We start from the raw sequence: 144,179 nt of genomic DNA, 5'->3' as shown, positions 1-144,179 counted from the left end.
TTCAATTTTAACACTTTCAACCAAGAACATTGAATTAAAAAGAGAGATAAAGGAGGACAAGAGAGAGAAAAAAGAAAACAGACGAGGGGAGATATAACCGTCGACCCACCCATTCACATAGCCCTATGAGTAATTTCGAATTTGTGTTCAAATATTGTGTTGCTCGAGAAAATCAATAAAAAGTGACCATATTTTGTTTTTAATTACCCCAGTTTATTATTCAAGGTAAACCTAATTCTCTGTAGATATAATGTGTCTTTCATTTCTGTAAACCACATCTTCACTGGAGGAACTTCAGCATTTTTCCAGAATTTAAGTATGAGTTTTTTTGCTGATATAAGTCCATAGCCGACAAAGCGTCGCTGAAAAGCAGTCAATTTACTACATGCCTCTGATATTTCCAGTATTATCAGTTTTGAGTCGGGCTCTAATGGGACTTTCAGTATGTTGGAGAGGACGCTGAATATTTCCGTCCAAAAACTTTCTATTTTTGTACAGAGTACAACACCGTGAGTGGCTTCTTGGAACTGACACTTATCGCAAAGAAGGGAAACACTGGGGAAATTGTTGTCCAATTTGGTTTTATGAGTAGTATAACCTGTTCAGCACTTTGAACTGTATCATGCAATGTCTGGCATTTAAGGAACAAGTATGGATATATTGTAAGCGTTCGTCCCATATATCATTTGAGATTTGTTGACCCATCTCATCTTCCCATGCACGCCTGTAAACCTCAGATGATGGGGTGTTGATGTTTTCAAGAACATTGTAAATGTAGGATATCAACTTCTCTGTATCTGCATCTCCATTCAAACATTCATCGAGTTTATCTGGACTTGCTGTGTTGTAATCTTGCATGTATGTTTTCACACAAAAAAAAAGAACAAAAAAAAAAAGTTAAACATAGACACATTATATGCGTAATGTAATTGGAGAATATTTATATTAACTCGAATCATACAAAACAACGATGCAATTTCTTTAAAGTTCATTTTTAAACCGCTGTGTGCTATGCAAGTTACAAATTGTAAAATAATGGAAAAATGTCAGCATTTTTATACTTATGTAATTGTCAATTTTGCTAGCGTGACCATGAACGCAATCACACACAAGTGGACACATTCGGGATTACTTCCTGGAATAAAATGTGAACTTGCAATATATTTTGCTACATGTTATAAAGCAATTGAGCTCCGCTAATGACAAACACGAGAGGAATCTGCCGTTGTTTCATTTATATATTTCAGAATCGAATACGTCGGGTACTGATTTAATGCAGTATACTTCAAAGACATTTGGAGGACGGTAGGTACATATACGTAATTGGGGTGTACACGGTGGAGATGGTAAGGCGACATTAAGACTGTTGTGTTTCTAAATGTAAGAGAGAATCATGCACATTTATATAGTCAAAACGTTCTTGTTTTTGCTCGATTTGATAGTTTAAAATCACCACCGGGCGTCGTAAATATTCTTGGAGCCGAACTGAGAAATGGCCGTAAGCGGAAATACATAGATACATAGATACATGGAAAATAGCTGCAGGAGGAGGCCATTCGGCCCTTCGAGCCATCACTGCCATTCAATGTGATCATGGCTGATCGTCCCCTATCAATAACCCGTGCCTGCCTTATCCCCATATCCCTTGACACCACTAGCCCCTAGAGCTCTATCTAACTCTCTCTTAAATCCTTCCAGTGACTTGGCCTGCACTGCCCTCTGTGGCAGGGAATTCCATAAATTCACAACTCTCTGGATGAAAACGTTTTTTTCTCACCTCAGTCTTAAATGACCTCCCCTTTAATCTAAGACTGTGGCCCCTGGTTCTGGACTCGCACAACATTGGAAACATTTTTCCTGCATCTAGCTTGTCCAGTCATAGAAACATAGAAACATAGAAAATAGGTGCAGGAGTAGGCCATTCGGCCCTTCGAGCCTGCACCGCCATTCAATATGATCATGGCTGATCATCCAAATCAATATCCCATACCTGCCGCTCTCCATACCCCCTGATCCCTTTAGCCACAAGGGCCACATCTAACTCCCTCTTAAATCCAGTCATTTTATAATTTTATATGTTTCTATAAGACCCCCCCCCCCCCCCCCACCCCCTCATCCTTCTAAACTCCAGTGAATAAAATCCTAGTCTTTTCAATCTTTCCTCATATGACTGTCCCGCCATCCCAGGGATCAATCACTGCCTCAATCACAAGGATGTCCTTCCTCAAATTAGGAGACCAAAACTGCACACAATACTCTAGATGTGGTCTCACCAGAGCCCTGTGCTTTGCGGCATGCCGCCTGTGACTGAACGCCAAGGTAAACAAGATGTTAATATAATATATTAAACCAAATTTAAAGCATTTCAATAAATGCCTAAATTTGTCTGAGATTTTACCAATGATCAGACCAATTTTAAGTATAACTAGAACATTGCAACATTTATCCAATTCGTGGCTATTACGTCTGTCGATAATCAGACTTCTAGAATTGTAATAGTAATTCTAATCAGCTTGCAGTGAGTTCAGTTAATATCTTCAAACATCTCGGGCAGCAGATAATCTCCAATTGACACGGCCTCATCGAAACAGCTATCCGAAATCCACTGTGAATTAAAACAATAACCATTACTATCAATACATTTTGGGTTTATAGTAAGTGCAAGTCCATCCTTTCGTGAAAGCGAAAGACAATGAATAACAGCAGTTGTTCGGCCAGTGATGATTTCAAGCATCACCTGCTAAGGGGGATGTTACCACTTACATAGTGCATGCCCCGCTGAAAGACAGGTTAGCGTGCAATATCGTTCCACGTTCAGTAATTTGGAACCAGCATGAAGGAGAGACGTTTGCACATTATTCAAATGCCGAGGCTACCTGCATCGTCTTGAAAAAAAACACAACCTATAGCATATTTGACAGATACGTCAAATTGTGCTGAATGAAAATGAATACAGTACAGTCAATATAGTTGCAATGAACTCGATAACTTGCTCTGTCAAGAAAATGCATTTAGAATATACCGCAAATTAATGTAACACATGTGCGTATTAGCCCGAGTTATTGGCTATCTTTTTCTCCTCACTAGCCGATGATATCTTGAGCACTATGCGTTTTCTCTATGCCTACCTTTGCAGTGTTTTTCCCTGCTACCGGCTGGTTAATCATATCGGATAGAAAGTCATCGATCATTTCAAATTGCGATAAGGAAACGTGCCGCTATTCTCTATTAAGGTTTACAATAAATACTGGTAATTCACACATATCTCCCAGATAAACAACGGTTTACACATTGGGTAAAACACACAAATGTGCCTCAATCCACGAGTACCCGTTTTAATTCATGATGTGACGAATTCCATTCACTCACCTTTTTTTCCTCTGTCTCCTCTGAAATGCCATTTCTTTCGATTTTCCGATTTTAGTTTTATTCCGTCGTATTCTTAGAGTGTCCTTCCTTAAACAACTTGGCGAATTGCGAGCAACCTGTGGAACAGCGCCTCTATTCACAAATATGTATCAGTCATTTGGATGAGAAACTACATGGCATGATTGGCACGTTTGCAAATGACACAGAATTGGATAGTGTTGTAGATGGTGAAGATGGTTGGCACAAATTGCAGCAGGATCTTGAATGTTTGGCGAGATGGGCTGAGGAATGGTTGATAGAATGTAATACAGAAATATTTTGCATTTTAGGGAGACTTGCATGACAGGACCGACACAACGAATGGTAGAGCTCTGGTGAGTGTTGTTGAGCAGAGGGATATAGGAGTGCAGGTACAGAGGGCGTTGAAAGTGGCATCACATGAATACTCGGTGGTCAAAAAGGCTTTTGGCACATTGGCCGTTATCCGTCAGGATGCCAAGTATAACAGTTGGGAATTCATGTTGCCGTTAAATGGGACGACGGTGAGGCTGCATTTAGAGTGTATTGTTCATATATGGGAACCATGTTATATGGAAGATGGTGTCAAGTTCGAAATGGCGCAGAGAAAATGTACAAGGATGTTGCATGGCCTCGAAGGCCTGAGCTATTGGGAGAGGTTGAGCAGGCTTGGACTCGCTTCCTTGGAGCGCAGGAGGATGAGCGGCGATCTTATGGAAACCACGAGAAGAATAGATCGTGTACACGCAAAAGGTCTCGTCCCTAGCGTAGGGCAATCGAGAACCGTAATACATAGGTTTGAGGCGAGGGTGAAGATGAAATAGGAACCCTTTTTCACAGATGGGAATAGGGAATGGGTTTCCGGAGGATGTAGGTGAGGTAGGTACTATCGCATCGTTTAAGGGACATTTAAGAAACATTGTACAGGGATAGGAGATGTTTAGAAATATATGGGCTAAACTCAGTCAGATGGGACTAATATAGATTGGACATGATGGTCATTGTGGGAAACTTTGGCCGAAGGGCTTGTTTCTACTATGTATGACTGTGACTCTACAACATTAAATCTCTAGATTTAACGTCTTAAAATGAAAATCAGTAGAGGAAATGTGTCAGCATTTCCACTTTGTTTTATTCTCCATTTGCAACAGACGGGAAGTGACCATGAATGTTACTGTTCATCGTTTGATACATTTACTACAGTTCCTCCTGGTGGTTGCAACCATTTTACGTCAAAAATGTTGCAAGTCGGATTCGTATCTGATGAATCATTTCAATGGAATTTCTGGGTTTACATATATATGGAATTGCAATTGTGAATATTACCACAGTTTTACCCATTACTCGCGACTTACAGACGAAGTTCATTGGAAGAACGAGGTACACTTTTTTACCTTTCTCTTTATAATTCTTGATTCTGAAACAGATGTGATAACTCTTGCTGGTACAAATACGTTGAATTATGTAATCGATGTATCTGTCCTGTACTTTTCTTAGCCCTGCCTAACGTTTGCTTTGCTGATTTTTTTTACCATTTCTGAGTTCTTGTTTGACTCCCTGGGAGTACATAATTGCAAGCCAAGATTGGAGTGAATTATTTCCTCATAACTGTACTTTGCATTTAAATTAGGAAACTATTATTAATATTAAAATGGTACATTTCTCAAACAGATTTGACGATTTGATGAAATACTAGCAAAATATAAACATATGACTATTTTCACTTTGTACGATAGCGCAAGTGGTGTCCGTCGTTATTTACCATTTATTAGCTGCTTTTCGCTTCATGGTTGTGCCGAGGATATATAATGTTTCAAACTAAAGCAGCTAGCCGGAACAACAGGAATAAAATTGGTACATAATCTTTGTTTCCAGCGCATTGTTTAAAATATTGCCTTCAACAACCTACTAAGCGAACATAGCATTTTTCATCTCTTTTCGGTTCCATACTTGAAAAACTAGAAGAAAGGAAGAGAATCATAATATTTACATTGTAACGTAACCTAGCACATTTTCATTTCTACACAGCAATGGCAGCACCGTCTGACCAATATATCAAAACGGAAACAGAAGATGGCGATGAAAAGAAGAGAGGCGACTTGCACACTGGACATGAACGAAAGTTCAAATCCTTTAACGCAAAAGGTAATTGGGTGTGGATGATTCACTAGTATGTATTAAAACTCCGTACTATTTGCGTGCAATCGTTTTTTTTAAACTCCGTTACAATTTCTATTTTAAGATCGTTTTTGAATAACGTCCATAAATATAGCAAATAAAAATCAAATCGTGTTTATCAAATCAACGCGGCAAAACACGTTGTAAAACATAATGTGGTCCAGATGTCATAGAACAATGTCTTGCGTTGCCCGAGTTTGCAATAAAAATCTGAACAGCATTCGAAAAGCCAGCGGCGGATCTCGCTACTGTTTCTCTGAAAGAAGAAAATCTACCCCATGAATTAACGTCTGTTTACATCTTAACCAATAACATTTAGTGTTTATCAAGTCAAACACACAACCACCTCCCCACAACCGCTTCCCCGCTTCCTCACGGCCACCTCTCAACTTTAATTCTCCGATGTACTTCCGATTTCAAGATTGCTTGATTTAACGGTTACGATTCATTATGACAATTTATCAGTTTGTGATACTCATCCATCAAAAGAGAGCCCAAATAGATCACGTGCAGTTATGCCCAATGCTGATACTATGCAAGGATTACCTCTGTCCAAAATACTACCATTATTTCGATGCCAATACAAGGTGCATTGAAGTATTGTGTACAATATACAAAATAAGCATTTTTTTTAGTATTGGCGAAGGATGAGCTTCTGTACGAGTTAGTCATTAATATTCACCACAGCAGCGAATGGATGTCACGTTTATGTTACTAACCCTTTATTGGTCACCTAATTTGTACGTCTATATCAGAAAACGGGAATCCAAAAGATAAATGTCTTCCTTAACATAATCATAATTATCATAATCAAAATAGTACTTTACTAGCGAAGGATGTTTGCAACATACGAGGAATCCGCAGGCCGCGGTTGGAGCGTCAATCCCAGGCAAGGGATTGTAGGCTCCGATAGTAAGTCAACGGCCCGGCGGTGGGGCTCATAGTCAGTCTCGAGCAAGGCCGCCAGTTCCACGATGCTAGGCCGCAGAGCGACCGGTGATACGATCCAGAAAACAACCGCATCTCAGGTAAGGCAAGAGATTGATAAATGTTTTCGCCGACCCCCTCCCCACCTCCAACGTAAAACAAACTAGAGAACATGAACACATACCTTTAAAACACACTAAAACTATAATGTTTTAAAGACGAAAATACAGACACACTGTTGGCGAGGCTGCCATGAATGACGGCGCCACCCGGTGTACATAATCACTGATATTGTGCTCTCCGTAGCAATAGGACTGTGTAGTAGTATGCTTAGGAGTTCAGAATTCCCAATTGCTTGGAAACTGTAACACAGTGAAGAAATGGGGTTATAGAAAATATTGAGCCAAGTGATAATTTTTCCGAGCAGATGAATAGTATGTTGGCCGAAATGCTAATTTTATATATTTCGCCCGAGGTGTTTCCTGGTCTTCTTAAAATATCTAGAATTTATTGTTATGGTGTTACTTTTAATGTCTGAATTCTGCTTATGTTTTGGAATCGGTTCTTATCTGGGTCGTCGTACACAATTATGTACATTTCTATTCCAATTTTGCCATAACATAACTCTTAAGTTATGGTGATAGAATTACGCGAGGAAAGTGAGTGGACTTCTTTCACGAGGCTTCATCCTAATCTTGAGATATAAGGCATTTGCGCAATTTGCGGAAGGCTAAAGATACAGTAAGATCGTTTTTTAGCTGGTGTAAATTGTGCATTTTAGTTCAAAGCAACAGAGCACGAATGATGCCATTACACGTTGTCATCCGTCGGTGTATTGGCTAAATGTATATTATTGGACTTTCATTATGCGCTCAATAATTTAGAGATAAAACTCTCACCCCTCCTCAAAACAAGGGTTATTTTTCTCTGTTCTCAACAAGTAATGTTTTCATTAACGCTCGTGATGAAAACGATATTATAGAACAGATGCCGCCAAAAACTCCGTTTCGTTATGACAGTTAATTTTGCCTTTGAATCCAATATTAGTGATTATTTCGAATGTAAATTCGCTTTACATTTTTGCAATGTGAGCAATGGCAAATGTAAATTCGGTATCCAGGGTTCCATTCAATGGGTAGGGCGACTATGGATTTTGCGCATAAATTTCAAGTGTCATATCTGTGCATTACAGATATCGCAGACTTGGTGGACAGTTTAAAAAATGCAGGTAAGATGCAAAGGGTAACGTCACTAATGCGGGGAGGGAGATATTCAAATATTACTAATACGTTCTTTATATAGAAACATAGAAACATAGCAAAATTGGTGCAGGAGGAGGCCATTCGAGCCAGCACGACCATTCATTGTGATCATGGCTGCTCGTCCCCTATCAATAACCCGTGCCTGCCTTCTCCCCATACCCCTTGACTCCACTAGCCCCTCGAGCTCTATCTGACTCTCTCTTAATTCCATCCAGTGATTTGGCCTCCGTTGCCCTCTGTGGCAGGGAATTCCATAAATTCACAACTCTCTGGGAGAAAAGGTTTTTCTCACCTCAGTCTTAACTGACCTTCCTTTTATTCTAAGACTGTGGCCCCTGGTTCTGGACTCGCCCAACATTGGGAACATTTTTCCTGCATCTAGCTTGTCCAGTCCATTTATAATTTTATATGTTGACTATGATGGATTAACCTATATGATTGTGTTTCTATGGTAACATTTTCTCAAAGATACGCATGTCCACAAACCGTGATAGAAGTCAAGGCATAAGGGAAAAACATCCCTGTAGATTTTCAACTAGCTACTAACAATGCCAAACGATTGCCTGATTACATATCATAGTAACGTTATTTTAGCTATGAACGTTGTATCTAAATACATACATTGTAGTCAACGCTTTCGACAGCAGGGAAGAAAATAAACATATTTGGAGGATTGCTGACATTTTTTCTCCCCCCTGCATTATTTTCTTTCAGAAGCCGTACTTAGCGAAAAGGAGGAAGGTGTGTTATTATGTAAACCGTAAAAACTACGGATGCTTGCTTCAATCTTGACCAAATAACGAACTACTAGAAGAACTCAGCGAGTCAGGCATCATCTGTAGAGGGAATCCTTCTGGTGAAGTGTCCGGGCCCTAACATTGGCAGTCTGAAGAAAGATCCGACCCAAAAAGTCGCCTATCTATTTCCTGCTTACCTGTTTCCGCTCAGCGCCTGACCACTTGAGTTATGTTTGTTTTTGCTGAAGGTACGTTTTAAAATGAATTCAAAGTTGACCAAGTAAAGAAAATCCGGGCGAATAAAACATCACGACCACATAATAAAAATGCCTAACATTGCGATACAACTGCCAAGGCGTTTGTTGCAGGATACCCGGTATACTGCAAATGGTCTTTTCGTTCAGACTATATCCAAATCATTCACTGTTAGATTAGATTAGATTAGATTAGGTTATACCTTTAATAATCCTTTACAGGAAATTACAGTGCCACGACAGCTTCAAGACAGACATAACACCACACATTTCCTCAAATGGCTTCCATACTTAACAAGTTAAAATACAAGTTAAAATACAAGTTAAAATACAATTAACTTAAAAAAAAGTGCAGTTATTTATGCGCATTATATAACCTTATAGCAGCTGGTAAACAGGACTTCCTATGTCTCTCAGTTTTGCACATTGGTGCAATCAGCCTCTGACTGAAGATGCTGCTCTTGATCACCTTCAGGGCATGGAGTGGGTGAGTGGGGTTGGTCATTATTGAACCCAGTTTGTTCAGAGTTCTGGCCTCTGCCACCTGCTGGACCGTTCGTTGCTCAGCCCCGACCACTGAGCCGGCCTTCCTGATTAGCTTGTCCAGTCTGTTTTTGTCCGCTATGCGGGCGCCATCTCCCCAACAGGCCACAGCAAAAAACAGAGCACTGGCCACCACTGAACGGTAGACACTGCACAGTAGGGGTTGGCAGATGTTAAATGACCTCAGCCTCCTTAAAAAATACAGTCGGCTTTGTCCCTTCCTGTACACCGCCTCCATATGACACTTCCAGTTCAGCTCACTGTCAAGCTGCACCCCAAGGTACCTGTGGTTAGCGACCACCTCCACCTCAGTGCCCTTAATGGTGATTGGTGTTGCTTGAGTCCTCCTCCTCCTCCCCCTCCTGAAGTCCACAACTATCTCCTTGGTTTTTTTGGTGTTAAGATGGAGGTTATTGTGTGCACTCCACTCCACAAAGTTACTTATTATGTCTCTATACTCCTCCTCATTGCCCCCTTTAATGAGGCCGACAACAGCTGTATCATCCGAAAACTTCTGCAAAAAGCAGCTGTTGGTGTTATATTGGAGCTCCGCTGTATAGATGGTAAACAGGAACGGAGCCAGCACAGTTCCTTGTGGAGCCCCTGTGCTGCTCAAGATGGTGCCCGAGACACTGTTCTGTAGGCGCACGTACTGTGGTCTGAGGGAAAGGTAATCCAAACACCACAGTACCAGTGATGGATCCACTTTCATCTTCTCCATCTTCTCCCCTAGCAGTCGGGGCTGAATTGTGTTGAAGGCGCTTGAGAAGTCAAAAAATGTAATCCTTACAGATGCATCAGTAGTGTCCAAATGTGTGTACACCCTCTGCAGCATGTAAATAAGGGCATCATCGACACTGATGTTAGGCTGATATGCAAACTGTAAAGGATCCATTTGATTTGACACACTAGTCCTGATGTAGGAAAGGACAAGTCTCTCAAATGTCTTCATTATATGTGAAGTGAGCGCTACTGGTCTGTAGTCATTGTGGAGAGTGGGATGGGTCTTCTTTGGGACAGGTGCCAGGCAAGATGTTTTCCACAGCCTTGGAACCCTCTGTAGACGCAAGCTCAGGTTGAACAGGTGTGTTAGAATACCACACAGCTCTGAAGAGCAAGTCTTCAGTAGCCTTGGGCTGGTGTCATCTGGTGTTATGCCCCTGTCCCACTTAGGAAACCTGAACGGAAACCTCTGGAGACTTTGCGCCCCCCCCCCCCCCCCCCCCCCCCCCTTGACTTTTCATAATGTGGTAGACAGTTCAGTTATTTTCAGCATTCTGAGTTCTTTTTTTAATTGAAAGATGCAATACAAATCAATTATATCGGAATAATCGGCCAGAATTCACAATTAAATCTATGCTCTGGGTTTCTGTATTTTATTCAGAATTGAAGAAAATTATTGAAGCACTGAAGCGGAAAGGTGACTAATCCATAACTATCGTTTTAGCATGAATGTGCGAAAAAGCATGGGATCACGACAATGTATGCCCCAAAGAGTGCGGGAACAGGCTCTTGGGCCCAACTTGTCCACACCGGCCAACATGTCCCAGCTACAGTAGTCCCACCTGCCAGCATTTGGTGCAGAACCCTCCAAACCTGTCCTATCCATCTGCCTGTCTAACTGCTTCTTGAATGTTGGGAGAACCCCTGCCTCAACTACCTCTGGCAGCTTGTTCCATACATCCACCACCCATTATGTGAACAAATTTCCCCTGACATTCCTATTAAATCTTTCCCCTTCACCTCGAACCTATGTCCATCTGTCTGCGTAAGCTACCAGAGTTTGGAAATTAAAGATACATGATTAAAAGATGGCCCCTCGGTCCAGTATGTGCGGGGGTGCCAATAAGTATGCCAGCCCGGCTTGTACAGGTCCCATCTTCTCGTGAAAAAAAATCACCGTGATCCAGAAATCCATAGACGCCCGATTTCCAACTTATTTCCGGCCACATATTCGTCGTACCACAGTGGAAGTATATATTAAGAAATGTGGAATCTGGTAACTTGAATTTAAAACGAAAATAATGGAAACATTCAGCAGCAAGACAGTATATATGAAATGGAAACAGATTTAACGTGTAATACTCAAAGTACATTGGACCCAGGTGCCTATTACTATTTTGATTATTGTGCTTATGTCAACAGAAAATACATTCGGCCAGCAAGAAAAGGGTATCTATTCCAATACTTCCGGTATTTGTTCCATACGTTTTTGATCACTTAACTTGCTATTTCATCAACATCTGTCAAATCTGTGTTGGGATATCCGTCAAATATTTGTGTCTTATTTTTCTTAATGCTGTTTCCACTGGTGTGCCTTTGCCTTTCCCTGCTGGAAGTATGCAACTCACTCCCGCTGCATCGTGAATTCTGTATTTTATGCCGCGGACGCTCAGATTCTCTGAATTACTTCTGGGAAACGTACGAGAAGAAACATGCGCAAATAAAAATGCAGACGGTGAGCATGCTTCCGGAAGTGTAAATTAACAGACACGTGCTAACAATGTAGATAGTTTAACCATCAATAGCTCTATCGTCTGAGAGCCATTAATGCCCCTGCCCCACTTAGGAAACCTGAACGGAAACCTCTGGAGACTTTGCGCCCCACCCAAGGTTTCCGTGCGGTTCCCAGAGGTTGCAGGTGGTTGCCGGAGGTTGCAGGTAGTGGAAGCAGGTAAGGAGACTGACAAAAACCTCCGGGAATCGCACGGAAACCTTGGGTGCGGCGCAAAATCTCCAGAGGTTTCCGTTCCGGCTTCCTCAGTGGGACAGGGGCGTAATTTATCAGTTAAGACCAGTATTTGCTCCATGAGATAATAGTAAAACTTCACTCACGCAAATCGTCAAAACTAATGCAGAGACAACGAGGAGACAACGTCAAAGTTAGGAATACACCTCGTCCCACAAAAGTGTCCAATGGACGACATTGGTCATAACGACAGAAAAGAATGAAAGGTTAGCAATAAGTACTGACATTTTGTATCAAAATCCTGATATAACCAGACCCCTGTTTTATGAGATTGAAAGGTTCACAGTCTCATGGCTAAAATAAAATCAATTTCGGCTTAGGCATCTATTAGATGATTATTCTGTTTAAGTTAAGGGCCTGTCCCACAAGCATGCGACTGCATGCGGCAAGCGCGACCAAACCGGAAGCGGGGGCAGCGCGGAGGTCGAGTGATCCTGTAAGAGTTGACGTGAAGTTCGAGCGAAGTCCGCGGGAAGTTCGCGCTGGGCGTACGCCGTCAAGACGCTGCTACGGCGTCGAAACGCTGCGCACGCCCGTCGAGGCGGTGCGTACGGCCTCAATGCGGCTGCGGGCCGGCAGGCCGTTGCAGTGCGGAATTTTTGGACAGTGTCATTTTTCGGAGCCCCACGAGATGTCGTGACCAGCTCCGCACAACTCCATACACCTCCGGCGATCGAAGTGGGACCGGGCCCGCGAGGCCGTATGCTCGTGGGACAGGCCTTTAAGAGTGTGCAAGAATGTTTACGTCTAAACCTCGTGCCAATAATCAATAACCCCTTCACTGAGCGCTCCATAATCAACCCACTCTATTATTTGATGAGACTGGACCCAAATTACATCAAACATCGCGAAAACTACTTCAATTCATCGTCACTATATTCGAGAAGTGAAAATACCACTGACACGCAGATATTCTGTAATTGTGACCACCTTCAGAAAGTGAAACAAATATAATATTACATGTAAAAGTTGTCATTTTATTATCTGCCGTTTGGTCAGGTGATCAGAGCAGTCGTTCGCGAATTTTTCCTTATGCCTCTGTCCCACTTAGGAAACCTGAACGGAAACCCCTGGAGACTTTGTGCCCCACCCAAGGTTTCCGTGCGGTTCCCGGAGGTTTTTGTCAGTCTCCTTACCTGCTTCCACTACCTGCAACCTCCGGCAACCACATGCAACCTCCGGGAACCGCACGGAAACCTTGGGTGGGGCGCAAAGTCTCCAGAGGTTTCCGTGCTGGTTTCCTAAGTGGGACAGGGGCTTTAGTGTTGGCGAAATTGCGCTACCTAATTTCAGTATGGAGTTCGTTCATCAAGAGGAGCATTCGCTGTAGCTGACGACATGGAACTTGCATGAACAAGTACTGAATACAATAAAAGTTGTGCATGTCATTTGATGATATGAAGAACGACCTCGAATTCACCAGGAGCGAATGTTTGCGGGCAGAGCGTGAACGTGACTGGCCTCAAAATTATATTTACTTTCCAATCTGGCTACATGAAGGCATACCTGCCATGATTTCTAGCTGGCCATTTAACCTCAGAACAAAGCGACATCAAGCAAGGCCGTGTTCTCGCTGCACGTTTCTCCTCAATCTCTTTGGTACTATTAGTCGCTTCCTGCTAACACCCATACACATTTCCTTTTCTACTGCATCTTATATATATTTATTTTTCTGCTTCAGGGAGAGGCACGACCGAACCTGGGATTTCCGAAAAAGGTAGAGACAAAATAAAATATTCAACTATGCTGATTAAGATAGCACAATTATATAATGTAGTCTAAAATTTCAGGAAAATATACAAATTATATATATCAATCACGATTTATTTCACGATAGGGCAATGCTGAACAGATCTATTTTTGTTATTCTGTTAAGAATATGTGATTCTGTTCCATTATGTTTGTAGTTTGTTTGATTGTTTGTTTGTTTGTCTTTTTGCACAAAGTCCGCGAGCATTGCCACTTTTCATTTCACTGCACATCTCGTATGTGTATGTGACGAATAAAATTGAATTGACTTGACGTGACTTTTTTCTCAACTAGGATGCAACATTGTATCCAAATCTGCAGGAGAAAGGAAAACATATTTCAAAAAATATTGTGTATTCTCGATTTAACCTCATGAAATCCCCTCAACTGCAGATTTCACCTTCAATAAGCCACGGGTAAAATAAGCTGAAGACGCCTGAAATTAATTACACTAAGATGTAACTGTGGAAATTCGCTGTTGCTCCAAGCAGGGATTTTTGGGGATTAGTACGACATTTTTGTTCAATTTTATTTTCACGCATTAGCAGAAAACGGTGAGTTCCATCACATCCAACAAATATATTCGGTGCGTTCCCTATTTTTGAATTCTACTCGGAGACTATCACAGACTGAGAATTATATATTACCATTGTTCAATGATTGTACTCCCAGCGACTTGTAGATATCAATCTTACACTTGGCTTTGTACATCAGGACCATTTGATCTACACCTATACACACAGACTTTCAACGCTGTGACTTTTCGTTTTGACACCGACAGGTGGTGTAAATTGCAGCCCACTTTGCAGCTCCCATTTATCAACTATCGTATCAGGAATCAAATAGAACATTCAACGATTTCTCAACCTCGAGCAATAACAATCGAAGATAAATTATCCTGCTCTTAGACGACTGCAAATCAATGCAAGTACATTAAAAATTGCAAATATACATGTATATTCGAATTCTGTTTTTGCATTGCAGAAATCTCCATACTGGACGAAAGCTTAAGTAAAGCAGGTATACTCTATCGAACATTAATTCAAGGAAACTTGTAATTTGCCAGTGACACCGATAATAAGGAAACGATGTTGCGTTCTAAAACATTCGATGCCTTAACTGCCGTAAGCAATACCTCTGCCATGAAAAAAGTTAGCACTTTATATTTCCACCAATTGCAAGATTAACTCTGAAAGTAATTTAAGACATGCGAAAGCTGGAGATGAGCTGCCAAGAGAAGTGGCAGACAAATTCGCTTCCCGAAAAGCCAACAGATAACAACTACTTTTGGCATTTCATCTCGAAGTTTTCATAAGCGGGCTTCATAACAAGCAAATGTATGAAGTATTTCAGGTCAGCCAAGATTGGAGCATCTAATCTCGCTTCAACTACTGAGCACATAATCTTTCCAATAGGATTAACGTTTCATTCTGAAAAGAGGCTACAAATAAATTTATATTATTTTCTCCATCTTCATTAAGCGAATTACTGTGGTAAATGAAGGGGCGTTAATTTTGATTGAACAAGGAAGAGTGGAAAAAGCTAACTCCAGTATTGTGTTTGGTTTACTCCATTCTGTTTTAAATCGTTTTTTTGCAACTTGGCACTAATTATCCTATATTATATTATTTCATTGTAATTAGCGTTTAGTTTTTAAAACTGTAACATTATAGTTTATTGTAAAGAATTTTGGCAGAAAAAACGCAAAGGACTAGAATGTCTGCGTGTTTTGGAAATGCGAACTCAGCCTTAAAGCATCTAGGCACACGGTGCACCCCTAACCTTCTACAGAAGCGCGCTGTTCAAGAGGGTCAAACAAGAACAACTTCTGAAACGGGAAAACGAAAATAAATGGCAAATAAGTGTAACAAGCATCGAAATATTCAGTACGATATGGCATTTTTTTAAATAGCGAAATAACTCAATTTTGATTGCTCATTTTTAAATATCTATTTATTTCAGAACGCCTGCTGCTGAAGAGAGAAACGGGTACGGTAATTAAATTAAAGTTATCGTCAATATATTGAGGAAGTTCCGTAGTAAAGTGCGGCTAGACCACGCACACATCCATCTATCTATCTATCTATCTATCTATCTATCTATCTATCTATCTATCTATCTATCTATCTATCTATCTATCTATCTATCTATCTATCTATCTATCTATCTATCTATCTATCTATCTATCTATCTATCTATCTATCTATCTATCTATCTATCTATCTATCTATCTATCTATCTATCTATCTATCTATCTATCTATCTGTCTGTCTGTCTGTCTGTCTGTCTGTCTGTCTGTCTGTCTGTCTATCTATCTGTCTGTCTGTCTGTCTGTCTGTCTGTCTGTCTGTCTGTCTGTCTGTCTGTCTATCTATCTATCTATTTATCCGATTTCGAAAGGATTTTATGAAGAGAACAGATGCTTAATGACTAAAAAGAACAGACATTTAAAGTGACACTATCACTGGGATGTTACATTATATATAGTTGAGAATACGTTTTTAATTGAAACGCTGAAAACCAATGCTTTTGGTTTGTTAAACATTGGCGCACTTTTTTTTAGAGGTTGCTATAAAGATAGACACAAAATGGTGGAGAAATTAGGCAGCATTTATGGAGAAAAGGAGCAGGTGACCTTTCGGATCACAACCCATCATTCGTGAGAGAGGGACACTAGAGGTATGAAAAGGTATAGAACAAATCAAAGCCGGCACCGATGACCAAGAAAAGGTGGAGCCCACAATGTGCTATTGTTGGCTGCTTTAAAATGTGCTTTTTTGACCTAATTATTTGGCGTTCCGTATGCATCATTGCTAGCCTATTTCGGCCCCTTTGTGCATTGCATATGTCGCAAATAATAACATTAACAACTTAAATGTATTAACGTAAATATATTTGCGCTAAGATATAACATATTCTATGTTCCCTCAGCTGAGAGTGAACTCATTGAGAAGGATACAGGTAAGATAACATCTTCTCCAGATTCGAATAATTCTCAAGAGATGAAACATTTCAAAGATGGTCAAATCCGCGGGACATAGCATGGTGATTAGATGTCAGTACCTTCTGTACTTGACACGATTTAATTCATTTTGCTTGCAACTTCAGTATTCATAGAGTCCTTGTGGCATACAATCAAATGGCACATGGCGAGGGCGGGACTCAACTGATGTATTAGTTGTGACCTCCGCGCACTAATCCGGTCCAGTCCACTGTCCCAGGTGTCCGTGCAACTCCACAATTATATTTCCTTCTCGTTGCTGGTCAGTCGACTGTCGATATAATTGAGCGCACTAATTCCACATCTTCGCATTATGTGGCATTTTTCCATGTTTCCCCTTGTGCTAATTTCGCTTCCGATGTTCGAGATTTGTCGGGCGAAGATAACGCAGACGTTCGGCACTAATACGGTATCATTGTTTCCTACGATCCCATACCCACACGAAAAAATAGGTGGGCCATCTGCCGTTCAATTTCTGTTATTGCTATAAATAGTTTCAGATTGCCGTTCTCTTTCGGTTATTGCCATAAATAGTGTCGAGCCTTTTACTGGGAAACTTTGATGGAAAACAGATATAGGGGTTCTAAAGCTCTGAGCAAACTATCAAAATCAGAAGCGACATTGATGTTCTAAGCAACGTTCAATTTTTTGCAAGCGATCTAAATGGTATTTTTCCATGGGCTGGTAGTTGGAAAATGGCTTATTCCACACAACTGCGAGTCAAACTCGGAGAAAGAAGGCTGCAGATGCTGGTCCACACCGAGGATAGACATAAAATGCCCGCGTAACCCCGTGGGACAAGCAGCATCCCCGGAGAGAAGCAATGGGTGACGCTTTGGGTCGAGACGCTTCTTCAGACTGAGGGAAACTGGAGATATAGAAGGGTAAGGTGTGAAAACGACCGATCAAAGCAGACGCAGCTCAAGATGTGGAATGGTTCATTGTTGGCTGAGGCGAAACTGGTAACGAGGCATACAAACGGTGAAATTAATCAGGAGGACAGTGAAACCAGTCGGAGAAACAGGGTGGTCGGGAATGAGATCAAAGGAAAGCAAGCATTACTTGAAGTTAGATTTCATCCCGCTGCGTTGTAAGCTGCCCAAGCGAAATACGAGGTGTTGTTCCTCCAATCTGCGTTAGTGCTCACGCTGACAGTGGAGCAGGCCCAGGGCAGGAAGGGCAGAATGAAAATGGGGGAATTAAAGTATTTAGCAAACGGGTGATCGCGTAGGCCTTGGCGGACTGAGCGAAGCTGTTCAGCGAAACGTCAGCCTTACATATAATATTCTGCATTAAATGAAATGTTGCTGGAGTTTCCCAAACGTCTCCCGTGTGTGTAAAACGCAATACAATGTATATTGCTACTCTGTGTCTGCAGTATCACTATGTCCAGAATTATGTGTGTTTACGGTTTTGAAGGTTCATTGTTGCTTCATATGTTTATGTTCGTCGATATATTAAAAGAACAAGATGAACGGGTGCATGCATTGGAAAATGTATTGAGAATAAGAATATTATGCAGGTCAAAAATAGAAGATATTTGGAAAAAGTTTTGAATTGGCGAAATTAGAACCCCGCTTTTCTCAGTATAAACATTTTCATAAATTGAATTGAAGAAAACTAATTTCATTGTAAATATTTAGCACGTTCTCTTACGAATGTAATTTTATTTTGTTTTTACCAGCAATCAAGAAGCTAAATGTATTTTTGGAACAAGCAGGTGAGGTCTTCTTTAATACTCTACCGTGCATAGAATAACTGCGCTGAAAAAAAACTCCCTTTTCTTCCGGCAATTTATTCCCAATCGTTCCCGCTCACCAGTCGAATATATCTTTCTTTTTTAAACATATTATCCTCGGTGCGTTTTTACTGATTATATTCACCAGAAAAAAATACTATTGTCAATATAGAATTTAAGTTCAATTTCGCGTATTTGTATGAGAAAATCAAATGCGAAAATCACTCACGATACTTCCTACAAAGCGATTTGTGTAACTAATTTTGCGCATGGCATGTTCGGTAATGGCGTTCGGTAATTAACAAATAATTTGCTCTTAAAGAGAAATCACGCAGAGATCAAGAGAACGGTAGGTGTTACTGATGACGTTTTTTTTCAATTTAAATGAATAATTTTCTGATAAATCATTGCATTGGACAAAATTCTCAATCTTACATTCACCGGGTTTCTGTGCTTGAGATAATGTTGTAGGATGTGTTTATGTCATTTTATATATTGTCTTAGCTACACATGTTAGAAATATATCCGGGAAGCGAACATCTTAAAATATGATTTAACCAATCTGGGCATAAGGGTGTACACGTCGTATTTTTGTCCACCAGCTTCGCGTCTTCTTCAGCTGACCCTTTTAAATGTTTCGGATTACTTTAAATGAAGTCGTTGATCACCATTATTGCAAGTTTTTTGATGATGTAAATGCCCAGCTTTTCTTATTTTCTGTAACACAGAAGGAGGCCATTCAACCCAACTAATAGCATTCTCACTGCTATTTTACCACTCTCTGGAGCGCTTTCCTGTCTGCAACAGAGTAGCCTGCATACCACACTGAAATGCAATAGGTCAGCAGACTCTCAATGGTCGCCCGGTATAAGGCCACCAGCAGCTTCTTCTTGGTGTTGTGCCTCCTGAGCACTCTCAGGAAGTGTAGTCTCTTTTGTGCTCTCTTGACGGCTGCAGTGGTGGTGGCCGACCAGGAGAGGTCCTCGGATATGAGGACTCCTTGGAATTTCAAAGTCTGCACCCTTTCCACACATGCCCCATGTATGCAGAGCGGGGCCGGGTCTTCTTCCCGTTTCCTCCTGAAGTCCAGTATTAGCTAGTTTGTCTTTGTGGTGTTCAATGTCAGGTTAATGTGTTCGGAACGTTGTAATGTTATCTTACGTAACAAAAGGTAAAGACCTCAACAACAAAATAGCTAATAACGTGTTGTTTTACTTAACTTATTTCACGAAAAGAAACAATAAATATGAAAAGAGGTAACTACATCATTACTATCAACCAAATCTCCTAAACAATGTAATATCGATTTGTTACTCGGAAGTCTATGATTATTATTATGCATCGATGCTTGTACGAACTGGACGATTCCTTTATTCAAACATATTTTATTGCACGTTTGCTTCGGGTGTTCGTATTTAGTGTAAGACACCGTTTTTATCTCCGCGTGGTGTAAATAGATTTCCACCATATGAATATTTTGAAACCGGTTCACATCTCTGGCTAGCCACAAGAAAATGTCTCCCGGGGTCAGGTCCATAGCCAACCAGCAAGGTAGAGGGGGCAACGCGCGTGGCGGGACTGTCATATGAGGAAAGATTGAAAAGACTAGGCTTGTATTTACTGGAGTTTAGAAGGATGAGGGGAGTTTTTATAGAAACATATAAAATTATAAAAGGATGAATGCAGGGAAAATGTTCCCAATGTTGGGCGAGTCCAGAACCAGGGGCCACAGTCTTAGAATAAAGGGGAGGTCATTTAAGACTGAGGTGAGAAAAAACGTTTTCTCCCTGAGAGTTGTGAATTTATGGAATTCCCTGCCACAGAGGGCAGTGGAGGCCAAGCCACTGGATGGATTTAAGAGAGAGTTAGATAGAGCTCTACGGGTTAGTGGAGTCAAGGGATATGGGGAGAAGGCATGCACGGGTTATTGATAGGGGACGATCAGCCATGATCACAATGAATGGCGGTGCTGGCTCGAAGGGCCGAATGGCCTCCTCCTGCACCTATTTTCTATATTTCTATGTATGAGTGTCGCAGGCACTGAAACCCAAAACCAAATTCTCAACTCACTCGGGTATTTTTTGAATTGGTGTATGTCAAATGTATTTATGCTAATCAAATACATAAAAACTGAAATAAAATTAAACAATTAAGCATTTACACACATATAGGGAGAATACGTTACTTTGTGCATTTCTATCTCATGTAAAAAAATGTAATTATATGTTACACAAAATCAATAAATCAAAAAATGCAATGAACCACCAACAAAATCCCCAATTCGTAGATCCATGCTTTGTACAAAATTGTAGGTCAGATACCGATCACATCCGCCTTCTCCATTACAACCGAGTGTGGCTGGATCCAATCCGTATTTACAGGTAAATTATACTGTCGAAGTACTACATCAAAGCGTATATACTACAGAATGTTGGTCTTCCTTTCCAGAACTGGAGCAACTAAAAAAAAGACTCAAGTATTCGGGTGAGAAAGGATTCTTGTTTTCATTTCATTACTGTATATTTATTGTAAGTTTCAAAATGCAGTTTTTGGTTTCTCGTATTATCCCTTACTGATAGGTTGGTTAACAATTGCCCGTTGCTATTAAAATTACATTTCAATACATATAATTCACGTGACACATATGTACTTTTACACTCAATTCCTCTTCGAAGAAACGCAACCAGCCGTTTCATTTCGTACTCATTTGCCGTGGCTGCATATCGGCTCACATTGATTTATATAGAAGGAGGTACGGGTACTGCTGAAAATCAGTGTTTTCTCCCGATCGGTATCAAACCATCTCCCCACTTTCTATCTTTACAACCATTGGATGACTTCATACAGTTTTACATTCAATTTAACGTCGTCTGAAATTCTAAAAACACCAAATTCTCCCGATAAGTTCAGTCAAATCCGCCAGATGTCTCAGTCATGATTTTCATATCATATACCCATTGAGATCAACTCTAATTATTAATTTCCAAGTGCCATGTTACAAATTCTTAACAATGAATTGTTCCTCCAAGAAAGGTTTCAGGCTAAATGTTCTGAATTTCATAACTTTCTATGCGATGTCGTTGTGTTTGATTCCCTCGAAAATCTGGTCACCACTCAAAATCTATAGGATTTCATGGATGGTTTCAATAACGAAACAGCCAACAGGTAACAGGGACTTTGAAAAATACGGTTAAAGAAAGCGGTAAATATCGATGAAGACATGTTATACTGATAAAATGCAACATATGAATGACGCGCCTACAGTAAATAGTCGATCACCCGGACACGTTTCACGGCAAGAAAATCAAAAAGATCACACGGTAAAATAATTTTCCTTCATCTAATTTGCAAGTTGCTGATCCTTTTTCCTGATCCAATACACAGAGTTCTACATTTATCAGCTGCACAAACAACTTTCCAGCATTGCAAATACGTCTGCTATTATGTCATGTCACTGAGATGAATACAATTAAATACTCACGTCACGCGCAGCGGAGGGAAAATGTGAAAATCTTCCAACCAAGTAAAGGAATGAACCTTTAGGGTCATAAACAGAAACGATGACCTAGTTTTTTTCTCATACACAGTGCAAACATATTATCTACAATTCGTGACCGGATGATGCATGTTAGGTTTTGGCACGTTCGTGTAAACTATTGCCACGGCGAATCATCTTGTAAAAATAAATGCGGCCGTGGACTTGACCGCAGTTGAAGATATAATGGCACATAAAACCTTGGATACGGCCCCACTGCTCGGATTTACATTTACAGATATGAAATACCGCCTGATCAGTCCTACTTACCTGGCAAGGGTCCGGGAATGCAGGGCATCCGATGACGTGAAAAAAAACATTGTTCACCTGCGCCCAAATCGTGCAACGTGTTATATCACTAGAACTACCGGAGACTGATAGTAGCTATCAGTTAATTTTGTGTGGACAGGAGTCGACTTCAGAGGAATGCCTATGAAAGGACATTATGTAATATCGCCAAACATCTATTGAGAACAGTGTTAAAAAGGAATAATATGATATATTCATGAACAAAACGGAACATTAGTTTTCAACCGATAGGCGAAGTCATCTAAATCGTGGCTTTTCGTTCGAAGAAGTGGAAGAAGCGATAACCTGAATTAATAGCATTTGCTGATTTAAAAAAAGAAAAGACTGACCTGTAAATTGAAGGGCATAATGGTTATTGTACAAGAATAAAATCACGCCATTCACTTTCATAGTAGTGACCATTTATTCCTTTCATGATGGATGAAGTGTTTTTTTACGCAGCAGACGTTACATTCGAAAAGCCATCTTCATGGATGATGCATATCTTTTATTATCTGCTGATCTTCCGTTAAACAAATTATGCATTATTTTAAAAACTTGATGCATTCAGCAGGCAAACATTGCTTATTCATTTCTAATTTCAATATATGTCTTTGCAAGTTAGGTCATCAGACAATTGTAATTTGGTTGTTTAAGTCGCTGATGGTGGATAATTATTTATATGAATATTCCTTCCCTCATTTAGAAGACACTTGCAATGAGAAAGAAAGAGGTATGTGCATTGAGGTGGGGGAAAAGCACTTCTGTGGGTTACTTAAACCAGATTCATAAAGCAAGTAAAGCAACATACATTATTTTACATTTTATAATATTTTGAATTTTATTTCACAGAACTAGCATCTTTGAAGCAAGCTTTGCAAGTGACACGTGAGTAACAACCTTGCATAAAGATGGAGACATTTAAATTAGATTATGCCATACGTCGGTTTTAAACCGGAATGTTTACCGTTTTGTAAAAAATAATGTCAATACCGAAATTGCTTTCGAAACATAGAAACATAGACAATAGGTGCAGGAGTAGGCCATTCGGCCCTTCGAGCCTGCACCGCCATTCAATATGATCATGGCTGATCATACAACTCGTATCCTGTACCTGCCTTCTCTCCATATCCCCTGATCCCTTTAGCCACAAGGGTCACATCTAACTCCCTCTTAAATATAGCCAATGGACTGGCCTCAACTACCTTATGTGGCAGAGAATGCCAGAGATTCACCACTCTCTGTGTGAAATTTGTTTTTCTCATCTCGGTCCTAAATGATTCCCCCCTTATCCTTAAACTGTGACCCCCTTGTTCTAGACTTCCCCAGCATCGGGGACAATCTTACTGCATCTAGCCTGTCCAACCCCTTAAGAATGTTGTAAGTTTCTATAAGATCCTCCCTCAATCCTCTAAATTCTAGCGAGTACAAGCCAAGTCTATCCAGTCTTTTTTCATATGAAAGTCCTGACATCCCAGGAATCAGTCTGGTGAACCTTCTCTGTATGGCACGAATGTCTTTCCTCAGATTAGGAGACCAAAACTGCACGTAATACTCCAGGTGTGGTCTCACCAAGACCCTGTACAACTGCAGTAGAACCTCCCTTCTATACTCAAATCCTTTTGCCTTTCCCTTATTTTTGCTATTCCTTGAATATTCCTAAGTGACATTCAAATATTGCAAAGCTGGAAATGTATAGAATGAACAGTTTATCAAATCTATTAATTTATTCAATAGTATCGCATGCTCATCTGCTAACGATAGCTATACCTGTACTCCCATTCACAATGACGAATGGCTTTCATACTGACCATGTGACATGTATTTTTGCACAATAGAAGAAAGCCTAAAACAACGAGATAAAGGTAAAAACGAACATTTAAATCTGATCCTCCTTAAAGTTAAAACAATCTATGCATTGCTAAATTTAAACTGTGAATAAATCTCGTAATTTCAGATAATCTCGCGCGTTGGATTATCATCAAGATTAAATCTCTGCCTTCCCTTATGTTTCTCGTGCGTATACTTCGCAGAGAGTCACTGAGATTCGCCTTATTTCAGACTGCATATATCTACCTATCCATTTAAAAAAATATATCTTATTGATTATATTTATATGATGGTATATGGACACACTGATCTGTTCTGTATTCATGCCTGCTATATTCTGTTGTACTGAAGCAAAGCAAGAATTTCATTGTCCTATCTGGGACATATGACAATAAACTCTCTTGAATCTAGAATCTTGAATCTTGATTGGTGTTTCTATGTTTTGCATTGTCTCAACTCTCAGTGTAATTCAGATAACCAATGGCGAGTGTCAATGACAATCCAGTATGGTTACCGGAACTAGCAGTTTCTAGAATCATTGCTGCTGAACGATATTTTAGCTTCAGATTCCGCAGTTTCCTATGCCTAGTGTGATATTTCCGATAACTATGATCATAAAACATAAAATACATATGTTTAACCGGTATACAATGGCAAGCATTTTCGATCGACGTACCCAACTTGATATGACAAATCGCTTTTAATATTCCCGTCGATAGGCTGCAACCTTGTCGTAGAACTGCTTCGCATTCCAAAATAAAATGTCAAGCCTTTAACATCAACTGATTTCAATTATATTTAAGTGTTCGTTCCCATGCTAAAATGTTGGCCGTATCAAGTGATAGCGCCCCAGGACTATCGAAATGAACACAGATATTTTCACTCTGAATTAACAGCGAGCCATTGTTGGCTAGAAGGGCTCTCCGCTTAAAGACTGACATCACTTAAGATTTTTTTCAGATAATTTCCATTTCTAGATTAAAAATCTATGTTATTTTAATAGTGATAGCAACATTATAATAATGGGCAATATATATATATTTCGCTTGATCTATCTTTTCACATTCCACCATTTTTGAATGTCGCTTTAAAGACACAACAGTGAAGGCCCTACTTCCGAGGGAATACATGAAAAAGCTGTATTCCTTATTGCATAAGTTAGAAACATAGAAACATAGAAATTAGGTGCAGGAGTAGGCCCTTCGGCCCTTCGAGCCTGCACCGCAATTCAATATGGAACCCCTGATCATCCAACTCAGTATCCCGTTCCTGCCTTCTCTCCATACCCCCTGATCCCCTTAGCCACAAGGGCCACATCTAACTCCCTCTTAAATATAGCCAATGAACTGGCCTCGACTACCCTCTGTGGCAGAGAGTTCCAGAGATTCACCACTCTCTGTGTGAAAAAAGTTCTTCTCATCTCGGTTTTAAACGATTTCCCCCTTAAGCTGTGACCCCTTGTCCTGGACTTCCCCAACATCGGGAGCAATCTTCCTGCATCTAGCCTGTCCAACCCCTTAAGAATGTTGTAAGTTTCTATAAGATCCCCTCTCAATCTCCTAAATTCTAGAGAGTATAAACCAAGTCTATCCAGTCTTTCTTCATAAGACAGTCCTGACATCCCAGGAATCAGTCTGGTGAACCTTCTCTGCACTCCCTCTATGGCAATAATGTCCTTCCTCAGATTTGGAGACCAAAACTGTACGCAATACTCCAGGTGTGGTCTCACCAAGACCCTGTACAACTGCAGTAGAACCTCCCTGCTCCTATGCTCAAATCCTTTTGCTATGAAAGCTAACATACCATTTGCTTTCTTCACTGCCTGTGATACATCGCCTTTGAAGTAAATAACACTGAAGCTTTAAGGAGACCGGATAGGAGAAAAAGCACGATTCTATATGGAAGTGAGTAACATGGGTACATTTAACTCTATTTACAGATGCGCTGAGAACTCGGAGAAATCTTGCTGCACCAGGTAAGAGCTGCGGCATGGCAATAGGAACAGGCACAAACAGTGCTTGGAATTATTACTTCGTTCTATTCACTTGCATCGATACATATTCCAATGGTTTATGCCTGACAGGCGTCCGCCACGTATTTACATCTATGTTCGTTGATTTTCGTCTGCGGATTATTGTATTGAATTCCAAGGAAATATCGAGGTGGGTGCAGGGAGTTTAAGAAAATGTTCCAGTTCGAATTTGATGCCCAACATCATGAATCAGAGATAATCGGAAACATTGACAGCATACAGCGAAACGAAATGCTAGTTGGAGGCTTGCTGATTGTACATGGAGACAAATGGATGCGGATGATGAGCACAGGGAACCAGTTCTTGGGTAGGGCAGGGCTCGGTATGTAAAAGGCGGAGCAGATACAGAGGGGATTATTTGAAATTTGCGATTTTTTTTTTAAATACATTTTTATTTGAGGCATCTGCATATCATAGTCCAAACCAGTACAGACTTTGTTTAACGGTTACATATTAAGTATCCAGGTTTCCAGGGACCCAGTTACCAAAGTAGCTGGGATCCTTCTTTATCGGTTACCTATCAACATTGCCTCTAATTATTTATTTATATTTATAGATAGAAAAAGAAAGAAAGAAAGAAAGAAATTAGAAAGATAGAATAAACTATCAATAATACAACTTGGGAGATGGGTCCGTAGGTCAGCGAACATAATTATTCATCTAGACCTGGGTTCAGGCTTCAGTCCGGCCTCCGTGCCGGTCCGATCTACCCCTTCAAGTAATCTATAAATGGAGACCATATTCTAATGAATAATTCTGGTTTGTCAATTAAGACATATCTAATTTTTTTCCAAATGTAAGGTCTCCGACATCTCCATAATCCACATCTTGATTGTGGGGGTTGTTGGGTTTTTCCAAAATGTTAATATCAATTTTTCCCCAATTATTATACTGTAATCAAAGACATTTCTTTGAAATTTGCGAACTTAATGTTCATGCCATTGAAAGATGCTTGGAGAACCTGGCAGAATTGACTTCCCTTCCCACACGCATAACCTATGGACGAGGCACAGGTGACGAGGAGGCGCACGGTGCTTCACTGGAAAGGTAGTCAAATTTTCGGGTGGTAGCAACACAGGCTCGGTAAATGTTTACAGTCGAAAGGCTTGCTGTGTGAAGTGGGGTAACAAGGATAGTCACTCCAACACCAAGCTGATTCTCAGTTCAGCATTGTCCGCAATGACTATTTGAGCGATGGCGAAGAAAGAACTATCTCTGCTTGATCGACAAAACAAATGTCTTCCCTTATAAAAAAAATATGCTCAACTGCCATATTCGACTTAATGAGAACTGATAATCACTTTTTGTATGTGTTTTATTTTAGCAAATGATGTCCTCCGCATACAATTCAGTAACGTATCAATTGTTCTTATCTTACTTTCTTTTAACGTGCGCTATATTTGATGATAAAAGGAGTCGTTATATTTTGACATCTGTCAAAATATACACAGAGTCGTTGAAAAGAGTGTTCAATATTCAATTTAGTCGCGTGTATGCAACTTTAGATTGGTCTCTGTACGTTATGTATGCTTGGTAAAATGCTACCTCTCTTGTCACCGCACGATGCGTAATTAATCACAGGTAAACACATGGAGGTTTTCTTTATTGTTTTCTCTCAGCTCTACGTGTCTATTAAAAATGAACGGGCATTCTTCTCTCCACGGCCTGAGTTTAAACATAAATCACACAAAAAAAAGAAATATTCTCTTGAGAATATTGTGATCATTTTGATTATCCGACCATTTTGTGCAATGTTTCACAACGTCTCGGGTGAAAGCATTCGCCTTTTTTCAACATCAAACTATTTTTAGTTTCTTATATTTCACTCTCCTGTATTGGGAACAAAATTTCAATAGAGAAAGTTTTCAAATGTTTAAGCGAAATTTCTTTTTCGAGCACTCCGGGTTTGTAATGAAGGATGTTTTCGCTAGAGAATCCCCAGAAAAGAATACGGTGCTCCTCTCCTATCAGTCTGTCTTTATAACTCAAGGAGTTGCATGGATTCCTTTATCCCGAGAAGAACTCGCAGTATGTTTTAGATTTTCTAGGAACCGCATTGAACTGCGGGAGAGCAAGCTGCGTGTGGGCGAGAGATGGGTCAAAGCCTGGAAACTCCTGGGTAGATACAGCTGAGAGGGATAATACGCGCAGGAGATGAGCAGCTGCTAAAATAAAGAGCCAAAAATAGAGAATATGGTGGCATTAACGAAAGAAGAGGAGTAAAGAATAAAGTAGGAGTGAGGGATATGGATGGAAGGGTATATGAAGGACGGGAAAAAGGGCAATAAAAGCTCGTTCCTTCACCTGTTTAGAACAAGCCATTACACAGTAATTGGGCACTCCGCGCCATCTTACCGTGTATATAGATATTGAATATCCCACAATATACACCATTAGGATTAATTAGATTTGTTTCTTTCAGTTAACAAAGTCGCTCAAGTCAAAGGTAGTTATTACTGCAAAGATGTATATATTGATTTAAATTTAAAGCACTTATTGGTGGAAAAATAAGATTTCTTACATGGGGCGTAGTTTTTTTTAAAATCCATGGCAGATCCTGGTTCGCCTATTTTTGTTGTGTTTACCTCATTCAAAAAGAACTAACCTCATGCCTGACCGAAGAGACAATAATTGATGTTCACTTTCCTTCGAACGTTACTGCAGGTCAGTTGCTGATTCGGTATCAAATTTCTCCTCCGCAATGCTATTATTAGTTCTAAAATTGGATATCAAGAAATATTGATTGGCTGAAACGGTTATGTTGTTTTTCGTTACTTTGCGGTCTCATTGCAAACTGGCTTAGTCGGCATCTTAGTCGGCGTGGACCAATTGGATGGAAGGGCCTGTTTTCCTGATGGGTGACTGTACGTCTCTAAGTCAATGGTGAAAGGATGTGTCTATTCCATCGATTGATATTAGCCCGATATGCATATATTTATCAAATAATTATTCCCTACGGCGTTGCACCTGGATCCTTACAATTTTACTTCAACCATTGAACTTGTAAGCAAACGACACAAAGTGTAGGCTATCTATCTAACCGCATTGCTCTTTCATATTCTGGGCAGGAGACCATGCTCCATCGATTTGATAAAGTCGTTCCTGGCAGAGCGCAAAATTCATCCGTGAGCTCACGATGGCTTACCACAGCAAGCAATAGTAGCGTACACTTCGACAGATCTATGCACAGGAACGGTTTACAAGGCAATGGAAATATGCAGGCAAATAGGACCAGCCATGTATGCCAACTTAGAAACATAGAAACATAGAAAATAGGTGCAGGAGTAGGCCATTCGGCCCTTCGAGCCTGCACCGCCATTCGATATGATCATGGCTGATCATCCAACTCAGTATCCCATCCCTGCCTTCTCTCCATACCCCCTGATCCCTTTAGCCACAAGGGCCACATCTAACTCCCTCTTAAATATAGCCAATGAACTGGCCTCAACTACCTTCTGTGGCAGAGAATTCCACAGATTCACCACTCTGTGTAAAAAATGATTTTCTCATCTCGGTCCTAAAAGACTTCCCTCTTATCCTTAAACTGTGACCCCTCGTTCTGGACTTGGTCAGCGTGGACGTCGTAGGATGTAGGGCTTGCTTTGGGTCCAGCTTTATCTCATCCACCTCACTCCCTCTTGTCCCCTCTCCCATCAGGCCACGGGTGTAGAAGTGTGAAAATGCACACCTCCAGATTCAGGGACAGTTTCTTCGCAGCTGTAATCAGGCTATTTAACCATACTTTCAATAGGGCTCTGAGCTATTATCGACCTCAATTGAGACACTCCGACCATATTTAATCGGACTTTACAGGACTTTATCTTACACGAAACGTTATTCCTTTCATCGCGTAGCTGCACACTGCGGATGCCTCGATTGTATTAATATATAGTCTTTGCGCTGATTCTTTATCGCGCAACAACAGGTTTTCAATCTGACTCGGAAATATAAATTAAACTAAACTAATCCATCACTTTGTGACTCTATGAGGTCTGACCTACTGCCCAACCCCCACACGGGCCAACATGTCCCAACCTCACTATTCCCACTTCCCCGCGGTTGTTCCATATCCCTCCAAACCTGTCATATCCATCCACCTATCTAACTGTTTCTTGAATATTGGGATAGTCCAAGCCTCAGCTACCTCCTTTGGCAGCTTCTTCCATACATCCACCACCCTACGTGTGAAAAAGGTTACTCCTCAAATTCCTAATAAATCTTTTCCCCTACTCCTTAAACCCCTGGTCCCTGGTCTTTGATTCACCAACTCTGGGCAAGAGACTCTGTGCATCTACCCGATCTATTCCTCTAATGATTTAATCCACCTCTAAAAGATATTTGGATTCACCGTACGTAATAATGCAATGTTCTGGATTGATGTCACTCGAGTTGGTAAATTTGACAGCTATTATTTCCTGGACCAGTTTTGATTAACTTCAGACAGCAATTTGTTCTGACATTAATATAAATTGCCTTTGTTTACTTTAGATTTGGAGAAAGTTCGTGGAAATTTAGGTATGCACAAATTTATTTAACTGTTTTGTGCCGTTACAACTACTCGTCTTTGACTGCGATTTAAATGTGAGGTCGCAACGGGAGACTGAAAACGAATAATGTATAGAATAATATAATAATCGAATAAATAATAGTAATTTACCATTTGGGGTGAAAATAAATTACTTTAGGTTTACAGGCGGGGGTCAAATCCGAAGAAATGTTAAAAAATGTATGGAAAGTCCACTGAAATGTATTGTGTCCATTGACTAAGACCTTGACTGAGACCACTCCAAAAATGTCAATTTCATTTGCAAATTCATATTCAAGTGTTACATTATTAGTAGGTGGAAATGTGTTAATTCTTTTCGGCAGAACCGTCGTGTAATCGATGTATCATCTCACTTTCATTTCTACTAATTTTCAAAAATGTGTCAGAGAATTCGAGGTGGTGGTTTAAACGTTCCCCGCATGTTGTCCCTCAACAACTTGCCCAATACATGTAAAGCTCGGAAGATAGTCAGGAAACACGAACCGTACTCCACTGAGCTCAACAGGCGTTGAAATGTTGTCTGCCTTGACGTACCGGTTAAAAATAATCTATATCTAGGCTTTGGTGGATTTTCGCCTACATTTTATTTCAACGTTCTTCCCATTGTCTTTGTTGATGCAGAGGACCAGTTGAAAGAAAGATCGAACGGTAGGCGTCGGCGACAGCTACATGCAGTTTTGTTTTATATACTACTAAATTTATGTGTTGAGATTAGTGTGTAGTATACAGTCAAATGCCATGGGACGTGTGTAGGCAAAAGTTTGAAATCTACAAACTTGAAGGTCAGTACCTTCGGAAGACGTCTACAAATGTAAGATGTCGTTTCCTCTTACGGAAGAAGTTATCCACAGACCAAAACATACTTGATTTTATTTTTGCTTGCAGTACAAAATAAGTTACATCACAACATGCACCGTTATGTCTGCCATGATATTTAGTGGGATTTGGAGCACTGAATATAAAACTGTGTAACTAAATATGCGATTCTTTCATTGGGACATGTTGCTGCCAATCCCAGTGTTGTGGTTCTTATTGGAAAATTGCATTATGACCAACTTAGTTATATTTATCTTCATTTTGCTTAATAATTGAGTCATTTTCGAGTACATCTCTCTCTATTTTAAAGTAGTGTTATGGAACAGATCAATGTTAGAAATATATCTGATCACTACAATATGCAAACATTCAAACGTGACATATTCAACCTTATGTGCCTAACATGCAAACCCGACCGTGGCAGCGGGACCTTTAAATATCTCAAAACAAGGACTGGAATCTTGTCAGCAACTGTGATGGGTTGATCCTATTGAATATGTCCATTGCAAGTTTCAGATTGCCCATCCGCTTTTTTCCAAACATCATTTAACTTTCATCTTCATATTTGGTGAAATTTAATTCCGATGGAATGCAATACAATATTTAAAAACTCAATTTACCTTTCCAGAACTGAACAAGTTTCAAGAAAGAGGTAAATAAATCAGGCCTTTCTAGTATTCGCAGTGCAAATGTAGTGTCCGCATCTGAAAAAAATGTAGTCCAAATTCTGTTTTCAGCATCTACCTAGCACTTACCAAATGGTTTTGAGCGACCTTGCATCTAACCAGTCGTTTTGGTGAATCTACTATCACATTGCTGTTTAGTACGGCACACCAATGTTTACACAGTGCCAATGAAGGTCAGGCAACTTTATTTCAAGTCCAGATAAATTTATACGAAGCAAAAAATGCACCCGATGGCCTTCGCATCCATCGGCAGTGCCAGCCATTCCTGATGGTCTAGTTTTAGTGTTTGAAAGGTGCGAACAGAATACGTTGGATGAGGATTTGTATATTCTTTAGTCGATGTCACTCACCAGACGCATTATTTATTGGGATTGACCGACTAAATTATTAGGCTGAATTTAGCAAAACTCTTTGGCTGATCTGCTGCCTGGTTTGTTAGGAATCGTTGCAGGTGAACGGGCCTGTTCCACGAGCATGCGACTGCATGCGGCAAGCGCGACGGAACCAGAAGCGCGGGCCGCACGGAGGTCGAGTGAGTGACATGACGTTCGAGCGAAGTCCGCGGGAAGTTCGCGCGTAACGTACGACGTCGAGGCGGCTGCGGGCCGACAGGCCGTTGCCGCGCGGAATCTTTGAACACGGTCAGTATTTCGGAGCCCCCCGCGATGTCGGGACCAGCTCCGCACAACTCCATACGGCCCCGGCGATCGAAGTGGGACCGGCCTCGCGAGGCCGTACGGCTCAAGCGACCACGTTAGGTCGCGCTTGCCGCATGGAGTCGCATGCTCGTGGGACAGGCTCTTAACTTACAACGTCTTTTTACTTATTTTTATTACAGAGAATCAAATGTTTGAAAAACAGAGAGGTAAAGCAAGCCAATGTTGTCATTTGGGTACGAACTTGGAATCCCGTCTAATCGTGAACGTGATAAAAGGCATGTCTCGTTGTGCGTACATATTTGAGCACAAACAGGTGAAATAGGAGCAGGAATGCCAAACAACCAGTCAATACTACTAAGATTTAAGAAGCCGTGAGTACAACAACAAGTAAACTGTACAACCACTGACCGTGCTTACTTTTCATGCAAATTGTTCATCAATAATTCATCCACGTACACCGTCACAGTGCGTGTGCTATTGCTTTTTGGGGAAGATTATTTCAGAGATTTGCATGCACAGAAACTAAAAAAATAAATTCGCTTCACCGTTGTCTTTAGTTAGCACAATTGTGTTTTAATGAGGTCAGGGGAGTGTAATTTCTCAAATACGAAATTGGGATTGAAGTAAACAGGATAATAAATCGTTTCATCCAAATATTCTCTGCTAAAAAGAGCATCAGACACCTCTGGTTCGCATGGATGAGTGCTCCAGCTCCTAGCAGCATGGTGCGCTGACAACAACCTGGCCCTTAACTCCAAGAAGACAAAGGAGCTCATTATGGACTTCAGGAAGTCTAGGGGCGGAACGCACACCCCCGTCCACATTAACGGGACGGAGGTGGAACGTGTTTCCAGCTTCAGGTTCCTGGGGGTCAATATCTCCGATGACCTCTCTTGGACCCACAATACCTCAACTCTGGTCAAGAAGGCTCACCAGCGTCTCTTCTTCCTGAGGAGACTGAAGAAGGTCCATCTGTCTCCTCAGATTCTGGTGAACTTCTACCGCTGCACCATCGAGAGCATCCTTACCAAGTGTATGGCAACTGCTCTGTCTCCGACCGGAAAGCACTGCAGAGGGTGGTGAAAATTGCCCAACGCATCACCGGTTCCTCGCTCCCCTCCATTGAGTCTGTCCAAAGCAAGCGTTGTCTCCGAAGGGCGCTCAGCATCGCCAAGGACTGCGCTCACCCCAACCATAGACTGTTTACCCTCCTACCATCCGGAAGGCGCTACAGGTCTCTCCGTTGCCGGACCAGCAAGTCCAGGAACAGCTTCTTCCCTACGGCTGTTACACTAATCAACACTGTACCTCGGTGACTGCCAATCACCCCCCCCCCCCCCCCCCCCCCCGGACACCAGGAAAAACACTATGACTGTATGCATGTAAATAGCTTTATTTATTGCTCATATCCTATGTCGCTCTTCCAGGGAGATGCTAACTGCATTTCGTTGTCTCTGTACTGTACGCTGCACAATGACAATTAATGTTGAATCTTGAATCTGAATCTGAATGAGCATCGCTGTGGGAATTGGCCCTGCGTTCATCAGTGGACGCTGTTCCTCGCTGCACGGGGACGGAAACTCCTGTTAACGTTTCACATTGACATTTAAAGGAGTAGACGACGAAATTAGGAATAAGAAGACTGTGCAGTTAAGCAACCTAGCGATACCTACGAAACTGCAATTATTTTCAACCTTTTTTATAATAACATGCGCACTATGAGTTTGCTGGGAACGCTTGAGTGGAATTTATCTCTGCTAACTGATTTGAAACTCGCAATACTTCAACTGGGTGTCATATAATTTATTATGTAAAAAAAATCATACATATTTCAGGTCGTGAAGTCAGCAGAGGGTCGAATAGCATATTATTATTATTATTATTATTATTATTATTATTATTAATGGTAATATAAGTATCGGTAGTTGTGGTAGCAGTAATAATTGCAATAGTAGTAGTAGTATGGTTGTTGCTGTTGTTAATATTATTATACTTATTATTTTACTTGACAGAGATGGAGAGTCTTATTAAAATATCAGGTTCGTATTACCTAAGATCTGCTGTGATCCTATTTTTTTGCTGAAACGAGAATGAAAGTTAATATGTTATCAATAATTAATGACATAAGGACGACAGGTGGCGCAATGGGCTAAGTGTTCGGCTGGCAACCTGAAGGTGGCCGGTTCGAATCCTGCTTGGAGTGTGTACTGCCGTTGTGTCCTTGGGCAAGACACTTCACCTACCTTTGCCTGGGACTAGAGACGGAAATTAGCTACTGATTGGCTACAATCTCGCATATTTACATGCAAATGTTCATTAATATGCACTGTCCCTATAAACAAAATATTATTATTATTATTATTATTATTATAACTTGCTTCATATAAAATCATTGTATGGAATAAAATAAGATAATCCAAATTTAGCCAACATTCTGTAACCATTCATTCAAACAGCTGCCAGCTCAACAGATCAGTCTCATAACTTTCTATCACATATGTAGGAACTTACTAGAAAACATTTAGATTCCAACTTCATCATGAGGCTCTAATTTTGCATTTGATTACGACAGGAAGTTTCAAGCGTGCCGTTATCAGTTTTATTATTTTCGTGTCTGTGGTGACACAACAGTGTTGTGCTTTTCCTGCTAAAATATCTAAGCATCTCATGTCTCTATGTAGGGTAAATACCGGGCAGGCTTTTAACTTTACTTAGGCGTAGCGCAGCATGTCAAAATCTTAACATAATAGATTTGCTGTTTGGACCCTTGATGAGAAGGGATATATTCAACCCAAGATGAATGAATATTTGCAAATCTCCGCAGTGGAGGAATGCCAAGGCTCCTTGACTGCATGCAAATCTGCAGTGCATAAATTACTGGAAGTTGGAGACTGTGGTAAATTAGGAACCGTTGTTGAGGCTCAAGTTAACCATGGTACTGATTGGGCCAAGATAAGGACCGGTTCTCTCTTGCTTGCCGTTCTTTTATTCTTGAACTTGAAGCCCCCTATGTTTCCATCAGCCAAATGTATTCCTTCGTCAACTACAAACGTAATACCCACTTGAATTTAGCGGGGAACAGAGAATACGATAACTGGCTGGTCTTGTTTATGATTGTTGAAAGTTAAGAATTAAATTAGGACGGACAATTTCATCAACATTATGTCCCTGTCCCACTTAGGAAACCTGAACGGAAACCTCTGGAGACTTTGTGCCCCACACAAGGTTTCCGTGCGGTTCCCGGAGGTTGCAGATGGTTGCCGGAGGGTGCAGATAGTGGAAGCAGGTAGGGAGACTGACAAAAACCTCCGGGAACCGCACGGAAACTTTGGGTGGGGTACAAAGTCTCCAGAGGTTTCCGTTCAAGTTTCCTAAGTGGGACAGGGGCATAGCGGTCTCCTGTAATCCTGTAATTGCGACCTTATCGAAGACACAGAAGCATCACGTTAAGATTACTATCATTTCGTCTAAACTCCATATTATTGCAATCAATTCCAGACCACCAGGAACTATGATGGAAATAATTAACAAGCGAAGATGTCGAACAAATTATCAGTATCAGATTTGTTTTTAAACGAAGAGGATTATTCTCTCCTTTATTACCGATTTGTCCGTGTATGGTGTATTACCGTTGAAAAAATAATGTATCCTTCCTTTTTTCAGAAAAGGAGAATGAGTTAAAGGAAAGAGGTAGTGTTCTTTGGATAAACTGCTTTCATGTGTCTTCGTTGCACCAGTTCTTCTTTGGAATGTTAAATGATCCATCGTCGACTGATTTGCTCTTTCCCACCAACAACACGTTCACCTTAAGTACGAAAACGATTACCTTTTGTTTTCATTTCTTTGCATCGCGTGTTATTAGTTTTTGTACAGAATGAACCAAAAACGTTTGTTATTATCGCCCGCTATGTTTTGGCAAAAACGGTCAAAATTGCGTGTAAAATTAATACATAACCAGGAGTTCACAAAGATGTTTAACATCTCCCTGTCACAATCAATCACACCACCCTGCTTAAAATCAGCCACTTTCATTCATATTCACAAAAAGCCAGTCCCTGAGGATTTGAATGACTACAGACCTATTGCACTTACACCAGTGATTATGAAGTGCTACGAGAAACTAGTCCTGCATCACATCAGAACCAGCCTACCCCCCTCCTTCGACCCACATCGGTTTGCCGACAGAAATAACAGATCCACTGCGGACGCCATCGCCATAGCAACTCACACCGCGCTGACCCACTTGAAACACCGGGTAAACTCCGTGAGGATGCTATTCATAGATTATCGCTCAGCATTCAATACTATCATTCCGGACATTTTAATCAGCAACCAGCCTCACTTCCCCCATCTGCACATGGATCAAAAACGTTCTCACAAACCGCCCACAGCGAGTTAAAACCGGCCCCCACATCTCCTCCTCCATCACATTAAGCACTGGCGCACCTCAAGGCTGTGTGCTGAGACCACTCCTCTACTCCTTCTACACCTATGACTGTACACCTGCCCACCCTTCCAACACGACTATTACATTTGCTGACGACACAACTGTCATCGGGCTCATCTCAGGGGGGGAGGGGGGGGGGGGGGGCGAGCCAGCATACAGGGACGAGATACAGCGACTGTCAGAGTGATGTTCAGTAAATAACCTGACAATTAACACCACAAAGACAAACGGGCTAATACTTGACTTCAGGAGCAAACGGAACGCAGACCCGGCCCCGCTCTGCATAAATGGCTGCATGTGTGGAAAGAGTCCAGACTTTCAAATTCTAGGTTGACAAAATTGGTGTGTCGTTATAGTCTGGTTTATCGTTCGCATTCACAAGGATGTTGCCTCAAACTGAAGGCTGTGAATATGGGGAGAGATTGGATGGTCTTGCTTTATACACATTGTATGCTAGGAGGTTCAGGGTGAATTTATAGATGTTTGTAGAGTTATGGCTGGCATCAGTCGGCATCTTTTTGGTTTCACCATTTCAGAGCTGTTCTGAATCTCGGAGAAAATTAAGAGGCAACTCTCAGTGTGAGATATTCTGTCAGTGTCGATCTAATTGCGTGTTGCCTGGACGTGAAAAGTCTACGCTTTGAAGATCTTATGGAATTTTGCACGTTAACATCCAGCACTCGAGTCCCGCTGAACTAAAACGTCTGTAATACATTTTTGAAAGTTGTTATCTCGAATTTTGTTTTTCAGAAAAAGATCAATTAAATCAATTGCTGGATAAGGCCGGTTCGTTAAACTTAATTTTCAGATAGCTAGCCCTCTCTACGCTTTGCTGCATTGATTTCAAATGTTTATCGGTTTGATGAAGTGCAACGTCAATTCTGAAATAAGCTCAGGGGCGACCGCGCCTTTGCGGTTGCAGCCCCTAGACTGTGGAACAGCATCCCCTTTCCCATCAGAACTGCCCCCTCCATCGACTCTTTTAAGTCAAGACTAAAGACATATCTATACTCCCAAGCCTTTCCTGATGTCCTCTGAGTGAGGGCTACATGTATATATATATGTAGTTTGTTTTGTTGTGCTATTCGTATAACAAATGTAAAGCAATTTGGCCAACGAGAGTTGTTCTTTAAATGTGCTATATATATAAATGTGACTTGACTTGACTTGACTTGAAATGCCGTCGTAAAGAATCAGTTTATCAATTCAACGTAATCATGGCAAATTACTCCCTTCCGCACAAAAGAGAATGTAGGTGGTTGAATCCTGAGCAATTTGCAACATGCTGGAGGAAATCAGGGGATTAGGTTGCGCCTGTTTGGGGGAATGGACGGTTAACGCTTCGGTCGGGATCCCTCTCAAGAAACTCTCTCACCAATATCAGTGATACTTTTATGATTTTCTTACCCCAAACTCACTGCTCTTGGTTTGACCCGACCCGAAATGTCGCTTGTCTATGTCCTCTAGCGATGCTGCCTGTGCCGCCGGGTTACCCGAGCTATTTGTGTTCTCCGTTCTTCGCAGTTCGTCTGGTATCATTTGTCAACCGTTTGCCGTCATGTTTGTTTGCTAGACATTCATACGCCATTTGCCATTGTAAAACATTATATTCTTTCCTTCATCTTAACAGAGCAAAAAATCGCCTTTCTGGAAGCAGGTAAACATTGTCAACAATTAAACTAAACGATTTGATTTCGTTTCTACAATCAGGTTACCGTGCATTCAATAAATTCAAAGACAATTGTTTTTAGCGTTTTGGTGATGGTAGTACAATTTGTTATAAGTGATAGTGATCAGCTTTGTTGCTGTTATTGTACGTTTCTTGCAGCCCAAGACAATAATATGGACACCGGTGAGTCATATAAAGAATGATAGTGGGTGAACTGGAAATGAAATGATGCAGGCACTTGTATTTTCAGCTACAATTACAAAATCTTGGAAGCACTCATCAAGTCAAACCACGTTATGGAAAAGGAAACAGTTTGAGGTCGAAGCCCCTTCGTCAGAAGTTGGAACGAGCGAGAAAACAAGATAGTTTGGGTTATTACGGTCTGGAAGGATTGCTTAGGATAAATGAAATATCTCCGATTAAGTGAAGCTCATGAATGATAGCAAAGTTTCTGGAACCGGTTGCTTACTATATAAGAGGGAGGATGAAAGAAAAATAAATTCAAAAGAGCAGCTGAAAAAAATGCTTCAAATGCCTCTCGGCCTTTGCGATAATAAATAAAGCTTTGCATTTATCCTTGCTGCTGTTGGATGTTGCCGGCGTCTGTAAAATGCTACTACTTCACTGCGCCAGAGACCCGGGATCGACCCTGACCTTAGCTGCTGTATGTATGGGGAGATTGTGCATTTTCTTTGCTTGCAATAGGTTATTGTCTCCGCCTATGTTATCCGCATGTATCACAGAGTTAGAAGCACTTAATAAAGGGCTCACATAACCTAGCTTTCTCGTCAGGTAGGATGAGACAGTGTAATTCAATGTTATTCGCATTATAGGTTCGTACAATTCTGGTAAAATAATATTGGATATGCCACCGTAACCTCGTCATTTCTAATGCGATTGCATTTTAAGGGAGTGCTCTATTTTGCAGATGATCGATTAGATGCAATCAGGGCAGGTAAATTTGTTCATTAATTTGGATTGCTAATATGAAGCTGCTATTGACATTTCAACGTTTCTACGGTATTTTGTATTTAAATTTCGTGAGGTAAATAATAATTATTCTTTTCTCGTCAGAACTGCAAGCTCTCCGCGAATCTACAAGTGCGTATTCAACTCTAATTCCTAAGTATTAGAAAATATAATATAATCATTCAAGATTTCGTTATGACCTGCATGCTGTAAGTTAAGCCATTGCGCCTGTCGCATGCAGATGCTGTTGTCAATAAAACGTATAATGACCACGTAGAGAAACGTGTATATCCCATAATAATGCAGCACAGTGGTGTGGCGGTAGAGCTGCTACCCTACTACGCCAGAGACGCAGGTTCGGTCTTTACCTCGGGTGTTGCTTTGTTGTCCCTGTGACAGCGTGGCTTTCCTCTGGGTGCTCCGGATTCCTCCCACATTCCAACGAAGTGAAGGTTAGAAGGTTAGTTAGCTTCTGTGAAATTCACCGAAGATGAGATAAACATAGAAACATAGAAAATAGGTGCAGGAGTAGGCCATTCGACCCTTCGAGCCTGCACCGCCATTCAATGTGATCATGGCTGATCATCCAACTCAGTATCCTGGTAGGAAGACTGACAAAAACCTCCGGGAATCGCACGGAAACCGTGGGTGGGGCGCAAAGTCTCCAGATGTTTCCGTTCAGGTTTCCTAAGTGGGACAGGGGCATACACACTGCAACTCTCCCGCACGCCACCGTGCTGCCCTGAAATTAAATATATATATATATATATATATATATATATATATCTGAAACAAAGACACCCTCTTTCAGCAGTCCAATTTCATAATTAACATCGCTTCCTGGACAAAATTCAACCGGCGCAATCTTGGTTGCAAAGGCCGTAAAATTGTGATTCCCACAATAACATACAGGTGCTTCAACAACGTGGCCATATTTATAAGGAATACGTCGCATCTTTAAAGTGGCAGATGGTTTCCAAGTACAGACACCGATGCAGAATGACTTTTGCTTTCGAAACTAAGCGTTTTATTTCTAACATTTTGTGCTGAGGTCAAAACATGCTAAAATGTAGTTCTGAGAATGTTTGCGATTATTTTTCAGAGCAACAGCTATTAGCCAAAGAAAACGGTGCGTGTTTGGAAATTTAGATGAAAATCTATTGTATGCGGACAAATCACATGAAAAAATCCCGACAGATTCCACAGCACCCCTCAGAGGAGAAAAGGGGATGGCGTGCCATGTGAAATTCATAAGAGAAGGAAACATCCCCCTTCTTTGAATATCTCCATTATCTCTTCGCCCACTCTCACACGCGCGCACTAATTCATGCGCGCACACACACACACATAGACTTCCCTCATTAATCTCTCACCACGATAACTTATCGCTTAATCAACAGCCGACATTTATTGCATTCCTTCTGTCAGCCTCGCAATGGCGGGCTCCCTGGTCCCTCTCTCACGAAGTAGTTTGGACCTAAATAGTCAATTCAATTCTCCTCTCCTTACTTTCCTTTTATGAAAGTACTGAAATCTATTATTTCTAAATATTCCAGAAGCAAAGCAAACAATTTTAAATTAAATACCTACGAATAAGTTTATTGGTATTTGACATTGGAAAGTTTTGCCATTTTCCTTTTATTCGTGTGTCAATGTGGAAGATTCAAAGGTTTCAAAGGTCATTTTTTGTCACGTGTACCAATTAAGGCACAGTGATCGAATAAATGCAAATAGTGGGCATACTGTTTTGAATTTGTAACGGCTTACCACATACATTACCTCAATTTTAGAATTGAACGCTATGCTACTTCATCTGCAAGAAAAAGGTGATTGAATGATTGAATTACAATTTACTCCCATCTAAACTTGTCGTTTGATTATATTGTGGTCCAAGAGACGGCGGGCAGAAGCCTGCGCTTCGTATGTGTGCCTGATTAGTGTGGGCGACCAGGACAATTGGATGCGACGCAATTTCCAGAATGACAATGTACCATCAAACGGTTTATGGTGACCTACTCGTACCAATCAAGTTGATGGCCTAAAGATTGATCCCTGGTTGAATAGATTGTAATATGTTGTATGGGGTTTTTTCTGGATCACGAGTAACAACTCAAATGATTACCGTATAGTTAAATAAAAAAGAAAATATTTTAAAACAAAGAAATTAAATAGTTAAATAATACCTGTTTTTATCTATTTTTACACGAACTAACACATATCACTATATATAATATTCTCTTTCTCTCTATTTCTTGCTTTTCTTACTTATTTCTTACTATTAAATTTAAAATATGAAGTTGTACATGAAATGTAATATGCTATTCATGTCTTATATTATTGTACATTGCTTCAAATAAAAAACATATTTTAAAAATAAATAAATAAATAAATAAATGATACCTGTTAGGAAACAATGTATTTACGCGACGTAAATTACGTCAGAATGTATCTTCATGTAGAAATTCAAACTCAAATCTATCTCAGAGATAAGGAGATAAACCTTGTATTTACATTTCAACCATTGATCAATGGCGGTGACCCATTCATCCTATTGCCATCAATGATTATGCCATCTATAAATGTGATGAAGCAAAAGAAACAACACTAAGAATAGCACTCTTTCTATTCATTAATGCACCCAATCGCATAGCGAGAGGCATTTGCACCGGCATCGATCATCCAATATAACTGCAATATTCGTAGTTTCATTCATGGTGGAGGCCACAAACAACCTGAACCCCATAGGTATATCCAGCTACTCCACCGTTGTAACTGTAAATATATATAAGGGGGTGAACAGCCTCGTGCAAAAAAAAAATAATTGTTCGCTCAAAGTGCAAGAATTTTTTTCAATTACTGGAACAAGGATGTTTACATGCTGCCAATCACGAGCTCACTAAATCTTGAGCACGCTATACTCAACGTGGTCTGAACTTCACGCTGTCCGAACTGTCTCGAAAGATTAGGAGCATATTTATGGTGATTGGCTTAGGAATGGGAAGTACGTGGTATCCTAACTATGCTTATTTTGGTTTGAAAGATAACGTCCTATCGATGAGAACTGCAGGTACGCTCACATCGTTCAGAATTGCCTTTGTATTTCTCACTTCACGATGTTGAAACATACTGTATTGGACTGCTTTAAATTTCCTTTGGCATGTGCCGTTCATTCACCAATCTGTATGTGTTTCTGTCTGTCTGTGTGTTCTTTTATCAGTTGTTTGGGGAAGTCCAGAACAAGGGGCCACAGTTTAAGGATAAGGTGGAAATATTTTAGGACCGAGATGAGTAAAACATTTTTCACACAGAGAGTGGTGAATCTGTGGAATTCTCTGCCACAGAAGGTAGTTGAGGCCAGTTCGTTGGCTATATTTAAGAGGGAGTTAGACGTGGCCCTTGTGGCTAAAGGGATCAGGGGGTATGGAGAGAAGGCAGGTACAGGATACTGAGTTGGAAGATCGGCCATGATCATATTTAATGGCGGTGCAGGCTCGAAGGGCCGAATGGCCTACACATGCACCTATTTTCTATGTTTCTATGTTTCTTTATTTTGTGGGGAGGTAAGCTCAGAGTATCAAAGCAGCAGTAATGAAGGAATGGAGATATATGGGTTGTACGTGTCTACATTCGGGAGACCTACAGAGCTTAAGTTCAGAAACGGAGAGCAATCCTGAACATTTGTACTTGCAGATTATTTTGTTGCTGATCTTTTGTTTAAATACGTATGCTATGTGATAACTCTCGATATTACTCTGGAGCAAAGTCATTAAAAACCTAAAACGAAGCAATCTGTAAAATATCGATGAAATGTGTTCTATGCACTCACAAAAGCAACACTATTTATTTTATTTTTTTTCAATTCTGATGTTAAAGTCTCGTTGTATTACGATGGGATTCAACACCGGACAGCAACACTAAACATGTTTCCAATCACTTTCAGGAAAGGCTTCAGCAGCGGTGCTATCTCTATAACAGCCCATTAACATACAATAGCGCAGTAATGTAAATATATAGTACCCAGTGAAAATATATGTAACAATTTGCAGAGTTTTGTGGAATAAATATCAAACATATAGCTTGCTTACTTCCAGAACTAGAGAGAATGAAAGACAATTACCAAAATGCAGGTAAGGGTATATTTTTTAAACTGTTAGGTATTAACTCATCCTAACATATTATTTCGGGGTTTGTAAAATATATCTGACTTGAATAGTCAAATAAATAATGCCCCTGTCCCACTTACGAAACCTGAACGAAGACCTCTGGAGACTTTGCGCCCCACCCAAGGTTTCTGAGAGGTTCCCGGAGGTTTTCGTCAGTCTCCCTACCTGTTTCAACTACCTGTAACCTCCGGCAACTACCTGTAACCTCCGGCAACCACCTGCAACCTCCGGGAACCGCACCGAAACCTTGGGTGGGGCACAAAGTCTCCAGAGGTTTCCGTTCATGTTTCCTAAGTGGGACATGGGCATTTAAGAGTTTAAAATTCTGCTTGGTTGCTTACTGGAGTAAGCTAAGGCATTGATCCGTACGTGCTGGTCGGCACAATTATAGCGTGCAAAATGAACAGTTTCTGGGCCTGTTTGATTTAATTGATCCGAAGACTTTATGACAATTGAAATTGAGATATGAAAAACTGTGCGATATTTAAATTAGTATTATCTTTTTTTTTTTTTAAATAAATTGACTGTACACAGCGACATTGGCACCAATTTTCTGCACACTCTGATTCTTACCGGTTTTTAGACTCACTTATGCAATCTAGTTTCTGAACAATCAACAAAATGCAACCAAAGTAACATAGATAGTGGAAATAGAAACAGAATAGGATGGGGTATGAAACTGCTCTGAGATCCGATAGTATTTGTCAAAAATGAAATGGATTTTTATAGATACCTATCACAGAATCTCTAGCAGTTTCCCAAACAGTTGTTGTATTTTCCTTCTCAATATATTGTGTTTTGTTACATTCTATTTTACATTATTTACCTACAGAGGGGCAATTGAGAGACAAGGTTAAAGGTAAGCGTCTAGAATGAAGGAGATATCATTGTAACGATCAAGATGCTGAGATTTGATCTTCACATAAGTTGGATATATTGAGAACAGACAAACAAGAAAGTTTCAAAATAGAATGATGGAAGGTTTACATAGAAACATAGAAAATAGGTGCAGGAAGGAGGCCATTCGGCCCTTCGAGGCAGCACCGGCATTCATTGTGATCATCGCTGATCGTCCCCAATCAATAACCCGTGCCTGCCTTCTCCCCATACCCCTTGATTCCACTAGCCCATAGAGCTCTATCTAACTCTCTCATTTGTCATTGTATAAAGGTTGTTATTGTATAAAGTTCCCTCGTGTACAATATCACATAAAATATGGCAAGGATTGCAAACACCTCACAGCGTGGCGCGAAAATAACCAGGAAATATTTAGCAATAAACAAAGTTATTAAATTTCCTTCACTCGCCAAAATTATATCACAGCTGTCGAAATTAGAAACAGTAAAGCGAAAACTGTAAATGATGCAGACATTTAAGATTCACAGGTAGTTGTCCTTTGCTTTAAGATCTTGAAGAATGCCAACGAAGTACCGGTATGAATACATCTAATGGCCGCTATTGTATAAATCGAACATGAGCGCAATGTTGTGTGTATATATGTCTGTGCATGTGCATGTGTGTGTGTGTGTGTGTATTAGAGAGAGCGGGGAGAGAGCAAGAGGGAGAGAGAGGGCGGGAGGAAGAGAGAGAGGGGGAGAGAGAGAGAGGAAGAGAGAGAGAGAGAGCGGGAGGAAGAGAGAGAGAGTTAGTCAAAGAGGGAGAGAGGGAGAGAGAGGAGAGGGAGAGAGTTAGTCAAAGAGGGAGAGAAAGAGAGAGAGAGAGAGAGAGAGAGAGAGAGAGAGAGAGAGAGAGAGAGAGAGAGAGAGAGAGAGCGAAGCGCGAGAGAAGAGCGTGATATCGGCTATCTGCTCTCTAGAGTCTGCTCTAGCTCACTCGTTTCTAGCTATTATCGTTCTACCTTATCTCTATCTCTCTCTCTCTCTCTCATCGCTCTCTCTTCTCTCTCCTCTCTCTCTCTCTCTCTCTCTCTCTCTCTCTCTCTCTCGCTCTCTCTCTCTCTCTCTCATCTCTCTCTCTCTCTCTCTCTCTCCTCTCTCTCTCTCGTCTCTCTCTCTGCTCTCTCTTCTCTCCCCGTCTCTCTCTCCCCTTTCTCTCTCTCTCTACCCTCTCTCTTCTCTCTGTCTCCACCTCTCTCTCTCTGTCCTCTCTCTCTCTCTCTTCTCTTCTCTCTTCCTTCTCTCTGCTCTAACTCTCTCTCTCTCTCTCTCTTCGCTCTCTACTCCTTTCTCTCTCCTTTTCATCTCTCTTTCCTTTTACTCTCCTTCCTGTCTTCTCATCTCTTTTTCTCTTCGCAATATTCTTCAATCCTCTCTCTCTACCCCCTATTCTGTGTCCATGCGTGTGTGTGTGCGCGTGTAGGTGTGTGTGTTAAAAACTACTTTAGAAAACTACTTTAGAAAATAAAATTAAAGGGGGGAAATAAAAGTGTGGGAACTGTAATGGTTTTGTCATTTGGGTATTAATTTAATTTTGCTGTAAGCGGGTGACAGGTGTAGCCGAAAAAGATTGAATTTTGGGTTAGAATTTTAAAGTGAGTTCCTGGGCGCTTGAGAGTACGAGGGCGTCAAGGGGGTAAGTGTGTAAAAAACTGTCACATTTGCTGAATCTGGCTCTAAGGCGTCCCGATTTCGCCAAATTAGATGAATCGTATTTTAGGGGGTTAAGGAGCATTTGTGACTCAGAGTGTCGTTGATTCATACAGCCTACTCGCCCCCCACTTCCACGCCGCCAATGGGCAACCATCCATATTGATGCCACCTTCTAGCATTTGAGCCGTTATATTTTATAGACACGAGGTTTGAAATGTCGGCGGGAACCTCTTCAATATTGTCTGCTAACACCGCTCACTGGAAGTATATTCGAGTTATACACCACTCTCTCAGTTAAGAAGATCATCCTTGGATCGACTGTAAATCTCTCACTCCTTGCCCCAAATAAATATTCTCATCGAGTCTGTATCAAAACACTGGAATTTCCCACCAAATGAAGCAGTAAACCCACCCTCAAAAGAAGACGTCAAGCGATCTTGCGTTGATCAGCATTACCATCTAGTGCACGTTGTGATAGTATATAAATGTATTAATTCCGAAAGATTAACACGTTTTCAAAATCCAGAAGAAAAGATGAACAAAATAACAAAAACTATATCACGCATCAGAATTGTATTTTCAATGCGCTGCCGGCTTTTGTGCATTTACCTGGAACTTTTCTATTTTGCGAAACGTCGAATAAATGCAATACAATTATTCGCAAATTATGAGGAACGAGCTATCATGTATGTTCCCAAATTTAATTATGGCGTGAACGAAAAATGTCGGAGTGACCTGTGCGCATTTAACCACATACTAATGGGAGAGAACACGGCTCGAAGCAAATGCTCTCTCGATGAATATTTGAATCTTCGCCCTTTCTGATATTTTTTTCAGAAAGGATATAACATTTCTCAAATACAATCTTATCCATGCCTCCGAGGTCAAGGAGTTAGCTTACACTTGATGTTTGTTACAAGGTATTTTGGTTTATTGTAATACATTTATTTTTATGTTAACAGTTCAAGAGGATTATTCAACCAGTGGTGAGTTATGGATTTATAATCATTAAACAAATCTGGGAATAAAATATTGCTTGCACTAGGAAGGATTTCACATTCTCAATTGCAAGACACGGAGAATGTCCTTTTGTAAAAATGCACATATCAAAGGTGAAAATAAGAATGGTTCGCGAAATGTCTTTATTCGTAATTCGAAGCATTCTTCCTCTTCACAAGTTACATAGAAACATAGAAACATAGAAAATAGGTGCAAGAGTAGGTCATTCGGCCCTTCGAGCCTGCACCGCAATTCAATATGATCATGGCCGACCGTCCAACTCAGTATACAGTACCTGCCTTCTCTCCATACCCCCAGATCCCTTTAGCCACAAGGGCCACATCTAACTCCTTCTTAAATATAGCTAATGAACTGGCCTCAACTACCTTCTGTGGCAGAGAATTCCACAGATTCACCACTCTCTGTGTAAAAAATGATTTTCTCATCTCGGTCCTAAAAGACTTCTCCCTTATCCTTGAACTGTAATCCCTTGTTCTGGACTTCCCCAACATCGGGAATAATCTTCCTGCATCTAGCCTGTCCAACCCCTTATGAATTTTGTAAGTTTCTATAAATTATATAACTATAACTTATATAACTATAACTTATGGATAATAATCCGCCTATTCGCTGAAATGTGTATTTACAATTGGTTTCTTTATATTTATATTAGTGTAGAAGAAATAATGATTGTTAAAGTAACGATATATTTTGGAAATCGGGGAAGAACATGCACATTTTATAATTCCGGATATATTAAACTATATATACTATAGTTCGGAAAATGAAGCCACATATACTGAGCGTCATTCAGTGGTTTACATCTTGTCCATCTTTTTTCGCTGTATCGGTTTGTAATAAGTGAAATGATAAAACAGACGTGTCAAAAGACAGTTCAGCAAGCTTAAACCCGATATCGTTTTGGGAACTATTGAAGACAAAGTGCTTTCCAGTGTTTAATTGTATACTAGACCAAGTGTGTCCCGGGGGGGAGGCGCGTCTTCACAGGGAAGGGCTGGTCCCCGAACGTGGCGTCGGCGCTCACAATGGAAACAGGCGCTCCCCGGAACCAATCACCCCCATCACCTGTTCCCCCAACGTAACCCTTTCGCCCAACGCAATATTCCACCACTCACTCATAGCCCCCAACAGCGCAGGCGCGGCTCATTTCCCCTCATCCGCCAACACTCCCTCCCACTCCTCTTCACCTCACCTCTTCTCTCGCCTCACCTCCTCCCCTCTTCTACTCCTTCACTACTCCCACCCTCTGCTTTTCCCTACCCTCAGTCACTCCCTACCTGCAGTCACTCCCTCCAGCCCTCCATATCCCCTCTCCCCTCCCTATCGCCCAGATCCGTTGGGCCCCGTTTCCCCAACGCGATATTCCACCACTCTCCTGTTTCCCCAACCCAACCCGTTTCCACCACTCACCCGTTCCCCAAACGCAACCGGCTCCCCCAACGTCAATAAATGGGCTCGACGTTTGGGTCGGCGTTGGCGCTCCCTTGAGCCAATCATTCCTTCCCACGTGGGGGGGGGGTGCTAAAATCGCTCTCTCTCTCCTTATTCCCCTGGATGCTGCTGATCCCATTGTCTCTCTGTCACCCCTCACTCCCTTTCCTTTTCCCTACCCTCAGTTCCTCGCACCCACACCTCTCCCCTTTCGCAATCCCCCACTAAAGACAATGTTTAAATAACATTTCCTCTCCCCCCCCCCCCCCCCCCCCCCCCAATCCCCTAATACGTCAACACTTGTGTGCTGACAGCAGACATCATATTGTGATGTCATATTCGGTTTACGAAATCTACACGCCAGCTTTAAATATTTAAACTTTAAATATCAATAACGTGAAATATAACATGAAATGTGGCGAAACGATGATACGACCACGGAAAAATGCTGCTATTGTGTGCCGTTTTGGCGTAGTTCCTTGATCTCACATACAAAGAGACAGACAGACAGACAGACAGACAGACAGACAGACAGACAGACAGACAGACAGGCGGACAGACAGACAGACAGACAGACAGACAGACAGACAGACAGACAGACAGACAGACAGACAGACAGACAGACAGACAGACAGACAGACAGACAGACCTAATGGCAGGGCTCTCAAAAAGGCTTAAAAAGATAGCCTTATGCAGTAAGGTTCAAAACGCACAACTGAAAGACGATTGAAAGAACTTCAGGGTCAGAATTGTTGGCGTTAATCGTTTTGTATCTTAAAATTGAGTACCACATGCGGATAATTTGCAGAACGCACAACAAAATGGAATTTGATGCGGAAGACTTCTTAGGAATATCAGCTGTAGAAATGTTGCATGTTATAAAATGTATCTTGACCTGATATTTTGCAATTATTTTCAGTGAAACGAAATGCTGCAGGTGATGATTTTCGATTTTATTAAAAATATATAGTTAATTCTATCTCGCTCGCCATCTTATGTTTCGTTTGCGCATGTGTCGATCAAGAATTTTACTGGCATTGCACGAATATCACGGACGTCCATTTAAGATTAACTGGTTGAAGTATCTGCATAAAACTTATGTGGTACCAACAAGACAGACATAAACTGAAAGGTGTTTTCTATTTTATGCATTTTGCGACTTGATTTCTTTACTTTTCTTCAGGAATTGAAACACTTCGCTTGCAACTTGGTACAGTATGAAATCGCTTCTCTGATAACTACTATTTCGCTTGTACACGCATGCGATCAAGCGAATCGATAGACGTTATAGCTCTTTGTGCTGCCAAAACAAAGTTTAGAATATTCAGTGTTATTGTAGCATTAAATATCCTTAAGGGCCTGTTCCACGACCATGCGCATTCATGCGGCAAGCGCAACCTAACGTGGTCGCTTGAGCCATACGGCCTCGCGGGGCCGGTCCCACTTCCATCGCCAGCGCCGTATGGAGTTGTGCGGAGCTGGTCCCGACATCGCGCGGGGCTCCGAAAAACTGACCGTGTTCAACAATTCCGCGCGGCAACGGCCTGCCGGCCCGCAGCCGCCTCGACGCCGTACGCATCGCCTCGACGCCGTACGCATCGCCTCGACGCCGTACGCAGCGTCTTGACGCCCTACGCAGCATCATGCAGGCGCATGCTGGTGGGACCGGCCCTGTACGGGGATCACTCGACCTCCGCGCCCCCCCTTCCGGTTTGGGCGCGCTCGCCGCATGCAGGTCGCATGCTCGTGGGACAGGCCCTTTACAGCGGCGCTCCTTTAGTGAGAGCCATAAATCAGTGCAAGCGATTCCGTAATTTGCGCTCGTAAAACTAATTTTCCTCTTTTTTTCTTGCAAACCAGCAGTCGCAAGGCAAATGTTTCAATAGCTAAAATAGCCCCAAGGTGTAAATGTTCAATGGTTAAAAGGTATGGTTATGAAAGTTGCCGGGTAGAGATCACGCAGAAGAATTTGGGGGAGTACATCTCGCCACTGGACTGTTGCCATTTTTTCAATAATGAAACATTTTCTGTTAACTTTTTATTTCTAAAAACTCGATAGCTTGAAACAGCTGATCTCCGAATGTAAAGGGAAAAAAAACAACTATACTCTCTGGCGTTGCGAAGTTTCAGATATTTAATAGTTTCATGACAAAACATTAATGTTTCATAACCTCTGTATGTTTTTAGTCACAAAGATCCGAGAAGCTAAAGGTAATTGCGATATACTATAAGATAATAGATGATCCCGATCTTTACGGAAATGCACAGAGATTTCGCAGTAATAAATGCATGTTGTAATACATCAACTGAAAAGAATGTTCTTATTCACAGAGGACGACATTTAAGAATTCAATATTTATAAGCCTTCTTCTGTCTGTAAAATAACATAGCACAGCCCCATATCTCCGGCGTTCTCCCGACGCCGGAGCACCATCACCCGGCGAAGAACGGCCTGTAACATCGGCCCACGTAGCAGCGACTGCGGAGGCCTCAATAGGCCCGACTATGGGTGGACAAGGGGATGGGGACTGGACTTTGTGCCTTCCCTCATAATGGGAACCATCGTGGGGGGGTGTTTTTTTAATGTTTATTGTTCAATTCTTTAATGTTGGGTATTATCTTTATCTGTGTGCTGCATGCATGGCAAGACAAATTTCACTACACCAATTGGTGTACGTGACAAATAAATGTCCTTTGTCCTTTGTCCAAATAATGTATTGGGATAAACAATGAAAAACATTCAGCACAACTCCTATTTATTTATATAATTTGGAACCAAAATCCTCCATTTTTATCAGCTCCGTGGACTTGCAAGCGAAAGCAAAGTGAGAGCGTCCTTGGGCACAGATGAACAGCAGACCTTAATATCACAAACCATTTCTGATTTTATTATTTCCGGGTCTCTGCCCCTAAAGTCTCCAACCTTATCGTTCCCCAGCCCCGCAGGCCCAATTTTACCTTCTCCCCAAATTCCACAAACAGAACTGTCCTGGCAGACCCATTTTTCTGCTTGTTCATGTCTCACCAAATTATTTTCCACATACTTCGACCTCATCCTATCCACCCTGAGCCAATCCCTTCCTACCTATGTCCAAGTCACCTCACACGCTCTTCGTATCTTTAATGACTTCCGTTTTCACATCTTTATCATGGATTTCCAGTCACTCTACACCTCTACACCCCACGTGGAATGTCTTAAAACCCTCCGTTTCTTCCTCGACAGCAGAACTAGCCAATTCCCGTCCACTTTCCGTCCAATGCAGAAAATCAATTTTTAACGGATAGACGTCCTCAAATTTCGGATATTAGGCTCAATTTTGTGTAATTTGGCGAATTGTATTTTACATTCTGTTTTGTACCGTCGGCACATATAGTCGAAGCTGATAACCGAGAAGGGTATAAACGGCATTATTTTGGTAATTTGACAATACATAAACATTTATCATATATACTGTTTCAAATCTATCTACTTTACTTCAGCCTTCGCGGGCCTCTGTCGGCAACTCGGCTGACCCTCGCCTCTACATCGTCAATTTACAGTCCGGATCCGACGCGTCGTCCGAGTTCCAGTCTCAGCTACAACCAAGCTGCAGGCTTTCCCCACCACATGGCATGACTCTCCTGGGTCCTAGTGCCCTCTACCCAAACCTCCCCACCGCCCAACTACCATCGCCACAACCATCAGCACAAGCAACCGTAACGAAGCTTCCTCTTGGCCCTGTACGTTCCGCTGTTTTAACCATGTAACCATTATGCCCCTGTCCCACTTAGGAAACCTGAACGGAAACCTCTGGAGACTTTGTGCCCCACCCAAGGTTTCCGTTCGGTTCCCGGAGGTTGCAGGTGGTTGCCGGAGGTTGCAGGTAGTGGAAGCAGGTAGGGAGACTGACAGAAATCCCCGGGAACGGCACGGAAACCTTGGGTGGGGCGCAAAGTCTCCAGAGGTTTCCGTTTAGGTTCCCAAAGCGGGACAGGGGCATTACTCCACTGTTAGAGTGAGGCCACACCTCATATTTCGTTTGGGCAGCATGTCACCCAGTGGTGCGAATGTTGATTTCTGTAATTTCAAGTGACTCGTGCACCCCCCCCCCCCCTACCCCACCCACCCACCGTCCCCCCCCCCCCCCTTCCCATATTCCCCGAGACAGATAGTGCTCGTCGTTCAACTCTTCGCATCCACGTATCCCTTCGTTATTACATCTTCCCCAGCCAAGAATGGGCGCTATCCTTCCATGGTCATCTGTTGCCGGTCATGCTTTGTTCTGACCGTTTCTTACCTTCAGTTCCTTCCTTCTAATTTCAGCTTGAAGAATGGTCCACCGCCGAAATGTCATGCTCTTTTTTTTCCAGAAATGATGCCTGGCCCGCTGAGATACTCCAGCACGTCGTGTCTAGTTATTGCCTCCACAGACTCCTTTCTTGAAATTGGAAAGGCTCTGCATTGCGCCGAGTCTCACCAAGTGGAGAACACCTGGTTTTATGTAAACTGCAAATGAGAACCCAATGTACTGATTCAGTGAGTCGATGCAGTTGAATGCTAATTGGACATTCTTGCCCATTATATTCAAGCCCGAGCGTATGATAATGGCCACATTTTGGTTAATCGATATGTATATTACTAGTTAGAAACAGTTCATTTTTGACATGCCTGCACTATTTTACTGTCTTTTAATTCATCAGAACAAGGGGTCACAGTTTAAGGATAATGGGGAAATCTTTTAGGACCGAGTTGAGGAAACATTTTTCACACAGAGAGTGGCGAATCTCTGGAATTCTCTGCCACAGAAGGTAGTTGAGGCCAGTTCATTGGCTATATTTAAGAGGGAGTTAGATGTGGCCCTTGTGGCTAAAGGGATCAGGGGGTATGGAGAGAAGGCAGGTACAGGATACTGAGTTGGATGATCAGCCATGATCATATTGAATGGCGGTGCAGGCTCGAAGGGCCGAATGGCCTACTCCTGCACCTATTTTCTATGTTTCTATGGTTCTATTAGGCAAACACTTACTTTGTTCTCGTACAAAAATGCAATTTTCGACCGATTCTGATGTGCTTAATTCCAGACAATAAGAAAAACGTTGAAAATTTAGGTGAGCATGATGTCATTCCGTGATAGAAAAAGATGTTAAAAGTTAATTGTACATCTTTACTAAATTATACCTCCGTGTCTCATGGTATTATAGGTATTAATCCAATTGTGAAATCATTAACTTCTTAAATGTTATTGCCCAGGAATATGTTAGAATCTCACTGTGGTAGTTATACGATTCTCTGCAGGTGGAAATAAATGTACTTGTCGAGTATTATTATTGGATTATAATGTGGCGACAGAGGGGAAATTATATAAGAAAGGGGAAGAGCAAAAGGGAGATTTTCGTTACATTATTCGTTGCAGGTATTTAAAATATAGAGGAAAAATGAGAGATGTGTGTAGTCACATCTCATTATTATTTATTTTCAACGCGTTGCCATAGTCAGTAAACAAATAACTTATGTGTGTTGATATGGACGGAATATAACGTGTTTTCTCTTCGCTGTTGCTTCATTTTACCTTCCACGTGATATAATATTAGCACCGCGTTTGAAAAAAAGAATGGAATAGATGCAATCTGATAATATCTCCCAATCTACTGCCCTCCAATTGTTAGCTAAAATTTGTACATGTTCACTTCATACTATCTCTGGTAGAAGCACAACTCAGAAAAAAAGGACATGGTGAGGATATTCATATTTATTTAGATATCTTAAAAAGGACTTTTCAGCTATTTCCTTAAATGAACACTGGCAGCACACGCCAGCGGCTGATCCGCAATGATCCGTATATGTAAACAGATGGGTCGGTGTGATTTACATACAGTTTTGGATTATTTGTTGGGGCTCTGGATTTCTGTGATGAAGCAAATGCCACTGGTGCATAATCAATAATGGGAATAGTCTCACAGCATTGCATTTGGCAACGATTAAGAGAGAAGCGTCAAAGAATTCTATTTTCCTAATCAAATCCAGTGTGAGCCAATACTCGAAAATTGAAAGTTGATATTCACTTACTGTGACTGGTGTGGAATTCACACGAAAAAGCCTCCATACACACGGTTTGTCGAATATATAACAGAATTTACAACTCCGTTGTAACATCCAGGTGGAGAAAATTGCCGTGGAATTATTTGGGCAAATGGGGGTAGTCGGCTTTCACCCTGAAGTGCCATTTAAAAAAAAATCCGTGCAATGGATTATTACTCCAAATTATAGACAGACATAAATCGCATTTAATACAAATGAAAAAATCAAATAACGGATAAAATATATTTCCTTCATCAGAATTGGAAAGTACTAAGCGAAGTGTTGCAGCGATGGGTGAGTCATTTTACGCTGGTCTGTGCACTCATCACAATAGACAATAGGTGCAGGAGTAGGCCATTCGGCCGGTGAGCCAGCACCGCCATTCAATGGGATCATGGCTGATCATTCCCAATCAGTAAACCCCGTTCCTGCCTTCTCCCCATATACCCTGACTCCGCTATCTTTAAGAGCCCTATCTAGCTCTCACTTAAAAGTATCCAGAGAACCGGCCTCCACCGCCCTCTGAGGCCGAGAATTCCACAGACTCACAACTCTCAGTGAGAAAAGGTGTTTCCTCCATTCTGTTCTAAATGGCTTCCCCTTATTCTTAAACTGTTGCCGCTGGTTCGGGACTCCCCCAACATAGAGAATATGTTTCCTGCTCTAGCGTGTCCAAACCTTTAATTACATTATATGTTTCAATAAGATACCCTCTCATCCTTCTAAACTCCAGAGTGTACAAGCCCAGCCGCACCAATCTCTCAGCACATGACAATCCCGCCATTCCGGGAATTAACTTTGTAAACCTACGTTGCACTCCCTCAATAGCAAGAACTACCTTCCTAAAAATTACTACACACAATACTCCAGATGTGGTCTCACCAGGGCCCTATACCATTGCAAAAGGCCTCTTTGCTCCTCTACTCAACTACTCTTGTTATGAAAGCCAACATGCCATTCGCATTCTTCACTGCCTGCTGTACTTGCATGCTTACCTTCATTGACAGGTGGACAAGGACCCTAGTCCCGTTGTACTTCCCCTTTTACCAACTTGATACCATTTAGATGGTAATCTGTCTTCCTGTTTTTGCCACCAAAGTGGATAACCTCAGATTTACGTTCTCACATAACGTTCTCCCTTAGCCAAAATGTCGGTAGTTGCGAGATTACATAATTCACGATGATGTACCAGGAGTTACGAAAATATATCTCAAATGTTTGTATTTCAATTCGCAGACAAAATGTTAAAAGATAAAGACAGCGGTACGTTTTTGAAAATATATTCGCCACTAATTCGTTCTCTTTTAAAGAAGGCATCGGCCTATATTCAAGAAAAGTATATCTTCAGTAGTGGTAGCAAGTTGACTTCAGTCATCCGCAGAAGGGTCCAGACCCGACACATCACCAATCCATGTTCAGGAAAGAACTGCAGATGCTGGTTTAAATCGAAATGCGGGTCTCGACCCGCAACGTCACCTATACCTTTTCTCCAGAGATGCTGCCTGCCCCGCTGAGTTACTTCATCATTTTGTGTCTACGAATCCACGTTCTCCGGCGATACTGCGGGCCCGCCGAGGTATTCCAACACTTTGTGTCATCTTTGGAAAATCAACATCCGCAGTTCCCTGTTTCTGCAATTATTGGTTCCTTATTTTCGGAGGTTTTTGTCAGTCTCCTACCTGCTTCCACTACCAGCAACCTCCGGCAACCACCTGCAACCTCCGGGAACCGCACGGAAAACTTGGGTGGGGCGCAAAGTCTCCAGAGGTTTCCATTCAGGTTTCCTAATTGGGACAGGGGCATTAGGGTATATATGCAACATCATTTTGTTCGAGAATGCTCCTCAAGAAATGGAATCTGCCAATATGTGAGCATTTTTTCACAAGCCGGTCTTGCTCTGAATCAATGTGGGTTTTTTTAGCTATCCATCTATATCCTTGGGGGGGTGGGCATTGCGTGGTTTCTGAAGACGGGAGTTTTACATTTACAGCCCTCCAGACTGGTGGCACGATCGCTCCATCCAACAAGCTTTAGTAGATAATGGTCATAGTCTCTGTAAATTCCATAGTAATCCCTAGATACCAGGTAAATCAATCAACTTTTATGCCACCCCCGTGCGTTTCTTTTTTTTACAAATCGAGTTCCTTATGGATAGTAAAGACGTTCACCTCCCCATCTTTGACATGACATACTAAGCCATCAATTAGTGCAAAGTCAATGTCAATGTCGCCAACACTTCTATCAATGCTACAATGTATCGTAGGCCTGGCCTATTGTTCGAGAAGCCATGCCTTAGCAAATACGACAAAAGTCATTACCTATCAATTATGAAGATCACACCGTCACGTTTGTTTTCTACCTAGTTTGTGAGATGTTCATCTACATTCGATATCAGTTCCCAAATGTTTTACGTAGAACTTTGCAACGTCACGTGCTGTGTCTGAGATAAATGCTTGTGCCAATGCTAGGTGCTTCTTCCGATTGTTGTCGCCAGATGCTTAAATTAGAGGCAAAAGGACGAATCGCCTGCTAGGATTCTTTCAAAAACCAAATCAAACCACCGTTAACCAAAGATCGACAGAAGATTAAGAGCTAGTGAGTATGCCCCTGTCCCACTTAGGAAACCTGATCGGAAACCTCTGGAGACTTTGCGCCCCACCCAAGGTTTCCGTGCGGTTCCCGGCGGTTCCCGGAGATTTATGTCAGTCCCCCTACCTGCTTCCACTACATGCAACCTCCGGCAACCACCTGCAACCCCCGGGAACCGCACGGAAACCTTGGGTGAGGCGCAAAGTCTCCAGAGGTCTCCGTTCAGGTTTCCTAAGTGGGACCGGGGCATTACTCCATTACTGTACTGGCGGGATTGAAATGCTATGCAGCTAGTTCCGTCAAATTCCCAAATTGTTTTTTAAAATTTCAAACCCCTCTAATTGCAAATGAGGACACCGTAGCCATTTGCTAAGGGCTTAATACTGCCCATGCGTGAACACAGAAATAACACACGGCACATTTACTGATCACATGGAAAATTACTATTTATATTTTTCAATTGCAGGGAGATATTTTTGAATTGAACCACACTTTGAATGACAGAATATATTCCCATTGTTTCAGAAATACTACTTTTCCAACGCAACGCAACAATGGCAGGTATGGGATATAGCAGTGCTAACTCCTATTTTATAAAACGGCGCATAATGTATTTTGGTCCCATCAACCAATTTCCATACCAAATTATTAAATATAACGTTGACTGATATAAGATAATCGGCCGAGCATATTTAGATCCAAGTGTATCTGTCGCTTTTTTCCCATTATTTTTAAGTCTATTCTAATAATGATTCAATGTCATGTTTCTTTAACAGAAGTCCAACTTAATGAAAGAGAAGCAGGTATATATTATTCACAGTATATTTTTTCAACTATACATGTTTCAATTCTGCTTTAGCCGAATTGAAACATGGAGCGCAGAAGGTTAAGGGGGGACTTGATAGAGGTCTTTAAAATGATGAGAGTGATAGGCAGAGTTAACGTGGATAAGCTTTTCCCATTGAGAGTAGGGAAGAGTCAAACAAGAGGACATGACTTGAGATTAAGGGAGAGAAGTTTAGGGGTAACATGAGGGGGAACTTCTTTACTCAGAGAATGGTTGCTGTGTGGAATGTGGTGGAGGCAGGTTCGATTTTATCATTTAAAAATAAATTGGACAGGCATATAGACGGGAAATGGAGGGTTATGGTCTGAGTGCAGGTAGGTGGGACTAGGGGAAAATAAGTGTTCGGCACGGACTTCAAGGGCCGAGATGGCCTGTTTTCCATGCTGTAATTGTAATATGGTTATATGGTTATAAGATACTTGTTTTTAATTTTCACTAATCTGGATTATTTTCATTGCATTAAACGTCTTGAAAACACCGAAAAGTTTAACGTGAAATTATGCGATTCCATATTTTTTTTAGCTTTTTACTGTATGATTTAGCAATTTACATATAATCAAGAGTCAACTTTCCTCACGATGTGAACTAATACAGCGCAAATGGGATCGATTTAACCGGTTTGGTAGATCATCGTGCTGTTGATCCTGCGGGAGAGAAATGCGATCGCGGAATCTGCCTTTGTAGAAAATATCATTGCATATAATATTGCACGCTAGGTGACGTTGTGTCCTATATCCTCCATTACCTCAGTTTGAAAGGAAAAGACATATTTCAGTATTTTTTTATTATCTCACAAGAACATTACCGTTAATCGCTTGTCTATCGATGGCTGCTGAATGTTTAACACTTTTCCGTTTTATCTATAAAACTATAAATCTGAAGGGTTACGAGGAAGCCCAATCAGTCATTCAAGAAGACCGTAAATGAACTGATTACAGCACGAAATCCTAGTCTGACTACCCGTAATAATCAAGTCTTTCCTGAACACCGACTTAAATATTCAAGACGCGTTTTCACGCTGCCCTTTCAGGATAAGAGCACCGAACGCTGAGGAACATCTGGCCACCATAGAGGGAGTACAGAGAAGGTTCAGCAGACTGGTTCCTGGGATGTCAGGACTTTCATATGAAGAAAGGCTGGATAGACTCGGCTTGTACTAGCTAGAATTTAGAAGATTGAGGGGGGATCTTATAGAAACTTACAGAATTCTTAAGGGGTTGGACAGGCTAGATGCAGGAAGATTGTTCCCGATGTTGGGGAAGCCCACAACAAGGGGTCACAGTTTAAGGATGAGGGGGAAATCTTTTAGGACCGAGATGAGAAAAACATTTTTCACACAGAGTGTGGTGAATCTCTGGAATTCTCTGCCACATAAGGTAGTTGAGGCCAGTTCATTGGCTATATTTAAGAGGGAGTTAGATGTGGCCCTTGTAGCTACAGGGATCAGGGAGTATCGAGAGAAGACAGCGCAATTTCCAGAGGTTAAATGGCGCTACCACGTCTTTAAAATTCGGAAGAGATTCGGAAGACACTGGGCAAACCTATAATTCACCTGAAGACGATGTTATCTCCGCACAGAGAACACCAAGTGTCAGCAGTGCACGGTGGGTGCCTGGATTGCGATGCGGCAAATCTATCAATAAAGCCTCACCTATACTTAGCTAAAACTCGCTAAGGTTTTATACTGAACTATTTTCGTTACCAAAGAGAATACTTGAAGGTGCATTGCATTATCACCGTCATTTTCTATGAGACCTAATTAGAGCACACCACTTTAAAACATAGCTGACACGCATATGTGAATTGAATAAGGTTTTGCTGGTAGAATGCATGTTAACAGTGTATCCTGTGGTTTCAGTGTTGGAAAGAATGAAGCGTACTCAAAGAGCAGGTGAGAACAGTTGTAACTAATTAAAACGTGAGCCCGGCAAGAATTGTCGACGCCAACTCTCGTCACAATCAAAATCATCCCATCATGTTGCACTGAATTATTCGTCCTTTTTTAGTTTCAGGTACACTAAACCATATCTTTCAGTCTGAAGAAGGGCTTCGGCCCGAAACGTTGCCGATTTCCTTCGCTCCATAGATGCTGCCTCACCCGCTGAGTTTCTCCAGCATGTTTGTCTACCTTCGATTTTCCAGCATCTGCAGTTCCTTCGTAAATATCTTTCATAGTGGTCGTTCAAGAGACGTTCCTACATTACTATACAATAGTTTATTTTGTATTATCTTCCAATGCCCCTGTCACACTTAGGAAACCTGAACGGAAACCTCTGGGGACGTTGCGCCTCACCCAAGGTTTCCGTGCGGTTCCCGGAGGTTGCAGGTGGTTGCCGGAGGTTGCAGGTAGTGGACGCAGGTAGGGAGACTGAGAAAAACCTCCGGGAACCTCCGTCAACCGCACGGAAACCTTGGGCGGGGCGCAAAGTCTCCAGAGGTTTCCGTTCAGGTTTCCTAAGTGGGACAGGGGCATTACAGTGTGGAAGTTAACACGATAGGAGGCTGATGGGAGATCACAACATCGATCAAATTAGAGCAAAGTTTGCTTTAATCCTAAAAGTATCGCGATCTCGGTTCGATTTCTTTAAATTTGGCTTTTTTTCTTTTCTATGTGCATTAACATATATTTCTTGCTGGATATTAGCGATGAAGCAACGATGTTCCCTGCTTTTAAACGTTGATATCCAGCGATTTAATGACTCTACTAGCGTAATGGCGAAGTGCCGACACACATAGATTTGCAATCTGAACGTCACAATTGGATATCACAATGTCTTTCTTTGGAGCGAGTGAGTACGCTGGGAATGCACTTCCGATGAGGAAGTTACAACGCTGGGTTTGTACAGCGAAGTAAATGACGTTATGAAAGGAACAATAAATCAGCAGCGTAGTTCGATGTCGAGAATAAATTATACTTGTGTTTAAGAAGGTACTGCAGATGCTGGAAAATCGAAGGTACACAAAAACGCTGAAGAAACTCAGCGGGTGCAGCAGCATCTATGGAGCGAAGGAAATATGCAACGTTTCGGGCCGAAACCCTTCTTCAAACCCGTCTGAAGAAGGGTTTCCGCCCGAAACGTTGCTTATTTCCTTCGCTCCATAGATGCTGCTGCACCCGCTGAGTTTCTCCAGCATTTTTGTGTACCTACCAATAAATTATACTTGCAAGCTCCGACATTAATTCAGTGGGACAAATATCCTCATGCAGGGTTATACCTTTCTGTCCCGACAATCGATACGCGACAGAATTCTCCTTAAGATTCAGATTGGCATTTAAATTATTTGATTGTCGTGAAAACAAGTGTATGATGACATTCTGAGTTTTCTAGAAACTCGGAGAGCAACCAATAAATGAAATAAATATGCAGTCAATATTTCGCCATTCTATTTTCATATGGATTTCATGGATTGATTTTATTTTGTTTTCTATCAGTGAGCACAAAAGTTCAAAAACGAGACATCGGCACCGGTAAGAAATTCTGAAGTCGTTTTGTGGTTATTAAGATGAATCAATTGAGTTCTAACTTGATTATCAACAAATTATTACCTGCTAATTTGACCACCATGTGTTGTATATGTGAAAATCGTTGAAAGATAATGGCCGACCTAACGACGTGGGAAGATGTTACCTTCAAAAATGTATCCGTTTCAGCTCCCTCTTAAACCCAGCAAAACTGATATAACTTTGAGAATCTGGTGTGACATTAAATATCGGATCCAATCTATAATCCGGAGATAAAACAACTCATTATTGCTTTCAGACAGTTACCTATAAACATCGCTTTTCATGCCATTAAACTTCGGGGATAGAATCGATATTAGTTTGGAGACCATGTGTGCGAACATTATAACTATCACGTGTAGTTTGGAGGGACTACGTTTTTGGAATGCGCGCGGAAACCGGTGCACCCACCCGGTCAAAGGGAACGTAGACATTACGTAGAGACAGCACCTGTAGCCACCTGTAGCCATCATGGAACCCAGGTCTTTGGCGCTGTAAGGCAGCAACTCTACCGCTGCGTCACTGTGCCGCCCCTATTCGACGTCCTTGAATTTGTATTTCTGAGTCTGGATGGAGACATATTTCCTCAAAGAGGTACAATATTTGACGTTAACAAAGTAATTTTTGATCATTTTTATCTTGAACACAAGAGTTTTCAAATTCGGTTTCTAGTCTCGGAGAATATCATGTGGGGAAAGGAATATTCTGAAGAAATGTGACAATATATGTCCGTGCGGTTTGGGAAGCATCTCATGTCAATGTCATCCTAGAGCCTTTGTACTTCAGACTAATTCGTTGTCCATCCGTTTAATCATCGCGGCCAAGTCTGAAAATGGTTTTAGATATTCAATGATCCGCTCCTCCTTGAAACCTCGTTTCCTCGCACTTTTCAAGCAATGTTTAGCGTGAAAAGCTAACTGGTTTCATTTATAACTGCATTCTGTGTTTAACTCGCGAAGGAATTCTCTGAAGCGAAAGGTACACGTACAATTGCTGTGCGTCAAAACGCCATGTGTGATGGTCGTTTAAAATCCACCAAGTCAACAGATTAGATAGCATTTTGGTTACAATTGCCATATATTTCACAAATCTGTACCGATGTTTCCAATTTCAGTTTAAAATAATTAGCTTTTAACAGCTGGACAATTCATCCCTGATTGCCACTGGATGCGTTGGACGTGAGTTCTACTGTAAACCATTATTATTTCACGTCCAGCCAGCGATCAGAATGTATTACCCTTTATTAAAAAATGTTGATTTTATTCGTTAAGAATTATATTTCTAACCTTATACGAGAAAACACTTTTTCTCACAGTGAGTGGCGAGTCTGGAATTATCTGCCTCTGGCGGGTTTTCCGGATGCTTTCTAGAGAGAGCTAGATAGGACTTAAAATAGCGGTCAGGGGATATGGGGAGAAGACAGGAACGGGATACTGATTGCGGATGATCAGGCATGATCACATTGAATGACGGTGCTGGCTCGAAGGACCCAATGACCTCCTCCTGCACCTATTGCCTATTGTCTATTGTCTATTGTCTATAACTTCGCTAAAAATATTTGCAAATATGAATTCGGTAGCGTATATTTGGATCCTCAAATGTAATTAACTTAGAACATTGTTCTAAATGTTGGTTTAATTAATGTGTATTTGGCTGGCTGTTCAAGAGCAGCAAATAATTATGTTTCATATTTTCATATTGTAGAGGCAGATGGACTCCGGGTTGAACTGGGTAATTCATTCAATTCAACAATACTTTTAAATCGGGAGAGTCATTGATTCAACAAAGAGGCATAGAGTGATACAGCGTGGAAACAGGCCCTTCGGCTCAATTCCCACAGCGGCCAACATGTCCCAGCAACAGTTGTCCCACCTGCCCGCGCTTGGTCCATATCCCTCCAAACTTGGCCTATCCATATATATATTTCGAACTGTTTCGGAAACTTTGGGATAGTCGCTGCCTCAACTGCCACCTCTGGCAGCTTGTTCCATACACCATAACCCTTTGTGTGAACGGGAACCCCTCAGGTTCCAACTAAATCTTTTCCCCTTCATCTTAAACCCCTGGTCCTCGAATCACCTACTCTGGGCAAGGGACTCTGTGCATTTACCCGATCTATTCCTCTCATGATCGTATACACCTCTGTAAGATCACCCGTCATCCTCCTACACTACAGGGAATAGAGTCCCAACGTACTCAACCTCTCCCCATAGCACAAACCCTCTAGTCGTGGCAACATCCTCCTAAGGAAATGCTTGCCTATCAGAATAAATCAATACTTTTACTGTGAATGGCGAAAATAAGATACATTGATTCTTCGTGCGTTAGCGTAAGGCATCGCTGTGATATATGATTTGAAAAAGTGATTACTTTGTGTTAAATTGACAATAAGTTATCTATCACAATTCTGTATGTTGTTGGAATAATTTGTCTTAGAAATAATTGACTCGGGATCACGGCTTTTGAAACATCGATCAAAATAAAATTGCCTATGTTAACAAATATGAAATAGCTTTATCATTTCCCAATTTATTTAATATGTTCCCTAATCTATTTGTGTTCGGTTTTCAGTTGACAGAATAAAGGAAATACGAGGTAATTTACGGAAAATTCGTTAGAATGTAATCATATATTAATCATCATATTTGCATTCTTCTTTAGTCCCAACGTAAGATTTGCCAAAAAATGTCCAACTCTTGAGTTTACGAACGCAGCAACAAATGATTTAACCTGATCATGTTTGAACCACCATTGCAAAGATCTGGCATTGTATTGCCCTCGGCTTGAAGAAAACAGAGGGATTTCAAATGTTAATTATAGATAAAGTTGAATAGTTTGAGACATTATATTGTCATGCAAGCTAATAAGAATATACGAGGTATGTTATTGCTCCTTCTTTTCCAAGCAGGGAAACCGTTGTGCATCCGCTTTCGTCTAACATGAGCGCGCTGTTTTCTCTCACTTTCAAGTAACTATCCAAAAGTAATTCCCCAATGAACTTGCTAGCCAGAAATAATGTTGATTAACTGCCGCCTTTCTTGAAGTTATGATCAGTTCCCCTGAACTGCGGAGCCGATTGGACATTTGGCAATGGGTTTACAGAATCTAGAAATAATATTGCACTGATAAATGCGTACCGATTGTCAAGTATTATTTTCCTATCGGTGTTAACATAGAGTTATAGATTCTATGACTTCGGCCCAACTCGCCCACAACGGCGAACCATGTCCCACTTGCCTGCGCTTGGTCCATAATCGTCTAAACCTGTCCTCTCCATGTACCTGTCCAACTGGTCGTTAAACGATGTGTTAGTCCCAGCGTCAATTATCTCCTCTGACAGCTTGTTCCATACACCCACCACCCTCTGTATGAAAAAGTTACCTCTCGGATCCCTATTAAATCTTTTCAACTTCACTTTGAACCTGTGTCCTCTGGTCCTCGATCTCTTACTCAGGGTAAAAGACTCTGTGCATCTACCCGATCTATTCCTCTCATGATTTTGTATACCCCTATAAGATCTCCCTCATCCTGCTACGCTCCATGGAATAGAAACCCAGTCAGCGCAACCTCTCCCTAGAGCTCACACCCTCTAGTGCTGGCAACATCCTCGTAAATCTCTTCGGAACCCTTTCAAGCTTGACAATATGTTTCCTATGACATGGTGCCCATAACAGAGCATAATATTCTGAATGCGGTCTCGCCAACGTCTTATCCACCTGCAACATGACCTCCCAGCGTCTATGCTCAATACTCTGACTGATGGACAAAATGACAAAAGCCTTTTGACCACCTCATCTACCTGCGACTCGACCTTCATGGAACCATGCACTTGTTCTCCGAGGTCCCTCTGCTCTACAACACTACACATAGGTCTACCATTTACTATGTAGGTTCGACGTCCCAAAGCGCAACACCTCACATTTCTCTGCATTAAATTCCATAAACCATTCCTCCACCCACCTGGCCAATCGATCCAGATCCTGCTGCAATCGTTCACAACCATCTTCACTATCTGCAAAACCACTAGCTTTTGTATCATCAACAAACTTGCTAATCTTGCTAATATAAATATATATATATGTCAAGTCTTCTAATGTTTTTGCAGTTTCCCCGCTTGAAAGGGATTTGATTTATCTACCCCGAAATGATGAACTGGATTCACTCAGACCAAACACTTCTTTTCCACCTTTTATTTTCTCCTTCTTTTATTTTGGCAGATTAGTTTTTTATCAGTTTTGGTCTTTATCAGTTTTGGTCTTTAACAGTTTTGGTCTTTATCAGTTTTGGTCTTTATCAGTTTTGGTCTTTATCAGGTGAAAAACCGGCTGCCAATCGGGTCTGTAGAAAAATCAGTCCTGCTTGCCTTTTCTGGCTCTCGCGGCAGTCTTTTCGGACAGTCTTTTTGATTTACTGTTCACGTTCTCTGCTCGCAAGTTTCTTGTCTCTCCTTCACTGGCTTCTGGTGCTCTGTGCCCTTTTGACCCCCAGGCAGAACTCGGCAGGCTGGGGTTCCGCCCACTTTAATCACTGTCTCGTGATTTCAATTGTAGCATTTCTCTGCTCGCAAGTTTCTTGCATTTCAGTTTGACTTGACACCTCCCACTCGATCTTCCAATGGAATCACTTGGGAGATCGACGCTTTAAAGTCAAACTTTGAAGTCTAGGTTTGAACTTGGTCTTTATAGCCTACCAGTCGATCTGTTGTGGTGCTTGGGAAAGTTGTGCCCCATTGCGCAGCACAAAAAAATGTATTTTAGAGCATTTTCTTGTTTTCTTATTGTAATGACTCCTGTCAAAGAGATGGCCTCCCACTTTGGATTGTTTAGGGCTTTCCACAAGATTATACCACTTCTCCACTTGAATTTGACTGTGTAGCTCAAATACTTCTTTAAGCGTGAGGCGAACACTGCTCCGCACATCTCTGCTTTAACAGCGTCTCCTCTGTGGTCCAAGGGAGTTAACTTGGCCTTGGATTCCACAAGTCTGACAATTGGGCCATGGTCTGAATCCCATCTCAGGTACATCACTGCCCCGTAGGTGTGCTCACTTCCGTCAGAAAAGGTGATTCCCAAGGGTTCAGTTGCGGAGCAAGAGGGAGTCAGTGCCCTGACGAACTTGACTTTTCCAAGTTGTTCGTACTCTTCAAAGAGCTTAATTGCATCCTCCCTGAGTCCATCTGAGAGTGCCATGTCCCATGTGTCTCTGACCGAACAGCTTCCCTCTTTTGCTTCTTGGAAAGCTCTGCGTACTAGAATCGCTCCCTTTTGCTTAACAGGACCCCTATGCCGATGGGGTCATATAGCCCTGCTACCTGGCTGAGAAGCTCTCTTCTTGTTAGGGGATTCGGCGTCTGAGTTTTGATTTGCTCTTGTAGAAGGCTTTGACCAAGCCGCATCTTTTTCTTTCTCTTGGAGAAATTGATTCCCACCATAACGTGGAGCATGTCCTCTTCAACAATGTAGCCCGGACCAATTGCCTTGTTATCATCACCATGCATTTGGTTTGGTAGGATCATGCTTTTTGTTTTGCTTTTCTTTAAAGCATTATTGTCCTCCTTCCTCCCACTTTGGCCAGACAGAACCCAAGGCTTGAGCTCAAACCCACCAGCTTTTAGGATTCGTTCCACATTTGCTGTGATGATTCTCAACTGGTCGAGGCTGTTGTGAGATGTGAGGATGTCGTCAACATAGCTGTCTTTCTGGAGTACTTGCTGCTCATCCTTGAGGTGGGTAAAAGAAGGAAGATTAGCAGTCTCACGCATTGCCAACTGTGCAATGCACCCCGCAGGTTTGTCTCCGATGTTCACTCTTGTGATAGCATACTCTCCCAGCTCCTCGTCCTCGGAATCTCGCCAGAGGAATCTGTGTAAGTGTACTTCACGGTCCTCCAACCAGACTGAGTTATACATCTTCTTTATGTCTCCCAGAGCAGCATAGATTCCGCCTCTGAATCTGAGGAGGACGGCGCGAATTTGGTTGAGGACGTCTGGACCTTTCATCAGCAAATCATTTAAGCTGACACCATTGCACTTTTGGCTGCTGTTCCACACTAGTCTCACTGGGGTTGTGACAGAGTGGGGGTTTGGAGCAATAAGGTGACTCACATACCACACTGGTCCCTTCCAGTTTGCAATCATGTCTTCGGACAATTTGATTGCAGCCTTTCGGTCCACCATGTCGTGTACCTGAGCTGTGTTGGCACTTTTCCATTCAGGTTCTCTGGATAGCTGCCTCTCCGTCCTGAGAAATGTGGCTTCCACTGTCCTTTTATTATTTGGTAGAGAAGCTGGGTCTTCCAACCAAGGATAGCTAGCATGCCAATGTGGGTCTTTACTGTGACCGTCTCCTGTTACGTAGGTGAGGCCTTCCCTTACCACTTCGAGCTCTCTCTCTTCAGCAAGAGTCATTTCTTTTCCGCCTGGCTGGCAGTTTCCACAGCGGCAACCCCCGCACTTTGGCTCACATGCTGCTCCAATGCTATCCCACTTCCACCAATCCAAGAAGTCGCGATTGGCGGTTGATGTACGTGACTTCTGGACTTTGACGGCGACCTGTCCGTTTGGTGAAAGTTCCTCAGGGACTGGGGCAGTGAGCTCCTCATACTTTAAAGCAGCTGCTCTCATTGATCTTGCGAAGTGTGTTTTGGACATGTGGGCTGACATGGTAAGCTTCTCAAACAGCTCAGGATGACAACCTCCAACAGTCTTTCCCAGTGGTCCATCCCACAGAATGAGATCTCCAACAGTTCTAATCCTCTGAGGCGCTAGCTGACCTTCTCTATGGCTTATGAGCAAATGTATCTCTTTTGGTCTCACAAGTTCCTCAAGTGGGACGTCTGGAAAGAACTTTTGCAGCAGCTGTGGTGTCACATGTTTGTGAACATCTGCGATGCTGTCCAACCCATAACATACTAACTGGTGCGACTTGAGTGTGCCCTTGGGAGTCTTCACTCGGATCTTTAGAAGGTAGCGCATTGTCTCCACGTGGACCTTCATCCCCCCAACTCCATGGACGATAAGCGTGATGTCTTCACTCCTAAGGTTCAGTCTACTCGCAGCCTTGTGAGTTATGTAGTTGGTATCTGAAGCCAAGTCAATTAATGTCCCAACCTTTTGTCCAGCATTTGCTATGACCTCCAAAAGCATCATAATCACTGGATGCTCTTGCAGTCCACCTTCCTTTAGGAGGCTTGGCTGATGCTTTGCAGTGTTGAAGGCTCTTGATGCAGTGTTGGAGAACACATCTCGGCATTGTTTTGCCAACTCTGGTGGAAGTTTGCTGAAAAACTCCTCTTGGTCCACTGCATATTTCTTCTTGCTTTTATCTTCCTCTGGACCAAATTTACTCCTTCTCTGATCCACACTGCTTTTCCTCATCTCATAATTGGGGCACAGATAAAAATGATGCTCAGGAATCTGTTCATCCTTGCAGATTTGATTTTTACACAGATATGCAGGTTTGCAGTATGAACCATCATCATGAACTTCAAGACACTTTTTGCATGCTCCCAACTTCTTTACTGCAGCTCTTTTCTCTGTCAGCTTTAGCCCTCGAAACTGCTTGCAGAAGTACAGCTTCCTTTTATGCTTTATGTCACCACAGACTACACAACTTGTTTGGTCATTTTCTGACTTGGTAGACTTGGTTCTGGCATGTCTTGGTTCAGTCCGAGTTTCCTTTCTACTCGGCTCCTCGTCCCTCAGTTGCTCGAGCTGTTCGTATATGCTCTCCTGCTCTTTGAGAAATGACAAGAGACTGTCAAACCGTTTCTCTGGTGCCACACCATTCCTCTTGTCAGCTACATAAACCAGCCATTCCTTCTTAAGGGTTTCTGGAAGCTTGATTTCAATTGATTTTGTCATCAGTGGATTTTTAATAGCGCCTGTGTCTCCGAGATCGCTCAAGTCATTAAGCGCCTTTTCCACAGCTTGAATTAATTCCACTATTTTACGTGGCTGATGTCCTCTGACAGGTGGGATTCCCTGAAGCTCCTCCACTATCTCAATAGCAATAGCTGTTTGATTTCCAAACCGGTTCTCTAGGACACGAAAGATATCATCTGCAGTGTTATAACTTGTGAGGCGGAGGTCTCTTGTAATTTTGTCCTCCAGACTGTCCAGCAATTGAACCTTCTTCATCTCATTTGATCCAGTGGGTTCACCTTGCTTTTGCAGTGCTTCCCAATCCTTCCTCCATCTATAAAAGTCACGCTTGTTTCCAGTAAACTTAGGAAGGGCCATGGGCCTCAGTCTGATGGCTGGTGAAGGATAATTGAAAGCTTTCGCCGCTTGTGCTAATCCTTCAGCGTCCTTCTTTATTCTTGCCTGTATGAAGTCAGCCTTCCTGGAAACCAGCTTGGGGACGAGAAGCTCGAGTGTTCTTAGGTGTTTCTGGAAGCTCTCTTGCTCATCCTGAGGGACCCAACGTTTCCACCGACTGTACGTCTCCTTTGCAGTCTGTACCAGTTTCTGCAGATGGTTAAGCATGAATTCATATGCTTCTTGGTTGCTATTTGATGGTGCGGTGGCAGCAGCAAGTTCACATGCACCATCTGCTGTCTGTAGTGAGGTGGATAACTCAACATTTCCAAAGTCTGCCCATAGAGTGTCCTGGATGAGCCCTTTGACCTCTTTTAGTTTCGACTCACGCTCCTTTGCAGTCTTTGCCAGGTCGGCATTTTGCTGTTCAGTTAACACAGTTTCTTCATCTGCGTCCAGCTCCGCCTCCAGCTCTGCAATGAGTCCAGCCTCCACATCGTCATTGGCTTCCATGACTTTTTCGGCCTCCTGCATGAGTTTGTTGAAATTGTTCCTGAGCTCCTCTTCAGACATTTCTTCATGGTTCCTAATGATGCTGTTAACAAGGCGAGAGAATGCCCGTTTTGCTGTTGTCCTCTTCAGCTTGAGCTGCTCAGCTGACTTTCCAGCAACTTCATCAGCCATGATTTATCTTGACTTAACTGTCTTTTTTCCAGGTTTCCAGATCTCCTGGCCCCGCCCGGTTTTTCACTGTTAAGTCTTCTACTGTTTCCAGATCTCCTGGTCACAGCGGTTTTTCACTGTCAAGTCTTCTAATGTTTTTGCAGTTTCCCCGCTTGAAAGGGATTTGATTTATCTACCCCGAAATGATGAACTGGATTCACTCAGAACAAACACTTCTTTTCCACCTTTTATTTTCTCCTTCTTTTATTTTGGCAGATTAGTTTTTTTATCAGTTTTGGTCTTTATCAGTTTTGGTCTTTAACAGTTTTGGTCTTTATCAGTTTTGGTCTTTATCAGTTTTGGTCTTTATCAGGTGAAAAACCGGCTGCCAATCGGGTCTGTAGAAAAATCAGTCCTGCTTGCCTTTTCTGGCTCTCGCGGCAGTCTTTTCGGACAGTCTTTTTGATTTACTGTTCACGTTCTCTGCTCGCAAATTTCTTGTCTCTCCTTCACTGGCTTCTGTGCTCTGTGCCCTTTTGACCCCCAGGCAGAACTCGGCAGGCTGGGGTTCCGCCCACTTTAATCACTGTCTCGTGATTTCAATTGTAGCATTTCTCTGCTCGCAAGTTTCTTGCATTTCAGTTTGACGACATATATATATATATATATATATATATATATATATATATATATATATATAAATTCCACAGTTCTGCATCAAAAGCACAGCTGGTTCGTTCAGCACATAGAGACCAAGCAAATGCAGCCCTGATGTTCAATATCTGCCACTAAATCTCTGCAAAAATAGGTTCGAAAATACCATTACCCATCCCATATCATATGGAAGAAAGTCACAAGAGCTTCAAACGTGGGCTCCTGTCTTTGGTAACATTTCATCATAATGCGTCCAATTCGTGGAAAAGTTATTTAATTAGAAAAATAGCCCGACAAAGTTAATGTCGTGCAAACAGAACTACCGTTAGTTGGAAATTACACATTGATTCCCATACAATTAACGCGTTGAATCAGTTTCACTCAAGCTTGAGATGGGGAAAACTGAAATAATGTTGTTTTATAAGCTAGAATGGAGCACAAGTCTCTCCTCATTTCGAGAATATGCTTTAATTTGTTCCGCTCCTATCTGTGAAATGTGTTTTCCCCTCCGTTGCACGTAGAGTATTTATTGTAGCATTTTTAGATCCATCAAGGCCATTTTTTATATTCCACAATAACGATATTTTCGAATTTATCAGCGCCTGTCTATTGTATCCCTTCCGTGGCACTACTGATGTGTCTAATTCAGTTACAATTAATTTTCTATATGTTCAAATAATTAATTCAGCCTCTTTGGACATATTGTTCATCACTTGTATTTTGTATGTTTTCAGATTTGAAGAGTAAAGTTTTCAGGTTAGGTATGCGTATACAGCTTTAAATCCCTCTATTTGAACAACACGGCCGCACACTCTTGTTTATTCCACAGAAGCATTCAACAGTTTCAAAAATCAAAGGATTAAGAAGAAACACCGCGATCCGACAACTGCTTATTTTCCATGAAAAATTGGTAACTGTTGTGGTAATGTATGGAATCGTTTATGAGCCGCAAACAATAAAAGGACAGCGCAGCTGGTAGAGCGCCAGGCTCACGGCGCCAGAACCCGGGTTCGAGGGTAGCTCCGGCTATTGTCTGGGGCGGTTTGCATGTTCTCCCTGTGACCGCGCGAGTTTCCTTCAAGCGCTTTGGCATCCCCCAACGTCCAGAAGGCGCGCGGGTGTTTTTGGGTGGAGTATAGAGAGCGGATCCGATAGTGGATTAATATAGAACTAGTGAGAATTGTGTGCGATGATCGGGGCAGCTTAGGTGGGCCGATGAACCTGTTTCCATGATGCAGCTCTAAATTTAACCGATCCTGATACTGCCATCCAAATGTGTGGCTATTTCGTCTTTTATAATTGACTCTAGCATCTTCCGCACCACCGTTATCAGGCTAACTGGTCTATAATTCCCTGCTTTCTCTCACCCGCCTTTCTTGAAAAGTGGGATAACATTAGCTACCCTCCAATCCACAGGAACTTATCCTGAGTCCTGATTCTGACAATTGGAACATTATCACCAATGCATCCACGATTTCTAGAGCCACTTCCTTAAGTACCCTGGGATGCAGACTATCAGGCCCTGCGGATTTATCAGCCTTCATCTAATTATTTATCTGTTTGTTATGTACTCTTTTATTTTACTGATTTATGTGCGTACATCTTAACATTATTGTGTTTTAGAGACCGAAGCTGCTGGCAAATCTGGATCAAGGGACCAAAGTAATATATTACAGATTTATGTCCAGTTTTAATACACTTAGACTATTTTCCATTTAACATTATTATTTATCTTACTGTGCTGAAGACATCAAGACTTTCAAACACATTTCGCATTCATTAACCCTGAAAGGTTCTCATTGTTTTCCAACAATGCAGTTCGGTTGATGTGACTTCACGCGTCCTCGCTGTGAGATCCCGGCCTTTCTCATTGTGGGGTCTGCTCTCAATTCCCGGAAAGTTGATGCAGCAAACATAAATAGCATCAAGCTGCTCTGGACTTGATGCGGAATTATTTGGGCCATTTTAGTACCCACTATGCGAATATCAGGTTATGCCTTCGTCAACGTCTGGTGCGAGAAAACACGCTGCTTTGCACTCGTCAGGTTTATAGCCAGATGTAAAATGAAGGACTGATATTATCAATATGATGGTATCAATAACATAGAAGCGCTGGGGAAAGCAGGTCCATGCATTTCGAATGCCGCTTCTCAGATTTCAGTCAATAAAGGTTAAGATGCGTGCCCAATACACTCGAATGGATTGACAACTCAGTCAACTAAAGGTCTATTCATTTTGGTTGTTCTTCCTTTCAGCCAGTATTTAATTGTCGCCACTTATTTAAATACCCTTCGTTTAACATCTTGGCTTCCAATATTTCGTTTAATGTCGAAGACCTATGTTGAATATCCAAATATGTCCCCGACACCAGATGTTTAAAAATCGTTTCGCGGCACGTAAATATCACAAAGCTTATAACGCCTATCGTGGCTATGCAAGGGGGAGATAGGGCGGACTCGCAGGATCGGAATCTTCTCATATCGTGAAACGGGTGTGGAAGGTAAGACCTCAGGCAGCGGCTAGTTCGAGATGCTCCGGCCCAGAATGTTGCTCGTTGTTTTAACAACACTATTAAATTAAGCACGTGAAGCCTTTAATCCCACAATTACATGTGGATACGGTCTCGGCAAGAATTGCGCTGAAACATCATTCAGATGGGACTGTCGCTTCGGTGTTTCACTAAAATAATAAATTAAAGCGCCTGCATGCAAAGTAAATTGTTATTTAAAAATGAAGCGTTACGATGTATTCTAGATTGATATTTCTGTACAATACGGGATTAATTAGAGGATATGTTTCAAATGCCTTTAGAAATAATAGAGGTTTTCTGTTTTGATTTCCAGGCAGTTCAACTCGTGAGTAACCCTGCAAAAATTATGAAACAAATCAATGTCACTTGCAAACTGATTATATATTTAGTCTGATGATTATATTTGCTTATATATACCTGTAAGACGTGAGGTATCAAAAGCAGTAGTATGATCGTATATGTTTTGTGCGCATCAAATCTGAACATCTGCAATCCGTCCTCATCTTTGCCTCCATTTGCCATCCAAGTCGTGAGTTGTTAATTGCATATCTACAATATTCATTTGTTCATCTGTCTTAGCTTGAGTAGATTTTAGCAAAGCTTTTCACGAGCTCCTTATACGATCTAAGGAATGGAACCAAGACAAAATTAGTAAAAGGCGAATATGTCTGATAGATTGCATGTGCCAAACGTTGTTGTCATTTAAGTTCCATTAGCTACAATGTTTGTTCCATTTTTCATAGAACATAGAAGAAGCGGAAACCACTTTCGACCATTAGGGAGACTGACAAAACCCTCCGGGAACCTCCGGGAACCTCCGGGAACCGCACGGACACCTTGGATGGGGCGCAAAGTCCCCAGAGGTTTCCGTTCAGGTTTCCTAAGTGGGACAGGGGCATAACAAGCTTCTTCATTCCAGGACGCCACCTCGAGTCTCCCCCAGCCATGCGTCCCCTCGCACAAGACATAACATATCTTGTTATGCTAATTATATCACATACATCACAGTGAGCGTGGAGTTTACTGGCATGTAGAGAGGCCAGTCTTGCGTTCAGTAAAGATGAAGTGCTTCATTCGTTATTGTTTGATGCGCATCTGAAGTATATGCTTTCGGATGCCCAGATATATAACCTCAATGGTATGCGACATGTAGAAGCAGAGGAAATGAATTTAATTAACACAAAAAAGACAAATGTTGGCAATAACGATACCAATATTAACTTTCCATTAAATGAAAGCCTGCAAATAAGTTTAAATGAATCCCAAACCATTCAATGCATAACTACGTGGCAAGGATACGTACTCTATCTCTCTCTTTGTTTAGTCAACATATTTTCTACACGCATGCTTTCCTGTTTTAGTCCGTGTAGCAAATTAATGTTCTACCATTTTAATATATGATTTAATCTCCTAAAATAAGGTTTACCAATATTCCGATGCGATTGTGCGAAAGAATATTGCAATGTGATTTTCAATAAATTAAAGAGGTTTCATCTATTTTACGTGGTATTAATCTTGGGTTATAACACAATGTCGTTGATATTATTTTCAGAATCTTCATCTGCAAGAGGTAACATTGATAGTTGTACTGGTGCATTTATTTCTATTGATATTTCTATTTTTTCTATTTCTATTGCTCCTACTTCAAACGAGATACTTTAAATGTTGTTGGCGTAACTCCCACGTGTGCATCACGGTGAATAGAATACGTTTCGAAACTCTTGTAAAATTCATTTCCTAATCGTGTGCAAATAAATTTGATAAAACGGGATTTCACATAATATTTCTTTCATAATAGCTGTTGACTAACTCCAGGACTTTCTGTTGCTTATTTCAGAAAATACTTTCCTGCGGATCCAACTTGGTACGGTTTTATCGAAAAAAAAAAGACATAATTATCACTGATGCTCATCAATCCTGTTGTCATTAAAATTTAAGTTTAATTAACTATGTGCACGTGCCGGTGGCCGAATCTTCGATCAGCATTTTTGGAGAATTTTTATTTTTTCTAATAATTGAGATTAATTGGCTCTGGTATTCATGGACGCAGATGGTACAGCAATTGTCAAGGATTGCATTATATTTTAGTCAATAGGCATGTCGCATTTTTCTTCCATTTCGCACAAAATAGTAGGCAGGTAGGATAGTATTTTCTTCTCACGATTCGGAACATATTAATCGCACACAACGTATTTTTCTTTCGGGAAATATGACTCACAAACTTCATGTATTTATTCCGAACAAGCAAAAAATCTACAATGCCCCTCTCCATAAATTGCAAACGACATCAAATTAAAAATGTTCTACGCGTGTTAACACTGTGTTGGCGACCAAACGTCAACCTATTTTGGGAGACATTATGATGGCCTGCGACACTTCAGCGCCTGTACAAGTAAGGGTGACATATTGCGATAGATCGAACAATCTTCTGATCGAAGTGGTGTAAATCAGCCATTACATCTTTAGCTCGTCCCGGGTAGGTCTGCACGTGTTGTGAGAAATCGAAGGAAATCAAAACGAAGTATCCGTCGGTTCAATGGCTATGTCGACTACCCAGATATAGAACATAGAAACATAGAAAATAGGTGCAGGAGTAGGCCATTCGGCCCTTCGAGCCTGCACCGCCATTCAATAAGATCATGGCTGATCATCCAACTCAGTATCCTGTACCTGCCTTCTCTCCATGCTCCCTGATCCCTTTAGCCACAGGGGCCACATCTAACTCCCTCTTAAATATAGCCACTGAACTGGCCTCAACTGCCTTCTGTGGCAGAGAATTCCACAGATTCACCACTCTCTGTGTAAAAAATAATTTTCTCATCTCGGTCCTAAAAGACTGCCCCCTTATCCTTAAACTGTGACCCCATGTTCTGGACGGTGTACAGACATCTGTTATACAGACACCGGTATACAGGTATCCAGACATACTGGAGGACCAGGGGGAGCCTATGAACTGACACTCCATTTATTTCAATAGGTATAGTGTGGCAAAAATCTCAGCATCAAGTCAATTCCGTTGTACTTTCCAATATTGATTGGAAAATAATTGTCTGTTCTTGTCTTGAGGTGACCATATACCCCTCTGTCCAATGCATCCCGTGTGGGGGATTTCATCCCTAAAGAATAAAGCAGGGCCATGCAAGTCATTAATTATGTCAGCAAATATACGCTTTATTAAGTCTGAAGAAGGATTTCGCCCCGAAACGTTCCCTATTCTCTTCGCTCCATAGATGCTGCTGCACCCGCTGAGTTTCTCCAGCATTTTTGTGTACCTACGCTTTGTTAATAACTGCTTATTTTAATTAATGCAACCTCCTGATCTAATAACAGCAAGTCAAACTCTGCTGTTGTAAGGCACGCACGGAAACGTTATATTACGGCATTCTCTGTTGAATTAAAAAGTGTATTCGTACGATATAAATGTTCAGTTAATCTGCCTTTATACTTTATTGGATGCTAACGCCCTCTTTGCTTTGTCACATTCCATCAGTTAAAAAACTGAAAGAACTTCAAGGTAATACATCAATTATCATATTTGTGTACATCATTCGTTATCTATTTCCATGAACATCAGTTGACCGTCGAGCATTTAGATCACTAACATGTTCTCAATCTAGAAACGTCTACAACATGCAGCTCATGTTTACTAATCTGATCCTCATACCAATATAAATGACATTTTCAGGTATTGCTTTTTTTTTTAACTCGTCGTAAACCGGTCCAAAAATATAAAGTTAACGCATTAATAACCCGTCAATTTAAATCAACTTGCACATGTACTGTAAATCTATTTCCCAGGTTATCAAATATTAATGTTTAAGAATGAACTGCAGATGCTGGAAAATCGAAGGTACACAAGAAATCCGGAGAAACTCAGCGGGTGCCGCAGCATCTATGGAGCGAAGGAAATAGGCAACGTTTCGAGCCGAAACGCTTTATTAAGTCTGAAGAAGGGTTTCGGCCCGAAACGTTGCCTATTTCCTTATCTCCATAGATGCTGCTGCACCCGCTGAGTTTCTCCAGTTTCTTGTGTACCTATCAAATATTAATGTTTCGAACATATAATACATTTAATATATTTGATTACAGAGTTAAAGAAACAGAAAGGTTGCCCAAGTAAGTTAATTGCTTATTCGACATCATAAAGACATCATTCGACATCATTTACGTTGAGTACGTTAGACTATGCTGTTCTTCATTCGGACATGAGGGCACCGAGATTATTCTGTTTATAGTAAAGAAACTGAACATCAATCAGTAAATTATAAAGTTATATAAGAGGAAGAAATTCATCTCAAAGATGTGCCGATATCATAATCCTTAGTTCAGTCATAGATCAGTCATAGTCCTTTTCTCTACGTAGAAAGGAAACTATAATATATGAGCTAACACTTCTGAAGCCACATCCTCGTCGCGCTTGCATTAACAATTTCCGAGCCGTCACGACTGGTGTTTTACTTCGCGTATTTCGTATTTGGCCACTTTATCAAATACCTTAAAATACCCCGAAAGTTTCCTAGGTTTAACACAAAGAGCACATTTATGTGGACTGCAAAACACTCATATATTTGGTAATTTAAAGCTACATCTCTGGAGGAAAACAATACGTCATGTTATATAGCTAAAAACTGCACTGTCAGAAACGCATTTAGCTGAGTTATTCATCAAGGAGTCGGCACTTCCATGGTTTAATTTAAATATCTCTCCGCGGCTTTCAAAGGAGAAGGGGAACGAGTCTCGACACGCAACTATTTGATGCAAACATTCCTGGGATGGCAGGACTTTCATATGAAGAAAAACTGGATAGACTCGGCTTGTACTCGCTAGAATTTAGAAGATTGAAGGAGGATCTTATTGAAACTTACAAAATTATTAAGGGGTTGGACAGGCTAGATGCAGGAAGAGTGTTCTCGATGTTGGGGAAGTCCAGAACAAGGGGTCACAGTTTAAGGATAAGGGGAAAGTATTTTAGGACCGAGATGAGAAAAACATTTTTCACACAGAGAGTGGTGAATCTGTGGAATTCTCTGCCACAGGAGGTAGTTGAGGCCAGTTCATTGGCTATATTTAAGAGGGAGTTAGATGTGGCCCTTGTGGCAAAAGGGATCAGGGGGTATGGAGAGAAGGCAGGTACGGGATACTGAGTTGGATGATCAGACATGATCATATTGAATGGCGGTGCAGGCTCGAAGGGCCGAATGACCTACTCCTGCACCTATTTTCTATGTTTCTATGTTTCTATGTAACTTGTGAAAGTTACCTGTTGAAATTTGTCGATTATGTTACTACAATGGGAAAAAGTGCACACTATTTCAACACGATGTCATTAGTTGCAAACAGTGATATATTGTGAATTCCACAAATCATTCGTGAAAGCAATATAGGAGAGTTAATATTCACGTTTCTAAATGACTTGTTGAAATATGCATCGAACCTGTTGTCGAACAAAATAGGTACATTTCTCAAAGTTCTACATAAATGCCGTTCTGAACGAACATGCAACCGTTTACATTTTCTACTTTAATCTAGCAATATCAACGGACGAATGTGGTAAGAAATGATTCCAAAAACATTTTCGTGGCTGAGTGGGACATTCGGTTATTGCCACACCGCTGCAGAAAAGAACAAATAGCTAGAAGCTCCCGAGCCATGAAAGTGGATTAACAAAATAATGTAAAAACAAGTTTGAGGGCATAATCGCTCTAACTATACTTGTTGCCAATAAGTGTAGGTTTAGGATTAGAGTTAGGGTGAGGCTTAATTTTTATGTTTAATTAATCTAAACATAAAATATGTAACAGTTCTATTATTGTCCAATGTACTGAGCTGCATTGGAAAGCTGTGTTTTGTATGCTATTCAATCAGACCAGATAATACTACCCAGAAGTTCAATCAATCGATGTATCGCCAATCGAACTCAAGTACAATGATAGAGCAAAGGGGGAGAAAGTGATTATCAGCACAGTATCGTATCAGTTCCCTGGATAATGTCCAATATCCTCAATAAAGGAGAGGTGTACAAGGGGGAGGGGGGTGGGGGTAATCCAAGCGTATGTACAGACCGTTCAGACGCTCGATGACAGAGGGGAAGAAGTTGATCCTCAGTATGGTGGTGGGCGCTTTCAAGCTTCCGTCATTTCTGCCAAATGGGACAAGAGGGAACATTTAAAGACAATAGTGGAACACATCTTTGATTATGTTGATTATGTTGGCTGCTTTTCCGAGGTAGAGTGACGTGTACAAGGAGTCAATTGTGAGACGTGTGCCTTATGTAAAGGTCTGAATTACATCAACAACTCTCTGCAATTGTTTGCGGGCTTAGACTGTTCCCAAACCAAGATGTGCTGCAAACCGAAAATATGCTTTCTAAAGTACATCTGGAGAAGTTTGTAAATGCCTTTCGAGACATGCACAATCACTCAATCTCCTAAGGATGTAGAGGCGTCAGTGTGTCTTCGTCCCTGTCGGTTCAATGTGGGCAATACATGATAGATCACTGGTCTTATTAACTCCATGAGACAGGAAGCTCTCAACCGTTTCCACGTGCGCACCATTTATGCCGATTTATGTTGATATCCATTGCAGCGATCCAGTAGTTTCCTTTCTCGCTAATTTTCAGACAGACTTACATCTCAGTACCACTGCCACCGATGGCGATCTGCAGAACTTCCCCCACAATAACCTGTCGACTTTCCTAGCCTAACCCAAACGGCTTAGACCTTTGAACTCTCTCCAGCGCGTTAGTCTCCCTCAATAAATCAATATTTCTAACAATAATCTTTTTATTCAATACATCTACATCTTCACCCTTTTTCGTCACGATCCTTTTTGAACACTTGCTGCTCAGCAGCACATACTACCCAAATCTGCCCATATTTTCTTACGTTGAGCGTTTTTGTTGAGACTGAAGAAGGGTCTCGACCCCAAACGTGACCCACTCATTCTCTCTAGAGATGCTGCCTGTCCCGCTGAGTTACTCCAGCATTTTGTGTCACGTTTTCTTTTGTTGAATTACTTTTTCTTAACCTCGGTAACTTTGAGATTTTCAACAGTCGTTGCAATGACTAATGAAACCAACAATTCTTCCTCAACTGTTAGTGGTCCTGCTCTCACAGGCCAGTCCATGTGTTTCCATTTTGTCTTTATTCCCCAACATGTATAAACATTATACTCTCCATAATCATTGATATGAAAGCCAAATATGGTATTATGTCTTGTATAGGTTGTATTGCCAAATAAATTGTTTGTTATTTGTGTTGCACAAACTCCTCTAAACTCGATTCGACATAGTTTTCGTATCGCCTACATACTGACGTGGTGTTAGGGTGGAATATCTATACAAGCAGATCTGCAGCATAGTTGATTAAAAAAAGCCATGATCATTACGGCGATATGTTTTTCAACCAATTCGGGGCCTGCAAATATTTACACAGCCGCTCGTCCTGATTTTTAAAACGTTTGTTTTCGCAACAGATAGGAAGCTCCAAGAAGTAGAAACAGGTGAACCAGTTATTTCATTCAATGCAACTGAGAAATACGTCGCACCTGCAATAGAAACGCTCGAGAGCTGAAAGGTTGCACAGTCAGCTGTTGAATTGAAGGCTGGGATCTATCAATCATACAACTGTATACACGATGAGAATATCATGTATTACCAATTAAAGAAAATATGATTATACGGATGGACATATTTCGGATTGAGTTTTCATCTGTTTCATTCAAACATTTCAGCCTTCATAACACGAACAGCAATATTATATTTTAAACATTAGCAGACACTCTATGCAACTTTACCTATTGTAGTCCCTTTTTGTTTGAACATTTTAAACAGTAACGATACTTAAATTCCCAAGAAATATATTTTATAATGATCAATAATATTTTATAATGATCAATAACAATAATATATATATATTGCTTGGAAGAAAGAAAACAAAACTGTTCACGTCAATTTTCAGCATTATGTAACGTCAACAATACTCTTCCTTATTTCACAATTCCACCTCACCCCTGGATTCTCCAAAACGCAAGTTTGTGTGGTGAGGACGGTGGGGGGGGGGGGGGGGTGTTGATTGAGTGCTTCCAAATAACATACCATTTGGCATTGGCTAAGGATGTAAAACTACAGAGACACTCAGAGGAACACCCGAGGAACACCATAAATTATTTGTCCTGATGCATGCATTCGTCAAACTATACATTAATTGCGCATTGGAATTAACGCGAAATGTTTAATATAGATTGGTGACCAAGAAATATTTCCCCAAAGCAAAATCATGAAACATATGATGTCAGTAATAGATCCTAACTTGTTGGACAGCAGGCCCAGAATCATTGTTTTCAAAATTCAGGTGGAAGGCCAATAGCAATATTTACGGAACGATGTCAAGGAAAGTGGAGGTTACGAATATATCACTTTGATTTTTAGAACTAAGAGAGTTAAAAGAAAAGATAAAGGTATCAGGTAAGAAAATCCGATGACCAATTTCAAATTATCACTCTTTCAAACTCACTTTCGTGAGACAATTTCACAACAGACCAATCTCATGCACACAGCCTGAACAGTGAGCGTGCATGGCGATGTTTGTTACAGCTAGGCAATATTCCTATCTTGCGTCTGCCTCAAACAACTTCAAGGCGTCGGTCACGATGCGATAGTGCGTGTTAATTATTGTATATATTACTACTTTGGAAGCTGAGTCGCCTCCATTGCTGTAAAATAAAAACTCCTCTAGTCGTGTGCCGTACCGTCACGGGAATATTCAATTTTATCACGGAGCGAGTTGACGCAAGATGTCACCAGAGTGAAGAGGTCGTGGTCCAGCACGAGTCTCGCACGATATAACGGGGGGTAGATAAAGAGTTCCCACGGTACTCGGCATTTCTGTTATTTGTGCGAGTGACTTGTCCGTTTCCCGAGCTTTCGCGTTAAATCTTGAATGAACATCGTGAACTACACGTGACACAAATGATGTAACTTTTTTTTTCACACACTATATATATCCTCCCTTGGTTGAATTGGCTCATTTGGTGACATATTTTACTATGTATGTGGGAGACACAGATGGACTGAGCACAGTACCTCGGTCTTACTGTGTGTGGGAGAGGGGGAGAAAGAGACGTACACTCACAGAGGCAGAGTCTCTCAGCCTGTGTAAGAGGGAGGGAGAGAGAGAGAGAGGCACACACAAGGTGGATGTGAAATCTCACCTGCCTGTTTCAGTGACAGACACCCGCCGCCAGTAAATGAAGACACCCCCACCTGTCTCCCCCTCCTCTCCCTCGACTCCCCCACCTTTCCCTCCCAACTCCAGTCCCGTCCCGACCCCCTGGGAAACTGAATAGAGCAACAATATAGATATAGAAACTGAAACAATATAGAAACTGAATAGCGCAACATGGCAAAAACATCTCTGACACGCTTTACCCCCTTTCTTTGAGATTTTCTGGGAGCCATCTCTGCAAGTGTTCCTGTTAAAAAGATTATCCAACAATGACAATTAGGTGGGACGTCCTCGAAGGACACATGTTCCCTTGTCGATATTTTTACTCACCTTCTGTCCCCTCTGTCCAGCTTCCGGGTTTACCGTTCGCAGGAGTTCCCACGCGCTATATCTCTAAAATCTGAAGTTAGGTAATGTCTAAAGGAACTGCAGACGCTGGTTAATGCTGGTTAATACGCACAGAAGGACACAAAATGTTGGTGTAACTCAGCAGGTAAGTCAGATCTGGGAAGAAAAACATAAAAAGCTGGAGTAAGTCAGCGGGTCAGGCAGCATCTCTGGAGAAAAAGAATAGGTGGCGATTCGACTCGGAGCCCTTCTTCAGACAGCCTAATCGGAATTGAGTCTGAAGATGTGTCTCGTCCCGAAACATCAGCTTTTTTTCTCCAGAGATGCTGCTTGACTCGCTGAGTTACTCCAGCTTTTTGTGTCTGTCTTCGGTTTAAACCAGCATGTGCAGTTCACTCCTTACACGGGTCTCTGTACAACATTGATCGGTAGCGTTCCGGACCCCTGGACCCGAGGACTCCGACCTGTATCTCTCAAAGAAGTACATGTGAAAAATTTCTCACGGACCATAAAAATGCGTAACCTTTCAGTAAAGTCCCTTTTAAAGTCCCTTTTAAAGATTATAGTTATTTTCTTGAATCTCATTAACATAACTCATGAATAAGTTGATGTCCATATGCGGATGCAAATCTTTATTTTTATTTATTTTTTAAATTCAATCCCACAGAAGATAATTTTTACTCACCTTCTGTCCCCTCTGTCCAGCTTCCGGGTTCACCGTTCGCAGGAGTTCCCACGGTACCCGCAAGAGTTATTACGGATATCGCACTGGCCACTACGTTCATATAATGTTGCAATACTCAACCACAAGTGTACAAGTCAATCTTGGAGAAATTCAAACTTTCTTGAATTTTCTCCCGAGTGACCAAGTTACACAATGACCTGCCGTTAGCGCTACGGTGGTCCACGGTGGTGCACGAATGCCGTACTGTTATCGCACGAGGTTCCCACGATGTTAAACTCCGGTTAACTCTTGCGTCAAGTCGCCCCGTGAAAAGGCTGCTTAATTGTTCGATTTTTCATGCTCATTGTTCCCAACGCAACCTCAAAAAAATAATTCCGTATTATTATCTGATAATAATATCTAAAATATATTACATTCCTGGTATGTAGCTCGTAAAAAGCAGCATATGAAGTAGTTCAATGTTATAACTTATTTCCGTGTTTTACTTTGAATAACATTTTCTCAATTGTCCTTTTTTTTCTTCTTTCAGCGGATGGATCACTACAGGCGAAATTCAGTAAGTGCCACATGATTGTACCTGCGAGTGGATGAAATTCTACTATTCAATCTCATATATATCGTGGACAATGCGTTCAGTACAAATATGTGACCATCGTGCATACCACATGTATTGCAATCCATGAGCAAAATGGACATTTTGTTTTTGTAGCTAGTCGTGTGTCGACTTGCAGAAAGAGTCTTCAAATTGGTGCAGTAAGAGGGTGTCATTCAACCAACCATACAAGCATCATTGTAGTCGTGTGACCTTAACCTCCATTGCGGCAGTATATTTGCGACCATAATGGACCAGTTGGGTTGATTACATTTTACTCAGACGTTACAATGGAGCCACGCTTCCACGAAGTAGTACAGCGTTGCAATGTCACATTGAATATCAGATGCGAAGCATCGAACCCGCAGCATTTGTGAACATTACGCAAAACGAGGTGCAAGTCGCATTTAGGGCATTCAACGTTTGAAAAAAAGAGACTTTGGTTAGAATATCTACTTCGCAGTGTTCAGCATGCAGAAGGGGGACCTATCTGCACCTATTAATATTTCCCTTGACAGCAATTCAGAGAAATAGCAGACTTTTAAAAAAAACTGACATTCCATTTCGAAACGCTCCTACTCTACTGCCAAGACTGAAACATAACCTAGTTTCTCTGAGACTATTCTGCGTTGAACTGTTTCACATAAAGCAATGGTGATCCAAATTACCAACACAAAAATATGACGCAAAGTCATGATTCTCGGTTACACATTACTCCATTTACAGCAATTGAAAATTACCACGTGTTATTTTTAACTGCTCATTTGTTTCTCTTTCTTTAGTGGAAACACTTATGCAAATGAAAGGTCAGAACAGTTCAAAAGAGATATGTGCGAATAAGATAGCAATGACGTATGTGAAAATAATAAATATGCGTACACATAATACCTCAAATCAACGGGGTTGTTTTGCTTTATCCAAAATGAACATATAATTCTATGAATACCGTATCGTATGACATTGATTATGCAATATATAATTACGTGTGATTTATTAAAAAAAAAAACATGAAATATTATTCTGTGTGCTGGAATATAGTGTGAACAAATGATTACGTTCATAGAAACATAGAAACATATAAACATAGCAAATAGGTGCAGGAGGAGGCCATTCGGCCCTTCGAGCCAGCACCGCCATTCATTGTGATCATGGCTGATCGACCCCTAGCAATAACACGTGCCTGCCTTCTCCCCATATCCCTTGACTCCACTAGCCCCTAGAGCTCTATCTAACTCTCTATCTAACAATCCATCCTGTGATTTGGCCTCCACTGCCCTCTGTGGCAGGGAATTCCATAAATGCACAACTCTCGGGGAGAAAAAGTTTTTCCTCACCTCAGTCTTAAATGACCTCCCCTTTATTCTAAGACGATGGCCCCTGGTTCTGGACTCGCTCAACATTGGGAACATTTTTCCTGCATCTAGCTTGTCCAGCCCTTTTATAATTTTATATGTTTCTATAAGAACCCCCTCATCTTTCTAAACTCCAGTGAAGACAAGCCTAGTCTTTTCAATCTTTCCTCATATGACAGTCCCGCCATCCCAGGGATCAATCGCGTGAACCTACGCTGCACAGCCTCAATCACAAGGATGTCCTTATTCAAATTAGGAGACCAAAACTGTACACAATACTCCAGATGTGGTCTCACCAGAGCCCTATACAACTGAGAACAACATCTTTACTCCTATACTGAAATCCTCTTGTTATGAAGGCCAAAATTCCATTAGCTTTCTTCACAGCCTGGTAGACCTGCACGCCAACCTTCAGTGACCGGTGTACCAGGACACTCAGATCTCCGTTCATGCTATATTAAACTAGACACTACCGAGGTGGCTGTAAGAATAGTTCGGTATGCACAACGTGAGGTGAAGTGTTTCTGAGTTGAAGGTGAAGACCAGTATCTTGAAGGAGAAAGGTATTTGCGGAGAATAATACATACACGATACAATAGGTTTTACATGTGAGGAAAGCGTTAAAATGAAGACACTGCAAAACATAATTTGGGGTGATCAAAAGTAGTTTTGTTTAGCATGAAGATTAGAGAGAGGGGGTGACAGAAATGTTCGTAGATGTTGATAGGCAACTTATTTAAGTTCACCATGGTTTTGTGGAGCTAAATGATTACGAAGACGAGGGACACGTACACATTAGCCAGCTATGATGGAAATCTAAATTATAAAAACATGCATAATTAAATAGAGTCAAGGGATTACGTTCGAATCTCGATGGTTTGTCACTGCAACTTGCAAATGTGGTGCATAGAGCAAATTTATATTTTCACTGTAGCTATGTTAAAATAGGCTGTGCTTCAACCAGAGCTAATTCGATTTAATCGTGGATCATAACACGAATTTGATATTTGCAACAGTGTTGTCGTTGTTCATATGGAAATGGAAATCTAAGTTCGAAGTATACTGCAATTACACATCGTCACGCAGCAGCATTGGCAAATTCATTTCAACGTGTTATGCCCCTGTCCCACTTAGGAAACCTGAACGGAAACCTCTGGAGACTTTGTGCCTCCGTGCGGTTCCCGGAGGTATTTGTCAGTCTCCCTACCTGCTTCCACTACCTGCAACCTCCGGGAACCGCACGGAAAGATTAGGTGGGGCGCAACGTCTCCAGAGGTTTCCGTTCAGGTTTCCTAAGTGGGACAGGGGCATATGGTTCCAATCTGCAGGTTCAATCTGCAGTTAAAATGTTTCTTAAAACTTCACAACTGTCAGCCCTGAACACAGATTAGCAAAAGTGATGAGCATACGTTTCCTTCCAGTTTGTTCCTTACCATTCAGCTCCTTGCTGCGAAGGTTCCAACCTCATTCGGTCACGTCTTTCGTGTTCCACGACCGAATTGGCAGATTAAATCGTGAACATAGGGTAGAATTGGAAGAAAGGCAAAAACTGACTGGCACATGTTTTGGGGAAACATAATCATCAAAATACAATCAGCAATACATCACAGCACTAACAGTGTAATCGATTATCCTCTTTTCAGAACTGCAAAGAATTAGTCGACGTTTTGGTATGTAATATAGCACGTACCCTTTTTGAACACTCGATTGCAATAAATCCCAATCCATCAAACTATCTTACATGCTTATCCCAAACATTACTACTCAACATTAAATATGTTTTCGTCGCTTGAATGCAAAATGCTTCAATGTTTGTTTATCTCGCTTAATTTGCTAGGACCGGTGCAATAATGACATTATAATATGGAAACATTTAATTCAACAAATGAATCACCCATACGCATGTTGCTGCTTGCTTATGTAAACTTCGGTAACGGGAAATAGAACAATGGCATTGGAAGATTTTTTGTCCAACCAATGTATATTTCCTGGTTTGTAAATTACTGACACAATATTTCACCACTATATGTTCAATGATAAGATTTGTTTCCTATAGCCGTTAAAAATATTTACATCTACGTGGAGAATTGAAACTAGGTATTGTCTACTTATCTTTTAATAATCTATTGATCTTTTGCATGCTGCTATTGCAGAGGACAATGTTGAAACCAAGATGAGAGGTAAACCTGTTCTCAGTGTGTTTGTTCATCAGTAGCAGTCACAAATATTCCATGGGGCTACCAATGAGATCTGCTACCGAAGGTTGAAGAACTGTTTTATAAGCAGAAAACTGCAAGTCGTAGTTGTGGGGGGATAGAGAATAGAGTTGTGAGTTGTGAATCAGCTCAATTTTCAGCAGAATCTGAATCGGCCAGTGACCGGAGACGTGAACGTTTTGCCTATCGTTGACACATACATAAGTATTTCTATCACTTTCGTTTATTATTTGTCGCAGACAATTATTTTGTTATTTTTCTTTGTGAACGTATGAAGAAAATATATATTTCTGGATGTCAAAGGAAAGTTCTGAAACATCAACTCCGCCCACCATTCTTTATTTCTCTCAAAGGAAGCTGCAGCCGCCCGCCTCATGTGTTTACTTTTCACAGTCTGGGAAGTGCTGTCAGCGTACGAAGTTAAACGATGTATCGGAAACATGGAGAAGATTCTTAAATAATAAACGATAACACGAAGATGGTTAGCTGAAATTGTTTGTTGCTATTTTGATGTTTTTCTCCAACAGTTTGCTGACGTGTGTAACTATGTATTTCGTATAAGAAAGATTGATAAACAATACCCCAGTTTAAATTTCCAGTTTGGAAATCATTGACGATTCAGCTTGATATGATCCCTTGGCTAATTCCTATCATTCGTAACGCATTCTTCTTAATTTCCCATTCCAACAGTTTGAGACTTCCTGTACCATCATCCATTGTTGACGTAACTTCCAAACAGCTGAACGCACCAGCTAAATGCTGAAAATGTGAAGTTCTGAATTTATGAAATGTACTTGTTCCTCGTTTACAACTTTTTTTAAGTTCCACGTAGGAACAAACGTTTAAAGAAGCAACAGGGAGGCAGAAAATGATGAACAGCCATTTTATATGAATCGTAAAACAGAACTGTTGAAGATCATTCGTTTTTGTAATGTTTTGCAGAAATTGAATCGCTGAATATGGCACTGCAGAGCGTAGGTGAGACGAAATGTTCTTTAGATAGCTAAAAAGAAATTGATTTATACTACGATAAAATGTGACACTGCATTAAGTCTAGGTATTCACTTTAAATTATGACTTGATATTGAGTAATTAAATCATTACGGTTTAGTATATTAAAGAGACCAAGATCACTTTATAATCAAACTAGGTTCTGCCATTCAAAAGAATAAAATAACTTTTTGTCAATTAATGAATCCGTGCTTCATTAAGCTTCCCAACCTTCTAGGAGTTTATTTATTCCCTCACCGCAGGATATTTCTGCCCAGCCTCTGCACTTAACAAAGGCGCATGCCATCTTCAACTTACTTCAGCATTCTACCTGCAAGACTCAGGCGTGTTCCAAGTAGACCGACGGGGAAGATGTCACCAATGATTCTGCACGCAATCACCAAATATAAAATGAGTGCATTTCAGCCACACAATTGTCTGCTTAATTTGTACCAACACGTTTATTTATGGCACTTTCAATATTCTATTTGATTAAATTTCCTAATACCGAGTCATGAATAATAATGTGCTGATCTTAGTCACATTACAGAATCATATATTTTGTTATGCATCGCTTGCCAAATGCTTTTTTTTGTTATTTTTATTAGAAGCAATGTACCAACCGCGGCATATGACAAAATACAATTAATGTACATCTTCTATTTTAAATTTAACAAGAAAGAAGTAGAACAAGGGAGAAAGAGCGAGAAAGAGAGAAAGTGAAAGAAATAGTGATGTGTAAACCCCTAGACCACCAGATAGTGCAGTCCAAGAGTGAACGAGTAAAAGCCTACAGAAGAGTAAGAAGACAAAATGATTTTTTCAATGCAAACATATGATGCAATAATCTGGTAATCTATCAATATAACGTAATCGATAATTTCAGCAATTTAACTAATCGTCATTGTTCCTTCCAAGAAACTAAATTGCGCCAGAAAGAAGCAGGTGAGTACTCGAAATATATAAAATAATCGTTGTATGATTTGCACCTCTTCTTCAAAATGTCTGAATTCATTCATTGTTTTTAATGATACCTACAATACCTTTATGTCTCTGGGGTAATTGATCGTTGCGACTGTTAAACTGTGATATCACTGTAGCTGCAATGTAACAGTGCGTTCGTAATTAATATCATTTTAGAACTGGACGCAAAATGTAAATCTCCTGGTGAGTAATTGTGTGATGATTTGAACGAACTGGATGAAGACTATGAATGTACAGTATAATAATAATAATAATAATAATAATAATAATACATTTTATTTATGGGCGCCTTTCAAGAGTCTCAAGGACACCTTACAAAAATTGAGCATGTAGAGGAAAAACATGTAAGGGGAATGAAATAAATAGCAGAGACATGACTAGTACACAAAGTAAAGACAGAATTCAATACAAAACACAGTATGAGGCAATTAATGCACAGATGAAAAGGGACGGGGACGTGGGGCTAAGGATAGGCAGAGGTGAAGAGATGGGTCTTGAGGCGGGACTGGAAAATGGTGAGGGACACGGAATTGCGGAACAGTTGGGGGAGGGAGTTCCAGAGCCTGGGAGCTGCCCTGGAGAAGGCTCTGTCCCCATGTATAAGTATGTGCTTATTATGTTTGTACCCACTAGAAAGAAGGAACGAATGCCGTTACTCGCAACTAGATATACGATTTAACTATGCTATTACCACCCCTGAACACATGCACTCACCTTTGGAAAATTGCAAAGCGCGGCAAGAATATAGTTTGCATCAGAACCATGCTGTGAGAACGGAGAGGTTGACAAGGAGTTTCTTCCCAGAGGGCATTAGGACTGTAAACTCATATCTCACCAGGGACTAACTTTACTGTACCACTCTACTGCTTTTTTTTTTAATTGCCGTTTTTTCCCATTTTTCCTTCCGCCCACAATATTTAATATGAAAAGCAATATGTGATTTTGTTCCATTCTGTTTGTAGTTTGTTTGGTTGTTTGTTTGTCTTTTTGTACAATCCGTGAGCATTGCCACTTTTAATTACACTGCACATCTCGTATGTGTACGTGACGAATAAACTTGACTTGACTTGACTTTATGAAAGGTAATGCATGTCAGTTCAGTATGGATTCGTAATCCCTTTATTGCAATGTGCAAATTGGCAGGACATTGGAGATCAGAAAAAAATGTGTGTTTTCTTCCAACATTGAACATGGGGATAGATGGCCCATTTATCACCTGGTTCATTGAATGTGTTAACTGTACGCTCAATCTAATCCTCTGAAGGTATGAACGGTGGATTGTCTGAATACTTTAGATCATCAAACACCAATTTTAAATATATCACGAATTGCAAATGTTCTTGCCATATTCACGCCATCGACCCCTCACAGTTTATACAACGCATCTAAACATTAAAACTACTTTGCACCTGCCAATTAATCTACATACTACCGTCGTTCGGCAGCGAGGAAATACACATTGGAAGGCGATATATTGTAGTGTGCCCCGGCCAACTGCACGCACAGAGCACCCGAAATCAAGATTAAACCCTGGTCGCAGCGGAGTGAGGCTGTCGTTCAATCACCTTCGCCGCTCTTTCGCTCTGTCAGTAAGCTAGTGCGAGGATGTGGATTAATTATTTCCCATCGGGTATGAAGATTAGAGCCGGGGATACGTTCACAACTTGAAAATGGCTTCTAGGTTTTTAATCCAGACCAAATTAGCATTTCGAACAACTTGAATTCTCTACTCGGAAATATTAATTTTTAAACAGATTAATCCTCATCAGATGGGAAATATTATCTTGAATTTAATGTGATCTCTGAAAGATGAAAGATGCCTTCTCAGATTTTGATTTCAGACGTTGTACTGCCCAAGTCGACAGATGTACTGCCCAAGTCGACAGATGGCGCAATGGGCTAGGTGTTCGGCTGGCAACCGGAGGGTAGCCGGTTCGAATCCCGCTTGGAGTGCATACTGTCGTTGTGTCCTTGGGCAAGACACTTCACCCACCTTTGCCTGTGTGTGAATGTGTGTGAGTGGTTGGTGGTGGTCGGAGGGACCGTAGGCGCAGATTTAGCAGCCACGCTTCCGTCAGTCTGCCCCAGGGCAGCTGTGGCTACAGAAGTAGCTCACCACCACCGAGTGTGACTGAGGAATGTATGAATAATGCGATGTAAAGCGCCTTGAGTATTCTAGAAAGGCGCTATATAAATCCCATCCATTGTTATTATTATTATAAGTCGCAGATCGATACTGCTCATACATAGCCCCTTCGATCTTGCATGCTGATGCCAACTCCACGTACTAGTTCCTATGCCCATTTAATGGCTCTTTATCTTGGGTTACATCCTTTATTCGATGGAAGGCAAATTGATACACGAGTTCAAGATTTCCATTCACACCGCAAAGTGATTTAGTGCGATTTAGAATTAGGCACTAAAAAAAAAAAATATTTTTACCTCTATAAGTATATCGTACCTCGAACATCCCGACATTGGTAACAGTTGCAGAGTGATATTTACTTTCACAATCAGCTTTATTTCAGGTTTCATTCTGTCATTATCATTTGCTTGTAACCTTATTTTTGCCGCGCAGATGAAAGAACGAATGATCTCAGAAACGGTAAAAATAAATTGCATTTCCGAAAAGAAACTATGAATTATCTTTACGCTCGTAATCATTGTTTCATAAGTTAATTTTGCTCGGTTTTCCATCTGCATATTTTATACATATATCACTTGCATGTAAATGCATACTAAAATTCTTATTGAAGCATTGATAACATGTTCTCCATTTTTTTCAAAACAGAACTTGACCAGCTTCGTCAAAGCAACAGTTAGTATAAAAGTCAAACTCTTTTTGATTCATCTATTTAATGTGAAAATAGATTTCATATGCGAAAGTGTGTATGGGATGTTATGGAGTGGACAAAACGGTCTGCGTGAGTCTTTATGCAAGTACTTTAATTTTCTCCATAGTATCATTAATTACTATGCAAACATCTGTAACAGAATGGTGTTTGTTTCTGCCATGGACATGTAAAGGACATAATTCTGGCCGAAAGTTGATTATGACGGTAAACGTGTTATGTTATCCTCGGGTTAATACTTCCACCACTATTATATTTCGCGTTTATGGAAAATATGTTTTACAATAAATGGTGCGATATTCCCTGCTTCATAACATTCCCATATGTTCAACGGAAGAAATGATCAACCAGAAGAACATCTGAGGGACGGTTCACCCAACCTTCCAGCCAAATAAACATACAGATTTCACTACCTTCGTGAAGATTTGCTGGCTTATGTTATTATTTATTTCTGCAGAGGATATGTTAGACAAAAAAGACAAAGGTAAGATACTCTTGTGTAGTACAGCAAACTCGAAAAATGAGTCTTTCCCGAAATATTCTTGTCGATTTAGCATTATGCAAATTCACTTATGTATTTGTCTTTAAACTATCAGATTGAACATTTAATTATTCAGGGACGGTTCACATTAGTTTGTAAACTGCACATAATAAATACATGTTTAAACTGGTGGACCCGGGAGAGATCGATTGCGCAGAATCGTATAAACTTCGATAAAGACCATTTAACTTAATCTGAATATCACCGCGTGATTTTATTCTTCCAAAAGCATCATGCGAATTTCATCGGAACGACGTGACCAGTTTTACTTATGAAGAAACATGGCATGAATAAACATGATACTTATTTCAGGGGATTGTGGTTATTGGCCGATTTAATAAATACATGAATTGGGAATACAGGATAGCGTTGAACATAATAAGCGAGATCGGTATTCCGAAAAACACAAGGAATCATGGGATTTGTCAAAGGCCATTCACCATAAAGAAAAAGGAAACGAAGTGCTGGCTGAAGAAACTGTGCATACATTATTATTTTTATTCTTAATTTATGCGTAAAAATATATTTAATCTGATGAACGGGGGGTGTCGTGTGGTCACATTATAAAGAAAATAATATATTCCAGACTGAAACACAACAATGATTCGATTTGATTTGATTCAATTTATTGTCATTGCACTTTTCAGTGCAACGAAATGGTTTAGCCTGCAGTCATAACATAGAATAAATAACAAAACACTCAACACAGTTTAAAGTCCCAAAGTCATTGTATTTTCCCTCCTTGCTCTCCCTCTGCGCTGAGGCAATCCAAGCCTCCGATGTTGTGACCCCGCCGGATGATGGTAAGTAAGTCCCGCGGCTGAATCCGTGCTCCGCAAAAGGGCCGGTTCAAACTCCGCGGCCCAGGGCGGTCGAAGCTGCCGAAGCATGATAGTTTCTGAGTCGAATTTCACTGTCAAGGCAATTGAATTCTTCAGCCTCATCAATGAATACGAATGAGCAATAACATTCTCGATTCCAGAGAGATTGCCATAAATGGTCAACTTGTCATCCCCCAAAGGAACAGGTAGCGGGATAGCTGGTGTAACAGCGAGAGAGAGAGGGGGCAGATGCGAGTGGGAGACAGGGGTGAGCGCGCACACAGACCCGCGCCTCATCCGCAGCCAGGATCGAACCCGAGTCCCCGACGCCGCAAGATCGTTTATTAAAGGTCCTTGTATTATAATATCACACGACAAAATGATGAAGTATTTCAAAGGGCGTCAGGCTGCTGTGCGCTCTGACACATGGCAGAATGTATTCAAGAAATAAAAAGATCAATATAGATTTGGCCACGTGCATTTCAGTTTCATGATGTTGTGTTCTATTTGGCAGCTTAGCAATCCAGAAAGCTACCTTCAGAAACATTGAATGATAGATATGAAATGGATTTAATATTACCGAAAGAAACAAGCGGAAATTTGGCACTTCATGCCGTTTCTCTTCCCATATATTCTAGAGTTGGAAACTCTGCGATCAACTCTGCAAGATACAGGTGATTAAGCAAGAAATACTTAACTACTTGTTGTGAGATCATAATCATGAAATATTATTGGAGCCAATGCATTCCGGTGGCAGGACGTCTCTTCAGTTGTTTGACGTAACAGCTCAACAATTCCAATAAACGTCTTGCTCTTTACATGTTTTTTCACATCCTCATGATGCCACGTCGCCTTTGTAATTAAATGCTGATAGCGCAAATATAAAGATGAAATAACTCATATATGTCGTTAATCGTTTTTCAATAGAAATGAAATTGGGCAAAAAAGAAGAAGGTATATTATGTGCAAATTTGGATTGTTAAGCGCGGATTGAAGAATGTTGATCTATGTATTACTTTTAAATCAAACATTTTCAAAACTTTTTCCAATTCTGCTTTATAATTGTTATTACTGAATATTTTAATTCTTTAGATCAGCACGAACAGTGCTCAATCAATGGTGAGTAATGCGTAACGTCGTTTATAAGAATACAGGTTGTAAAAATATTATATCCTCTTCGGAGGCATCTATACACATCGAGAATAAGATTTAAATGGACTACATTCATTATGCCGCAGTTACCTGTGGGGACTGCAAGTGAACACATACCATTCCCTGCAGGTTCTGGTCAGATCTATTTGCAGATAGATTGGCGTCAATATTCCATATTCACCGTTAGCTTTTTTTACATTTCATCATCGCAACACATCTCATTTCCAATCCAAAAACTAACAAAATGGAAATTGGTGCATTGGTGTTTTATAATACATATTCCTCGTTTTCAGCTCTTTCGGTTCTTGGTTCTTGGTTTCTTCGTCCTCCAAAATATTCCAAATGGAATTTAAACTGGAGGTGGTGGGGAGAGGACTTAAGCCAGAAAGGGTTATTGGGAAGAAAGAGCTACCTTAACTTTAATTGCATCTGGTTGGGTAACTTTAGTATGGTGGATATTATTCCATATTTCCGTGGTTCACCCTGATAATACAAACGTTATAGATGCACTGGAATGCAATGTCTACTGTTTTATTTCCATGATTACTTATGGAATCATAATGTCTAATTTATTTTCAGCACAATCGCTTACAGTGGGTAAGATAAACGAAAACATTTACAGAAAAATAATTCTGCTTTCAAACAGGCACACGAGAGATCTGGTACTATGGCAACAACAATTCCACGGTATAAAATGTTTCAAACCATGAGATTTGTATGCCCATCAAAATTAGAAAAAACAACAATGAAAAATTCCAACGTTTCGAGTAGATTGTTGAGAAAATCTAAGCAGATTCGGTGGCGAAAGGTCCTCTTAGATAGATACGCGCTGATCTGCTATTAGCAGCATTTTCATTTTCATTTTCGATTTCAAAGTCACATTATTTCAAAAGTAGGATGTACCATTTGCCAATAAACATATGATTCTATTTGATATTTCCTTCTGGGTAGATATCTAGGAATGTGAATGATGTAGCAATATCCCGTGAAGTGTTTGGCTCAAATGTTTTTAATGAAGTCCAAAAAAAGCAACCATTGGCCGTCGAAATGTCGATGAGAATATAGGCCCAACAATAATTCTTATAATGCCTAAAATTACTACCGGTGTGGTTATTCCTCTTTCTAACCAAGATCTGTTGTAGATTTAGCGATAGTCAAGAACAAGTTCCGGCTTTACAATGGAGATTATATTACTTCTGATTCCGATAAAGTAGAACCCGGTCGGTAGGTCTAATTTCGCCTTTAAAATAATACCTTGACATTTTGCGCACTCGTTCACGGAATGTGGACGTACCCATTACTATATTTTATTCACATTGCAGTATAGTCAGTTGAGAGTTAAATATATGGTGTGATCTGAGGGTCTTATACGACCACTGAGAAAAACTTCCATCGATATGACATTTTAATGCAATTGATTATACGATAAAACAACACGGCGCTTGCAAAGAATCCGAATTTAATTCATTTACCGAATGTAATTTTTTATACTGGGAAACAAATTCGACCGTGGACCAAAAATACTAATATTTTATAGTGTTCCACCATACAACATGAACATTCGTAGTTCCCAAGTTCTTCATTGGATCTAATGCCTGGTCAGTCGCATTTAATGTTTGATCAGAGCTATACATTTCCAACCACACAACTTCCTTCAATTGGGTCTTGTGTTGTCCTATACCACAGCAAATACAAAATTGAGGCGTGAACTTTTTCTTGCTTACAGAAAATGAGACTCTACAGATAAAACTGGGTAATGTACAATACCATTCGCAATGTTCAAGTACTGTAACCTAACCATGGTCTTGTTATTTGCAATGCAATTTCCCTCTGTTCAAAACATGAAGAAAACTCACCGGAAGCAACAATCCGTTTTAAAGACCTGCATTTCAATTCATGGAAAATAAATTGAGAGGACGTAATTTATGAATCTCTTCACCTAAACTAACGTCTCGTTGAAGATGAGAGCAAATGCATCAACAATATACCAGTGAGTTGATTTATACAATTTGCTGCAAAGACACCAAATGATTTTTTTGCGGCTACAAGACACCTGGAAAATACAACATACAACATAGAAGTGGACAACGCAGAAATAGGCCCATCTGCCCATAATGCATATACCGACGTGATGTCGTTAAATTAATATGTTTCAACGCTGCACGTGGTTTGTATTCCTCCATTCCTCCAAATATCCATGGCCCTCTCCAGTATCCTTTTAAATGGCACTCTCGTGTTGCATCCAGCACCGGCACTCGACAGTGCGTTTCCGGCGCTCGCCACATTCGGTGTAAAAAATATATGCTTTAAAGCTTTCCCCTTGTCACAAAGCTACGCCTTCAATCCCGGACATATTCAACTCGGGAAAATAAGGCGCCGATTGTTCTGACAACGTACAGTAAGTAATCAGTAAACACAACCTGTCTCCAATCTGAACTGGAAATAGAACTAACTTCTAACATCCAGTGAAAGCGTAACTACGACAATATAGACACATAAGTTTTGGATTGTTTTAATTGAACTGTAGACGTCGTGGAGTCCAAGAAATTTAATCAATCATTAGAAAATAATCAACAATAATCACCAATGATGCAGATGAGATCCACTTAGCTGCTGTACTTCGGGGATCCTCAATTTATTTTTTCTCTTAGGATTCGAACATTTTGAATTATAATTCCTAGAATCGGCGTGCCATTAAGTCTGTATGTGCGGAACTTCTACTTCCTAACTTATAGTACAGATTTAGCAGATAATTATTAAAATCTCTCGTTCACTGCGATATTTCTGAAATGAGGGTAGTTGGAAGGTACTGTCCATATATCTAAATCTGCAGACTAAATTTATGCATTGCACAGTTTCCGTTTAGCTTAATATCGCGGCATTTAAAATAATCCAAAGTTATCAATTGTGCCACGCACGAAATATGCTTGAAGACATCAAAATACCATCATAGTTGCTCATCCGTGAGTATCTTATTGACAGTGGGCACTAGGTAGAATGTGTATGCATAAGACTAACAAAAACGTTTCGAATAATGGCAGTCATGATGAGCAAATCCTTTGTTGCTGTATTTACCAAGAGTTGTACAGTTATCCACTTTGTTCCATTAATGGCATTCATGACGTTCATTATTCATGGATGGTATGTAATCACCTTTAAATTGTGATAGATTACCATTTAATCTATTCGACACTACAGCATGGGCCATATTTGATCCATGAAAAATTAGTATTATATTTAGATGATAAATGTGTCAATCACTATGCTGTGAAAGTGCAAACTGCAATTTTCAGCCTGCAGGGTACTGTGTGAAAATGTATGAATATAATTCAGAGAACAATCTGATAATTGAACATAAAGTGATAGTTACAATGAAAACGTCAGTATGCAGAAACTCTCAAGGATGCTGCTAAAATATATAACTATTGCTCCAAATAATTGTCTGTCTGACTTGTCCATTCCTTTAGTTGAAAAAGCTATGGAAATTAAAGGTAATTTGGAAATAAACTGTTGTGCAACCACTGCGTACATCACTTTGCATAAAGATCTTCATTAGAAAATGGAAATGGGTCACTGGCTGGAATTTAGTGTGGAGGTTTAGAGCTGAGGGAGAAATCAGTTACATAATAACCACCGGGATCCTTATCGGGAAATGGACGTCGTAACGGTATAGCTGCAGAAGAAATTGCACGGGGGAATGGTACCGTCCTCCATCCATCGATAAGGATTGCAGCGAATTCTTGCAGTGTAGAAAATATGACTAAGATTATCAAGTTTCATCTGATTACCACGCGAAGCGTGGATGAGAGGATGAAACCAGAAGGAAGTCATAGTCAGGGGAGTAAAGACGCACGGGTTCAAAGGTGGGAAATCACTATATTGCTCCCTGTGTTAGGTGCTATTTCGTACAAATAATTATGAGAAATGCAACAATGCAGTGAAATGCATTGGAGGAGAGCTGGTCCATGAGAAAAAGCTTTAGATTCCGCGGTAGGCTGACGTCTTAAGTGGACAGGCAAGACATTTCGCACCGTATCTAGGGTAAGGCCAATATCTTCATGGATGATCTCACTAGAGGATTGGTCCCATGTGGATATAATTTAATAGAGGAACAGCTGTAAAAGTGCCAGTGTAAGAAACTAAAATACTCCACAGAGAAACATAGAATAATAGAAAATAGGAGCAGGAGTAGGCCATCCGGCCCTTCGAGCCTGCACCGCCATTCAATATGATCATGGCTGATCATCCAACTCAGTATCCTGTACCTGCCTTCCCCTTAGCCACAAGGGCCACAGCTAACTCCCTCTTAAATATAGCCAATGAACTGGCCTCAACTACCTTCTGTGGCAGAGAATTCCACAGATTCACCACTCCCTGTGTGAAAAATGTTTTTCTCATCTCGGTCCTAAATGATTTCCCCCTGATCCTTAAACTGTGACCCCTTGTTCTGGACTTCCCCAACATCGGGAACAATCTTCCTGCATCTAGCCTGTCCAACCCCTTAAGAATGTTGTACGTTTCTATAAGATCCCCCCTTAATCTTCTAAATTCTAGCGAGTACAAGCCGAGTCTATCCTGGCGGGCAAAGGAGTAGTAAGTGTGCAGAAGGCGTAATATAATACATATATGTGGACACAGAAATGCTTTAGATTCCTCTATCCTTGGAAAAATACTGTGATCATGCATGTTAAACATGCCGCGCTCACGATTTGCTAAAAATGTAAGGGTACCCCTCACCATCATTCGTATCAGGGAAAACAATCGGAGACTCTTCAGTAACTCCTTGCAATTCCAAACTTCCAGTCCGGCAACATCCTTGTCATCGCCAGTCATCTTAAAACAATAAACATGTCGGGCTATGGAGTGAGGGCAGGGTAGGAAATCGAAGCAGGTTCCACCTTCGAGGGATAGGTGGGAAGTTAACGGGCCAATTATTATAACCAACTTCTGAAATCAATATCACAATCCTCCATTATAGAACACAAGACAACGCCGTACGAACCTGAATATATAAAATAATGCATGTAATATTCACATAGCTTTTCTTTATTTCTCCTTGGTGTATACATAATGTTGTATATTTTGACATTGTCGGAATGTGTGTGAAATGAATGTTGTGTTGTTCTTCTCCAGAATTGAAATCAAAACTGAAGGCCGGTAAGACTGACTTCAATTAATATGCGCGGAATTGAGTTCATTTTGCCTCTACCCAACTCTGTTTATCCCTATGTTTGACATTATGGTCCCTGGCAATGCAATGCCAAAACAATATAATACTTTAAAGTTTTCCGGGACAATTCAAGCAACTGAAGATCTCCTTCCGCACCAGACAGAATAATAAAACAAACTATTTTTTTAGTAATGGTTTCCCTTTACCATATTAAATAAAGTTAGTGCGGAATCGGAAATAGGAGAGAAGGCATAATCAGGAAAATGTAGCCGTAGGATAAAATTAACTAAGTATGTGTCACTTTCGGGCGTTAGAAGAAAAATGGGAAATTTTAACTGCTGTTATCTTCGATCCTAACCTAGGAGGAATGTGCGTTCGTGACAGTGTTCGTTAGGCTAAACGTTGCCCTTTGGTGTTTGCAAACCCAACCGTTTCCATGCCTGGTCTCTTTATCTCTCTATCAACAACACTGAAAAGGTGGAATTATCAGTCTCATCAAACCTAGCCTTGGACATTCAATCGACGTGCCCTGACCAATGTAGTTGACATGTATGGCAGGAGTGCAGAGAATATCATACAGTAAAGAATGTTGATGTTGGTGTTATGCTCCTGCTATGGGTTGGTAGAATTTGTTGGCGCGCAGTTAATGGAATATCCAGTTTGAATGTGCCCGTTAAAGGACGTCCACGTTTCGGAAACACGGAGAAAGATGGGGATTCATCTGGTGGCGGATCTCCAGATTTCCACCCGCGTTTCAGGTCTCCATCTATAAGCATCCCGTTTCTCACATTGTGCACGGAGTCAATGTTGTGAGCTGAGAAAACGATTCTGTGCCCGCGGATTAATGTCAAGTACTGATGACATGTTGAATGGGAACGTTGTCTTCCGTTGGAAGCTGGGCATTAACGAAAGTAAGTGTTTGCTCTTATATTAACTTTACTTGTTCGAAGACATTGTAATTAATTACACGTAGCACATAATTTAAGATTAAATATAATTTTGGTTATGCGCTAAAATCTGAGTTAGTGCATCGAATTGTCTTAAATGTTCGATAGTCTTTAAATGCAGCACAAGCTTTTAGGTTCATTTGATGTTTTAGGGCTTCAGAAACATCACCACTATATGAGGAGAAAATATGATGAGCGGGTTGGATCTGGGATGCTGCAGTCTGGTTTGACATACTTTTTTAGAAATCGAATAAATAGGTGTAAAAACTAATATATGCCTCGCAGCTCTAAATATTTATTTTACATTTACAGGAGAAGAAGGTAAGGACCTGGCTGCTAAATGTATAGGTACAGTTGTATTTTATAATTTTAAGATCTGTATTTTGGAAATTAAATTTTGGAGAGGTCAATCGATCTCCATAGATATAAAAACAAAACTTAAATGTGTTCTTCTCTGTTAATATTTCGTGGTATGGACATGTTTGCAGGTTGAACTTCCTACTTGGACAGATCAGTAAGTGTAACAGACTCGCAGACATTTTGCAAGCTCTATTTTCGGGATATATATTTCTGTAAATAACACGCATTATTACAATTAGCTACAACAAAGATACAAACGATACAAGTTACGATTGCAGGTATAACAATAGCTGAGGTATTCCACTAGGTGTCGCTGGAGACTCTTGTCTTTCCCCCTCGTCTTAATCCAGCGCCCCTCTCAGCTACAGATTTGCTTTATCCTTCTTCCAATTGATATCGTCTTTTATCTCTTCAAATCCAGGGACATCATACCTTTCAGTTGAAGGTTTAAATCTATTTGATCCGCCTTTTATTTCTGTATCCCTGCCCCGCACCTTTTTTCCTTCTTCTTTTACCAAATAACCTCCTAAGTGGGCGGTTGGAGGAGACTTTGTTCGTAATGTTCCTTTCCGTGGTTTTACTTGCAATCCCACAAAAGATAATTTTAAATGTGGTTCTATTCTGCGAGGAGATCGATATATTTCCAAAACAGATACATCAGCACAAAAATCTACAGAATACCAAAGGTACGAAAGAGTTATTTCAATATTTGATAAAAGATCATCAGCTGAACCAAGTGAGTAAGTCCTGTTTTCCCCATTATGTGTCACATTCAAACCATAGGGTCCACAAGCCGTGTCTCTAAAATTGAGACTGAATTACTTAATGGATATGCAAATACAACATGTACTTATTATTTTCTGTTTGTTTAAGGTGTCCATTTATTTATCTGTTTGTATTCGTTCACGGGTTCTAATTATTTCAAAGTCTACTTTTATGTCAGATTTTTTTATTTCGTTTTAACATGAATAATCTAATTATATATGACGCTCAAGTATTCTAAAACCTTCATGTCTTTGGCACAGATGCAGAGTGACAGTAATTACTGTAACATTGAAATTATTACTGGGATGTTTAAAATATGCAGTTCACAAAACACTTAATAATGGATCACGTGTATTGGGAAATTTCCTGACCCTTGTCAGGCCATGATGAAGAATGGAGTGTTCAGTAATTTGGGGAATCGAACCTTAACACTTGTACTCATATATACCTAATAATTGACACATCTTTATCACGTTGGAGTCCGCATTTCCATGCTACCTGCCTGCCGCCTTGCTGGCCTCTATCATGGAGCATTTGCTGTATCACTTTTCGCAACCTAATTCGATCAGGTGGCCTGTTCCACTTGGGAAACCTCCACTGTGACCTCTGGCGACCTTAAGCGACTAGAAGAATCAAGGTCGCGGTGGCATAAGACCTCCTACGAGGTTCCGCGACAGTGTGCACGACCTCCTAAGACTGTTGAATGCCCCTCTCGCCTACGAAGAAGATCTCCTTCGACCTCCTTCGACTGTTGAAGACTGGCTTCGACCATGTACGATATACTCGAGGATGCTCTCTGGCACATTACACACAATGACCACGTAAATGGCCGTAAATGACCACGACCCCCTTCCACCTCAGAGGACCACACGAAACCCAACATCGACCAGTAATGAGTGTCTACAGCTCAAATGATCAGCTGATAAAATGATGTCATGTCTGCATTTTTTTCTCACTAGGAAATGGCTCCCAGGTTTTTTTAATCATTCTGAACCATGCAAGCAAGGGAGGAACTAGTTTGGAGGATGTTAGTAAAAATACAACTAAAGCTGTTTACAGTGGCCCTTTTGCTTCAGCAGCCTTTTAAGAAAGGCAGAAGGGGAAGAGCGAGGGTGAAGGCGAAGGACAAGAAGGGATCTCAATGGGTGAATGGAGATGATGTGATGGACTGTCCCAGTACAGCAGATGACTGGAAGAGAGTGGTGCTGCGCTTTGAAATAAGATAGCACTTTAAGCACACATGTGGGGCAGCGGATGGCAAGCATGACATTCTTGTATCTGTCCCTGTACCCCTCATCTTCCTTTTTGTACAGGATGGCATTCTGCTGGAACCTCTATTTAGATAAATGTGTCGATGACACAAAGCTGGGTGGCAGTGTGAACTGCGAAGAGGATGTTAGGAAATTGCAGGGTGACTTGGACAGATTGAGTGAGTGGGAGGATACACGGCGGATGCAGTGTCATGTAGATAAACGTGAGGTTATCCACTTTGGCGGCAAGAACAATGAAGCAGATTCGGAAAAAGGGAAGTGCTTCAAGACGTGGGTGTCCTTGTACATCAGTCACTTAAAGTAAATTTGCAGATACAGCAGGCAGTGGAGAAAGGTAATGGCAAATTTGCCTTCATAATAAGAGGATTTGAGTATAGGAGTAAAAAGGTCCTTCTGCATGTGTACAGGGCTCTGGTGATACCACATTTGGAGTATTGTGTGTAATTTTGCTCTCCTAATTTAAAGAAGGACATCCTTGCTATTGAGACAGTGCGCCGTAAATTCACGAGGTTAATCCCAGGCATGACGGGACTGTCATATGAGGATAGATTGTAAAGACTGGGCTTGTATTTACTGGAATTTAGAAGGATGAGAGGATATGTTATAGTAACGTATAGAATTATAAAAGAAATGGACAAGCTAGATGCAGAAAAATGTTCCCTATTTTGGTGGAGCCCTGAACCACGGGCACAGTCTAAGAATAAAGGGGAGCCCATTTAAAACTGAGATGAGAAAAACTTTTTTACCCAGAGAGTTGTGAATTTGTGTAATTCTCTGTGGCGGAAGGCAATAGAGGCCAATTCCCTGGATGAATTTAAACGAGTTAGATAGAGCTCTAAGGGCTAGCGGAATCGCGCGATATCGGGAGAAGGCAGGCACGGGTTACTGATTGTGGATGATCAGCCATGATCACAATGAATGGCGGTGCTGGTTCGAATGGACAAATTACCTCCTGCTGTACCTATCTTCTATGTTTCTATGTTAACGATGATATATAATTGATCGTCTAACGTTAAAGTGAGCAATTCTGATTTTTGTATTTTTATTTTATTAGGAGCGCCCATATGGGAACGATATCTAGGTAAAATACCATGAAGATTTTTTTTGACATTTAATGTCTTTGAGAGCTTATATGTCTTTATGATACTTACTAGATTTTTCTGACACGAAGTGGCAATAAAATAACAATGAACATAAAATGATCCACCGAAAACGCGACTTAAACAGAACGAAAAAATCTTCACCAGTTCAACACGTATCAACTTATCTCTCCTGAAATCTCTTCGTTGGAGATTATATAACATCAGCCCAATGTACATCTCGATTTATTGCCTTTTTCACTCGCAGCAACATAATATCAAGCAGGACAAATAATGCGAAGGGACCTTTATGTAACATGCTGGCAACGTTATTATTGTATTTAGATATACAGTGCATTCAGAAAGTATTCAGACCCCTTCACTCTTTCCACATTTTGTGATATTGCAGCCCTATATTAAAATGGATTAAATTCTTTTTTTTAATCATCAATCAACACATGATTCCCCAGAATGAAGAAGAGAAAACAGGTGTTTGGACATTGTTGCTAAGTAATTAAAAAGAAATAACTGAAATATCACATTTACACTACTATTCAGACCCTTTGCTATAACACTCAAATGTGTTTATCTGTTTCCATTCATTATCCTTGAGATGTTTCTACAACTTGATTGGAGTCCACCCGTGGTAAATCAAATTGATTGGACATGATTTGGAAAGGCACACACCTATCTACATAAGGTCTCACATTTGGCAGTGCACGTCAGAGCAAAAACCAAGCCACGAAGACGAAGGAATTGGCCGTAGACCTCCAAGACAGGATGGTGGCGAGCCACATATATGCGGAAGGGTATATAAAAAATCTGTAGCATTGCATGCCACGGAGAGCACAGTGGCCTCCGTCATTCTGAAATGGAAGAAGTTTCGAGCCACCCGAAATCTTCATAGAGCTGGCCGCCGGTCAAACTGAGCAAACGGGGGAGAAGGGCCTTGGACAGAGAGGTGACCAAGAACCCGATGGCCACTCTGACAGAGCTCCAGAGTTCCGCTGCGGAGATGGAAGAACCTTCCAGAAGGACAATTATATCTGCAGCACTCCACCAATCATAACAAGTTTTACCTCCTCATTTTTAGTTCCACCTGAAATAATGCGTCGTTTTCTCTTCCTGCGGTCGTCATTTATCCGAAAAATGATCCCGCGATTTTCTGGACTGATTTTTCGGATACCTAGCATGTGCAGTTAATTTAAACCAATTCTGTTCAAATACGTAAAGTGCCAGAAGATTTCGTTTTGAATTGTTATCGTCTTATACTGACGCGTATGTACCTATCCATTTTTCTTTAAGAATGCAAAGAACTGCTCCAAAAGACAAGTAAGTAGAACGTGAAAAGACGTGCTTATTTGTTTTGCTTTCTGGGAATTCCTGGCATAGTTTTGCAACAACGCGAAGCAAAGGCAAATTGCATTAACATCATATCTGAGCCAACTTTTAGAATATTTCCATGACAAATTCTGTGCAATACTTTGTGTCAAACGCATAGCGATTACAAATTTAAGTAAAATCCTGCATTTAACAGTCCAGTGGACATGCGTTGAAATAGATATATGTCAACCCTAAGATAATCCATACCTAAAATAGGTTATATTTGAAACATGTGCACTTCGCCAGAGCATCCACCCCAATTCATTCGTTTTACCACAAGAACGCTACAACTTCGGGAATCACGGTATGTCACAGAAAAGCAATTGCTTAGATGCTCAAAAATGTATTACTAGGGTAATGCATTTGCAGCCTAACCGTCTGGAAGATTGGCGTTTTGAACTTATTTAACCAGTATAGCCTCTGACGTTACAGCTACGTCTGAAAAGCATGAGCTACATTTACTTAAGGGTCATGTTCCCCTGAAACAAACTTTGATTTGCACCAACATACAAATGGTACATATTGCGTCTATTGCTAAAAATCCGACCCACGGCGACAAATCGGCGCAGGGCAAATGGAAGGCTATGTGGCATTGTTCTTTAGCAATACATTGGCATAAATTGCAAGGGAGTCAAAGCAGGAAACCCGTCACTGTGATTATAATACAGTGCATCGAACATTTTAACTAGATATTTATTTTAAGCGTTCGATTTCGAGATCAACGCCATGGAGATCAGTAAGATTATGTACATCGAATTAACATCGCGACATTTGGCATACTGCGTAATAAACACGTTGTGGAAAAGTCTGGTAATGTTAAAAAATAAATCTTCTGGGTCATTATTGAATGGCGATTTCATATTCCGTTCGTAATATTCCCGAAGTAGCACTAAACGGTCTAACGTTAAATAAAGTACGTTCCTCGATGCATTTTATTGGTATCTGTGATATAATGTATGCACGTTTACATTCATTTATTTGCTTTCAGTGCGACAGATCCTGCTAAAAAATGCAGGTAAATAGTCCAGTATCCTGGCCGTTTCAGCTAGTATCGTGGAAAGTATATCCAGACAATCTTTAGACCTCTGCCTAATGCATCAAAGAGATGCATTTCGTAAATTCAAAATGTTTGCTATTCATTTTATTTTCTAATATAATCTTAATTTGAGGAAGGACATCCTTGTGATTGAAGCGGTGCAGCGTAGGTGCACGAGATTGATCCCTGGGATGGCGGGACGGTCATATGAGGAAAGATTGAAAAGACCATGCTTGTATTCACTGGAGTTTAGAAGGATGAGAGGGTGTCGTATAGAAACATATAAAATTATAAAAGGATTGGACAAGCTAGATGTATGAAAAATATTCCCAATGTTGGGCGAGTCCAGATATTTTATAATGCTTTGCCAGTTTAAAATTAAATATCTCGAACGTTCATTTCTTGGTTTAGGGATTGTTTTCTTGAATATTTAAAAATAAACGGCTCAAAGGTAAAACAAGACCGACATTAGCTTTTGATAACCATTTCTCTCTTTTCTAGAAATTATCCAACTGCAGACAAAGATTAAGGAAGCATGTGAGCTTTATTTAAAAAAGGGAAATACGTGTTATTTACATCGAACGTGTTTTCAGTTCATAAATAAGTAGCTTTTCCATCAGTTGACGCTATGCACAACATATTATAATGTACCTGTTCTGCCAGTGCAGTTATTAATTTATTTATTTAAGAAGGAACTGCAGATGCTGGAAAATCGAAGGTACACAAAAATGCTGGAGAAACTCAGCGGGTGCAGCATCATCTATGGAGCGAAGGGTCTGAAGAAGGGTTTCGGCCCGAAACGTTGCCTATTTCCTTCGCTCCATAGATGCTGCTGCACCCGCTGCGTTTCTCCGGCATTTTTGTGAACCTTCCAGTTAATATTTTAATTGTTTTGTTTGAGACTTATTTCAATTTTCTGAAGTTCTATTTGTTTGCACTCGAAGACAGAGTGGAGATCCGACTTTCTCCCTGTGTGGTCTGGAATCGTGGACTTCTTGGTGATATTGCACAATTATCTATTCCCAACTTGATTGAGGAACAGCAAGATCGCGATTGTCCTGGGGCAATTTGGTTAGAGGCGCAACCAGCTCTTGAGTGCAGATTTTCGACTTAAGTGTTGAGTTGCATGATGGGGATATCACGTGAACCGAAACGAGTACCCTGGAGTGATTATAGTTTTGATTGTAGGGGGTTGCAAGACGAAGATGAGATGAATGTTTGCTCGGCACTTCTAACGTATTATCGTTGCATTCGCGTTTAATTATGCGTGTCCTGTGATTCTTGAGGATGTATGTTTGCTGGTACCTTCTACTTTATTGTGAACCTTGTGGGTACCCAAACAGTGGTTTGGGTACCCACAATAAACCGTGAATTGATAGTGACTGATAACCATGATCACAGCCGCTGTTCGAGAGATTGCCTAGCTTTGCTGTTCTGTACAACACGTGGTTAATATCATCTCGACGTATAATCCGGTGTTGCAACATTGCTCGGATTGGTGTATCATTTGGGCATGATACACCATGCCGATGCTAATCTAAGGTTCTGTTTCTACCGCCTCCTTGAAAAACTGTTGGACTCTCGATTGGTGACATGCCGAATCACGGGTCGCAGGTTCTAACGGTGTATGTTTCTGTGAGTGCTATTTGTTCGCTGGTCCGAGCAGGACCTTTTCTATGCCAATTGGCATAATGTAGTGTCAGGAAATACGAAGGACAGCATCGTACAGTTCAAATGAGATGCCGCAGGATTCAGCGATTATAATTTCACGTAAACTGGCGCGATCTGCTGCATCTGCCGCAGTAATATTGGTGAGAAAGATGTCAAGTAGGATGAGCCCTGACTTTGTTTCATGACCGGCGTGTCGAGACCTAGTCTGGCAAATGTGTCATGCAGTATGCAAGTTGCCGATTCCGTGGCCAATCTACCAAACCACCTTTTGTATTTGGATGATTCCCGCGCACGGTGCAGTTTGCGCCATTGCTACTTTCATCGCTTCTTCCATGTAGTTAAACATGGATCGTCACGGCAGCACTCATGAACATGGTTCGTGTAGATCAGTAGGATGAATCCTTCCCCAAATTTGATCTGCGTTCATGGAATTTCGTGGGTTAAAATTCAATCTAGAGAAGGCCCACTGTGCGCCCTCTGTGTGCATATCACCCTGCACCAATATTCTGTATTCATGTATGTAAAAGGGAGAGAACGTAGCCAGAAATCAAAAGCCTGCGTGCTACGGCACACCCAACTCCAAATACGTTGGTTCATTGACCACGGTAATTTGGAAATTTTCCTAATGTGTGTGTGTGTGTGATAGTGTTAATATGCTGGCACTGCTGGTCGGCGCGGACTCGGTGGAGATGAAGGGACTGCTTTCACGCAACATCTCTAAACTATTTCTAAAGTATTGCGTACAGTTTTGGTCTCCTAATCTGAGGAAAGACATTCTTGCCATAGAGAGAGTACAGAGAAGGTTCACCAGACTGATTCCTGGGATGTCAGGACTTTCATATGAAGAAAGACTGGATAGACTCGGCTTGTACTCGCTAGAATTTAGAAGATTGAGGGAGGATCTTATAGAAACTTACAAAATTCTTAAGGGATTGGACAGGCTAGGTGCAGGAAGATTGTTCCCGATGTTGGGGAAGTCCAGAACAAGGGGTCACAGTTTAAGGATAAGGGGGAAATCTTTTAGGACCGAGATGAGAAACACATTTTTTACACAGAGAGTGGGGAATCTCTGTAATTCTCTGCCACAGAAGGTAGTTGAGGCCAGTTCATTGGCTATATTTAAGAGGGAGTCAGATGTGGCCCTTGTGGCTAACGGGATCAGGGGGTATGGAGAGAAGACAGGTACAAGATACTGAGTTGGATGATCAGCCATGATCATATTGAATGGCGGTGCAGGTTCGAAGGGCCGAATGGCCTACTCCTGCACCTATTTTCTATGTTTCTATGTTTCAATGTAAACTATACCTAATTAGTGATGGAGGAGATTGCACGATGATGGAAGGTACATTTCTATTGTTTGAATTGTTCTGTGGATCGGCTCTCCCGACTTACGCACGAAGTTCCGAATGGTTTTATTTTGAAGAAGTCTTTGAAATACCGATTAAGATGGGCATCTCCAACACTCGTGACATGGACGCAAATAGACGGTGCACATTTCTTCTCCGTTTCAGTGCGTGCTCGACCTTGTATTTTTTAAACTGATGCTGATATGAAAAGATTAATAATCAGATGTTTCCAAGGTACATCTAGTTCACAGGGCTATTTCACAACCGCAATAAGTAATACACAATACTTATCAATAATAATCAAGCTTAAGGGACGAACTATTATAATTAATAAGTGTAATTTGTTTCCTATTGTAACATAGAATAATGCTGTTCTTTTTTTCTGGTTTGATTTATGCCAGCGGATTCCAGATTTCCAGGTACAGTTCTAACCCCCTTGTATATAAATGGTGTTCCATAAGCATATCATCATCTCATGTTGTTGAAATGTTTCCTTGCAAGTGCAGACTCGCGTGTCGACGTCTGTAAATGTGGCGATGGCGCAGAAAATTAAAGAGGGACCTCGTTACTAAGATGGGACACGGAGGTTTTGTCGACAGAAATGCATGGAGGTCTTTGCCCTGCCCTGAGGGTTTGGGGACCATTTCAACATACCTGTTTCTATCAAAGGAGAAACAAATAACTGCAGCTTCTTTTTAGGACAATAAGACACAGAGTGCTGCATACAGTGAGCTAGTCATGCAGCATACATGGAGAACGTAGATAGTTGACGTTTCGGGTCGGGACCCTTCTGCCGATTCTTTATGTGTGTGTGTGTGTGGGGGGAGGGGGGTGAAGAGGGACAGGAGATAACAATTATTCAAGGTGCAAGGCTGCAAAGGTTGAAAGCTTGGTAATTGAACAATTGAACAAATGACAATCGACAATTGACAGCTTTTCGTGTATGGAGCCCAGTCCCATGTACGTTTTTGGAAATTGCCTAAGGTCGTGAAACTAAAAGGTTTCCATTATTAAAAGGTATTCCAACTAAAAAGGTTTCCACGGTTGTCTTTTCGTGATGATTCGGATCGTTATTATTATGATTATTATTATAATTTTAACAACATAAGTAGCAGAAGACAACAGCGAGAATCATAGTTAGAATGTCCAAAAGTACGCAAATTGATATTTTAAAAATGAACAATTCTTTAAACTGATAACATTAACATGAAAACAGAAAGAATGGACGATTTGAGTATTTTACGACCAGCAAACTGATGCCGCTTATTTGCAATTAGAATACCATTGTCCATCAGTTCATCGCATTCTGTATTAATTAGAGATGGTACAAAACAACGAGACGCTAGTATCATTGCGAATATCAAGATATATCTGTATCTTATCAAGATATAGATGTGCGAAATGTGACAGTTTCTCTATTACAAATGGGCAATGCATATTACGTAGAAAGGTTGAACACATTGGCTTCATGTGTTCAGTGGAAGTTATTTTTCTCTCGAATTCGAGGGTGTAAATTTAATGCTAACCTTTTGCGAGGCATTGGCATTTATGAAATTTCTTATATGTATTTTCATGACGTCAGTTATAACAGCTCTGGCATGATTACATTTCGTTCTCAACACAGGCTCACTCAGAGATGATGAACCATTCAATGGTAATGTATTTCTGCTAAGGTTTTATCATTCACTTCAAACTATTCACATGAAGATACCTGATATACGCATAGAAACATAGAAACATAGAAAATAGGTGCAGGAGTAGGCCATTCATGCCCTCGAGCCTGCACCGTCCATTCAATATGATCATGGCTGATCATCCAACTCAGTATCCCGTACCTGCCTTCTCTCCATATCCCCTAATCCCTTTAGGCCACAAGGGCCACATCTAACTCCCTCATAAATATAGCCAATGAACTGTGGCCTCAACTACCTTCTGTGGCAGAGAATTCCAGAGATTCACCACTCTCTTTTTGAAAAATGTTTTTCTCATCTCGGTCCTAAAAGATTTCTCCCTTATCCTTAAACTGTGACCCCTTGTTCTGGACTTCCCCAACATCGGGAACAATCGTCCTGCATCTAGCATGTCCAACCCCTTAAGAATGTTGTACGTTTCTATAAGATCCCCCCTCAATCTTCTAAATTCTAGCGAGTACAAACCAAGTCTATCCAGTCATTCTTCATATGAAAGTCCTGACATCCCAGGAATCAGTCTGGTGAATCTTCTCTGTACTCCCTCGATGGCAAGGATGTATTTCTTCAGATTAGGAGACCAAAGCTGTACGTGATACTCCAGGTGTGGTCTCACCGAGACCCTGTACAACTGCAGTAGAACCTCCCTGCTCCTATACTCAAATCCTTTTGCTATGAATGCTAACATACCATTCGCCTTCTTCACTGCCTGCTGCACCTGCATGCCTACTTTTAATGACTGGTGTACCATGACACCCAGGTCTCGTTGCATCTCCCCTTTTCCTAATCGGCCACCATTCAGATAATAATCTTTCTCCAACTCTTAAACGTGCCTTTATCATTTGTTTACTTGCTTGTTTATTACTTTTCTTATTAGAATGCAAGAAGCTTCTTCAAGCGAGCAGTGAGTAATACATATCAAATCGCAGGAACGAGGTGTTTTTGAATTGATTTTTCTTTGATCTGTTGTGTGTCTGTGGCATGTATGTTATGTGCGATATTCGATTGTTTTGGTGGGGGAGAGTTTGGGGCGCCATATTCGTCGCCAGACCTATATTTTAGTCCGGGGGTAACGATCACATCATTACCACCGGCAATTTGGTACAATATCGATGGCTCCACTACAGCCAACAGAGCTACATGGTTTACTGTGAAAGTTTGAATCGGTATGGAAACCCCTATCTTTCTCGTTTCCCTTTCCCCCTTACCAGTCTGAAGAAAGATCTCGACCCGGAATGTCTGTTCCTTCTCTTCAGAGATGATGCCTGTCCCGCTGAATTATTCCAGCATGTTGTGTCTATCTTTGAAAAACCTAAAGTATGTGTCAACAGTTCACTCGACACCTCCAGGCTAGTTTCTAATATTTCATATATATTCTACATAAAGCTGTTAATGCCTGCGTGGATTTAGGCTCAGTTCACTAATTAGGAAATTAATTCGGCAACGAAAGGAAAATATAATTAAAACACGGATATCTAGAGGTGTAATTTTCAAAATGTGAATTATTTATGAATATATACTAGGCCGATAACCACGGCTATCCATATAGTTCACGATATGTGTTCTGTATTGTAATGGAGCGAACGTTTAATATGTGTTTTCAGGTTCGATGTGTGCAATGTTAGTGATAGTGACTATAAAGCACTATTGTGTTCAGTTGTGTTAATTTCAATTGATTATTCTCTCGCAGTGAGGCAACTACTTGTAAAAGATATCGGTGAGTTCTAATATCTATTTACAAACTTTCAGTTCTTCTTGCATTATTTTCAAACCATCAATCCAAACATTTGATTTGATTTTTACTGAATCATTATCTTTGCTCCGTTTATTTGTGTCCTGCATTAAACACAACTCTTGGCAACTAGGTGACAACTAATCAACAACACGTATCCCGCAGCAATATCAATTCGTAGCGAAGAGACCAGCAAATTGAAATATTGCACATACAAATTAAAATTGCTCTTGGCTGATGCAAGTAAATAGACAATAGACAATAGGCAATAGACAATAGACAATAGACAATAGACGATAGGTGCAGGAGTAGACCATTCGGCCTCTCGAGCAAGCACCGCCATTCACTGTAATGATGGCTGATCATCCCCAATCAGTACCCCGTTCCTGCCTTCTCCCCATATCCCCTGGCCGCTATTTTTAAGAGCCCTATCTAGCTGTCTCTTGAAAGCATCCAGAGAACCCGCCTCCACCGCCCTCCCACCAGAAAAATATCACAGGAAACCCGCACGATAATGGTGGGAACGTGCTATTGCGCACAAATGGTGGGTTGAACAACGCAACGCCAATGTCTCTCCTATCACATGTTAATCATAAGTATAAGTGAAATACCACTGTTCTAATTAATGTTTATAGGCGTTCGACATGACTATTTGAGATTTAAATTCCCAGTTTCCATTTACTCTCCATAACCTTCCCAACCCCAGTCATTCAATCTATCTACAATATATGGGAACGTTGCTCTTCCTTAATGTAGGGATAACCCAGGTGAAATATATTCGTACTGAACTATCAAACTAGAGTTTATTTTATAATGTTAACAATTCGGCAATAACACAGAGAAATCTATTTAAAACACCACCGAAAATGTTAATGATTCGAAATAATCAGAGAATATTCAGATTTATACCATGACAATAATGCATTTATATCATATTCGTCCGTTGCTCACGAACTGACAAATGCGATGCCACATTGAAGTAATCTTTGCATGGTTTATCTGTTACAGAAATAGGGAAACTGAACGCTAGAGTCCAAGATGCTGGTAAGCCTTCCGTGCCCTTAATTATTAAATATACTTTCTCAACATCCTTTGAACGACTTTGGATATTTGCGCATTATGCCCTTATCAAAATAATACCTACATTTGTAAAGATTTGTGTTCCTATTATTGCTAGCTTTGCGATTGGACGGGTGGCGCATTGCACATATTCGCCTTTTAAGTTGAGACATGTTTCGGGTTAGACATTAAAGGCTAAGAAAAACATCGATACTGATAAGCAAAATTGATGTCTTCGTTTTTATAACCATATAACCATATAACCATATAACAATTACAGCACGGAAACAGGCCATCTCGGCCTTTCGAGTCCGTGCCGAACACATATTTCCCCTAGTCCCATCTACCTGCACTCAGACCATAACCCTCCACTCCTTTCCCGTCCATATACCTATCCAATTTATTTTTAAATGATAAAATCGAACCTGCCTCCACCACTTCCACTGGAAGCCCATCCCGCACAGCTACCACTATCTGAGTAAAGAGGTTCCCCCTCATGTTACCCCTAAACTTCTGTCCCTTAATTCTCAAGTCATGTCCTCTTGTTTGAATCTTCCCTACTCTCAATTGGAAAAGCTTATCCACGTCAACTCGGTCTATCCCTCTCATCATTTTAAAGACCTCTATCAAGTGCCCCCTTAACCTTCTGCGCTCCAAAGAATAAAGACCTAACTTGTTCAACCTTTCTCTGTAACTTAGTTGCTGAAACCCAGGCATCATTCTAAGTAAATCTTTGGACCAACGCTTTCGAAACTTCATCCTATCTACTTAATTATCCTCAATATTCAGACTTTTTATAGCTTATTTTGAGTAGAGCGTCATGTCTTGCCCAACCGCAACTGCCCTTGATAATGTAGTGGTGAAAACCTTTCCTTTTTCTGGTCCATCCGTTAAAAATAACCCAATGGTCTTTTTAAAAATGGACATTCGAAATCCAGAGCCAAAGATGATTCGGAAATAGCAAGAATTTGTACGGTCAGGATGCTGTTTATCTAAACGTGAACCTAAACTAGTAGTAATAATGGTATCATCTAAATTGGAACAGCAAATGTGGACCGTAAAAACACTAGTTTGGATTGCGTTTGATGGCACATATTGCAACACATAAGCTGTACGTGTGTTTTTGGATTAATATCTTACAGAGGAAGGTCTGCGTGCAAAGGATGCAGGTAAAACAAATTTGCTCAAATAATATTTTTTCTTTAACTGGTGGTTCCACTAACATCTAAACCCATCAGAAATTCGCGTGACGTTCTTTTGCGTCAGTCTTTCAGAGGTCGGCATCGGCAACATGACAAGTTTGCGGGTGATCCGAAGTTTGGTGGAAGGGCAATTCTGTGACGGAAATGGGAATTTGCAGAAAGACGTCAGCAGGTTGGGAGAGCGGCCTAAATGGGTCAAAATGGGAACGGAATACAAAGTAGCAAAATGTACGGTCATGCACTTCTCTAAAGAGAATAACGACGAAGAATGATTTCTAAATCCGAGGTGCAAGGGGTCGTGAATGTACTGGTGCGGGATTCTCCACAATCCTTCCTGTCATTCTCCAATCCTCATTGCAGCACAGCTATACCCATTCATATCGCTATAAAACTCTGATACATCTCACACATTCGATGTACACTCTGATGTATCTCAAAACCATCGCTCGAACACTCGGATATTCAATTGACAACCCATTGTTACACTCCTGTACAATCCATAACCTCTCTATAACGCTCTGGTACCGCACCTCGTCAATGAAACACGGTGATAGATTACCTCATCCTGCATCGCTGTGCCACTCTAATACAAGCAACACCATTCACTGCACATATCTGCTTAATCGAATCATGGAATACATGGAATAATTGAATTTCAACACATAAAATCAGACCGTGTCGCAAACGGCTACATGTTTTCAAATTGATACACGGTGTTTCAATATTCGTATACGGCACCCATCTCTATTCATTCCACCGCACAATACTTGCCCTGTATAGCTGAGCAATTCATGATTCATATGCCACACACAGTTGTTTAACTATGTGATGCACACTGTTTCCATCAGTGTTACATCTTGATGTACATCCTATCCCTCACAGTCGCACGTTGATGCAGCTCGCATCGCTCACTGGATTATACTTCTTCTTGCGTATGACGTGCACAGTAGGTCGATTTGATCTATTTGATCTATTTGTATGTGCACGTCGGGTTGATGGCATTATTCGCAACATGGTGGACCTCGTGAAGTTCGCAATCTCCCACCCCACTGGATTATACTGTAAACATAGCATTAATTAGTATTAACAGTGATAACTGATGCTTAATTGCAGAATTGTTTATTTCGACATTGTTTTAACTCCGCCGCTCTCGCAACCAAGTTCCAATATATTTATGGGTACTTCGCACAGTTCAGTGGAAGGATTTGTAGTAACGTCTTTATTACAGTTAAATATGAAGGCAAAATATAAATATTGCACACGGGAAAGAAATCGTATACGTGTAGACAAAAATGCAGGAGAAACTCCGCGGTTGAGGCAGCATTTATGGAGCGAAGGAAATAGGCGACGTTTCGGGGCGAGACCCTTCTTCAGTATGTGTTACAGCGTCATTGCAGAATATAGGGCCTAACCACATATATGTGTGTGTTGTCGCGTCATTGCAGAAGAGTCGGGTCCCGAATTCCATATCAGGACAATTCTCCTACGAATCACAGGCTCAGTAAAATAATGTATTTCTATTCGATGTTTAAAATTCAAACAAATATTGTGCCCTGCCCTAAAATAATCCCATTGATGCAGGTGCATCTCCAAATCGAGATGCGAGAATTAGAATCATGCACATACGTTCATGAATTTCCTCGACTTCATATGATGTATTAAGATGGTGACTGCCTTTGTTTTTGAGGGTCACTATAAAAGATCACGTTATTCAAAGAAGAGTCCGAATATTAACCTCGATAATACCAACATAAATTCATCTGTTTTTATTATTTCCACCTCCATGCAGTTTACATATTGGCGAGTGTGCTACCTGCATTAACATACAACCATAATTTGAGGAAGGACATCCTTGTGATTGTGTAGGTTAACGAGATTTATCCCTGGGATGGCGGGACTGTCATATGAGGAAAGATTGAAAAGACTAGGCTTGTATTCACTGGAGTTTAGAAGGATAAGGGGGATCTTATAGAAACATATAACATTATAAAAGGACTGTACAAGCTAGATGCAGGAAAAATGTTTCCAATGTTGGGCGAGTCCAGGATCAGGGGCCACAGTCTTAGACTGAGGTGAGAAAAAACATTTTCACCCAGAGAGTTGCGAATTTATGGAATTCCATGCCACAGAGGGCAGTGGGTGGGGGGGGGGGGGGACACTGGATGGATTTAAGAGAGAGTTAGATAGAGCTCCAGGGGCTAGTGGAGTCAAGGGATATGGGGAGAAGGCATGCACGGGTTATTGATAGGGGATGATCAGCCATGATCACAATGAATGGCGGTGCTGGCTCGAAGGGCCGAATGGCCTCCTCCTGCACTTATGTTATATGTTTCATAATAGTATACTGCCCGGCATTATTTCTTTAAACGTTGAGTATCTGCTGATAGGAATTAATTGAACAAATGCATCTTGGGCGTTCGGAATGCTGTCCATATTTTCTTTCCTCCCTCAGAACTGGAATCATTAATAATGACTAAGGTAATCAAAGTCTAAAAATAATCGAAAAAGTACTCGAGTAGTCATTCTATCCACTCTGAGAAAGTAAAATGTACAGCACAACTTGCCGTATAAACACATACATTCACTTGCAATTGTCAGACTCTGAGCCTTGAAACACATGCGAATGTTACACCTCCTGAAATGTAACACTTGTTCATCAATGAAATACGAAAGGGGGGCGGTTTAAAAGGGACATAGGGTCAATGTTTTCACACAGACGGTCGTGTGTAAGCTGCCAGAAAAATTTGTTAGGGAAGTTACAATTACAATGTAACAAAGTTATTGAAACAACTTTAGAGTGATATAGAATAAGGGCAATGGGACTAACTCAGACAGATGTCTTCATCGGCATTGACGAGGTGGGCCAAAGGGCAGTTGGGTTATATGACTCTTGTAGTATGAAAATCGTGCGTTACAGCGTCCATGAATAATGTTCTTGGATTGCGTGCAATTTGTGATTATCTGCAGAGTGGAATTCTTTTCTTTGAGGTCTCCGTAAGTATAAAACACGCGACGCTGTTTCGCCCAACACCTGCTACTCATCTGTAAATATTTTGAAAATGTAAACACCGGCCATTTTCGAATTGGTGTTGATGTAATGGCTTCATTTGCTTTAAATATATTTTGGAGAAGTATTCGCTTAACAAAGTGATTCCCAACCTGGGGCCATATGGCCATGGCATATTTCAGGGGGGGCACAGAAACATGTGGGGACTTAGGGGGACACAGGTTCAATGACGGGGCTCATTTTTCCCCGCTAATAATGTTAGGGGGCCACAGAAAAATTAAAGAGCCCAAGGGGTCCATGAACTAAAAAAGGTTGGGAACCACTGGTAACGTATGCTTCAAACATTTTATATAACTGAAGAAACGTTTGCTATCCTCTTTTATATTATTAACTAGCTTACCTTCATATTTTATCTTTTCTCATCCTATTTTCTTTTTAGTCACCTCAGTTGGTTTTTAAAAGCTTTCCAATCCTCTGGCTTCCCACTATTCTTTGCGATATTATATGCCTTCTCTTTTAGTTTTAGTCTAACTTTCACTTGCAATGTCAGCCTTGACTCTTTAAGATGAAAAGATTCTGCGTCGGCCGAATTTATCCCAGTAACTCCTGTTATTGCTGCTCCACTGTCATTCCTGCAAGGGTCCCTTTCCAAGCAACTTTAGCCAGCTCTTCACTCGTGCCGCTGTAGTTATCTTTGCTCAACATTATTCCCGGTACATCTGATTTTATCTTCTCCCCCTCAAACTGCAGTTTGAATTTTATCATATTATGGTCATTACCTCCTGGGGGTTCCTTTACTTTAAGTTCTCTTATCAAATCTAGTTTGTTTCAAGACACCAAATCTTGAATTTAATTTTCCCCAGTTGGATCGATTGCAAACTGCTCTGATAAGACATCTCGCACGCACTCTCCAAATCCCTTCTCTTCGGATTCAATACCAACCTGATGTTTCCAGTCTGCCTGCATATTGAAATCCCTAAGGACCACTGGAATATTTCCATTCTTACATGCCGATTGCATCTCCTGATTTAATTTCTACCCTACATCCTGGTTACAGAGGCCTGTATACAACTTCCATCGGGTTTTGTTTACCCTTATAATTTCACTCGATCTAATCGGTTTCCCAAAAATGCCTTTTAAATCTTCAGCCGACGAACGGCTCATCCATGTCTGTGTACTTCTAGGGGCTGAACATATAAGCCCTTGCACAATACACACATAACTTAGTCCATTGGACTTGAACCGGTGTCACGATCATTCAACATTTTCTAACATGTTTGTCTGAGCACTGCAGTTTCTAATGGTTTTCCTCACTTCCGGAAGTATCGCATGTGTGCCAAGTCTGCATTTTGTCTCAATCCATGATGTTTATGTTTTCCTCCGTTGTATTGAATTATGAGCGTTAACCTGCCTTAGTAAATTTAAACATTAGACTTACCAATCTACCACTATTCAAACCTCACGTCAAAAACCCCGGCGTGATATTTGACTCAGCACTGAAATTTGACAAACAAGTCAATGCCGTGGTAAAAGCTAGCTTCTTTCAGCTTCGGTCGATAGCTAAAATAAAACAATTCCTCCACTTTGATGACCTCGAAAAGATCATCCACACATTTATCTCCTCCCGCCTAGATTACTGCAACTCTCTTTACTCTGGCATCAGCCAACCTTCCCTGTCCCGCCTGCAACTGCTCCAAAACGCCGCAGTGAGACTCCTGACAGGCACCCGAGAAAGGGACCACATCACCCCGATCCTGGCCTCTCTCCACTGGCTCCCTGTGCGGTTCCGTATACATTTCAAGACCCTCCTCTATGTCTACAAAGCCCTCAATGGGCTTGCCCCCTCCTACATTAAAAGTCTTCTCACCCACCACTCCACCTCCAGGTCCCTCAGATCGGCCGACTTGGGGCTGCTGAATATCTCGCGGTCTCGGCATAAGCTTAGGGGCGACCGCGCCTTTGCGGTTGCAGCTCCTAGACTGTGGAACAACATCCCCCTTCCCATCAGAATTGCCCCCTCCATCGGCTCCTTTACGTCAAGACTAAAAACCTATCTATACTCCCAAGCCTTTCCTGACGTCCGCTGAGCGAGGGCTACATGTATATATGTATGTAGTTTGTTTGTTTATACTATTCTTATAACAAATGTAAAGCACTTTGGCCAACGAGAGTTGTTTTTTAAATGTGCTATATAAATAAATGTGACTTGACTTGACTTGACAACACTCCTTTACAGTGAGCGACTTGCGAAGAAAAGAACAAGGTAAGTGCGGTAGCATTGTTATACTGTGCACTAAGGGCAATGTTATATGACTTCAAATTTCTCATTGTGAAGTGACAGGTCCAGAAAAGGTCCAATGTTTGTCTAATTAATATGAATCTCTGCAATCACAATTCCACTCTTCCTTATTTACTTTGCATTTCACAACAAATCGTTTCCCCTCCCCCAACCAACACAGACAGACCCCAGTCTACATAGAATGGACCCTGCACCCTCTCCTTCCAATTCACCACTTCACACCTACTTAAGGCAAGACACCAGTATGAAACGACTGGAACATTTCCCACCCCCAACCAACACTTCACACCCATTTACAGCCTGACTTCAGTCTGCAAAGACTGTGCCTTTCTACACCCACCCACCTCCAATCACCACTTCACACCCAATCATCCACACCCTCTGTGCAGCACAACATAACTTATCCAATATCAACAATAAAAATAGAGGAGGTGGAGAGGCTTTTCAGAGGACAAAAGAGCCGGAAATCTCCAGGACCTGACAATATTTCCCCCTCTACTCTTAAGCTCTGTGCCAAACAGCTGGCACCGATCTATACAGACATTTTTAACCAGTCCCTGCAAATATGTACTGTCCCTGCCAGCTTCAAAGTCTCCACTATTGTCCCTGTACCCAAAAAGGCAAGGATTACTTGTCTTAACGACTACAGGCCTGTCGCATTGACCTCTGTAGTCATGAAGACATCCGAAAGGCTTGAGCTGGCCAAGCTGAAAAATATCACAAACTCCCTGCTGGACCCTGTGCAGTTTGCATATCAGGCCAATAGATCTGTGGATGATGCAGTCAACCTGGGCCTGCGCTTCATCTACAGCACCTAGACCGCCAGGGGACCTATGCGAGGATCCCGTTTGTTGATTTTAGCTCTGCAGTCAACATCATTGTGCCAGAGCTACTACACTCCAAACTTTCCGAGTTGACTGTGCCTGAACCCCTCTGTCAGTGGATCACCAACTTCCTGACAGACAGGAAGTAGCATGTGAGTCTGGAAAAGCACATCACGGACCCGCAAACACTCAGCATAGGAGCACCGCAAGGCTGCCTACTCGCTCCTCACCTCTACTCTCTCTACACCAACGAATGCACCTCCACAGACACCTCTGTCAAGTGTCTCAAGTTTACGGACGACACAACCCTTATTGGACTGATCCAGGATGGGGAGGAATCTGCCTACAGACAGGAAGTGTCACAACTGGTGTCCTGGTGCCATCGCAACAACCTGGAGCTCAATGCTCTTAAGACAGTGGAACTGATTATAGACTTTAGGAGAGTCCCTCCTCCCCTCACCCCACTCACCATCAACAACATCACAGTCACATCCGTGGAGTCTTTTAAGTTCCTGGGAACCATCATCTCCAAGGACCTTAAGTGGGGGGACTACCATCGACTCCACAGTCAAAAAGGCACAACAGAGGATGTACTTCCAGCGACAGCTGAGGAAGCACAATCTGCCACAGGCAATTGTGGTCCAATTCTACACGGCCATCGTAGAGTATGTTCTCACCTTATCCATCATGATCTGGTTTGGCTCAGCCACCGAGCACGACACGTGGAGGCTGCATCGAATCGTCCGATAAGCAGAGAAGATTATTAGCTGCAACCTTCCCTCCATTGATGAACTGTACACTGCAAGGGCCAGGAAGCGAGCGGGAAAGATCATCTCTGACACCTCTCGCCCTGGCCACAAACTCTTTGAATCACTTCCCTCTGGAAGGCGACTCAGGATTGTCAAAGCTGCCACAGCCAGACATAAAAACAGTTTTTATCCAGGAATAGTTGCTGTACTCAACAGCCAAAAATCTGTAGCCTCCCTTTGATCTGGTATTTTGTTGGTTCACATGCTTGATCAATGGTGCTTTATCAATAATGTTTTATTATTATTAATGTTTAGTGTTTTCTGAGTCATTCGTAACTGTCACTGTATGTCATGTTGTTACTTGTGGGCGGAGCACCAAGGCAAATTCCTTGTATGTGAATACCTGGCCAATAAACGTACTTACTTACTTACTTACTTCATCAGAGAAGCTCCCGGAATCACGGCAGGTTTAGATTGCTAAGCTTGTATTTTTAATAAAATCCGTGCCACTATATTTGGTAGGGCTATAACATTGCTTTGTGCCACTGTTTGATTTCAGAAATAGAAAAACTGAAAAAACTTCTGAAGGAAGCAGGTGAGTTATCATGTAATGAATACTTTTCTTCGTATATAATCACATACAAATTGGTAACATGTCCTACATTTTCTGTTGTTGACCTGTATAAGGCGGGTAGAAAGTCCATAATGTTTCTCTGTATGTTTACGCCAAATCACCGGATGGATTTAAGATAGAGTTAGATAGAGCCCTAGGGGCTAATGGAATCAAGGGATATGGGGAGAAGGCAGGCACGGGTTATTGATTGGGGACGATGAGCCATGGTCACATGAATGGCGGTGCTGGCTCGAAGGGCCGAATGGCCTTCTACTGCACCTATTTTCTATGTATATAATATTATTATAATAAACACTGTTGGTATCTTTAATTAAGAAATTATTTAATGCATTTGCAGAATCTGTTGTCCGCAAAAAGGATACAGGTAATAAGGGAGCATGTATTACTCCACTTGGTGTTGATTACTATTAAGTTGAACTTGGTATTGATAATGACTGGGTAATCACATCGCGTTCAAAACATCTTCGATCAGTTGCTTGGGCAATAATCCCGTTTGTCTGATCAAGTACTAGCATTTAAAAAAAACGGCTATGGCCCTACTAGGGGAAATAACAAATACATTCTCGCTCGATTTAACGAATTACAAGCTGAAATTAGATTGTTAGCGCGGACTGTTGAGCGAAAACAGGGCGATTTAATGAATTTTGGAGAAGGAATTTGCCCATGCATGCGTTCGAGGAATTAGTGACGGCGTTGAACGCTTTTATTTCTAAACTGATCATCTAGTAACGTGGAACTGTCTCAGTCATCATCAAAAGGTAGAAGGACAACAGTTTCGGATTCAGATTCAGGTTTAGATTCAGGCGAGTATATTGTCACCACGGCGCAATACACATTTCTGTTCGAGTAAATAGCATACATTCATGAAAGATAAACACAGCAATAAATATCAGGACGAATGCAGAAATACAGAATTGGAAAAAAATGTTTGTACAAACTGTATAACATATAGTGATGGAATGAACCTCGACTGAAGGGGAAAAAGACGATGAAGTGGTCATTGGTTCAGGAGTGAAATGGTGGCGAAGAAGCGGTTCTTAAATCTGAGCTTTCAATAAGATAGGAGAAAAGGGAATGACCAGCGTGGCAGTCATCCTTGCCGATTATTCCAGCCTTTCGGATGTAACCAACCTTGACGCTGGATTGGATGGGAGGAATCGATGGACTGGGTACCGGTCTCCGGTAGGAAAGGCCGCTCCGATCCAGTGGTAGGCCGCGAGGAGGAAGGGGGGGGCGAGGAGGCGAGGAGGAGAAATTGTCGCATCCTCGCCAGGAAGCGACTGGGAAACGGTTCCCCCCTTATCCCACCCCCTCCCCCACATAGAAAAAACTAAAGAATCCCCAAAACAAACTGTTTAGACAAAGTAAAATTAAAAAAAGAGAGGAAAAAAACGGACAGGCTTCAGGCAGAGGCTGCTAGCTGTGCATCGCCCCCTTACGCAATGAAAGGCGACCCCTGGAGTTTTAAAAAGCTAACTACACCAACACAGTAATGATGCATTGTTATTACTAATATTATTGTTATTACTAATATTATTACAGACATGTCTGATCATTTGAAAACCGATGGTGAGTAATGTGACATGTCGAGTAGAAATGAGGTAACCAGTTGCACAAACGTAATTTTGTTTTTGAAAATACAATCGAGAAGCTGAAACTTCCCACATTTCAATAATTCCATTGCATCAAGATACACGCACTCTCGATGTTGTTGCCAACCCATTTACTTAATTTTATAACTTCATTTTATACAACAAGTCAATTTTCCAAATTTCATTTCGGTATTCATATGTCATTTCGAGTTTTGGATCTCCACTTGTAGACCATGTCGCATATAACGCTTTAATTTACATTTGCTGTTAATTAGTTATGCTCAAATGGACTTTGGCCATTCTTTTTTCACTTGTTTCATGACGAGCCCACCCCACCTCTGCCGTGCACTCGGGCTGCATTTGTTTGAAGAAAGGTATGAAGAAGGGTCCCGACCATCTGCAGTTCCTACCTGCACATACTGCACTTGTTCAATACGGCCAACAGTCCGACCAGAACAAGCAGCGTGCATTTTCCTTCAAATTAAAAAAGCCGTTTTAAGCATCTGACACTACGCCTCTATTTTCAATACTAACGGTTTATTTTTCTTACAGAGGAGAAGCTAAAAGAAGCAAAAACGGGTAAGATCCTCGAATTTGTATGCATATCACCGGCAACAAAACGTTACATTTTGTCACGCTCAGTAGCCGTTCTCCATAAAAGCGACAGTTTACGAAAATTGCATTAACCAATTCGCCACGCAACTCCATCGAAGAAATCAAAATACATGGAATGGTTGAATTTCGCAGTAGAAATTTTAAAAAATGGCAAGTAACAGCTGTTCACGCTAATAACTGTTCGCGTTATGCTCTCCTATGAGAAGCAATTTGGGCACACTCCCGATAGACGTCTGAGATCATTATTGTCAACCCCCATCAGCAAAAATAACAGGTTTGCGTTTGATCAGTGATTACAGTGCCATGAGAATAGCAGACTGAATTTACGTACAGAACTCTGGGCTGGAGCAGTTCATCTCTATAGTGTGTCAGATCATTTCAGGTTATTTCCATTTGGCCCTTCTAATATATGCCGAGTTTCACAGCAATTCCAACAATCTTCCTCATCCACTTAATTCCCACTCCGCACAAATTAACACCAATTCTCTTGTCACCCATCTATCCGATGGACATGTCGCCAAATGACCCAATAGCGAGCTCATATTTGGGATGCAGGTGGTAACCGAATCACCTGCAGGAAATCGAAACGTAATTTCATAACATGGCAAAAAAAACAAAATGTTCAGTGAGATGTCCTCAAAATTGCGAATGTGTTTAGTCTTTGTGTGTCATCTATTCACATGGTTGTTATAAATAGACAATGTGATCGAAGCATATGTATTTCCAGAACTCGAGCAATTAGAGGCAATTCGAGCGGATATCGGTGAGTCAATTAGAACAATTTCATGGAATTTTAAACTGTCAATGAGGACGTTAAATGTAGTTTGTTTTAGCAATGTTCTGCCCCACAATATGTCTGAGGTCCTTCGAATGATTTGGAAAAATGGTTTACTTACTTTCTTAATTATGTGATAATTTACATAGAGAAACTACTACGTATGAAGGATGCCGGTAAACAAACACTATCTTTACATTTAATTTAACAGTGGAATTTAATTTGTAATCCAGTTCCTTTGCGGCATTTCTTAAAATGGCAATGATGTCTTGACAACCCAGCATTAATCTCTGCCAATTTTTGTTGCAACTATATTCGATAAAAACTGGAATGCAGTGACAATTTCACATTCTTTCACTGACCTCAGTGGACCAATTTCGTCGCTAGGCCCCACACTGTTTATGCCCATCGAAAACAGGTTGAAGGAAAAGTCCTTTAGCAATCAGAAAGAAATCCATTTAAGCATTTTATCGCGAATAGTTGGTTTTATTCTGAAAAAAAATGTCAAGTTGTTCCAAGTATGTTTGCTTCACAATGAACTTCAGAAGAGATGAACACATTATTCCCAACTTTCTCCAATTGAAGCGGAAGCGGAATAACGGATGGCTGTCTTCATTGGGACGCAGCCTTCATCCAACATTCGCTTTATTCTTTCTTAATATTTGAGTCAATGGCCATTTAAAAAATTGGCGAAGTAAGGGAACGGGTCTAACAATGGCAAAGGATTTCCCTGATTTTACAGCTGAAAACCAAACAGAGAAAGGCATATTGATTGATATAGGCAGTTCCAAAAGTTAAGTCAAACCGTTTGAATTTCTATCCACTGAGAAATTTAAAAGTAAATTGTCACGTGCACGCAGCTGGGCGTCGTTTTGTTAATAATGTCATTTGTTTTGGTTCCAAGAGTTTCAAAAATGCATTTAAATTTACTTTCATATTCACTCGTTTTCCAATATTTCCGTTCTAGTTATTCAATATATCAAACAACCACAGATATTAAAAAAAATCCGCGACCTTTCAGCCATTGCGAGACTGTTTGAGGCTTGGAGCGTCAATGAGATGAGGCTATGCCCCTTAAACCGACGGACCACGTTTCAACCCAAAGGACGCACCTCGATATTAATGCCTTGGCGCGCCCAAGCCCTGGCTTTGAGTATGATCACGGGCGAGGTCCCCGGTCGCGCTCACATTACGCACGTTGCTAGTCATTGGCATGCGTACAGACAGTGAATGTGTTTAGAATAAACACTATGATTTACATCAAGGTTCCACCATCTGCAATATCTTATGCCCCTCGTCTGATCTGCTTGAGTTCTTATAGACAATAGACAATAGACAATAGGTGCAAGAGTAGGTCATTCGGCCCTTGAAGCCAGCACCGTCATTCAATGTGATCATGGCTGATCATCCCCGATCAGTACCCCATTCCCGCCTTCTCCCCACATCCCCTGACTCCGCTATCTTTAACAGCCCTATCTAGCTCTTTCTTGGAAGTATTCAGAGAACCGCTCTCCACCGCCCTCTGAGGCAGAGAATTCCCCAGACTCACCACTCTCTGTGAGAAAACGTGTTTCCTCGTCTCCGTTTCAAATGACTTACGTCTTATTGTTAAACTGTGGCCCCTGGTTCTGGACTCCCCCAACATCGGAAATATGTTTCCTGCCTCTAGCGCGTCCAAACCCTTAACAGTCTTATATATTTAAATACGATCCCCTATCATTCCACTAAATTCAAGAATGTACAAGCCCAGCCGTTCCATTCTCTCAACATATGACAGTCCCGCCATCCCGGGAATTAACCTTGTAAACCAACGCTGCACCCCTCAATATCATGAATGTCCTTCCTCAAATTAGTGGACCAAAACTGTGCACAATACTCCAGGTGTGCTCTCACTTGGGCTCTGTACAACTGCAGAAGGACCTCTTTGCTCCTATACTCGACTCCTCTTGTCATAAAGGCCAACATGCCATTCATTTTCTTCACTGCCTGCTGTACCTGCATGCTTACTTTCATTGACTGGTGAACCAGGACCCACAGATCCCGTTGTACTTCCCCTTTTCCCAACTTGACGCCTTTTAGATAGCAACCTGCCTTCCAGTTTTTATTACCAAAGTCGATAACATCACATGTATCAACATTAAACGTCATCTGCCATGCTGCTGCCCACTCCACCAACCTGGCCAAGTCACTCTGCATCTATTAGCATCCACCTCACAGTTCACACGGCCACCCAGCTTTGTGTCATCTGCAAATTTGATAATGTTACTTTGAATCCCTTCATCCAAATCATTGATGTATATTATAAATAACTGCGGTCCCAGCACCGAGCCTTGCGGTATCCCACTAGTCACTGACCAAGGAATACCGCTTCAGTGCAACGTGATACTGATTTGTTCTGAGCATTCTTCGACTCGCTGTGAAACCAGTTTGCAACCAAAACGCTCCAATCCTTTCGTTTAGCAGATAACAAAGTCTGTCTGTTTCCTATCAATTGATTCAAACTATTTGCTGTGTTATTATCTCAGCATGTGTATGTATTTATTTGCAGAAATTAAAGCACTGCAGAAATCGAATGGTATGTATCAACTCACAATATAACAAGATTATTTTATTTCAACAATGAAAGAAAATCATTCTTTATTTTTATTCAGAAACAGCTCCCAAATGTACGCGCCCTTCCAAATGTTGGCGGCTGCCGTCATTTCTGCTGCCGTCCGATATATCCTGCCCAATCCCCATAATTTGCCTGGTCCTCCCTAATCATGTTTCCTAGAATATTGGTTCGGGGCGACGTTTTCTCGCAAAGATATAAAATAAGTACTTCAAACTAATTTCTGACTTTTAGCGAAGTCTTACTTGTTTACGGGAATGTAAAAAAAATGCCCTTAGGTGAATAAGTTCAAGGAGCAGAATTATGTAATTCGGCCCATCTAGCCTACTCCGCCAATCAATCACGGCTGATCTATTTCCCCTCAATCCAATCCTCCTATATTCTCTCCATAACCCTTCACACCCTTACTAATCAAGAATCTCTCAATCTCCGCTTTAAAAAGATTTACTGCTTGGCATCCATGGCCGTCTGTGCAAGTGAATTCCACTTTTTTTTCCACACTCTGCCTCAAGCAATTCCACCTAATCTCATTTCCAAAGCCACGTTCTGTTCTGAGCTATGGCCTCTGATTCTAGACTCTCCCACTAGTGGGAACTTCCTCTACACATCCAGTCTATCCGGGTTTTTCACTATTCAGTTAGTTTCCATGAGGTTCCCCCTCATCCGACTAACTTCCACGGGTACAGGCCCGTTGCCTTCAGTTAACCCAATCATTCCTGGAATCATTTTAGTAAACCTCCCCAGCACCAACGCCACCACATCCTCTTTCAGATATGCGGCCCACAACTGCTCACGATACTGGAAATGCGGTCTGAGCAATGTCCATTAAACCATTAGTATGACATAGGGGATTTTCTATACCAGCACTCTCGAAAGGAATGACAGCATTGCATCCGCTTTCCTTACTACCGATTCAACTAACACATTAACTTTGTAGGAATCCTGCACCAGCACTCCCAAGTCCATTTGCACTTCCGATTTCTGAACTCTCTCTCCCTGTTTAGAAAATGCTAGACGCCTTTATTCCTATTAACAAAATGCACGACTCCGCGCTTTGCTATGCTGTATTCCATCTGACACTTCTCAGCCCACTCTGCTAACCTGTCCAAGTCCTCCTGAAGAGTCCTTACTTTCTCTTAGCTATCTGCACCTCCAAATATCTTAGTGTCATCTGCAAATTTAGCCACAAAGCCTTCTGTTCCCACATCTAAATAATTGATATACCTTGTAATGTCCCCAGCACTGCCCCTTGCGGAACACCAATAATTGATATACATCGTAATGTCCCCAGCACTGCCCCCCCCCCCCCCGCGGAACACCAATAGTCCTTGGCAGAAAGTAGGGAAAACGTTCCCTTTATTGCCATTCTTTGCCTTCTGCCATCCAGCCAACATGCTATCCGTGCTTGCAGCTTCCTTCTCATATCTTCCGCTTTCCTCTTATTCAGCAGCCTCACGTGCGGCACCTACTCAAAGGTTTGCTGAAAATCAAGGTAAACCACATCCATTCACTCTTCTTTGTCTATCCTGCTATTTACTTCCTCAAAGAATTCTAACAGGCTCGTCAGGCAACATCTCCCTTTCGCAAAACAATGCCAGTTATTTATAATGTCAGATATTTCCGGGAAAGTAGCGTGAACAGAAAATCGATTTGAAATGGGGCAACAACAAATTCCAAATGTGTAGGAAGATCAGGACCCGAAACGCCACACATTTATTTTCTCATGTGATGCTGCCTGCTGAGGTACCCCAGCAGTGTGGGTCGATCTTCAGTGTATACCAGCATCTGCAGTCCCTTCTTACAGTAATCCCATGAAGTGTCTCGACCCGAAACGTCACCTATTTCATTTCTCCAGAGATGCTGCCTGACCCGCTGTGTTACTCAATCACTTTGAGTCTATCTTCGGTGTTAACGAGCATCAGCAGTTACTTCCTATCAAATTATGGATGGTCATTTCATTTAAGTTTATAGCCTATAAAGACAAATGTTGTCTATTTTCAAATGAGGATATGTGATGAATTTTATATCGACGAGCTAGCGTCGTCCCCGATCTCTGTTGCTATTTGTGTTATTTATCGCGTGGGATCCGCATTCATCCCATATCTCAAAACCGTGCTGGGTGGTTGGTTGGTCGCTGTATTTTTCTCCCTGTAGTGATATTTGGCAGGAGCATCTAAGAGGGGTGGGCTGGTACTTGGGAGATATATCAGAGAGACTTGAATGCGGGAACGTGGTTGTTGCGAATGCGTTTAGTGGCTGCATGTATTTGATGTTCGGGATAGTCGGCTTCTATATTCTTATAGAATATGCAATAAGGAAAAGCTGTTGAAGATGCAGATCTATACAAAATCCATGGACTATTTTCTACGGGCTCTTCAAGAATATGCTGATGAATCTATTGCAATCATAATTATGTGAGTGCAGACGATGATTAGAAAGTCAACGGTTAATTGTTACTTGACATGTTTTAATTATCAGCACAAGCTTCAATTGAGGCAAATTAAACTTTGAGTTGAGAAGTAAATGTATGTGGAAACGTGTTTAAAAACCCGAACAATTGATGTAAGAGTACTTTCTCTTTCAGATTTGAAAGAAAACTGCGCAACAGGTGAATTGATTTCCACGTGTTTATTTTCCAGTCCATTCTACAATGTCTTCCTCGAATTTGATCTACAATCTGAAACAAATAGGCACCTGTTAATTACTCTGAGGTCATGAATGCTATCAATGACTGAATCTACCAATGTCTGCCACGTTGGTTCAATAACCGAAAATCAAATGGATTCATCCATAAGTAAATATAGATCTGAAATCATTTACAACATTTCTCATGACATATAACAGTAGAAGTCACCGAAGAGCTATATTTTCCACAATGCTTATTTCTGTATCTTGTACAGCAATATAATACAGAATACAGCAACAAACACTGCTATTTGGATATAGCCGTTTCCGTTCACAATCATGCTAGCAATACGAAAGAGTACAAAGCTTTGATCAAAGCAGCACGTTATAGATTGGCCAGAATGAGCAACAGCGGAACTGTACACAGATGAAACTAGCATTGAAAGAAATTGAGGGAAGTTAGGTCAAACAACTTGAAGATAATGTTGTCACATTTTGAGCGGCACAGTGGCGCAATGGTAGAGTTGCTGTCGTACAGCGCTGACCTGCTGAGTTATTTGAGCACTTTGTATATACTTTCTATCTCCGGTATATACAAGCATCGCAAGTGCCTTTCAGTATCTTTAACCATTCATAGAAACATAGACAATAGGCGCAGGCGGAGGCCATTCGGCCCTTCGAGCCAGCAACGCCATTCATTGTGATCATGGCTGATCGTCCCATAACACTAACCCGTGCCTGCCTTCTGCCCATATCCCTAGACTCCACTAGCCCCTAGAGCTCTATCTAACTCTCTCTTAAATCCGTCCAGTGACTTGGCCCCCACTGCTCTCTGTGGCATGGAATTCCATAAATTCACAACTCTCTGGGTGAAAACGTTTTTTCTCGCCTCAGTCTTAAATGGCCTCCCCTTTATTCGCCACACAGTTCCGAATGTCTTCGTTAACCAGTGATATTTAGCGACATTCGAAGTTGCCATAAACAGCTCATAAACACTGTATCCCAAATATAGTGTTGTATGTACGCTTTGTACAAATGTACACGCCATGTGATAAAATGCACAATAAATCCCTCTTGCCAAAGTTGCTCCTTCTGCGTTTCGAAATGGGAAATAGCCTTTCCCATGCGACTTAAGCATTAATGTAAAAATCCCATTTGACTCGACATTACTCCACAACATATCGACATCCTGGAAGCTTCAACTACCAGATCATCAAGAATGATATCGGTCCTCAAACAGACTATCTACTCACATTTTCACCGTTGTCACTGCATGCCATATACCCACATGTATTTTCCCCCATATCAATAAATCGCTTACCGTAATTACGAGTATCTGGTTTGCTTACGAGGAGTTAATACACATCTCAATAGTCGGAAACATAATCCGCTTAATATGCAATCACTAAAATTACTTATTAGGCTCGAATCATTCCCTGATCAAATAAAAAAATGGGTGTATTATTTCCAGCATAAAGAAAACCGTTTAACCCGCCTTCAGTACATTATCTCGGAACTCTTACACAACTAACAGGAGGCATCAGCGAACGTCTGCTATTGAGGTCCGGACATCGTTCGGTAGATTTCATTACCCGTTCTCTTAATGAAGAGTCCCCAGTTCACGGTAAAATTTTGCCTTTCAGGATTATTCACGTCACTATTTGAACTCTCTAAGAATATATATAACATCATTCTGCATATGCCTTAATTTTTCGCTGCGAATGATTTCTTGACGTTCATAATGTGACTACCTGCAAAGCAGAGCCGGGTGAGAATGATTGATCGATCATATATTTCAGACGAAGATAAGCTGTCAGCTATTCAAAGAGACATAGGTAAGTAACTCCAATAAAATGTGACATATTTATGGCTAATGTTGAACTTATGGGAGTACATTTCAACAAGATGGTCTCAAGCCAGGTGTAATGGACTGAAAGGGAACCATTGCATTATCTTTAATATCTCATTTACTTTCATGTTCACAGTGCAACTGCTGCGTCTGAAAGATAAAGGTACAAGTTATCCGGCCAAACTTGATGTGTGTGACTAATATTTTGTCGTGTGATAAAATAGGGCGGATCAAAAATAAGCGGGATATTCCTGATAGAAACAACAACAAAGGCGATGCTATTAAATAAAATAATTAAGACACCGAATGAGGATAAATTGTGATACGTTTAGTCACACCTTAATTGTTATGTTTTAAATGTAAAAGTGACGTGACTTGCTGAAGACAATAAAAGCATTAATAATCAGTAAAACGATTTAATAAAGAGCAGAACTCAAATAAAATAACAAATATCAAGTTGTTCGTTTATACACCAGTGTTGACTATCGGTTAATGGGACATGGAGGTTGGGGGGTGCAGATTCTCATTAGTTCAATGTAGCAAAGAGGCAAATATGGTACACAAAAATGCTGGAGAAACTCAGCGGGTGCAGCAGCATCCATGGAACGAAGGAGATAGGCAACGTTTCAGGCCGAAACCCTTCTTCATAGTATAGTAGAGTGCAAGAGGTAGAAGGCCTGAAATGATACTGCAATCACTTTAACATCAGTCGAAAATACACTTAAATGTGAATTAAAAACCAATGAGAATTCTACGAATTTTCATTGGCTTTGCATTGCTTACAAAGTGTGAGTCGTGAACAGTTCGTGCATCATTACCACGGCGGGCGGTGGGGGCTGCAATAGTCACTGCTGCTTCATTAAGAATTGTGCAACAAAAGCTAACTTCATATAATTTTACATTACTTAAATATCTTTTAATTAATGCGCGGGATCTTTTCTTTAGAACTTGAAGAACTTCGTCGACAGAATAGTAAGCTACGTTATCCGATGATCGCAATTTCATCCAAACATTTTCTTTTCCTGTGGTATTCAGCATGACTGTAACGTTGCAGCACTGATACTTATATATTTATATCTTCCCGTAAATAAGAAAACACAATTGAAATTCATGCAAAACGTGAAGTGTTGGAATCAATGGCACAGAATGGAAATGCAAATAAATAATAACTATTCAGTTTGTTTTGAGCAGGATCGTTGAAATAAAACAACATTGGATTCCTCAGGTTACATCAATGCAAATTCTCCCAACAAAAAAAAAACATGTTAGTATCGATGACAATCAGCATCAGGAAGAAGCTACTGTCATAGTTTGAATTTCAATGGGCCGTGATTTAACTAAATATATCGGTAATTTACCTGGCCAAAGTACATCGACCATAGGGATTGGCTGAGGTGGGACGGGGGGGAAGTAAAGGCATGAAAATGCATATCTGTGTTAATTCCTCGCAATTGCAACAAATGTTCTCAGAGTAACAATTCATTAACACGAGCGCGGAAAAGTACTTTTCATTTAAAAAAAATGTGCTGCATTTTTGATGTTTTCCTTCAGGTAGATCCGTGCAGGAATGCGGTAAGAACGCAAAAACAAATCAAAGATAAACATATATTCAAACTAAGACTTCCTCTGAGCGTCGTTTAACTGTCCGCTTACATATTTTCAGAGAAAGAACTTTATGCAGCCAAATCAGGCACGTAAATATAAAATGACTTGGAAGACTTACAAAATGTAATTTCCGACAATGTGAGACAATAGACAACAGACAATAGACAATAGGTGCAGGAGGAGGCCAGTCGGACCTTCGAGAACCCCTCATCCTTCTAGATGCAGGAATAATGTTCCCAATGTTGGGTGAGTCCAGAACCAGGGGCCACTGTCTTAGAATAAAGGGGAGGTCATTTAAGTCTGAGGTGAGAATAACCATTTTCACCTAGAGAGTTGTGAATTTATGGAATTCCCTGCCTCAGAGGCCAAATCACTGGATAGATTTAAGAGAGAGGTAGATAGAGCTCTAGGGGCTAGTGGAGTCGAGGGATATGTGGAGAAGGCAGGCACGGGTTATTGATAGGGGACGATCAGCCATGATCACAATGAATGGCGGTGCTGGCTCGAAGGGCCGAATGGCCTCCTGCTGCACCTATTTTCTATGTTTCTATGTTTCATGATATATATTTCAATCATCCAATCCTGGAGTGCAGTATACGCAGCGCATCGATACGGAAACACCTGAAATCAGACTTATGCAGATAACGTTGCGTAACCGGAAGAAAAATGTCATTGGCACAACGTCTAATAAGAACTGACGGAACATTTCTCCTCGGCTATATGAATGCATTGTGATTGTCGTGTTATCCGAATTATAGTAGAAACATATATGGGGAAACATATCATTTTATCAGTCAATTAAATTTTACGAGCACCGGTATTGAATTCCAAATAGAAGCTATGAAAATGGTTGTTTTGTAATTTCAGAACTCGAAACTATTAAATCTGCGCTGAAGTCAGCAAGTAAGAGATTTCTCCTCCTGATGGCTGCGGAAATTTAAACCCAATTTACGTGAAAACTCGGGATATCTGTGGAGAATTAATATGCATCTGAGAGGGAATTGAATACAGAGAAAAAACTGGACCAATTAAATGAGAGATTGATTTGAGAGATAGCATCAGAACAATGGGCGGCAACGCGTCATTCCATGCCGTTAGGAAATTAAACGACGAAATCGCAAATCTTTGAATTCATCTTCAGCTTGCCTGAAGTGGAATATCATTGCCGTAAAAAATGACAAATCTTCAGTATATGAACGTTTTGATGGAGTCTAATAAATGAGAACTAGTTGTATAATCCCCCATCGTCAGCGCGCCTACTAATGGTCGACATGCTCTCTTCGCAAATAAAAATAATGTGTCAGAAACGAAACGAAAACTGAATTTTGAATTCAGAAACTATATATTCGCATTATATGCAGAAAATCTACATTTATCGGGTTAACGTATTCATCCAGAATTTCTTCCACGTCACTGTCGAGGTAGATATATATATATATGTCATCTAATACTGTGCCAACATCTATTGCTATTGGCAGACCATGGCTGATATCCGTTTTGTGGCCCATATTAACATATTTTACATTCCTCGTTGTATTTTCCAAGAAATAAAATTTCCATGGATTCTTCAAAAATGTCCCCTGGTAGAGCAGAGGTTCACAACATTTTTCGCCCGGTTTACCCTGACAACCTTACTAGCACATAACATTTTTATTTCGCTTGTTTATGAGAAACTAATGATGAACCAAGTATACCAGAACCAAACACGGTCAGTCAATGAGAAAAAATATGTACAAAATCCAGAATCAACAAATGTATAACCTGGGTAGGCGAAATCTACCGCCTGGGGTTAATTTGTACCCCAGGTTGGGTACCCTTGTGATAGAGAAACAAAATTCTGCCACTCCAACTGACTGCGTACAGCTATGTTCAGTAATTAATGAATAAAAAGTTAAATCTGTCTTGACTAAACTGGATATGAGTAATAGGGAGAAGAGTGCGGAACTAATTATATGCATTGTCATGCACCGCTCTTGTTTTACCCATGGAATACCTGCCTGATTTAACTGGAGTGAACTCTGGTATATTTGTACCATGCACCTCTAAATCCTTTTATTTTGTTCTTCAATGTAAAGGAAAATGCTCAGAATACGTACTAACGTCGACATTTTATCCCAAAAGAGACTGATTTGCAAGTCAAAGAGGATGGTAATTAACACCAATACAGTTTTAAATACTATTTAAATGCTAATTTGGATCTATAACGTTCAATTTTTTGCAAGCTAAAAGTTGACCAAAATGTATTTGTTGGAATTTTCACCTCAGAACTTCAGAAACATGTAAAGAGTGATGGTGAGTGACGACAACATACCACAAGATTTTTCGCTGATTCATCTTGAAAATTGCCGAAACAGGCCTGCTGAAACAACAAATGTACATATTATTGCGACTCAATCAGCACCTCATTTGAAAGTTATTAAAAATGTTGGAGGCAGATAAGCCAATTTAGACAATGCCAAATTTACCACTCCCCAGCCTTTCAGGGTAACATACCTTTCGATGCCGCCATTTGTATTCGGTCACCGGGGTATTGCAATTGGTCATGATCGAGTTCAAGGTTTCAAGGTCAGTTTATTGTCACATGTACCAGTTAAGCTACAGCGAAATTTGAGTTACCATACAACCATACTCAGTGAAAAGGAACAAAACACACAGCCACAAAAAAATAAAAGTTTACACAAACGTCCTTCTCAGTGGATTCCACATTCATCACTGTGATGGAAGGAACTAAAGCTCAATCTTCTTTCTCTTGTTCTCCCGCGTTCGGGGCAGTCAAACCATCCGCAATCGTGGCGATCACAGCCCCCGCAGCCGACGATCGAAGCCCCCTCGCGGTGATCGAAACTCCCGTGTCGGGGCGGTTGAATCTCTCTCCGCGGGATGGAGCTCCCGAATCGGCGTCTTCTTACCAGAGGCCGCGTGCTTCACGGTCTTAAAGTCCACAGGCCCCGCTGTTGGAGATTCGATCCCCGGCAATGGGATCGCAAGCTCCGCGATGTTAAAGTCCCACAGACTCCCGCGGCTTGGAGCGCCGGGTCAGTCTCGAGGAAAGGTCGCCAACTCCACGATGCTAGGCCGCAGTGGGGACGGAGATCCGATACGGAAAATAATTGCATCTCCGTCGAAGTAAGAGATTGAAAAAAAGCTTCCCCCAATCTCCCCGCCCCCCCCCCCCCCCCCCCCCCATTAAAACCAACCAAGGTACACTAAAACATAATTTAACACTTCATTAAAATAACAGAACCATAAGAAAGGACAGACAGACTGTTGGTGAGGCAGCCATTGCTGGTAGCGCCACCTGGTGTTCGACCGGCGCAGTATTAAATCACCCATATTCTTTGCAACAGCGAGGCTTCCAATATTCTGATATGGGATAGCCTGTGATGGCATTCTAATAAAAGTATTGTCATAAGATGGGGGGTTTTTTGTACCATGCCAATCTTGCGCATGGCCAGATGGACTACATTTAAGCAAATATCGAAAAGCGAATACGAGGGAAAAGAAGAGACAAGACCACAACATAAGAAATGTTGTGCTCAACTGCAGGAGATTGGAATAACCGAATAACAAAGATAAGAACAGTATGACATATCAACTCAGTCGTTGTTGCCTAATGCAAGTTGTTTCCATTTTTAAACTTTGCAGAGGAACAGATCCGTGAAACACAAGAGGGTAAAACAATTCGTTTTCACCAATTTTCAACTATCGTTTCTGTGGCTGGTATAAATGTAGAACAAATGATATGAAGAGATGCTACCATTGTGTTTGTGTCAGACATCAGACACTATGGAGGCAACCTCCTGACTTCTACTAAGGGTTTTATGAAGGGCCGCTGAGAATGTTCTCCGTCGGGGTTCGGCGTCGGTGTTCCATCATCCCGGTTGTGGGCCTGAGCATCGGGACGCCCGTGGCGGTGACTGCGGGTGCTCGGGAGGCCCCGACCAAGGGTGAACATCTGGGAAGATCGGTGGGGAGGCTGGCTGGACTTTGGTTCCTTCCTCAACTTTGGTGCCACTGTGGCGTTATGTTGTGTCGTGGACTTCTGTGTTTGTGTGTTTTTTTATATATGTTTTATTCATTTATTATTTATTTTTATGTTACTTGACTGTAAGGGAAATCCATTTCGTTCTCTCTAATATGAGATAATGACAATAAATTGAATACAATACAATACAATGAAGGACCCGTCATGAACATAGTGGATTGCGAGGAAGCATTGAGGGACTGGGTGAGCCATTCCTGGTGCCTGCCATCTTGCACTTTCCTATGCAATTAAAATTATTCTTACAATGTCATTGGTTTGAATGATAAGCGGCTGTTCTGTGGCGAGTTGTCGATGAACTGCACTGCGCATCAGAATGGACAAGACATTCAGCATCGCACCGAACACAATTGAATGTCAAACCAAGTGCGAGGACAAATGTCGACGCATGCGGTCAGTATCCCTGCCGGTTGATTTTTTTTCTAAGGTCCAAGTCCGAATGCTGAAAGCACGGAAACTACTCTCTTCCCCAGCCTCTCCGCGGCCGGGCCACATTTTGTTGATTGAGGTCACTCGACTACAGTTAAATATAAATATATGTGTATTATATTTCACATAATGGTCTAATCTACCAACATATAATGACCGTCCTTTAAAAAAAGTGAGATGTTTTCTTTAGCTGAAATATTCAAATTATTTAAGTATTGTTCAATCGAACATGTTTGCAAAGGACTTCAGACAAAGGCATGAGGTTTCTGCCTGTTGAGGCCTGATCAGCTGCAGTTCTGCTACTCCTCGCCTCAGGCCATAGCACTGCACCTCGCTTGAGAATTCCACGGCTGAAATAAGATCATTTTCCGATCGTTTTCAGTCTTATTTTTTAATATTAAATATTTAACTCATCGTAAAAGTTGCAAGAGGTGCACTTTTTCTACAGGGACAAACACACATTTGATTGGCACTTTTAATGTTATTATTGACCTAATCGATAACGAGTGATATATTTCCTAGAACGTAAGAAGATAGAAGCGATTCGACTGAACGTTGGTAAGAACACTGATTTCCCGTGTATTTTATTGCCTTGGTTATTTACGTAAAAGCAAGTCCCATTGTTTTATCGATTAACTAAGCTCCAACCGCATTTTCAAATAGATGCAATCTCACTAAATAACTAAGTCTAAAGATCACAACTAAAATACTTTTGTGCATTGCGCAATCACTGATCCATGCTATTCTGAAATATTATTGAAAATATAACATGTAAAACTGTGCCTCTTATATTGTAGAGGAACTACTCCGTCGTCAGGAAACAGGTACGATAATTCCTTAGACTTGAAATAGGGAAAATAGTAAGGTGCTAAAATAATCATACTGTAGCTCCTATCTGTTGTACGATATGATATTTAGTTGTACATGAACTCCTCAAGACAACGCCCCTGAAAATCACCTGCCATCAAGATTCACAGCCCACAACGTCTGCAATATCTAAATTAAGTAAAAACCTAAACATTAAGCTAAATTCAAGGTGAAAATCAATTCCTTGCATTAATACTTATATACCAAGTCATCGACACCTGTCAGATGTCCGGATTGTGGCATACAACTGTGGAGTTGATCACTGTTACATATCTTCCATGTAATCGCTTAGGTCAACGTGACGAAGAATACCTCTGGACCCTTTGTGCCCCACCCAAGGTTTCCGTGCGGTTCCCGGAGGTTGCAGGTGATTTCCGGAGGTTGCAGGTAGTGGGAGCAGGTAGGGAGACTGACAAAAACCTCCGGGAACCGCACGGAAACCTTGGGTGGGGCGCAAAGTCTCCAGAGGTTTCCGTTCAGGTTTCCTAAGTGGGACAGGGGCATTACTACGTAAGAGATCTGTTCCACAGGTGACCAATAGATCTAACTGGAATTCGGTGTGAGCAGAATTTAGGCAGCGATGCCGATTTGGACCGATTGTTATTCCCATCGTAATGCTGGGACCTCCTTACTTCTCGGTTTCCTTTCTTCGTGAAACCAACGACACATTTAGAACTAGTACTTTCGTTGTACTTTAGTTGAATACCGTAAACTTGATTCCAGTTTTAACTCAACGGATTGGCCGCAAGAGGTTTACTCTTTAAAGCGGTCGTGGGCATCCGTCTGAACGATGATAATAATCTGGGCACATTTCAAAGCAATTTATACTAATGTTACAAAGAAAATAAGCGATGCCAAGCTATAAGGTGTAATACATTCGCAAAATATCAGAAAATACGGAGATAAACAGGCTGCATATTGGACGTAAGACACTGAAAACAGAAAAAAATATGTCTTTAACATCATTGTGAGATGGATGTCAACCGATGTTAAATCCTGCTCCCAATTTTCGTTTGAATTCGGACGAACATATAAATGTGAACGCAAACACATAGATTCATTGGCGTTTAGCGATTATCCGCTCTGCGGGCTCCGTTCACAGTGACCATTCAGTGACATAATTCATAATAATTGTAATGCGTTCAGCCAAGAAACGCTCACCCGTGCAGGGAGAATCGATCAAACCAAAAGAATGGCAATGTGTCCCGAATTGTTGATATCCCTAAATGTGAAATCTACTTATCAGTCAATGGATATTGATATTCAGCGGAATTTAAAGGAAAAATTGCAGCCGTTCAGTTGTACTTTCAGTTTCCGGCTACAATTTCAGATTAGAAATTGATCGCATGCTCGCGATTAGAAATATATGTACCACACAAAGAGTTCAAGACAATTTTCATGCACTTTGTACTGCATTTTTTTGTAACTCAGGCAAAGAAGAAGGTAAATATATATTGTCATCAGCTCGTATTGTGCGCAATAAACGGAATTCATTGTATAATATATTCTTCCGCTATCTATATTTGTAATGCAGTTAATATGATATCTAATATTTGTAATGCAGTTAATTCAAATGATGGGTGATACTTAATTTGCTACCTTTCAAGAATGTTTTCTCACCTTGTAAGCTGGACATTGCTTTTAATACAGTTGAGGGATTGTGGATAAGCAACATTTACGTTATTTGCTTTGCTGGTCAATATTAGAAAAAGCGTTACCCTTTAATGTTTCAAACTATATCCATATGATGTCTAAAAATAATAATAAAAGTATTAATTTGGGGTATTGCGGAAAAATGCATTGCTCTTTAAAATAGCAGATTTCGGCAATCATAGTGACAGTAATATAATGTTACTTACACCTTTACATAGAAACATAGAAACATATAAAATAAGTGCAGCAGTAGGCCATTCGGCACTTCGAGCCTGCACCGCCATTCAATATGATCATGGCTGATCATCCAACTCAGTATCCTGTACCTGCCTTCTCTCCATACCCCCTGATACCTTTAGCCACAAGGGCCACATCTAACTCCCTCTTAAATATAGCCAATTAACTGGCATCAACTACATACTGTGGCAGAGAATTCCACAGATTCACCACTCTCTGTGTGAAAAATGTTTTTCTCATCTCGGTTCTAAAAGATTTCCCCCTTACCCTTAAACTGTGACCCCTTGTTCTGGACTTCCCCAACATCGGGAACAATCTTCCTGCATCTAGCCTGCCCAACCCCATAAGAAATTTGTAAGTTGTTATAAAAGGTCCCCCCTCAATCTTCTAAATTCTAGCGAGTACAAGCCGAGTCTATCCAGTCTTTCTTCATATGAAAGTCCTGACATCCCAGGAATCAGTCTGGTGAACCTTCTCTGTACTCCCTCTTTGGCAAGAATGTATTTCCTCAGATTAGGAGACCAAAACTGTACGCAATACTCCAGGGGTGGAAAGTAAGGAAATTTTTCGGAGCACGAACCTCTATCCCCTCGGATCAACACTCTCGTACTGACCTGATCTGTGTGTTCCTACTTTTAATCAACTATCTTTGCGTGCAATTAAATTGGATCGTTTACTTGCTCTTCAGAACTGAAAAAATTGAGAAAGCAGCTGACTGAAGCAGGTAAAGAAATTAATCCAACTAAATAAAATACAAATTAGCTCAACATAGGTATCAATAAAGATTGTTTTGCAATGCTCTTCTAAGGCGCATTTTCTCTGCCCCTGGACACATTCTAAATTTCGATAACGAAATAAAGATGAAACACGTGTAGGATTTAGATACTGAATATTTTACTGTGGGATTTTATAATTCGTTTAAAAATCGTAAAGGTGACAATTTTAGTAATATACATTAAAATTGTAATTAGCACCAGTAAAATATGGAAGCATGCGTGTATTGAGTTTATCTCATTTTCAATGAAAACGTGGTGG

Source organism: Amblyraja radiata, chromosome 30 (assembly GCF_010909765.2).
Source record: "Amblyraja radiata isolate CabotCenter1 chromosome 30, sAmbRad1.1.pri, whole genome shotgun sequence".
In the NCBI taxonomy this organism is placed as follows: Eukaryota; Metazoa; Chordata; class Chondrichthyes; order Rajiformes; family Rajidae; genus Amblyraja; species Amblyraja radiata.
This window is presented reverse-complemented; position numbering follows the sequence as displayed.